Here is a 136,723-nt window from a genome sequence, read left to right on the forward strand (position 1 = left end):
TGACCAAAGAGATTTGACCATTTTTTTAAGGGGCATAACCCCTGTTTTAGGTTTCTGGAAAGACAAAATCAGCTTTTACTATATAACCAAAGATCCTAGACCCATGGGGTCTTCAGCAATGACATTGGGGACTAATGACCTTGACAAAGGTCAAAAGGTCAAAGGTCAAAAGGTCAAAGGTCAAGGTCATGTCCCAGATAGCGAATTTAGTGTTTTTAACCTTATATAAAGGATTTTTAGTGTGTTTTCGAGCTTTTTAAGGTTGACCTTGACCTTTTCAATACATTCTATGTCTGTTCGAACATGTATTTTACATTACAAAAGGAAAGACCTCTCAATTGTTCAAGAACAATTGACAGTTTAATTAAGGTCTTTCCTTTTACTAAAGGGAAAGACCTTACTGTATTTCTTCTGATTATTAAGGTCTTTCCTTTTACTAAAGGGAAAGACCTTACTGTATTTCTTTTGTTTATTATTATTATTCTTCCGTTAAACTTTGACAAATTTAGCCGCGTTAACCGTAAGACGTGTCGCTTTCATATTCACACTTTGTATAGGTGTCATGAATACCTATCTGGAACTCACCCTGTGAGTCGAAATATTTTGTCGGTTCGGAGTAATCCCTCCGAAACCCAAAAACCTTGTTATCGTTCCAACACCATAACCGTAATAGGTAGAAAAAAAACAAAGGGTGAAATTTGTTCAGGACCAGACCTCGGTTCTTCGTTACATTTGGATCGAAAAGATTCAACGAATCATTGGTAGGGTTATGCCCCTATGAAAATTAACCGGTGTCGGTTGGCCACCAAAACTCAGAAACCGTAAGTCGTAGACACCTAGGATCTTCACCAATCTTCATCAATTTATGTATCTTTGAAAAATACCTCAAGGTCAAATTTGTATGTTGACCTTGACCTTTGACCTAACACCTTGTTATGGGATAATCTCAGAAACCATTATACTTACAGAAGTTTTAAATAGTGGAAAATGTTTGGGTCATTACGGCACAACTTTGTTACATTTTGACCAAAGAGATTTGACCTTTTTTTAAGGGGCATAACACCTGTTTTAGGTTTCTGGAAAGACAAAATCATCTTTTACTATATAACCAAAGGTCCTAGACCCATGGGGTCTTCGGCAATGACATTGGGGACTAATGACCTTGACAAAGGTCAAAAGGTCAAAGGTCAAGGTCATGTCCCATATAGCGAATTTGGTGTTTTTAACCTTATTTAAAGGTTTTTCAGTGTGTTTTAAAGCTTTTCAATACATTCTACGTCTATTTGAACATGTATTTTACATTACAAAAGGAAAGACCTCTCAATTGTTCAAGAACAATTGACAGTTTAATTATTATTATTATTCTTCTTGTTCCGCCAAACTTTGACAAAATTTCCCTCCGTAACCGTAAACCATGTCGCTTTCATGTTCACACTTTGTATTGGTGTCATGAATACCTATCCGGAACTCACCCTGTGAGTCGAAATATTTTGTCGGTTCGGAGTAATCCCTCCGAAACCCAAAAACCTTGTTATCGTTCCAACACCGTAACCGTAATAGGTAGAAAAAAAATGAAGGGTGAAATTTGTTCAGGACCAGACCCCGGTTCTTCGTTACATTTGGATCGAAAAGATTCAACGACTCATTGGTAGGGTTATGCCCCTATGAAAATTAACCGGTGTCGGTTGGCCACCAAAACTCAGAAACCGTAAGTCGTAGACACATAGGATCTTCACCAATCATCATCATTTCATGTATCTTTTAAAAATACCTCAAGGTCAAATTTGTATGTTGACCTTGACCTTTGACCTAACACCTTGTTATGGGATAATCTCAGAAACCATTATACTTACAGAAGTTTTAAATGGTGGAAAATGTTTGGGTCATTATGGCGCAACTTTGTTACATTTTGACCAAAGAGATTTGACCTTTCTATAAGGGGCATAACCCCTGTTTTAGGTTTTTGAAAAGACAAAATCAGCTTTTACTACATAACCAAAGGTCCTAGACCCACGGGGTCTTTAGCAATGACATTGGGGACTAATGACCTTGACAAAGGTCAAAAGGTCAAAGGACAAGGTCATGTCCCAGATAGCGAATTTAGTGTTTTTAACCTTATATAAAGGATTTTTAGTGTGTTTTCAAGCTTTTTAAGGTTGACCATGACCTTTGACCTTTCAACTTTTTATTGGAAATCTCAAAAACGATTATACTTACAGAAATAGTAAATAGTGAATAATGTTGAGTTGACTAAGGCGCAACTTGTTTACATTTTGACCGAAGAGCTTTGACATACCCTTAAGGGGCATAACCCCCATTAACGGTTTCTGAAAAGACAAAATTAGCTTTAACTCTTGAACCAAATGTCCTAGACCCATAGGGTCTTCTTTAATGACATCGTGGACCAATGACCTTTACAAAGGTCACAAGGTCAAAAATCAAGGTCATGTCCTTAAAAGCGAATTTGTTGTTTTTGTCATATTTTAACGGTTTTATGTGTGTTTGAGAGCTTTTCAATGCATTCTACGACTATGGGAACATGTATTTTACATTACGAAAAGGAAAGACCTCTCAATTATTAAAGAACAATAAGACAATTTAATTATTATTAGGTCTTTCCACTTTTCCGTGGAAAGAGCTATTGGATTTCTTCTGATTATTATTAGGTCTTTCCTCTTTTCCGTGGAAAGACCTATTGCTTTTCTTCTGATTATTAGGTCTTTCCACCTTTCCGTTGAAAGACCTATAGGTTTTGTTCTGATTATTAGGTCTTTCCACTTTTCTGTGGAAAGACTTATTGTTTTTCTTATGATTAATATTATTATTTTTTTTTTCTTCCGCCTAATTTTGTTCTCGCGATAAACATTTGTTTCGCAATATGTCGCTTTGATATTTGGTATATGATATCGAACAGTTTATGTGCTTTTGAAATTTACCCTGCGTAACCGAATACTTTTCTTTGTAGGAGTTATCTCCCCAAACACTGTTTTCCTTGTGCTCACAACTCCTTCGCAACCGTAAAAGATAACGACAAATTTATTTTACAAAATTGCTCGTTATATCCTTTGCATGATTTGTCCTATTTTGACCGAAGCAATATGACCGCTCCATATGAGAGTTATTTCCCCTTATGCATCTGATATAAGTGATATGCATTTCTATCTTATAAACCATAAGTGATAGAGACCTAGGATCTTTTGATTTGAGGTCCTTGGTCCAAAAAAATGAAAATTAGGTCTAGGTCATATTCTAATATTTGAATTTGGCTTATTTTCACTTATATTCAAAGACCGTATAAGATATCAACAAATTATTTTTACTAAATTGTTAGTTGCGACATGTCGTAACACATAAATTTTTATTGCAAGGGCACGTTGAACGTAAAAGGGATTTTTCTCCCCTCTTGTATTTAAAATACGTGTTTGGTGATATAAGTCATTAACCAAATATAATTAAGACCTATGGTCTTTTGATTTGAGGTCCTTAGTTCATGACCTTGAAATTGATCTCAAGGTCATAGCTTAATTTGACGTTCTAGATTTTGACCTTTGCTTTTATTTTATATGTATACATGATAAAGCTATGAAACTTTTGGAAAAAGGTATCAAATCATTTAACCTTGAAAGAAACAACCGGAAGTGACCTTTTGTAAACTGGAAGTAGCTATTTTTTGTACTTTATTAATATAAAAGTATATAGAACCAGATATTTTTGGAATCAGTGTCAAGTAAATAATCAAATATAATCGTAAGTAACACTTTTCAAACCGGAAGTAACATATTATCTCCCTTATTTAAAAAAAATGTATGGAAACCAAATATTTTTGGAATCAGCGTACTAGAAGCTATAATTTGACGATTGAAACGACATTTTAAACTTAGTTTCACAATTTTCATATCAAAATACATTGTTTTGATGGAAAGACCTTCAATTGTTCTCTGAACAATTGGTTTTTAATTATTAGGACTTTCCACTTTTCCGGGGAAAGACCTATTGGTTTTGTTCTGATTATTAGGTCTTTCCACTTTTCTGTGGAAAGACTTATTGTTTTTCTTATGATTAATATTATTATTTTTTTTTTCTTCCGCCTAATTTTGTTCTTCCGATAAACATTTGTTTCGCAATTTGTCGCTTAGATATTTGGTATATGATATCGAACAGTTTATGCGCTTTTGAAATTTACCCTGCGTAAACGAATACTTTTCTTTGTAGGAGTTATCTCCCCAAACACTGATTTCCTTGTTAGCGCATCTCCTTCGCAACCGTAAAATATTATGAGAAATTTATTTTACAAAATTGCTCGTTATATCCTTCGCATGATTTGTCCTATTTTGACCGAAGTGATATGAACGCTCCATATGAGAGTTATTTCCCCTTATGCATTTGATATAAGTGATATGCATTTCTATCTTGTAAACCATTAGTGCTAAAGACCAAGGATCTTTTGATTTGAGGTCCTTGGTCCAAAAAAATAAAAATTAGGTCAAGGTCAAAGGTCAAGGTCATATTCCAATTTTTGAATTTGGCTTATTTCCACTAATTTCCAGAAACTGTATAAGATATCGACAAATTATTTTTTCTAAATTGTTAGTTGCGACATGTCGTAACACGTAAATTTTGATTGCAAGGGTACGTTGAACGTAAAAGTGAGTTTTCTCCCCTCTTGTATTTAAAAATACGTGTATGGTGATATAACTGATTAACCAAATATAATTAAGTCCTATGGTTTTTTGATTTGAGGTCCTTGGTTTATAATGTAAGAGTTATCTCCCCGAACACTGTTTTTCTTGTTATCGCTTATATTCGCAACCGCAAAAGAAACCGACAAATTTATTTTACCAAATTGCTCGTTATATCCTCAGGAGGATTTTATCTATTTTGACCGAAGCTATCCGGAGACTCCATATGAGAGTTATTTCCCCTTTTTTGTTTGATATAAGTGAAATGTATTTCTAACTGAAAAACCATAAGTGATAGAGGCCTAGGGTCTTTTGATTTGAGGTCTTTGGTTCAATAAAAAGAAAATAAGGTCAAGGTCAAAGGTCAATGTCATGTTCAAAATTTTGATTTTGGCTTGTTATCTCTTATTTTCAGAAATCTTATAAGATACTGACAAAATATTTTCACACAATTGTTAGTCGCGACATTTCGTTACACATACATTTTAGTCGAAAGGGTACGTAAACATTTGATGCAAGTTTTCCCCCCTTTTATATCTTATATCAGTCGTATGGTAATATAACTCATTAACAATATAAAGTATAGACCTAGAGTCTTTTGATTTGAGGTCCTTGGTTGATGACCTTGAAATTGAGCTGAAGGTCATTGGCAAAATTAACATTCTAGATTTTGACCTTTGCTTTTACCTCATATGCATACATGATAAAGACTTGGGACTTTTTGCAATAGGTTGCGAGCAATGTGACCTTGTAAAAGCCAACCGGAAGTGACCTTTTGTTTACCGGAAGTAACTATTTTTTGTTCTAAATAAATGTAAAGGTATATAGAACCATATATTTTTGGAATCAGTGTCAATTAAACTATCAAACTATACCGGAAATAACATCGTTTGAACCGGATGTAAACAATTATCTCCTTTATCTATATCTTTTTTCCATAGAAACCATACATTTTAGGAATCAACGTTTAATAAACTGTCATTTGACGGTACAATTGACATTTAAAACCAAATTTTTAATATTTTCATAAAAAAAAAGATCCTTTCTGGTGGAAAGACAATCCATGGTTCTCTGAACAATTGGTTTTTAATTAAGGTCTTTCCTTTCTTAATGGAAAGACCTTACTGTATTTCGTTTGTTTATTATTATTAGGTCTTTCCACTTTTCGTGGAAAGACCTTTTGTTTTTCTTCTGATTATTTTTTTTTTTTTTTTTTCTTCTGCCGTCTGAGATGCTTTTTTGTTTTACAACATATCGAATGGATGTTTGGCCAATGATGTTGTTCAGTAATGGAGGTTTCAAAACTCACCCTGTGTGACCGAACACTTATTCTTATAGGAGTTATCTCCCCACGTCCCCTTTTTCTTGTTATCGCTATATCTCAAAAACCAAGATTTTTACAAACTGTTTTCACCAAATTATTCGTCTATTCTTAAGAATGATTTGTTTTACTTTGACTGGGGTGATCAGAATACATCTGATGGGAGTTATTTCCCTTTGAAAATTTAAAATAAACGATATGTTGGGTTAATTCATACAGTATAAGTTGTAAAGGCCTACAGTCTTTTGATATGAAGTCCTTGGTCCATATTAAGGAAGTTGAGGTCAAGGTCAAAGGTCAAGGTCATGTTATAAATTTTAAATTTTGTTTGTTATCGTTATTCAAAAGAAACTGTAACAGTTGATGATATGATATGTTTTCAAAAACACTGTTTACAATAAGGCGCAACTTCAACTTATTCAGTCGAAGTGTTTTGGTTAACCCTTATAGGAGTTTTCTCCCCTTATGTATTCGAAATCGTTATTTCTCCACAACCATACAAGTGATTGACCTCGGACCTTCTAATTTGAGTTCACTGACCCATGACCTTGAAATTGAGGTCAAGGTCAAAGGTCAAGGTCATGTTATAAATTTTGAATTTCGCTTGTTATCGTTATTCAAAAGAAACTGTAACAGTTAATGATACGATGTGTTTGCCTAATTACTGTTTACAACAAGGGGCAACTTCAACCCATTTAAGTCGAAGTGTTTTTGTCAACCCTTTTAGGAGTTTTCTCCCTTGTTGTTTTTGAAATCGATATTTCTCTACAACCATACAAGTGATTGACCTGGGGTCTTTTGATTTGAGATCACTGACCTATGACCTTGAAATTGAGGTCAAGGTCAACGGTCAACTTGACGTTCTAGATTTTGACCTTTACTTTAAATTTGTTTTTGTTCATAATAAAACAATTAAATCTTCTTTATATACCTATTAATCTTATTGTTCTATATCAGTTGAGGTACCAAATTACATCAACAAGGAGTGACCCTTTCTTACTTTTTTTTCTAAATTTCATTCTAATTATCGAGGTGGAAAGACCTTCAATTGTTCTCTGAAGAATTGGTTTTTAATTATTATTATTCTTTTTCCTCGTCCGTTTTCAAAGTCTTAAATCAAGAAAAGTACGCAACATATCCAAATGATCTTTGGTTTTATGTATCAGGGGTATAAAATCTATCTTGTATTAGAAGAACCATGATTTACTATTTACCTTATAGGAGTTATCTCCCCAATTACAAAAAACACTGTTATCACTATTCCTCATAAACTATAAGACTTAGCGGCAAACGTTTTTTTCTTAAATGTTCCTTGCCAGATGGTGCCACTTCAAATAATTTTAACCGAAGCGATCCAGTGACTTCTTATAGGAGTTATTTCCCCTTGAATATTTTACTTTTCAGTATGCAAATAAATCTCATGAACCATAAGTTCTAAAGACCTCGGGTCTTTTGATTTGAGATCCTTGGTCCAAAAAAATGAAAATTAGGTCAAGGTCAAAGGTCAAGGTTGTATTTTAGATTTTAGATTTTTATTTGTTTTTGATTTCCCTATAACTTTGGAATGGTTACAGATACAGAAAATTTAGGTAGTGAAAAATGCTTGGTACTTCAAGGGGCAACTTTGTTCCGTTATGACTGTATTGGTTTTACCGTTATGTAAGGGACATAACCCCCATTGATGGTTTATAAAAAGCCATTATTAGGCAAAACTTTTAAACAAAAGGTCCTTGACCCAAAGGGTCTTTTGCAATGACATTGTAGAGCAATGATCTTGACGAAGGTCACAATGTCAGAGGTCAAGGTCATGTACTAAGTGTCAAATTATGTGATTTTGGCACTATTTAAAGAGTTTTATGTGTTTGAATTCCAACCAACCAACCAATAAATCAATCACTCAATCAATCAATCAAATAATCAAGCAATCAATTAATTAATCATTTAATCAATCAATTAATCAGTGCATGCATGTTTGCGTCTCATGTGTTTAATATGGGGTCCAAGATCTTATTTGTTTCCTTTTCTCTTATTTCAAGAGACACTTTTCACGTGTTTAATTAATCAATCAATCAATCAATCAATCAATATATATGACAGTTTATTCATGACAGTATAAAAAAATGGAAGGAAAGACCTATCAATTATTTAAGAGGAATTGAACTTTAATTATTATTATTTAGGTCTTTCCTTTTTCAAAAGGGAAAGACCTTACTGTATTTCTTCTGTTTATTAGGTCTTTCCACTTTTCTCTTGAGAATTATTTGGTTTATTTTGACTAGAGTGATCGGAAAACATCTTATGGGAGTTATTTCCCTTTGAAAATTTAAGATAGGTGATTTGTTGAATAAATTCATACGTTATAAGCCGTAGAGGCCTACAGTCTTTGATATGAAATCCTTGATACATTTGAAGGAAATTGAGGTCAAGGTCAAAGGTCAAGGTCATGTTCTAAATTTTTAATTTTGCTTGTTATCGTTATTCCACAGAAACTGTTACAGTAAATGATATGATGTGTTTGCCAAATAACTGTTTACAATAAGGCGCAACTTCAACCTATTTCAGTCAAAGTGTTTTGGTTAACCCTGATAGGAGTTTTCTCCCCTTATGTATTTCAAATCAGTATTTCTCCACAACCATACAAGTGATTGACCTCTGGTCTTCCGTTTTGAGTTCACTGACCTATGACCTTTAAATTGAGATCAAGGTCAAAGGTCAAGGTCATGTTATAAAATTTTGAATTTTGCTTGTTATCGTTATTCAAGAAACTTACAATTAATGATATGATTTGTTTGCCAAGTTACTGTTTACAAAAAGGCGCAACTTGACTGTCCCTTTGGTATCTTTCGTCCCTCTTTTTCAGTCTATTTCAGTCGAAATGTTTTGGTTAACCCTTATAGGAGTTTTCTCCCCGTATGTATCTGAAATCAGTATTTCTCCACAACCATACAAATGATTCACCTGGGGTCTTTTGATTTGAGATCACTGACCTATGACCTTGAAATTGAGGTCAAGGTCAAAGGTCAATTTGACGTTCTAGATTTTGACCTTTGCTAAAAATTATTTTCTGTTCATACTAAAACAATCAAGTCTTCTGCATATACCTATTAATCTTATATTTTTGTATCAATTCGAAGAACCAATTTACATCAACAAGGAGTGACATTTTCTAACATCATTTTTTAAATTTCATTCTTATTATCGAGGTGGAAAGACCTTCAATTGTTCTCTGAAGAATTGGTTTTTAATTATTATTATTATTCTTTTTCCGCCAAACATTGACGAAGTTAGCCTCCGTAACCGTAAGACGTGTCACTTTCATGTTCACACTTTGTATCGGTGTCATGAATACCTATCCGGAATTCACCATGTGAGTCGAAATATTTTGTCAGTTCGGAGAAATCTCTCCGAAACCCTAAAATCTTGTTATCGTTCAAACACCGTAACCGTAATAGGTGGAAAAAAAACAAAGGATGAAATTTGTTCAGGACCAGACCCTGGTTCTTCATTACATTTGGATCGAAAAGATTCAACGACTCATTGGTAGGGTTATGCCCCTATTAAAATTAACCGATGTCGGTTGGCCACCAAAACTCAGAAACCATAAGTCGTTGACACCTAGGATCTTCACCATTCATCATCAATTCATGTGACTTTGAAAAATACTTCAAGTTCAAATGTGTATGTTGACCTTGACCTTTGACCGAACACCTTGTTATCAGAACATATCAGCAACCTTAATACTTTCAGAAGTGTTGTATAGTGGAAAATGTTTGGGTCATTAATACGCAACTTTGTTACATTTTGGCCCAAGAGATTTGACCTTTCTGTAAGGGGCTGTTTTAGGTTTCTGAAAAGGCAAAATCAGCTTTTACTATATGACCAAAGGTCCTAAACCCATGGGGTCTTCAGCAATGACATTGGGGACTAATGACCTTGACAAAGGTCAAAGGTCAAGGTCATGTCCCATATAGCGAATTATGTGTTTTTGACCTTATTTAAAGGATTTTCAGTGTGCTTTAACTCTTTTTAAGGTTGAAATTGACCTTTGACCTTATTACTTTTTAGTCGATATCTCAAAAACGATTGTACTTACAGAAATAGTAAATAGTGAAAAACATTGAGGTGGACGAGGCGCAACTTCTTTTCATTTGACCGAAGAGATGTGACCTTTCTGTAAGGGGCATAACCCCTGTTTTAGTTTTTTTTGTGTGTAAGAACTTTTCAATACATTCTACGTCTATTGGAATAAAAATAACGGTACCAATTTTCTTGCACCAGATGCGCATTTCGACAATACATGTCTCTTCAGTGATGCTCGTGGCCAAAATATTTGAAATCCAAAGCTTATATAAAAGATGAAGAGCTATATCCAAAAGGTCCAAAAAGTATAGCCAAATCCGTGAAAGGAATCAGAGCTTTGCATGAGGGAGATACATTCCTTAATTTATAATAATTTCTAATATTTTGTAACAGCAAATTTTAATAACACAAAAAATCCGTATGTTCATGCCAGTACCGAAGTACTGGCCACTGGGCTGGTGATACCCTCGGGGACTAATAGTCCACCAGCAGAGGCATCGACCCAGTAGAAGTAATAAAAATAACGGTACCAATTTTCTTGCACCAGATGCGCATTTCGACAATACATGTCTCTTCAGTGATGCTCGTGGCCAACATGTATTTTACATTACAAAAGGAAAGACCTCTCAATTGTTCAAGAACAATTGACATTTTACTTAATTATTAGATTTCTGTTCAAAGGGAAATAACTATTTTTTTAAAAGACTTAAAAGACAAAATGACATTTTGATTTTTTTTCCTTTTCTTTGGTAAATTGTAGGGATGTCAACTCGGTGAAGATTAACTGATCGATTACTCGTTGGTTTAACCGAGCGATACTCAAGTACTCGCTTGGTAAAACATTTACAAAATAGAAACACAAAATTATACTCATTTTATATATTGTGGGTCAGTGTCTTACATACATAAAACCCTCAATATTATTACCTAGGGCTAGATGATAGTTCAAAGAATTTTATACCATAATTAATAGCCCATTTAGTACATGTACCAATTATGTAAATTGGCAATAATCTAATCGTTACAAGTATTTAATTAATAATTTTAAAAGAAAGGTAACTGAAACAACAGTGTTAATTATATATAAGGAACCGTAAAACAACACATTTAATGGTCAACAAAGGGTCTATAATTCTTTAAACTTACTGATGACTTTAATCTTTATCTTGATTAATGTTTAATTTCCCGGGAGGTGCTCTCAATAAAAAATATAAATGCTTCCGTTAAGAAAGCAACAGCATTCTAACAGGAAACGGGATAGTCAAGTATTATTTAGTATTCGATACTCAGTACTTCCGAGCGATACTCGAGTACTCGTTGATATCCCTAGTAAATTGTTTAAAGAATTTAGTGGTAGGTTTGTTTTATCATTCTTGAAAAATATTGATTTGATAAGAGGTATATAGTTTTATCAAAACAAGTTAATACAGATCAAGTTGGAATTTTGTTTCAGTCTGATAACTTTGTGCAGAGTTATGGTCTTTGGACATGGAAAATTCACTAAAATAATCAGTTTTTAGCAGTTTTTTTTTCGTCATGCTTAAAGATTTTGACTTGATATTTTCATGTAGTTTATAGCATGACAAGTTATAGATCAAGTTAGAATTTCGTTCCAATACAAAGATTTTTTAACCGGTAGGTGACTATGTATTGCCAGGCAATACTCACAGAATGCTTGTTATTTGTTGCCCTCTAGAAGTCTTAATTATTTGTGTCATTGGGTTTTGTCTCATTGACATATTGTATAAACACCTGTCTATTGTTGAAGACTATATGTGGCCCTCTAGATGTCTTAATTATTTGTGTCAATGGGTTACTGTCTCACTGACATATTGTGTAGACACCTGTCTACTGTTGAAGATTATATGTTGCCCTCTATATGTCTTAATTATTTGTGTCATTGGGTTGCTGTCTCACTGACATATTGTATAGACACCTGTCTATTGTTGAAGACTATATGTTGCCCTCTAGATGTCTTAATTATTTTTGTCATTGGGTTGCTGTCTCACTGACATATTGTATAGACATTTGTCTACTGTTGAAGACTTTATGTTGCCCTCTAGATGTTGTAATTATTTTTGTCATTGGGTTACTGTCTCACTGACATATTGTTTAGACACCTGTCTATTGTTGAAGACATTATGTTGCCCTCTAGATGTTGTAATTATTTTTGTCATTGGGTTACTGTCTTCTTCACATATTGTATAGACACCTGTCTATTGTTGAAGACTGTATGTTTCCCTATAGATGTCTTAATTATTTGTGTCATTGGGTTACTGTATCACTGACATATTGTATAGACACCTGTCTATTGTTGAAGAATTAATGTTGCCCTCTAGATGTCTTAATTATTTGTGTCATTGGGTTGCTGTCTAATAGACATATTGTGTAGACACCTGTCTATTGTTGAAGACTATATGTTGTCCTCTAGATGTCTTAATTATTTGTGTCATTGGGTTGCTGTCTCACTGACATACTGTATAGACACCTGTCGTTTGTTGTAGTACTCTAGATGTCGTCATTATTTGTGTCATTGGATTGCTGTATCACTGACATATTGTATAGACACTTGTCTATTGTTGAAGACTTTATGTTGCCCTCTAGATGTCTTAATTATTTGTGTCATTGGGTTGCTGTCTCACTGACATATTCTATAGACACCTGTCTATTGTTGAAGACTGTATGTTGCCCTCTAGATGTCTTAATTATTTGTGTCATTGGGTTGCTGTCTCACTGACGTATTGTATAGACTCCTGTCTATAGTTGAAGAATGTATGTTGCCCTCTAGATGTCTTAATTATTTGTGTCATTGGGTTGCTGTCTCACTGACATATTTTATAGACACCTGTCTATTGTTGAAGACTATATGTTGCCCTCTAGATGTCTTAATTATTTGTGTCATTGGGTTGCTGTCTCACTGACATATTGTATGGACTCCTGTCTATAGTTGAAGAATGTATGTTGCCCTCTAGATATCTTAATTATTTGTGTCATTGGGTTGCTGTCTCACTGACATATTGTATAGACACCTGTCTACTGTTGAAGACTGTTTGTTGCCCTCTAGATGTCTTAATAATTTTTGTCATTGGGTTGCTGTCTCACTGACATATTGTATAGACATCTGTCTATTGTTGAAGACTTTATGTTGCCCTCTAGATGTTGTAATTTTTTTTGTCATTGGGTTACTGTCTCACTGACATATTGTATAGACACCTGTCTATTGATGAAGACATCATGTTGCCCTCTAGATGTTGTAAATATTTTTGTCATTAAGTTACTGTCTTCTTCACATATTGTATAGACACCTGTCTATTGTTGAAGACTGTATGTTCCCTCTAGATGTCTTAATTATTTGTGTCATTGGGTTGCTGTATCACTGACATATTGTATAGACACCTGTCTATTGTTGAAGACTATATGTTGCCCTCTAGATGTCTTAATTATTTTTGTCATTGGGTTGCTGTCTCACTGACATATTGTATAGACATTTGTCTACTGTTGAAGACTTTTTGTTGCCCTCTAGATGTTGTAATTATTTTTGTCATTGGGTTACTGTCTCACTGACATATTGTTTAGACACCTGTCTATTGTTGAAGACATTATGTTGCCCTCTATATGTTGTAATTATTTTTGTCATTGGGTTACTGTCTTCTTCACATATTGTATAGACACCTGTCTATTGTTGAAGACTGTATGTTTCCCTATAGATGTCTTAATTATTTGTGTCATTGGGTTACTGTATCACTGACATATTGTATAGACACCTGTCTATTGTTGAATAATTAATGTTGCCCTCTAGATGTCTTAATTATTTGTGTCATTGGGTTGCTGTCTAATAGACATATTGTGTAGACACCTGTCTATTGTTGAAGACTATATGTTGTCCTCTAGATGTCTTAATTATTTGTGTCATTGGGTTGCTGTCTCACTGACATATTGTATAGACACCTGTCGTTTGTTGAAGACTATATGTTGTCCTCTCGATGTCTTAATTATTTGTGTCATTGGATTGCTGTATCACTGACATATTGTATAGACACTTGTCTATTGTTGAAGACTTTATGTTGCCCTCTAGATGTCTTAATTATTTGTGTCATTGGGTTGCTGTCTCACTGACATATTGTATAGACACCTGTCTATTGTTGAAGACTGTATGTTGCCCTCCAGATGTCTTAATTATTTGTGTCATTGGGTTGCTGTCTCACTGACATATTGTATAGACTCCTGTCTATAGTTGAAGAATGTATGTTGTCCTTTAGATGTCTTAATTATTTGTGTCATTGGGTTGCTGTCTCACTGACATATTGTATAGACATCTGTCCATTGTTGAAGACTGTATGTTGCCCTCTAGATGTCTTAATTATTTGTGTCATTGGGTTGCTGTTTCACTGACATATTGTATAGACACCTGTGTATAGTTTAAGGATGTATTTTGCCCTCTAGATGTCTTAATTATTTGTGTCATTGGGTTGCTGTCTCACTGACATATTTTATAGACACCTGTCTATTGTTGAAGACTATATGTTGCCCTCTAGATGTCTTAATTATTTGTGTCATTGGGTTGCTGTCTCACTGACATATTGTATGGACTCCTGTCTATAGTTAAAGAATGTATGTTGCCCTCTAGATATCTTAATTATTTGTGTCATTGGGTTGCTGTCTCAATGACATATTGTAAAGACACCTGTCTATTGTTGAAGACTATATGTTGTCCTCTAGATGTCTTAATTAATTGTGTCATTGGGTTGCTTTCTCACTGACATACTGTATAGACTTCTGTCTATTGTTGAAGACTATATGTTGTCCTCTAGATGTCTTAATTATTTGTGTCATTGGGTTGCTGTCTCTCTGACATATTGCATAGACACCTGTCTATTGCTGAAGACTTTATGTTGCCCTCTAGATGTCTTAATTATTTGTGTCATTGGGTTGCTGTCTCACTGACATATTGTATAGACACCTGTCTACTGTTGAAGACTATATGTTGCCCTCTAGATGTCTTAATTATTTGTGTCATTGGGTTACTGTCTAATAGACATATTGTATATACACCTGTCTATTGTTGAAGATTGTATGTTGCCCTCTAGATGTCTTAATTATTTTTGTCATTGGGTTACTGTCTCTCTGACATATTGTATAGACACCTGTTTATTGTTGAAGACTATATGTTGCCCTCTAGATTTCTTAATTATTTGTGTCATTGGGTTGCTGTTTCACTGACATATTGTATAGACACCTGTCTATAGTTGAAGGATGTATTTTGCCCTCTAGATGTCTTAATTATTTGTGTCATTCGGTTGCTGTCTATAGACATATTGTATAGACACCTGTCTATTGTTGAAGACTATATGTTATCCTCTAGATGTCTTAATTATTTGTGTCATTGGGTTGCTGTTTCACTGACATATTGTATAGACACCTGTGTATAGTTGAAGGATGTATTTTGCCCTCTAGATGTCTTAATTATTTGTGTCATTGGGTTGCTGTCTCACTGACATATTTTATAGTCACCTGTCTATTGTTGAAGACTATATGTTGCCCTCTAGATGTCTTAATTATTTGTGTCATTGGGTTGCTGTCTCACTGACATATTGTATGGACTCCTGTCTATAGTTGAAGAATGTATGTTGCCCTCTAGATATCTTAATTATTTGTGTCATTGGGTTGCTGTCTCAATGACATATTGTAAAGACACCTGTCTATTGTTGAAGACTATATGTTGTCCTCTAGATGTCTTAAATAATTGTGTCATTGGGTTGCTTTCTCACTGACATACTGTATAGACTTCTGTCTATTGTTGAAGACTATATGTTGTCCTCTAGATGTCTTAATTATTTGTGTCATTGGGTTGCCGTCTCCTTGACTTATTGTATGGACTCCTGTCTATTGTTGAAGACTATATGTTGTCCTCTAGATGTCTTAATTATTTGTGTCATTGGGTTGTTGTCTCACTGACATATTGTATACACACCTGTCTATTGTTGAAGACTATATGTTGTCCTCTAGATGTCTTAATTATTTGTGTCATTGGGTTGCTGTCTCTCTGACATATTGCATAGACACCTGTCTATTGCTGAAGACTTTATGTTGCCCTCTAGATGTCTTAACTATTTGTGTCATTGGGTTGCTGTCTCACTGACATATTGTATAGACACCTGTCTATTGTTGAAGACTATATGTTGCCCTCTAGATGTCTTAATTATTTGTGTCATTGGGTTACTGTCTAATAGACATATTGTATAGACACCTGTCTATTGTTGAAGATTGTATGTTGCCCTCTAGATGTCTTAATTATTTTTGTCATTGGGTTACTGTCTCTCTGACATATTGTATAGACACCTGTTTATTTTTGAAGACTCTATGTTGCCCTCTAGATGTCTTAATTATTTGTGTCATTGGGTTGCTGTCTCACTGACATATTGAATAGACACCTGTCTATTGTTGAAGACTATATGTTGTCCTTTAGATGTCTTTATTATTTGTGTCATTGGGTTACTGTCTCTCTGACATATTGTATAGACACCTGTTTATTGTTGAAGACTATATGTTGCCCTCTAGATGTCTTAATTATTTGTGTCATTGGGTTGCTGTCTCACTGACATTTTGAATAGACACCTGTCTATTGTTGAAGACTATATGTTGTCCTTTAGATGTCTTAATTATTTGTGTCATTGGGTTGCTGTCTCACTGACATATTGTATAGACACCTGTCCATTGTTGAAGACTGTATGTTGCCCTTTAGATGTCTTAATTATTTGTGTCATTGAGTTACTGTCTCACTGACATATTGTATAGACTCCTGTCTATTGTTAAAGACTATATGTTGCCCTCTAGATGTCTTAATTATTTGTGTCATTGAGTTACTGTCTCACTGACATATTGTATAGACTCCTGTCTATTGTTAAAGACTATATGTTGTCCTCTAGATGTCTTAATTATTTGTGTCATTGGGTTTTGTCTCATTGACATATTGTATAAACACCTGTTCATTGTTGAAGACTATATGTGGCCCTCTAGATGTCTTAATTATTTGTGTCAATGGGTTGCTGTCTCACTGACATATTGTATAGACACCTGTCTATTGCTGAAGACTATATGTTGCCCTTTAGATGTCTTAATTATTTGTGTCATTGGGTTCCTGTCGCAATGACATATTGTATAAACACCTATCTATTGTTGAAGACTGTTTGTTGCCCTCTAGATGTCTTAATTATTTGTTTCATTTTGGTTGCTGTCTCACTGACATATTGTATAGACTCCTGTCTATTGTTGAAAACTATATGTTGCCATCTAGATGTCTTAATTATTTGTGTCATTGGGTTTCTGTCTCAATGACATATTGTAAAGACACCTGTCTATTGTTGAAGACTATATGTTGTCCTCTAGATGTCTTAATTATTTTGTTATTGGGTTACTGTCTCTCTGACATATTGTATAGACACCTGTTTATTGTTGAAGACTATATGTTGCCCTCTAGATGTCTTAATTATTTGTGTCATTTGGTTGCTGTATCACTGAAATATTGAATAGACACCTGTCTATTGTTGAAGACTATATGTTGTCCTTTAGATGTCTTAATTATTTGTGTCATTGGGTTACTGTCTCACTGACATATTGTACAGACTCCTGTCTATTAATAAAGACTATATGTTGCCCTCTAGATGTCTTAAGTATTTGTTTCATTGGGTTGCTGTCTCACTGACATATTGTATAGACACCTGTTTATTGTTGAAGACTATATGTTGCCCTCTAGATGTCTTAATTATTTGTGTCATTGGGTTGCTGTCTCACTGACATATTGTATAGACGGTCTATTGCTGAAGACTATATGTTGCCCTCTAGATGTCTTAATTATTTGTGTCAATGGGTTACTGTCTCATTGACATATTGTATAGACACCTGTCTATTGTTGAAGACTATATGTTGCCCTCTAGATGTTGTAATTATTTTTGTCATTGGGTTACTGTCTTCTTCACATATTGTATAGACTAGTGTCTATTGTTGAAGACTGTATGTTGCCCTCTAGATGTCTTAATTATTTTTGTCAGTGGGTTACTGTCTCACTGACATATTGTATAGACATCTGTCTATTGTTGAAGACTTTATGTTTACCTCTAGATGTCTTAATTATTTGTGTCATTGGGTTGCTGTATCACTGACATATTGTATAGACACCTGTCTATTGTTGAAAACTATATGTTGCCCTCTAGATGTCTTAATTATTTGTGTTGTTGGGTTACTGTCTCTCTGACCAATTTTATAGACACCTGTCTATTGTTGAAGACTATATGTTACCCTCTAGATGTCTTAATTATTTGTGTCATTGGGTTGCTGTGTAATAGACATATTGTATAGACACTTGTCCATTGTTGAAGACTATATGTTGTCCCTTAGATGTCTTAATTAATTGTGTCATTGAGTTTTGTCTCACTGACATATTGTATAAACACCTGTCTATTGTTGAAGACTGTATGTTGCCCTCTAGATGTCTTTATTATTTGCTTCATTGGGTTGCTGTCTAATAGACATATTGTATGGACACTTGTCCATTGTTGAAGACTATATGTTGTCCCTTAGATGTCTTAATTAATTGTGTCATTGGGTTTTGTCTCACTGACATATTGTATAAACACCTGTCTATTGTTGAAGACTATATGTTGTCCTCTAGATGTCCTAATTATTTTTGTCATTGTGTTGCTGTCTCACTGACATATTGTATAGACACCTGTCTACTGTTGAAGACTGTATGTTGTCCTCTAGATGTTGTAATTATTTGTGTCATTGGGTTTTGTCTCACTGATATATTGTATAAACACCTGTCTATTGTTGAAGACAATATGTGGCCCTCTGGATGTCTTAATTATTTGTGTCAATGGGTAACTGTCTCACTGACATATTGTATAGACCCCTGTCTATTGTTGCAGACTGTATGTTTCCCTCTAGATGCTGTAATTATTTGTGTCATTGGGTTTTGTCTCACTGACATATTGTATAAACACCTGTCTATTGTTGAAGACTGTATGTTGCCCTCTAGATGTCTTAATTATATGTGTCAATGGGTTACTGTCTCACTGACATATTGTATAGACACCTGTCTATAGTTGAAGACATTATGTTGCCCTCTAGATGTTTTAATTATTTTTGTCATTGGGTTACTGTCTTCTTCACATATTGTATAGACACCTGTCTATTGTTGCAGACTGTATGTTTCCCTCTAGATGTCTTAATTATTTGTGTCATTGGGTTGCTGTCTCACTGACATAATTTATAGACACCTGTCTATTGTTGTAGACTATATGTTCCCTCTCGATATCTCATTGAGTTGCTGTATCACTGACATATTGTATGGACTCCTGTCTATTGTTAAAGACTATATGTTGTCCTCTAGATGTCTTAATTATTTGTGTCATTGGGTTACTGTCTCACTGACATATTGTATAGACTCCTGTCTATTGTTGAAGACTATATGTTGTCCTCTAGATGTCTTAATTATTTGTGTCTATGCGTTGCTGTCTCACTGACATATTGTATAGACACCTGATAATTGTTGAAGACTATATGTTGCCCTCTCGATATCTCATTGGGTTGCTGTATCACTGACATATTGTATAGACACCTGTCTATTGTTGAAAACTATATGTTGCCCTCTAGATGTCTTAATTATTTGTGTCATTGGGTTACTGTCTCTCTGACATATTGTATAGACACCTGTCTATTGTTGAAGACTATATTTTGCCCTCTAGATGTCTTAATTATTTGTGTCATTGAGTTGCAGTCTAATTGACATATTGTATAGACACTTGTCTATTGTTGAAGAATGTATGTTTCCCTCTAGATGTTTGAATTTTTTTTGTCATTGGGTTACTTTCTCTCTGACATATTGTATAGACACCTGTTTATTGTTGAAGACTATATGTTGCCCTCTAGATGTCTTAATTATTTGTGTCATTGGGTTGCTGTCTCACTGACATATTGAATAGACACTTGTCTATTGTTGAAGACTATATGTTGTCCTTGAGATGTCTTAATTATTTTTGTCATTGGGTTACTGTCTAACTGACATATTGTATAGACTCCTGTCTAATAATAAAGACTATATGTTGTCCTCTAGATGTCTTAATTATTTGTGTCATTGGGTTTTGTCTTATTGACATATTGTATAAACACCTGTCCATTGTTGAAGACTATATGTGGCCCTCTAGATGTCTTAATTATTTGTGTCAATGGGTTACTGTCTCACTGACATATTGTATAGACACCTGTCTACTGTTGAAGACTGTATGTTGCCCTCTTGATGTCTTAATTTTTTTTGTCATTGGGTAACTGTCTCACTGACATATTGTATAGACATTTGTCTATTGTTGAAGACATTATGTTGCCCTCTAGATGTTGTAATTATTTTTGTCATTGGGTTACTGTCTTCTTCACATATTGTATAGACACCTGTCTATTGTTGAAGACTGTATGTTTACCTCTAGATGTCTTAATTATTTGTATCATTGGGTTGCTGTATCACTGACATATTGTATTGACACCTGTCTATTGTTGAAGAATTAATGTTGCCCTCTAAATGTCTTAATTATTTGTGTCATTTGGTTGCTGTCTAATAGACATATTGCATAGTCACCTGTCTATAGTTGAAGAATGTATGTTGCCCTCTAGATGTCTTAATTATTTGTGTCATTGGGTTGCTGTCTCACTGACATATTTTATAGACACCTGTCTATTGTTGAAGACTATATGTTGTCCTCTAGATGTTGTAATTATTTTAGTCATTGGGTAACTGTCTTCTTCACATATTGTATAGACACCTGTCTATTGTTGAAGACTGTATGTTTCCCTCTAGATGTCTTAATTATTTGTGTCTTTGAGTTGCTGTATCACTGACATATTGTATAGACACCTGTCTATTGTTGAAGAATTAATGTTGCCCTCTAGATGTCTCTATTATTTGTGTCATTGGGTTGCTGTCTAATAGACATATTGTATAGACACCTGCCTATTGTTGAAGACTATATGTTGTCCTCTAGATGTCTTAATTATTTGTGTCATTAGGTTGCTGTTTCACTGACATATTGTTTAGACACCTGTCGTTTGTTGAAGACTATATGTTGTCCTCTAGATGTCGTAATTCTGTGTCACTGACATATTGTATAGACACCTGTCTATAGTTGAAGAATGTATGTCGCCCTCTAGATGTCTTAATTATTTGTGTCATTGGGTTGCTGTCTCACTGACATATTTTATAGACACCTGTCTATTGTTGAAGACTATATGTTGCCCTCTAGATGTCGTAATTATTTGTGTCATTGGGTTGCTGTCTCACTGACATATTGTATGGACTCCTGTCTATAGTTGAAGAATGTATGTTGCCCTCTAGATATCTTAATTATTTGTGTCATTGGGTTGCTGTCTCAATGACATATTGTAAAGACACTTGTTTATTGTTGAAGACTATATGTTGTCCTCTAGATGTCTTAATTAATTGTGTCATTGGGTTGCTGTCTCACTGACATACTGTATAGACTCCTGTCTATTGTTGAAGACTATATGTTGTCCTCTAGATGTCTTAATTATTTGTGTCATTGGGTTGCTGTCTCACTGACATATTATATAGACACCTGTCTATTGTTGAAGACTATATGTTGCCCTCTAGATGTCTTAATTATTTGTGTCATTGGGTTACTGTCTAACTGACATATTGTATAGACACCTGTCTATTGCTGAAGACTATATGTTGCCCTCTAGGTGTCTTAATTATTTGTGTCATTGGGTTACTGTCTCTCTGACATACTGTATAGACACCTGTCTATTGCTGAAGACTATATGTTGCACTCTAGATGTCTTAATTATTTGTGTCATTGGGTTGCTGTCTCACTGACATATTGTACAGACACCTGTCTATTGTTTAAGACTATATGTTGCCCTGTAGATGTCTCATTGGGTTGCTGTATCACTGACATATTGTATAGACACCTGTCTATTGTTTAAAACTATATGTTGCCCTCTAGATGTCTTAATTATTTGTGTCATCGGGGTACTGTCTCTCTGACATATTGTATAGACACCTGTTTATTGTTGAAGATTGTATGTTGCCCTCTAGATGTCTTAATTATTTTTGTCATTGGGTTACTGTCTCTCTGACATATTGTATAGACACCTGTTTATTGTTGAAGACTATATGTTGCCCTCTAGATGTCTTAATTATTTGTGTCATTGGGTTGCTGTCTCACTGACATATTGAATAGACACCTGTCTATTGTTGAAGACTATATGTTGTCCTTTAGATGTCTTAATTATTTGTGTCATTGGGTTACTGTCTCACTGACATATTGTATAGACTCCTGTATATTGTTAAAGACTATATGTTGTCCTCTAGATGGCTTAATTATTTGTGTCTTTGGGTTTTGTCTCATTGTCATATTGTATAAACACCTGTCCATTGTTGAAGACTATATGTGGCCCATTAGATGTCTTAATTATTGGTGTCATTGGGTTGCTGTCTAATAGACATATTTTATAGACACCTGTCTATTGTTGAAGACTATATGTTGCCTCTGGATGTCTTAATTATTTGTGTGAATGCGTTGCTGTCTCACTGACATATTGTATAGACTCCTGTCTATTGTTGAAGACTATATGTTGCCATCTAGATGTCTTAATTTTTTGTGTCATTGGGTTGCTGTCTCAATGACATATTGTAAAGACACCTGTCTATTGTTGAAGACTATATGTTGTCCTCTAGATGTCTTAATTAATTGTGTCATTGGGTTGCTGTCTCACTGACATACTGTATAGACTCCTGTCTATTGTTGAAGACTATATGTTGTCCTCTAGATATCTTAATTATTTGTGTCATTGGGTTACTGTCTCACTGACATATTGTATAGACACCTGTCTATTGTTGAAGACTATATGTTGTCCTCTAGATGTCTAAATTATTTGTGTCATTGGGTTTTGTCTGATTGACATATTGTATAAACACCTGTCCATTGTTGAAGACTATATGTGGCCCTCTAGATGTCTTAATTATTTGTGTCAATGGGTTGCTGTCTCACTGACATATTGTAAAGACACCTGTCTATTAATAAAGACTATATGTTGTCCTCTAGATGTCTTAATAATTTGTGTCATTGGGTTTTGTCTCATTGACATCTTGTATAAACACCTGTCCATTGTTGAAGACTATATCTGGCCCTCTAGATGTCTTAATTATTTGTGTCATTGGGTTACTGTCTCTCTGACATATTGTATAGACACCTGTCTATTGTTGAAGACTATATGTTTCCCTCTAGATGTCTTAATTATTTGTGTCATTGGGTTGCTGTATCACTGACATATTGTATAGACACCTGTCTATTGTTGAAAACTATATGTTCCCCTCTAGATGTCTTAATTATTTGTGACATTGGGTTACTGTCTCTCTTACATATTGTATAGACACCTGTCTATTGTTGAAGACTATATGTTGCCCTCTAGATGTCTTAATTATTTGTGTCATTGGGTAGCAGTCTAATAGACATATTGTATAGACACCTGTCTATTGTTGAAGAATGTATGGTGCCTTCTAGATATCTGAATTATTTTTGTCATTGGGTTACTGTCTCTCTGACATATTGTATAGACACCTGTTTATTGTTGAAGACTATATGTTGCCCTCTAGATGTCTTAATTATTTGTTTCATTGGGTTGCTGTTTCACTGACTTATTGTATAGACACCTGTTTATAGTTGAAGAATGTATGTTGCCCTCTAGATATCTTAATTATTTGTGTCATTGGGTTGCTGTCACACTGACATATTGTATAAACACCTGTCTATTTTTGTAGACTGTATGTTGCCTCTAGATGTCTTAATTGTTTATGTCATCGGGTTATTGTCTCCTTGACTTATCGTATAGACACCTGTCTATTGTTGAAGACTATATGTTGCCCTTTAGATGTCTTAATTATTTGTGTCATAGGGTTGCTGTCTAATAGACATATTGTATAGACACCTGTCTATTGTTGACGACTATATGTTGTCCTCTAGATGTCTTAATTATTTGTGTCATTGGGTTGCTGTCTCACTGACATACTGTATAGACTCCTGTCTATTGTTGAAGACTATATGTTGTCCTCTAGATGTCTTAATTATTTGTGTCATTGGGTTGCTGTCTCACTGACATATTGTATGGACTCCTGTCTATAGTTGAAGAATGTATTTTGCCCTCCAGATGTCTTAATTATTTGTGTCATTGGGTTGCTGTCTCAATGACATATTGTAAAGACACCTGTCTATTGTTGAAGACTATATGTTGCCCTTTAGATGTCTTAATTATTTGTGTCATTGGGTTGCTGTCTCACTGACATATTGTATAGACACCTGTCTATTGTTGAAGACTATATGTTGCCGTCTAGATGTCTTAATTATTTGTGTCATTGGGTTGCTGTCTCACTGACATATTGTATGGAATCCTGTCTATTGTTGAAGACTATATGTTGTCCTCTAGATGTCTTAATTAATTGTGTCATTGGGTTGCTGTCTCACTGACATACTGTATAGACTCCTGTCTATTGTTGAAGACTGTATGTTGCCCTTTAGACGTCTTAATTATTTGTGTCATTGGGTTGCTGTCTCACTGACATATTTTATAGACTCCTGTCTATTGTTGAAGACTATATGTTGCCCTCTATATGTCTTAATTATTTGTGTCATTGGGTTGCTGTCTAATAGACATATTGTATAGACACCTGTCTATTGTTGAAGACTATATGTTGCCCTCTAGATGTCTTAATTATTTGTGTCATAGGGTTACTGTATCACTGACATATTGTATAAACACCTGTCTATTTTTGGAGACTATGTTGCCTCTAGATGTCTTAATTATTTGTGTCATTGGGTTACTGTCTCCTTGACTTATTGTATGGACACCTGTCTATTGTTGAAGAATTAATGTTGCCCTCTAGATGTCTTAATTATTTGTGTCATTGGGTTGCTCTCTAATAGACATATTGTATAGACACCTGTCTATTGTTGAAGACTATATATTGTCCTCTAGATGTCTTAATTATTTTTGTCATTGGATTGCTGTCTCACTGACATATTGTATAGACTCCTGTCTATTGTTGAAGACTATATGTTGCCTTCTAGATGTCTTAATAATTTGTGTCATTATGTTGCTGTCTCAATGAATTATTGTAAAGACACCTGTCTATTGTTGAAGACTATATGTTGTCCTCTAGATGTCTTAATTATTTGTGTCATTGGGTTGCTGTCTCACTGACATATTGTATAGACACCTGTCGTTTGTTGAAGACTATATGTTGTTCTCTAGATGTCGTAATTATTTGTGTCATTGGGTTCCTGTCTCACTGACATATTGTATAGACACCTGTCTATAGTTGAAGAATGTATGTTGCCCTCTATATGTCTTAATTATTTGTGTCATTGGGTTGCTGTCTCACTGACATATTGTATGAACTCCTGTCTATAGTTGAAGAATGTATGTTGCCCTCTAAATGTCTTAATTATTTGTGTCATTGGGTTGCTGTCTCACTGACATATTGTATAGACACCTGTCGTTTGTTGAAGACTATATGTTGTCCTCTAGATGTCGTAATTATTTGTGTCATTGGGTTTCTGTTTCACTGACATATTGTATAGACACCTGTCTATAGTTGAAGAATGTATGTTGCCCTCTAGATGTCTTAATTATTTGTGTCATTTTGGTTGCTGTCTCACTGACATAGTGTATAGACACCTATCTATTGTTGAAGACTGTATGTTGCCCTCTAGATGTCTTAGTTATTTGTGTCGTTTGGTTACTGTCTCACTATCATATTGTAAAGACACCTGTCTATTGTAAGATTTTTGAAGAATGTATGTTGCCCTCTAGATGTCTGAATTATTTGTGTCATTGGGTTGCTGTCTCACTGATATATTGTATAGACACCTGTCGTTTGTTGAAGACTATATGTTGTCCTCTAGATGTCGTAATTATTTGTCTCATTGGGTTCCTGTCTCACTGACATATTGTATAGACACCTGTCTATAGTTGAAGAATGTATGTTGCCCTCTAGATGTCTTAATTATTTGTGTCATCGGGTTGCTGTCTCACTGACATATTGTATGAACTCCTGTCTATTGTTGAAGACTGTATGTTGCCCTCTAGATGTCTTAATTATTTGTGTCAATGCGTTGCTGTCTCACTAAAATATTGTATGAACTCCTGTCTATTGTTGAGGACTATATGTTGCCCTCTAGATGTCTCAATTATTTGTGTCATTGGGTTGCTGTCTCACTGACATATTGTATAGACACCAGTCTATTGTTGAAGACTATATGTTACCCTCTAGATGTCTTAATTATTTGTGTCATTGGGTTTCTGTTTCACTGACATATTGTATAGACACCTGTCTATTGTTAAAGACTATATGTTGCCCTCTAGATGTCTTAATTATTTGTGTCTTTGGGTTACTGTCTCACTGAGATATTGTAAAGACACCTGTCTATTGTAAGATTGTTGAAGACTGTATGTTGCCTCTAGATATCTTAATTATTTGTGTCATTGGGTTGCTGTCTAAAAGACATATTGTATAGTCACTTGTCTATTGTTGAAGACTATACGTTGCTTGTGTCATTGGGTTGCCGTCTCCTTGACTTATTGTATGGACTCCTGTCTATTGTTGAAGACTATATGTTGCCCTCTAGATGTCTTAATTAATTGTGTCATTGGGTTGCTGTGTCACTGACATATTGTATAAATACCTGTCTATTTTTGAAGATTGTATGTTGCCCTCTAGATGTCTTAATTATTTGTGTCATTGGGTTGCTGTCTCACTGACATATTGTATGAACTCCTGTCTATAGTTGAAGAATGTATGTTGCCCTCTAAATGTCTTAATTATTTGTGTCATTGGGTTGCTGTCTCACTGACATATTGTATAGACACCTGTCGTTTGTTGAAGACTATATGTTGTCCTCTAGATGTCGTAATTATTTGTGTCATTGGGTTTCTGTTTCACTGACATATTGTATAGACACCTGTCTATAGTTGAAGAATGTATGTTGCCCTCTAGATGTCTTAATTATTTGTGTCATTGGGTTGCTGTCTCACTGACATAGTGTATAGACACCTATCTATTGTTGAAGACTGTATGTTGTCCTCTAGATGTCTTAGTTATTTGTGTCGTTGGGTTACTGTCTCACTGACATATTGTATAGACACCTGTCTATTGTAAGATTTTTGAAGAATGTATGTTGCCCTCTAGATGTCTTAATTATTTGTGTCATTGGGTTGCTGTCTCACTGATATATTGTATAGACACCTGTCGTTTGTTGAAGACTATATGTTGTCCTCTAGATGTCGTAATTATTTGTGTCATTGGGTTCCTGTCTCACTGACATATTGTATAGACACCTGTCTATAGTTGAAGAATGTATGTTGCCCTCTAGATGTCTTAATTATTTGTGTCATCGGGTTGCTGTCTCACTGACATATTGTATGAACTCCTGTCTATTGTTGAAGACTGTATGTTGCCCTCTAGATGTCTTAATTATTTGTGTCAATGCGTTGCTGTCTCACTAAAATATTGTATGAACTCCTGTCTATTGTTGAGGACTATATGTTGCCCTCTAGATGTCTCAATTATTTGTGTCATTGGATTCCTGTCTCACTGACATATTGTATAGACACCAGTCTATTGTTGAAGACTATATGTTACCCTCTAGATGTCTTAATTATTTGTGTCATTGGGTTTCTGTTTCACTGACATATTGTATAGACACCTGTCTCTTGTTAAAGACTATATGTTGCCCTCTAGATGTCTTAATTATTTGTGTCTTTGGGTTACTGTCTCACTGAGATATTGTATAGACACCTGTCTATTGTAAGATTGTTGAAGAATGTATGTTGCCTCTAGATATCTTAATTATTTGTGTCATTGGGTTGCTGTCTAATAGACATATTGTATAGTCACTTGTCTATTGTTGAAGACTATACGTTGATTGTGTCATTGGGTAGCCGTCTCCTTGACTTATTGTATGGACTCCTGTCTATTGTTGAAGACTATATGTTGCCCTCTAGATGTCTTAATTAATTGTGTCATGGGGTTGCTGTATCACTGACATATTGTATAAATACCTGTCTATTTTTGAAGACTGTATGTTGCCTCTAGATGTCTTAATTATGTGTGTCATTGGGTTACTGTCTCCTTGACTTATTGTATAGACACCTGTCTTTTGTTGAAGAATTAATGTTGCCCTCTAGATGTCTTAATTATTTGTGTCATTGGGTTGATGTCTAAAAGACATATTGTATAGACTCCTGTCTATTGTTGAAGACTATATGTTGCCCTCTAGATGTCTTAATTATTTGTGTCATTGGGGTGCTGTCTCAATGACATATTGTAAAGACACCTGTCTATTGTTGAAGACTATATGTTGTCCTCTAGATGTCTTAATTATTTGTGTCATTGGGTTGCTGTCTCACTGACATATTGTATAGACATCTGTCGTTTGTTGAAGACTATATGTTGTCCTCTAGATGTCTTAATTATTTGTGTCATTGGGTTGCTGTCTCACTGACATATTGTATAGACACCGGTCTATTGTTGAAGACTATATGTTACCCTCTAGATGTCTTAATTGTTTCTGTCATTGGGTTTCTGTTTCACTGACATATTGTATAAACACCGGTCTATTGTTGAAGACTATATGTTGCCCTCTAGATGTCTTAATTATTTGTGTCATTGGGTTACTGTCTCACTGACATATTGTAAAGATACTTGTGTATTGTTGAAGACTATATTTTGCCTTTTAGATGTCTTAATTATTTGTGTCATTGGGTTACTGTCTCAATGACATATTGTAAAGACACCTGTCTATTGTTGAAGACTATATGTTGTCCTCTAGATGTCTTAATTATTTGGGTCATTGGGTTGCTGTCTCACTGACATATTGTATAGACACCTGTCGTTTGTTGAAGACTATATGTTGTCCTCTAGATGTCTTAATTATTTGTGTCATTGGGTTGCTGTCTCACTGACATACTGTATAGACACCTGTCTATAGTTAAAGAATGTATGTTGCCCTCTAGATGTCTTAATTATTTGTGTCATTGGGTTGCAGTCTAATAGACATATTGTATAGACACCTATCTATTGTTGAAAACTATATGTTGCCCTCTAGATGTCTTAATTATTTGTGTCATTAGGTTGCTGTCTCACTGACATATTGTATAGACACCTATCTATTGTTGAAGACTATATGTTGTCCTCTAGATATCTTAATTATTTGTGTCATTGGGTTTCTGTTTCACTGACATATTGTATAGACACCTGTCTATTGTTGAAGACTATATGTTGCCCTCTATATGTCTTAATTATTTGTGTCATTGGGTTGCTGTCTCACTGGCATATTGTATAGACACCTGTCTATAGTTGAAGAATGTATGTTGCCCTCTAGATGTCTTAATTATTTTTGTCATTGGGTTGCTGTCTCACTGACATATTGTATAGACACCTGATAATTGTTGAAGACTATATGTTGCCCTCTTGATATCTCATTGGGTTGCTGTATCACTGACATATTGTATAGACACCTGTCTATAGTTGAAGACTGTTTGTTCCCCTCTAGATGTCTGAATTATTTGTGTCATTGGGTTGCTGTCTCACTGACATATTGTATAGACACTTGTCTATTTGTTGAAGACTATATGTTGCCCTCTAGATGTCTTAATAATTTGTGTCATTGGGTTACTGTCTCACTGACATATTGTATACACACCTGTCTATTTGTTGAAGACTATATGTTGCCCTCTAGAAGTCTCATTTATTTGTGTCATTGGGTTGCTGTCTCACTGACATATTGTATAGACACCTGTCTATAGTTGAGGACTGTTTGTTCCCCTCTAGATGTCTGAATTATTTGTGTCATTTGGTTGCTGTCTCACTGACATATTGTATAGACACTTGTCTATTTGGTGAAGACTATATGTTGCCCTCTAGATGTCTTAATAATTTGTGTCATTGGGTTACTGTCTCACTGACATATTGTATACACACCTGTCTATTTGTTGAAGACAATATGTTGCCCTCTAGATGTCTTAATTATTTGTGTCATTGGGTTACTGTCTCACTGACATATTGTAAAGATACTTGTCTATTGTTGAAGACTATATTTTGCCTTCTAGATGTCTTAATTATTTGTGTCATGTGGTTACTGTCTCACTGACATATTGTACAAACACCTGTCTATTGTAAGATTGTTGAAGACTGTATGTTGCCTCTAGATGTCTTAACTATTTGTGTCATTGGGTTGCTGTCTAATAGACATATTGTATAGTCACTTGTCTATTGTTGAAGACTATATGTTGCCCTCTATATGTCTTAATTATTTGTGTCATTGGGTTGCAGTCTAATAGACATATTGTATAGACACCTATCTATTGTTGAAAACTATATGTTGCCCTCTAGATGTCTTAATTATTTGTGTCATTAGGTTGCTGTCTCACTGACATATTGTATAGACACCTATCTATTGTTGAAGACTATATGTTGTCCTCTAGATATCTTAATTATTTGTGTCATTTGGTTTCTGTTTCACTGACATATTGTATAGACACCTGTCTATTGTTGAAGACTATATGTTGCCCTCTATATGTCTTAATTATTTGTGTCATTGTGTTGCTGTCTCACTGGCATATTGTATAGACACCTGTCTATAGTTGAAGAATGTATGTTGCCCTCTAGATGTCTTAATTATTTTTGTCATTGGGTTGCTGTCTCACTGACATATTGTATAGACACCTGATAATTGTTGAAGACTATATGTTGCCCTCTTGATATCTCATTGGGTTGCTGTATCACTGACATATTGTATAGACACCTGTCTATAGTTGAAGACTGTTTGTTCCCCTCTAGATGTCTGAATTATTTGTGTCATTGGGTTGCTGTCTCACTGACATATTGAATAGACACTTGTCTATTTGTTGAAGACTATATGTTGCCCTCTAGATGTCTTAATAATTTGTGTCATTGGGTTACTGTCTCACTGACATATTGTATACACACCTGTCTATTTGTTGAAGACTATATGTTGCCGTCTAGAAGTCTCATTTATTTGTGTCATTGGGTTGCTGTCTCACTGACATATTGTATAGACACCTGTCTATAGTTGAAGACTGTTTGTTCCCCTCTAGATGTCTGAATTATTTGTGTCATTTGGTTGCTGTCTCACTGACATATTGTATAGACACTTGTCTATTTGTTGAAGACTATATGTTGCCCTCTAGATGTCTTAATAATTTGTGTCATTGGGTTACTGTCTCACTGACATATTGTATACACACCTGTCTATTTGTTGAAGACAATATGTTGCCCTCTAGATGTCTTAATTATTTGTGTCATTGGGTTACTGTCTCACTGACACATTGTAAAGATACTTGTCTATTGTTGAAGACTATATTTTGCCTTCTAGATGTCTTAATTATTTGTGTCATGTGGTTACTGTCTCACTGACATATTGTACAAACACCTGTCTATTGTAAGATTGTTGAAGACTGTATGTTGCCTCTAGATGTCTTAATTATTTGTGTCATTGGGTTGCTGTCTAATAGACATATTGTATAGTCACTTGTCTATTGTTGAAGACTATATGTTGCCCTCTATATGTCTTAATTATTTGTGTCATAGGGTTGCCGTCTCCTTGACTTATTGTATGGACTCCTGTCTATTGTTGAAGACTATATGTTGCCCTCTAGATGTCTTAATTAATTGTGTCATTGGGTTGCTGTCTCACTGACATATTGTATAAACACCTGTCTATTTTTGAAGACTGTATGCTGCCTCTAGATGTCTTAATTATGTGTGTCATTGGGTTACTGTCTCCTTGACTTATTGTATAAACACCTGTCTATTGTTGAAGAATTAATGTTGCCCTCTAGATGTCTTAATTATTTGTGTCATTGGTTTGCGGTCTAATAGACATATTGTATAGACTCCTGTCTATTGTTGAAGACTATATGTTGCCCTCTAGATGTCTTAATTATTTGTGTCATTGGGGTGCTGTCTCAATGACATATTGTAAAGACACCTGTCTATTGTTGAAGACTATATGTTGTCCTCTAGATGTATTAATTATTTGTGTCATTGGGTTGCTGTCTCACTGACATATTGTATAGACACCTGTCGTTTGTTGAAGACTACATGTTGTCCTCTAGATGTCTTAATTATTTGTGTCATTGGGTTGCTGTCTCACTGACATATTGTATAGACACCTGTCTATAGTTAAAGAATGTATGTTGCCCTCTAGATGTTTTAATTATTTGTGTCATTGGGTTGCTGTCTCATTGACATATTGTATAGACACCGGTCTACTGTTGAAGACTGTATATTGCCCTCTAGATGTCTTAATTATTTGTGTCGTTGGGTTACTGTATCACTGACATATTGTATAGACACCTATCTATTGTTGAAAACTATATGTTGCCCTCTAGATGTCTTAATTATTTGTGTTATTGGGTTGCTGTCTCACTGACATATTGTATAGACACATATCTATTGTTGAAGACTATATGTTGTCCTCTAGATATCTTAATTATCTGTGTCATTGGGTTTCTGTTTCACTGACATATTGTATAGACACCTGTCTATTGTTGAAGACTATATGTTGCCCTCTATATGTTTTAATTATTTGTGTCATTGGGTTGCTGTCTCACTGGCATATTGTATAGACACCTGTCTATAGTTGAAGAATGTATGTTGCCCTCTAGATGTCTTAATTATTTGTGTCATTGGGTTGCTGTCTCACTGGCATATTGTATAGACACCTGTCTATAGTTGAAGAATGTATGTTGCCCTCTAGATGTCTTAATTATTTGTGTCATTGGGTTGCTGTCTCACTGACATATTGTATAGACACCTGACTATTGTTGAAGACTATATGTTGCCCTCTAGATGTCTTAATTATTTGTGTCATTGGGTTGCTGTCTCACTGACATATTGTATAGACGGTCTATTGATGAAGACTATATGTTGCCCTCTAGATGTCTTAATAATTTGTGTCATTGGGTTACTGTCTCACTGACATATTGTATACACACCTGTCTATTTGTTGAAGACTATATGTTGCCCTCTAGAAGTCTTATTTATTTGTGTCATTGGGTTGCTGTTTAATAGACATATTGTATAGACACCTGTCTATTGTTGAAGACTATATGTTGTCCTCTAGATGTCTTAATTATTTGTGTCATTGGGTTACTGTCTCACTGACATATTGTATAGACACCTGTCGTTTGTTGAAGACTATATGTTGTCCTCTAGATGTCTTAATTATTTGTGTCATTCGGTTGCTGTCTCACTGACATATTGTATAGACACCGGTCTATTGTTGAAGAGTATATGTTACCCTCTAGATGTCTTAATTATTGGTGTCATTGGGTTGCTGTCTCACTGATATATTGTATAGACTCCTGTCTACTGTTGAAGACTATATGTTACCCTCTAGATGTCTTAATTATTTCTGTCATTAGGTTTCTGTTTCACTGACATATTGTATAAACACCGGTCTATTGTTGAAGACTATATGTTGCCCTTTAGAAATCTTAATTATTTTTGTCATTGGGTTACTGTCTCACTGACATATTGTAAAGATACTTGTCTATTGTTGAAAACTATATGTTGCCCTCTAGATGTCTTAATTATTTGTGTTATTGGGTTGCTGTCTCACTGACATATTGTATAGACACATATCTATTGTTGAAGACTATATGTTGTCCTCTAGATATCTTAATTATCTGTGTCATTGGGTTTCTGTTTCACTGACATATTGTATAGACACCTGTCTATTGTTGAAGACTATATGTTGCCCTCTATATGTTTTAATTATTTGTGTCATTGGGTTGCTGTCTCACTGGCATATTGTATAGACACCTGTCTATAGTTGAAGAATGTATGTTGCCCTCTAGATGTCTTAATTATTTGTGTCATTGGGTTGCTGTCTCACTGGCATATTGTATAGACACCTGTCTATAGTTGAAGAATGTATGTTGCCCTCTAGATGTCTTAATTATTTGTGTCATTGGGTTGCTGTCTCACTGACATATTGTATAGACACCTGACTATTGTTGAAGACTATATGTTGCCCTCTAGATGTCTTAATTTATTGTGTCATTGGGTTGCTGTCTCACTGACATATTGTATAGACGGTCTATTGATGAAGACTATATGTTGCCCTCTAGATGTCTTAATAATTTGTGTCATTGGGTTACTGTCTCACTGACATATTGTATACACACCTGTCTATTTGTTGAAGACTATATGTTGCCCTCTAGAAGTCTTATTTATTTGTGTCATTGGGTTGCTGTTTAATAGACATATTGTATAGACACCTGTCTATTGTTGAAGACTATATGTTGTCCTCTAGATGTCTTAATTATTTGTGTCATTGGGTTACTGTCTCACTGACATATTGTATAGACACCTGTCGTTTGTTGAAGACTATATGTTGTCCTCTAGATGTCTTAATTATTTGTGTCATTCGGTTGCTGTCTCACTGACATATTGTATAGACACCTGTCGTTTGTTGAAGAGTATATGTTACCCTCTAGATGTCTTAATTATTGGTGTCATTGGGTTGCTGTCTCACTGACATATTGTATAGACTCCTGTCTATTGTTGAAGACTATATGTTACCCTCTAGATGTCTTAATTATTTCTGTCATTAGGTTTCTGTTTCACTGACATATTGTATAAACACCGGTCTATTGTTGAAGACTATATGTTGCCCTTTAGAAATCTTAATTATTTTTGTCATTGGGTTACTGTCTCACTGACATATTGTAAAGATACTTGTCTATTGTTGAAGACTATATTTTGCCTTCTAGATGTCTTAATTATTTATGTCATTGGGTTACTGTCTCACTGACATATTGTATAGACACCTGTCTATTGTAAGATTGTTGAAGACTGTATGTTGCCTCTAGATGTCTTAATTATTTGTGTCATTGGGTTGCTGTCTAATAGACATATTGTATAGCCACCTCTCTATTGTTGAAGACTATTTGTTGCCCTCTATATGTCTTAATTATTTGTGTCATTGGGTTGCCGTCTCTTTGACTTATTGTATGGACTCCTGTCTATTGTTGAAGACTATATGTCGCCCTCTAGATGTCTTATTTATTTGTGTCATTGGGTTGCTGTCTCAATGATATATTGTATAGACACCGGTCTATTGTTGAAGACTATATGTTACCCTCTAGATGACTTAATTATTTCTGTCATTGGGTTTCTGTTTCACTGACATATTGTATAAACACCGGTCTATTGTTGAAGACTATATGTTGCGCTCTAGATGTTTTAATTATTTGTGTCATTGGGTTACTGTCTCACTGACATATTGTACAGATACTTGTCTATTGTTGAAGACTATATTTTGCCTTCTAGATGTCTTAATTATTTGTGTCATTGGGTTGCTGTCTAATAGACATATTGTATAGTCACTTGTCTATTGTTGAAGAATGTATGTTGCCCTCTAGATGTCTTAATTATTTGTGTCATTGGGTTGCTGTCTCACTGACATATTGTATAGACACCTGACTATTGTTGAAGACTATATGTTGCCCTCTAGATGTCTTAATTTATTGTGTCATTGGGTTGCTGTCTCACTGACATATTGTATAGACGGTCTATTGATGAAGACTATATGTTGCCCTCTAGATGTCTTAATAATTTGTGTCATTGGGTTACTGTCTCACTGACATATTGTATACACACCTGTCTATTTGTTGAAGACTATATGTTGCCCTCTAGAAGTCTTATTTATTTGTGTCATTGGGTTGCTGTTTAATAGACATATTGTATAGACACCTGTCTATTGTTGAAGACTATATGTTGTCCTCTAGATGTCTTAATTATTTGTGTCATTGGGTTGCTGTCTCACTGACATATTGTATAGACACCTGTCGTTTGTTGAAGACTATATGTTGTCCTCTAGATGTCTTAATTATTTGTGTCATTCGGTTGCTGTCTCACTGACATATTGTATAGACACCGGTCTATTGTTGAAGAGTATATGTTACCCTCTAGATGTCTTAATTATTGGTGTCATTGGGTTGCTGTCTCACTGACATATTGTATAGACTCCTGTCTATTGTTGAAGACTATATGTTACCCTCTAGATGTCTTAATTATTTCTGTCATTAGGTTTCTGTTTCACTGACATATTGTATAAACACCGGTCTATTGTTGAAGACTATATGTTGCCCTTTAGAAATCTTAATTATTTTTGTCATTGGGTTACTGTCTCACTGACATATTGTAAAGATACTTGTCTATTGTTGAAGACTATATTTTGCCTTCTAGATGTCTTAATTATTTATGTCATTGGGTTACTGTCTCACTGACATATTGTATAGACACCTGTCTATTGTAAGATTGTTGAAGACTGTATGTTGCCTCTAGATGTCTTAATTATTTGTGTCATTGGGTTGCTGTCTAATAGACATATTGTATAGTCACCTCTCTATTGTTGAAGACTATTTGTTGCCCTCTATATGTCTTAATTATTTGTGTCATTGGGTTGCCGTCTCTTTGACTTATTGTATGGACTCCTGTCTATTGTTGAAGACTATATGTCGCCCTCTAGATGTCTTATTTATTTGTGTCATTGGGTTGCTGTCTCAATGATATATTGTATAGACACCGGTCTATTGTTGAAGACTATATGTTACCCTCTAGATGACTTAATTATTTCTGTCATTGGGTTTCTGTTTCACTGACATATTGTATAAACACCGGTCTATTGTTGAAGACTATATGTTGCGCTCTAGATGTTTTTATTATTTGTGTCATTGGGTTACTGTCTCACTGACATATTGTACAGATACTTGTCTATTGTTGAAGACTATATTTTGCCTTCTAGATGTCTTAATTATTTGTGTCATTGGGTTGCTGTCTAATAGACATATTGTATAGTCACTTGTCTATTGTTGAAGACTATATGTTGCCCTCTATATGTCTTAATTATTTGTGTCATTGGGTTGCCGTCTCCTTGACTTATTGTATGGACTCCTGTCTATTGTTGAAGACTATATGTTGCCCTCTAGATGTCTTAATTAATTGTGTCATTGGGTTGCTGTCTCACTGACATATTGTATAAACACCTGTCTATTTTTGAAGACTGTATGTTGCCTCTAGATGTCTTAATTATGTGTGTCATTGGGTTACTGTCTCCTTGACTTATTGTATAGACACCTGTCTATTGTTGAAGAATTAATGTTGCCCTCTAGATGTCTTAAATATTTGTGTCATTGGGTTGCTGTCTAATAGACATATTGTATAGACTCCTGTCTATTGTTGAAGACTATATGTTGCCCTCTAGATGTCGTAATTAATTGTGTCATTGGGGTGCTGTCTCATTGACATATTGTAAAGACACCTGTCTATTGTTGAAGACTGTATGTTGTCCTCTAGATGTCTTAATTATTTGTGTCATTGGGTTGCTGTCTCACTGACATATTGTATAGACACCTGTTGTTTGTTGAAGACTATATGTTGTCCTCTATCCGTCTTAATTATTTGTGTCATTGAGTTGCCGTCTCCTTGACTTATTGTATGGACTCCTGTCTATTGTTGAAGACTATATGTTGCCCTCTAGATGTCTTAATTATTTGTGTCATTGGGTTGCTGTCTAATAGACATATTGTATAGTCACTTGTCTATTGTTGAAGACTATATGTTGCCCTCTATATGTCTTAATTATTTGTGTCATTGGGTTGCCGTCTCCTTGACTTATTGTATGGACTCCTGTCTATTGTTGAAGACTATATGTTGCCCTCTAGATGTCTTAATTATTTGTGTCATTGGGTTACTGTCTAATAGACATATTGTATAGTCACTTGTCTATTGTTGAAAACTATATGTTGCCCTCTATATGTCTTAATTAATTGTGTCATTGGGTTGCTGTCTCACTGACATATTGTAAAGACACCTGTCTATTGTTGAAGAATTAATGTTGCCCTCTAGATGTCTTAATTATTTAAGTCATTGGGTTCCTGTCTAATAGACATATTGTATAGACACCTGTCTATTGTTCAAGAATTAATGTTGCCCTCTAGATGTCTTAATTATTTGTGTCATTGGGTTGCTGTCTTATAGACATATTGTATAGACTCCTGTCTATTGTTGAAGACTATATGTTGCCCTTTAGATGTCTTAATTATTTGTGTCATTGGGTTGCTGTCTCACTGACATATTGTATAGACACCTGTCGTTTGTTGAAGACTTTATGTTGTCCTCTAGATGTCTTTATTATTTGTGTCATTGGGTTGCTGTCTCACTGACATATTGTATAGACACCTGTCTATAGTTGTAGAATGTATGTTGCCCTCTAGATGTCTTAATTATTTGTGTCATTGGGTTGCTGTCTCATTGACATATTGTATAGACACCTGTCTATAGTTGAAGAATGTATGTTGCCCTCTAGATGTCTTAATTATTTGTTTCATTGGGTTACTGTCTCACTGACATATTGTATAGACTCCTGTCTATTGTTGAAGACTATATGTTGCCCTCTAGATGTCTTAATTATTTGTGTCATTGGGTTGTTGTCTCACTGACATATTGTATAGACACCTATCTATTGTTGAAGACTATATGTTGCCCTCTAGATGTCTTAATTATTTGCGTCATTGGGTTGCTGTCTCAATGACATATTGTATACACACCTGTCTATTTGTTGAAGACTATATGTTGCCCTCTAGAAGTCTTATTTATTTGTGTCATTGGGTTGCTGTCTCACTGACATATTGTATAGACACCGGTCTATTGTTGAAGACTATATGTTACCCTCTAGATGTCTTAATTATTTCTGTCATTGGGTTTCTGTTTCACTGACATATTTTATAAACACCGGTCTATTGTTGAAGACTATATGTTGCCATTTAGAAGTCTTAATTATTTTTGTCATTGGGTTACTGTCTCACTGACATATTGTAAAGATACTTGTCTATTGTTGAAGACTATATTTTGCCTTCTAGATGTCTTAATTATTTGTGTCATTGGGTTACTGTCTCACTGACATATTGTATAGACACCTGTCTATTGTAAGATTGTTGAAGACTGTATGTTGCCTCTAGATGTCTTAATTATTTGTGTCATTGGGTTGCTGTCTAATAGACATATTGTATAGTCACCTCTCTATTGCTGAAGACTATATGTTGCCCTCTAGATGTCTTAATTATTTGTGTCATTGGGTTGCCGTCCTCTTGACTTATTGTATGGACTCCTGTCTATTGTTGAAGACTCTATATTGCCCTCTAGATGTCTTATTTATTTGTGTCATTGGGTTGCTGTCTCAATGACATATTGTATAGACACCGGTCTATTGTTGAAGACTATATGTTACCCTCTAGATGTCTTAATTATTTCTGTCATTGGGTTTCTGTTTCACTGACATATTGTATAAACACCGGTCTATTGTTGAAGACTATATGTTGCCCTTTAGATGTCTTAAGTATCTGTGTCATTGGGTTCCTGTCTCACTGACATATTGTAAAGATACTTGTCTATTGTTGAAGACTATATTTTGCCTTCTAGATGTCTTAATTATTTGTGTCATGTGGTTACTGTCTCACTGACATATTTTATAGACACCTGTCTATTGTAAGATTGTTGAAGACTGTATGTTGCCTCTAGATGTCTTAATTATTTGTGTCATTGGGTTGCTGTCTAATAGACATACTGTATAGTCACTTGTCTATTGTTGAAGACTATATGTTGCCCTCTATATGTCTTAATTATTTGTGTCATTGGGTTTCCGTTTCCTTGACTTATTGTATGGACTCCTGTCTATTGTTGAAGACTATATGTTGCCCTCAAGATGTCTTAATTAATTGTGTCATTGGGTTGCTGTCTCAATGACATATAGTATAAACACCTGTCTATTTTTGAAGACTGTATGTTGCCTCTAGATGTCTTAATTATGTGTGTCATTGGGTTACTGTCTCCTTGACTTATTGTATAGACACCTGTCTATTGTTGAAGAATTAATGTTGCCCTCTAGATGTCTTAATTATTTGTGTCATTGGGTTGCTGTCTAATAGACATATTGTATAGACTCCTGTCTATTGTTGAAGACTATATGTTGCCCTCTAGATGTCGTAATTATTTGTGTCATTGGGGTGCTGTCTCAATGACATATTGTAAAGACACCTGTCTATTGTTGAAGACTATATGTTGTCCTCTAGATGTCTTAATTATTTGTGTCATTGGGTTGCTGTCTCACTGACATATTGTATAGACACCGGTCGTTTGTTGAAGACTATATGTTGTCCTCTATATGTCTTAATTATTTGTGTCATTGGGTTGCCGTCTCCTTGACTTATTGTATGAAGTCCTATCTATTGTTGAAGACTATATGTTGCCCTCTTGATGTCTTAATTATTTGTGTAATTGGGTTGCTGTCTAATAGACATATTGTATAGTCACTTGTCTATTGTTGAAGACTATATGTTGCCCTCTATATGTCTTAATTATTTGTGTCATTGGGTTGCTGTCTCACTGACATATTGTATAGACACCTGTCTATAGTTAAAGAATGTATGTTGCCCTCTAGATGTCTTAATTATTTGTGTCATTGGGTTGCTGTCTCACTGACATATTGTGTAGACACCTATCTATTGTTGAAGACTATATGTTGTCCTCTAGATGTCTTAATTATTTGTGTCATTGGGTTGCTGTCTAATAGACATATTGTATAGTCACTTGTCTATTGTTGAAGACTATATGTTGCCCTCTATATGTCTTAATTATTTGTGTCATTGGGTTGCCGTCTCCTTGACTTATTGTATGGACTCCTGTCTATTGTTGAAGACTATATGTTGCCCTCTATATGTCTTAATTATTTGTGTCATTGGGTTGCCGTCTCCTCGACTTATTGTATGGACTCCTGTCTATTGTTGAAGACTATATGTTGCACTCTAGATGTCTTAATTGATTGTGTCATTGGGTTGCTGTCTCACTGACATATTATAGACAAGACAAGACAAGACAAGACAATTTATTACAACTTAGGCACACGTATGGTGCTACAAGAGGATAACAATTATACATTAAAAATTACATACATACTTATACGTAAAGACACCTGTCTATTGTTGAAGAATTAATGTTGCCCTCTAGATGTCTTAATTATTTGTGTCATTGGGTTGCTGTCTAATAGACATATTGTATAGACACATGTTTATTGTTGAAGAATTAATGTTGCCCTCTAGATGTCTTAATTATTTGTGTCATTGGGTTGCTGTCTAATAGACATATTGTATAGACTCCTGTCTATTGTTGAAGACTATATGTTGCCCTCTAGATGTCTCAATTATTTGTGTCATTGGATTGCTGTCTCACTGACATATTGTATTGACACCTGTCGTTTGTTGAAGACTATATGTTGTCCTCTTACTAGATGTCTTTATTATTTGTGTCATTGGGTTGCTGTCTCACTGACATATTGTATAGACACCTGTCTATAGTTAAAGAATGTATGTTGCCCTCTAGATGTCTTAATTATTTGTGTCATTGGGTTGCTGTCTCATTGACATATTGTATAGACACCTGTCTATAGTTGAAGAATGTATGTTGCCCTCTAGATGTCTTAATTATTTGTTTCATTGGGTTACTGTCTCTCTGACATATTGTATAGACATTTGTCTATTGTTGAAGACATCATGTTGCCCTCTAGATGTTGTACTTATTTTTGTCATTGGGTTACTGTCTTCTTCACATATTGTATAGACACCTGTCTATTGTTGAAGACTGTATGTTTCCCTCTAGATGTCTTAATTATTTGTGTCATTGGGTTTCTGTCTCACTGACATATTGTATAGACACCTGTCTATAGTTAAAGAATGTATGTTGCCCTCTAGATGTCTTAATTATTTGTGTCATTGGGTTGCTGTCTCACTGACATATTGTATAGACACCTATCTATTGTTGAAGACTATATGTTGTCCTCTAGATGTCTTAATTATTTGTGTCATTGGGTTGCTGTCTCACTGACATATTTTATAGACACCTATCTATTGTTGAAGACTATATGTTGCCCTCTAGATGTCTTAATTATTTGTGTCATTGGGTTACAGTCTCACTGACATATTGTATAAACACCTGTCTATTGTTGAAGACTATATGTTGCCCTCTATATGTCTTAATTATTTCTGTCATTGGGTTGGTGTCTCACTGACATATTGTATAGACACCTGTCTATTGTTGAAGACTATATGTTGCCTCTGGATGTCTTAATTATTTTTGTCATTGGGTTGCTGTCTCACTGACATATTGTTTAGACTCCTGTCTATTGTTGAAGACTATATGTTGCCCTCTAGATGTCTTAATTATTTGTGTCATTGGGTTGCTGTCTCACTGACATATTGTTTATACTCCTGTCTATTGTTGAAGAATGTATGTTGCCCTCTAGATGTCTTAATTATTTGTGTCATTGGGTTGCTGTCTCACTGACATATTGTATAGACACCTATCTATTGTTGAATACTGTATGTTGCCCTCTAGATGTCTTAATTATTTGTGTCAATGCGTTGCTGTATCACTGACATATTGTATAGACACCTGTCTATTGTTGAAAACTATATGTTGCCCTTTAGATGTCTTAATTATTTGTGTCATTGGGTTGCTGTCTCACTGAAATATTGTGTATAGACACCTGTCTATAGTTGAAGAATGTATGATGCCCTCTAGATGTCTTAATTATTTGTGTCATTGGGTTGCTGTCTCACTGACATATTGTATAGACACCTGATGATTGTTGGAGACTATATGTTGCCCTCTAGATGTCTTAATTATTTGTGTCATTGGGTTGCTGCATCACTGACATATTGTATAAACACCTGTCTATTGTTGAAAACTATATGTTGCCCTCTATATGTCTTAATTATTTCTGTCATTGGGTTGGTGTCTCACTGACATATTGTATAGACACCTGTCTATTGTTGAAGACTATATGTTGCCTCTGGATGTCTTAATTATTTTTGTCATTGGGTTGCTGTCTCACTGACATATTGTTTAGACTCCTGTCTATTGTTGAAGACTATATGTTGCCCTCTAGATGTCTTAATTATTTGTGTCATTGGGTTGCTGTCTCACTGACATATTGTTTATACTCCTGTCTATTGTTGAAGAATGTGTGTTGCCCTCTAGATGTCTTAATTATTTGTGTCATTGGGTTGCTGTCTCACTGACATATTGTATAGACACCTATCTATTGTTGAATACTGTATGTTGCCCTCTAGATGTCTTAATTATTTGTGTCAATGCGTTGCTGTATCACTGACATATTGTATAGACACCTGTCTATTGTTGAAAACTATATGTTGCCCTTTAGATGTCTTAATTATTTGTGTCATTGGGTTGCTGTCTCACTGAAATATTGTGTATAGACACCTGTCTATAGTTGAAGAATGTATGATGCCCTCTAGATGTCTTAATTATTTGTGTCATTGGGTTGCTGTCTCACTGACATATTGTATAGACACCTGATGATTGTTGGAGACTATATGTTGCCCTCTAGATGTCTTAATTATTTGTGTCATTGGGTTGCTGCATCACTGACATATTGTATAGACACCTGTCTATTGTTGAAAACTATATGTTGCCCTTTAGATGTCTTAATTATTTGTGTCATTGGGTTGCTGTCTCACTGAAATATTGTGTATAGACACCTGTCTATAGTTGAAGAATGTATGTTGCCCTCTAGATGTCTTAATTATTTTTGTCATTGGGTTGCTGTCTCACTGACATATTGTATAGACACCTGTCTATTGTTGAAAACTATATGTTGCCCTCTAGATGTCTCATTGGGTTACTGTCTCACTGGCATATTGTATAGACACCTGTCTATTGTTGAAAACTATATGTTGCCCTATAGATGTCGCATTGGGTTGCTGTCTCACTGATATATTGTATAGACACCTGTCTATTGTTGAAGACTGTATGTTGCCCTTTAGATGTCTTAATTATTTGTGTCATTGGGTTTCTGTTTCACTGATATATTGTATAGACACCTGTCTATTATTGAAGACTATATTTTGCCCTCTAGATGTCTTAATTATTTGTGTCCTTGGGTTGCTGTTTCATAGACAAATACCGACATCAGCTTGTATTTATCAAATATACTTAGTCAATGAAGTCATCATATAAGTCGTAAACTTTTGAGTTAATTTATCTGATATCATGGTAATCTTGAATTTTTATTTGTATACAGAAAACATGGATATTCTAACCCAAAATTACATAGCCATAGGTGCAGTTTGTCCACTTAGTATACGAGAGAGACAACGTTGAGGGGTCTTTGTTGAGAATGACAGAATCTGGTGAAGATGTGGTCCAGTCATTAGATGAGGCAGACACCGTAGACAGTTCTCTGTTGAGAATGACAGAATCTTGTGAAGATGCGGCCCAGTCAGTAGATGAGGAAGACACCGTACACAGTTCTCTGTTGAGAATGACAGAGTCTCGTAAAGATGCGACCCAGTCAGTAGGTGAAGCAGACACCATAGACAGTTCTCAGTTGAGAATGCCAGAGTCTCGTGAAGATGTTATCCAGTCAAAAGATGAGGCCGACAAGGATCAATCTCAAAATAGTCTGACAGATTTACAGTCAATATCTAGTTCTAAGACAGGTATTTATTCGTATTATTTTTCTTTACGAATACAACATGTACAAACAGATTTAGTTAGAGTCAATACAACAATTTCAAATTTCAGCCTGAGGACATCTAAAACAATCTTTAAAATCTTTTACCTCTGAAACAATTATTTCATTTTACACCAACAATTTTCCGTGTGTTCCGTAGAATATCTTTTTGTAAAATATATCCAAATTCCTCAACAACCCGTCAACATGGCTGCTATGGAAATATATAGAAACATCAGGATAAAATAAATATCTTGAAAATGATAAATAGTCTTGATAGAAAGAGAATGAAAATTACTCAAAACGTCAAGATCGTCTTGCATAAGAGTTTATCCAGTGTATACTTGGAATCAGTCAACTGTCATCTATGACATAATCCCTTAGCTTTAAAATAAATCTTGTCCTCTGACACGCTTCAGTCGACTGTCATCTATGACACAATCTCTAGCTTTAAAATAAATCTTGTCCTCTGACACGCGTCAGTAGACTGTCATCTACGACACAATCCCTTAGCTTTAAATGAAATCTTGTCCTCTGACACGCTTCAGTCGACTGTCATCTATGACACAATCCCTGAGCTTTAAATTTAATCTAGTCCTCTGACACGCTTCAGTCGACTGTCATCTATGACACAATCCCTTAGCTTTAAATAAAATCTTGTCCTCTGACACTACTGAGAGGATTGGAACCAAAGTTAATCATTAAGTTGACAAACATCCTTGAATCTAATGATGCCATCTACTGGCCAACATGGCAGCCTCCAAAAATAACATAGGAGTGGATTGCAAGCATTGTGAAAATTCTTGAATACTGTAGAGATATAGAGGGGGTCTATCAAAAATGTCAAGAGCTTCCTACTGTTCATGTTGACCAAAGTTGTTAAACAACTTCTTATAGGAGGTAATGTCCCTAAAAAACAAGTTTTCCTATTATTTTGAAAAACTTTAATAAGATAGAAACTTTAAATGACAAAAATGATGGACAAGACAAGATTTATTAATAAAATCACGAAAATAGCTAAACTTTTCAATCAGAGTTATTGACCACTTTTACCCTTTCTGAATTGGCGGTTGAAACCATAATAGAAAGAAAATTTACACAGCAAAAATTAATATAAATAAATAATTAAAATAAATGCAAGTTTCTGCCCATGAATGACCCTTTCTGAGTTTCCTGACAATGCGAGACCCTCATGGGTATCAAAAGTTGTTAAACACCCCCTAGTTAACTTAAGTACTTACTGAATTTTGGTGGAAACTATAGTAGCGATAAACTATGAACAGCAAAATAAGATCTACTAAATGAGATCTACTAAATAAGATGTACTAATTAAGATGTACTAATTAAGATGTATTAATTAAGATGTACTAATACACTCATGATAGACACCAGGAATAAAATTTTATACATACGCCAGACGCGCGTTTCGTCTAAAAAAGACCCATCAGTGACGTTCAAATCAAAATACTATAAAAGGCCAAATAAAGTTCGAAGTTGAAGAGCATTGAGGTCTAAAAATTCTTAAATGTTTTGCCAAATACAGTTAAGGTAATCTATTCCTGAGGTAGCTAAATAAGATCTACTAAATAAGATGTACTATTTAAACAAGTCAACATTTCTGAAATCTTCTTTTGAATCTTTGAATCCGCAACTGTAGATCTGTCAAAATCTACCTATTAACCAAGATCTACCGATTATCCAAGATCTACCCATTATCCAAGATCTACCTATTATCCAAGATCTGCCTAGTATCCAAGATCTACCTATTATCCAAAATCTTCCTATTATCTAAGATCTACCCTATTATCCAATATGATCAAACTTGTCATTGTCCTTAAGCATATTGAATAAGTTATCCCCTAATGTCAAATTATACATTTTTTGTAATATTGAATGTTATCATGAAATCTTAGTAGAAAGTAAAAACATTAAATGGCAGAAATTATCAGCAAGATAAGTTCTACAAATAAGTAACTAAGTGGACATAAACGGTATGGGCTTTAGTACGACCGCAAAAAATTTTGCAGTCGTATATTGGTATCACATCCACGTCATCGCTATCGTCCGAAGACGTTTCGTTTCCGGACAATAAATTTAGTAAAAGTAAATAGAAATCTATGAAATTTAAGCACAAGGTTTATAACCACAAAAGGAAGGTTGGGATTGAATTTGGGGGTTATTGTCCTAACAGTTTAGGAAAAAAGGGCCCAAATAAGCATTTTTCTAGTTTCCAGACAATAACTTGTGGAACGGTGTATGAATCTCTCTGAAGTTAACCACAAGTTTCCAAACCACAAAGGGATGGTTAGGATTGACTTTGGGGGTTAGGGCTCAAACCGTTTAGGAATTAGTCGCAAAAAAAGGGGATAATGGACAATTTAAAAGCAGTGTAAGGGAGGTAATCAAAACACATTTAAAGTACAATGTTGTTAATGATTCGATTACCTCCCTTACACTGCTTTTAATTATGTATAAAGAAATGTTGTATTGTCTTGAGGTGATTAGCTGTCAATTTATTTTTAGAAGTTACTATTATAAAAGGAATATTAATTTTAGCCATGATTATGTATGTCATTTTCTATTTTAAGACTGTTATGATGTATTTAAATGGGGGATTATGGTTGCAAACTCCATTGGATACTTCAATTGAGATTATGACCATATCTTGAGGGAAAGAATTTTTTGGGGAACAAAAGGGGGGGGGGGGAGGAGGGTAAAAAAGAAATTTGTGGGGTGACCATTTTTTCTCATTACAGATTTCAGAAATTAAAAAGAAAATTTTTTCAAATACTTTTTTTTTGTCAAAACATGGTGGAGATGGTAAACAAAAATTGGGGAGGGGGTCAATACCCAACAGCATAGTGTATTGCACCAAAGCCAAAAAAAGGGGTACTTTTTTATTTTTTTTAATTTTTTTTTTTGGGGGGGGGGGAGGACAATTGCAACAGCATAGTGTATTGCACAATAGCAGAACATTGAATATAAATTCAAATCATATAACCAATTCTAAATTCTTTGACTACAGTTATCCTGTGTCAGAATACTATTATGTTTCAAATATTTAATTACAATCCAAATTCAGAGCTGTATCAAGCCTGAATATTGAGTCCTTTTTTGCCCCAACTGTTCAGGGTTGGACCTCTGCGGTCGTATCCAGCTGCGCGCATCGAAGCATTTTATTCTCATTGTTGAAGGTGGTACGGTTGCCTATAAATGCTTACCAGGCAGAAGACATTCTTGAATGAGTAATTTTTAAATCACTGAATCAAGTATCATTTTGTCCACAAATGTTGGAAGTAAGAGTTGTCATTCTTTAATAATCACCTATTTAAGTAGTACAAATAAACTAGACTAAATGATTTAATTTAATTGTAGCTTTAATATACAATATCATGATTCAGGGACTAATTATGTTGCTAAAATTTAGAACCAACATCTGGGACAATATCCCTAATGCACCTTGAAATGAGGAACTCAAAAGTCACGTGTAAACAAACAATCTCTTTGTAGTGATATTTGACACATTTCTATGATAAACAAATGACTGAGCTGAACCATTTGTGTTAATTTAGAAAGTAAGGGAACACAGAATAAATGTGTAAAAACTATGGAGCTATTAAATGTGTTCAAAGTATTAAATTTTCAAAGAAATTATTGTGTTAAAAATGGGATTTTTTACCATGAGGAGCCGCATCGCAAAAGGATACTCGGGGTTTGCTAATTTACGGAAAAATTAATCACACTTCGTACCCCGAAAATTTAACCACATATGTAAAAATGTCTCAGCTTCGAAACAAGCCATCATACAAAAAAAAAAAAAAACAAACAAAAAAAAAACAAAAAATATTTTATTTGCCAATCACGGCGCCCAAAATGAGCAAAATAATCACAATAAAATTTTCAGACATTATGTAAAGTAAATTAAAAATAGGTTAAACAAAGTACATAATATGATTGATTTAATTTATTGATATAAAATATTAAAGCAAATGAAGTACTAGGCAATTTGTAATAATAATAAAAATATATAATATGATATGATCAATTGTCTGTTACTCTGGTCCCTATATTGGACAGCACACCTTATAGAACACTAATAATCTATCAAATGTAAAAGAAATAACTAATGTAAATGCATATTTGATCATACATATCATTTATATATCTTTATATAGAGAAATCTAATTTAAAATTGTATTTCTGTTTATATTTAAAACCTCTATTAATTGACAAATTATCATCAAAATGTTTTTATCTTCATTTCCCATTAGTCAAATAAAAAGAGATTTGTTATCAAGTTTTGAAATATTTTTATTTTTACTATATATTTTGCTTAGAAAGGGATTTCTAACATTATCCAAAGTTTTACATGTTAAAAGAAAATGCATCTCATCTTCTATTTCCTCATTACAGAGTTTGCATATTCTATTTTCTAGTTTAATATTAAAGTAACGACCATACATATACAAGTTTACGATATGGGCTGAACAACAGAAGAAAACGTTACCATTACCGTCTATGGAGAAACAATTACGCATATTGCCCATTCTGTGTTGATAGGATGACCCGTCATGTCAGGTGATGACCTTGTACTGAATCTGAGATAATGACATAAAAATTACTTGTTTAAGTGTCATATATACCTCCTCTTTTCTTCCAAAAAATCCAACTCCCCCCTCCCCGAACAGTGAAATGTTGATAGCGAACAGTAAGATTTTATTACATTATTACAATTTATCTGTAAGATGAATAAAGGCACAGTAGTATACCGCTGTTCAAAACTCATAAATCCATGGACAAAAAACAAAATCGGGATAACAAACTAAAACCGACGGAAACGCATTAAATATAAGAGGAGAACAACGACATAACACTAAAATGTAACACACATAGACAAAATCCCACGAGAATAACAAATATAACATATATATATTCGAAATTCGAAACCTTGAATTTCACTGCTGGGAAAAATCTGTTAATAAAGTATCAGTTCATTATGTAAAGCCTTCATTATAGTATTTTTTCAACAAATATAGAATTTGCAGCTAAATGATTGCATCTAAGGCACAAACCTTGTTATTTAAAAGAAGAAAAAGGTTAATTTTCTCCAATTTTACTTATAATAAGATTTTTATTGATTTAGTCATTAAATACGATCCGATTCATGCTCAAATATGAAAAATCCACCAAATATGCCGAAAAATGTCACTTTTAAGATGGTTTTTGTCAAAAATGAAAGTGGCCGCATCCGTGTTCATCCTCAACCTTTATATATGTTATGTATTATCATCAAATACAACTTACATTTCAATATAAAGGATGAACACGAATGCGCCCACTTTCGTTTTACACGAAAACCGTCTAAATTTTATCTAAAATGCTAGAATTGTGAAGATTTAAGTAATTTAGCATGACTTAATGGTGCTAGTACCCGAGATATGTGCATTTTATTATCAAAACCAGTCCATATTTATGTAGCAGAAGCATTCTACTGTCCAATAAATAACTAAAAGTTTACATTTTAACAATTTTGTAAAACTGCTATATCTTACTGGACCTCCTCCTTTGCTACTTAAATCAGTGATTTTTGCTTCGCATCACGGTGCGTAGCTATAAGTTTCAGCTGAAATACACGCCATCTTGAATTAATTACTTGTCACATGATAGATTCTGCTTGGTTGCATTATAATGCGGTTGAGATACAGCAACAGCTATTGGCTTAAATGAGATAAAAAAATTACAGACTTTTCTCGTCCAGAATCAGACATCAAATCCCGGAAAATTAACTAGGTGTATTGCAGTTCCGATCAACTGTCATTACTTCATGTTCGCTTTATTATCCATATATTTCACAGATACTGTAACCAAGAAATCCACAGTTTAATATCTAGGAGGCTGATTTGAGGATTCAACTAAATGTTAAACCTAAATAAACATGCACCATAAACTAGCAGTAAAACACAGAAGATGAATTCCACTTAGTATATAATTTATTTCCAAGACTTGAACTTGTCACCATAAAGGCTGTGACTTCCAAACTAATTGTATGTTTCACAATGATTGTACAGTATATATATATGAGAATTAAACAACTAGCTAAGATCAATTATTACATAATGTGTTGACAAATATGAACAAGTTATTGTTTGGAAACACTGAACTATATACCTAAGTTGGAACAGACTATTCTCAATTCCATTCTCAATTTTATTTTATACAATTGTGTGCTCATTAAACCTTTTGTCTTTTTTGTTTTCTTTGCTATTAGATAATTGGTAAAATTAAAAGTGGGCAAACCAGGAGTAAACCATTTAATAATCCAGATAAATAAAGAAAAATAATTAAAACAACTCTTTTAGCAATGTCTCTAATTGAAGAAGGATAAAGGATTAAGCCCTAAGGTATTATTGACACTTTGTATGTAAAGTTCATTATCAATTAAATTGTGCTGTTTCTAGGATAAACAACCAGATGACCAACAAGAATTTTATTTGCACAACTTTATTCATATAAGGCACCGACAAGACATCAAATGGGTGCGTAGTGCATCATTCTAGTATAAAGTAAAAACTGAAAAGTAATATAAACAACCTTTACAATATGATCAAAACATCATAAAAGCATTTATAAAATGTTTTATTGATAAAAATACAATGAACATGATAAAAATGAAATATTAATCAAAAGTGTTCCAAATTGCGTGCCATACATACTACAAGTAGTGATGAATACACAAATGTGACGAGTTAAAGTCAAATTGAATTAAAAATTTGCACCGCTACAAACATGAAATAAATTTAACTGCTTATAGACCATTATTATTCTAATAAACTATGCTTGTCCCAGGACAATCCATCAGTGCTTTTTCTTTTGAGGGCCCTATTAGCATGCCAATGGTAGGATTTGAATCTTGAATAAATGACGAATGCTGATTTCTACCCTACTTTCATTTTGGCCAAATCACTACTTTCACTTTCAACAATAATTTTTTTTTTCACATGTTTTACTTATTTCAATATATATGCAACTGATAGTACCACGTAAATAGTAAACATTTCAAAGAAAACAGTAGACAGATTACTTGGGAAGAAATACCCCATATAATAATTGGGAACTATATTCCAGACCACGAACAAAGGGAATTAATTGTGATCTGAGGCCTATTAGACCTCAAAAAATTAAAGTATCCATATGAAACTTTACACTGTCAGTTACTTAGCATTATATCTTAGTAGTTTAAATGCTAAATTTTATTACATTCTGACAAATAATAAAAAAAGTTTGGAATGTTTTTATATTAAAATTGAGAATGGAAATGGGGAATGTGTCAAAGAGACAACAACCCGACAAAATAAAAAAACAACAGCAGAGGGTCACCAACAGGTCTTCAATGTAGCGAGAAATTCCCGCACCCGGAGGCGTCCTTCAGCTGACCCCTAAACAAATATATACTAGTCCAGTGATAATGAACGCCATACTAATTTCCAAATTGTACACAAGAAACTTAAATTAAAATAATACAAGACTAACAAAGGCCAGAGGCTCCTGACTTGGGACAGGCGCAAAAATGCGGCGGGGTTAAACATGTTTGTGAGATTTCAACCCTCCCCCTATACCTCTAACCAATGTAGTAAAGTAAACGCATAACAATACGCACATTAAAATTCAGCTCAAGAAAAATCCGAGTCTGATGTCAGAAGATGTAACCAAACAAAATAAACAAAATGACAATAATACATAAATAACAACAGACTACTAGCAGTTAACTGACATGCCAGCTCCAGACTTCAATTAAACTGACTGAAAGATCATGATTTCATCATATGAACATCAGGCACAATCCTTCCCGTTAGGGGTTTAGTATCATACCATCATAACATATATGAGAAGAACATAACCCGTGTCATGCCAACAACTGTTTTTAGAATAAATGTGTTTAGTTCCGATGCAAAGACCTTATCAGTGACTCAATATTAACGCCAAAATATGCAATCTTTAATGACTTGACAACAGTATCGTAATTATATCCCTTCTTAATAAGTCTATTCAAAGGTTTTGTAAGTTTCTGAGGTGAATACTGACACCTTTGTGCTTTATAAAGAATATTACCATAACAAATTGGATGTGAAATACCTGAACGTATTAGAAGTCTGCATGTTGAGCTATATTTACGAATGATGTCTTTATACCGATGATAAAATTTAGTAAATGTTTTGACTAGTTTGTGATATCGAAAACCCTGGTGTAATAATTTTTTAGTAATACATAAATTTCTCTCGTTAAAATCGAAAACATTGTTACATACACGAGCGAATCGTACAAGTTGAGATATATAAACACCGTAAGATGGTGACAAGGGAACGTCACCATCTAAAAACGGATAATTAACGATAGGAAATGAAAAATCATCCCTTTTATCATAAATTTTAGTATTCAGCTTTCCATTAGTGATATAGATATCAAGATCGAGAAAAGGGCAGTGGTCATTGTTAGTATTAGCTTTATTTAAAGTAAGTTCAACAGGATAAATTTCATTAATATACATACTGAAGTCGTCATTATTGAGAGCCAAAATATCATCCAAATATCTAAAAGTATTATTAAATTTGTTTATCAGATGTTGTTTCGATGGGTCTTTGCTTATTTTTGTCATAAATTGTAACTCATAACAATACAAAAGCAGGTCCGCAATAAGTGGTGCACAGTTAGTCCCCATTGGAATTCCGATAATCTGACGATATACGGAATCTCCAAAGCGAACAAAAATGTTATCTAGTAAAAATTCATGGGCATATATAGTATCAAAGTATGTCCAATTAACATAGTGTTTTTGTTTATTGCTACTAAAAAATGACCTAAAAGAGTTTGAACATATATATTCACATTCTGATTTTTTTAATGCCCATTTAATTAGGTGTGTGAATTTTTTCTTAATTAGTGTATATGTCTGCGGAAATGCTATTTGCAAAGTTTTAAGAATTCAGTCAAAATTTTATTCAGAAAATATTTTTTTAGTTTGTTTTCCCAAAATAAGCCTTGATCCAGTTAACATAACTTGTATTTAGTTGAAATGAGACAACTGCTTAGGCAAACTGCCACTTATATGCCATTATTTTTCATATCTATATCTCCATGATTATTAAATCAGAATTGGTCAGTATGATAAAGGTACAGACATAAAAAGCATTATTGTGGATGAATAAACACTGAAAAATTGATTTATTCCCTTCATTCTATCCCACCTATTGGTTATTTACTTCTAAACAACTAAAAGTATTTTAGACTTGACACTTTTAAATTTTTTAAAACATTTTATTTTTCATTATTTTTAATTAATGTCTTTGTATGTCATGTTATGTCCCAGGATCAACTCAGTTTTGTAAAACCTTATTGAATTGCATTTATAAGGTACCCTCATGATTTAATGAAGTAAAGTGGTACATTCTCACAATTTTATTCCTTTAATTTTCATTAGAAATCATGTAAAATTAAAAAATGCCAATATCTGCCTCATATGCCTAAATATGGTAAAAATGTCTTATTTTGATAGACTTTGTGTAATTTCTGGGTTTTTTTCTTGAAAAGTAATCAGACAAAGATCATGTTGTTACCTGTTAGACCCTTTATTTACAATAATTGTGTTTTGTCCAAACTCATCTCCTAGACCTAAAAAAATTAAAGTATCCATATGAAACTTTACAGTTACTTAGCATTATATCTTAGTAGTATAAATACCAAATTTATTACATTCTGACAAATAATAAAGAAAAGTTTGGAATGTTTTTATGTTAGTATATATGTCTGCGGAACATGCTATTTGCAAAGTTTTAAGAATTCAGTCAAAATTTTATTCAGAAAATATATTTTTGGTATTGTTTTCCCAAAATAAGCCTTGATCCAGTTAACATAACTTGTATTTAGTTGAAATGATACAACTGCTAAAGCAAACTGCCACTTATATGCCATTATTTTTCATATCTATATCTCCAAGTTTATTAAATCAGAATTGGTCAGTATGATAAAGGTACAGACATAAAAAGCATAATTGTGGATGAATAAACACTGAAAAATTGATTTATTCCCTTCATTCTATCCCACCTATTGGTTATTTACTTCTAAACAACTAAAAGTATTTTAGACTTGACACTTTTAAATTTTTTAAACATTTTATTTTTCATTATTTTTAATTAATGTCTTTGTATGTCATGTTATGTCCCAGGATCAACTCAGTTTTGTAAAACCTTATTGAATTGCATTTATAAGGTACCCTCATGATTTAATGAAGTAAAGTGGTACATTCTCACAATTTTATTCCTTTAATTTTCATTAGAAATCATGTAAAATTAAAAAATGCCAATATCTGCCTCATATGCCCAAATATGGTAAAAATGTCTTATTTTGATAGACTTTGTGTAATTTCTGTTTTCTTTCTTGAAAAGTATTCAGACAAAGATCATGTTGTTACCTGTTAGACCCTTTATTTACAATAATTGTGTTTTGTCCAAACTCATCTCCTAGACCTCAAAAAATTAAAGTATCCATATGAAACTTTACAGTTACTTAGCATTATATCTTAGTAGTATCAATACCAAATTTATTACATTCTGACAAATAATAAAGAAAAGTTTGGAATGTTTTTATGTTAGTATATATGTCTGCGGAACATGCTATTTGCAAAGTTTTAAGAATTCAGTCAAAATTTTATTCAGAAAATATATTTTTGGTATTGTTTTCCCAAAATAAGCCTTGATCCAGTTAACATAACTTGTATTTAGTTGAAATGAGACAACTGCTATAGCAAACTGCCACTTATATGCCATTATTTTTCATATCTATATCTCCAAGTTTATTAAATCAGAATTGGTCAGTATGATAAAGGTACAGACATAAAAAGCATAATTGTGGATGAATAAACACTGAAAAATTGATTTATTCCCTTCATTCTATCCCACCTATTGGTTATTTACTTCTAAACAACTAAAAGTAATTTAGACTTGACACTTTTAAATTTTTTAAAACATTTTATTTTTCATTATTTTTAAATGTCTTTGTATGTCATGTTATGTCCCAGGATCAACTCAGTTTTGTAAAACCTTATTGAATTGCATTTATAAGGTACCCTCATGATTTAATGAAGTAAAGTGGTACATTCTCACAATTTTATTCCTTTAATTTTCATTAGAAATCATGTAAACTTTAAAAAATGCCAATATCTGCCTCATATGCCCAAATATGGTAAAAATGTCTTATTTTGATAGACTTTGTGTAATTTCTGTTTTCTTTCTTGAAAAGTAATCAGACAAAGATCATGTTGTTACCTGTTAGACCCTTTATTTACAATAATTGTGTTTTGTCCAAACTCATCCCCTAGGCCTCAGAACACAATTATTCTTCCCCTTGGCTACAATGCATTTTTTAGTTAAGGTCAAATTGAATTAAAAAATTTGCACCGCTACAAACATGAAATAAATTTAACTGCTTATAGACCATTATTATTCTAATAAACTATGCTTGTCCCAGGACATTCGAACAGTGCTTTTTCTTTTGAGGGCCCTATTAGCATGGCAATGGTAGGATTTGAATCTTGAATAAATGACGAAGGCTGATTTCTACCCTACTTTCATTTTGCCGAATCACTACTTTCACTTTCAACAATAATTTTTTTCCACATGTTCAACTTATTTCAATATATATGCAACTGATAGGACCACTTAAATAGTAAATATTTTTAAAAAAAAACAGTAGACAGATTACTTGGGAAGAAATACCCCATATAATAATTGGGAACTATATTCCTAGACCACGAACAAAGGGAATTAATTGTGATCTGAGGCCTTCATACACATCTCAAAAATAAAAAATCTAACTTTACAATAGGAATATCAATTGAAAATCATTTACAGGATTAGAATAAAATATGTTTGACAATATTATCAATATAATAAACTTAAACTAACATGTTTAATCCGCCACATTATTTATGTATGTGCCTGTCCCAAGTCAGGAGCCTGTAATTCAGTGGTTGTCGTTTGTTTATGTGTTACATATTTGTTTTTCGTTCATTTTTTTTACATAAATAAGGCCGTTAGTTTTCTCGTTTGAATTGTTTTACATTGTCTTATCGGGGCCTATTATAGCTGACTATGCGGTATGGACTTTGCTCATTGTTGAAGGCCGTACGGTGACCTATAATTGTTAATGTCTGTGTCATTTTGGTCTTTTGTGGATAGTTGTCTCATTGGCAATCATACCACTCTTTTTTTTTTAGATATATATTAACACGTTTCGAGCAGTGGCGGATCCAGAACTTTTCCTAAAGGGGGGGGGGACGCTGACTGACCTAAGGGGGGGGCACTCCAGTCATGCTTCAATGATTCTCTATATAATCAACTTAATTTTCCCACGAAAAGGGGGGGGGGTCCGGGCCTCAATAATAGCCAAATAATAGGTAAAAATTGATAAAAATGGGAAAATCATCAAAATTAAGTACTTTCAAGGGGCTGTAGCAAAAAAAGAAGTGCACCACCATATGATGTTTTCTTCACCAATTATTTTTTTACAGTCATATAAGGGTCATTATCAAAAAAAAAAACATGCAAAACTATGTTATTGGGTCTTTTTACGTCACAGACATGAACATATATCAAAATAACACTTGCATATGTTAGATATGAATGTTTTGTGATGCACAATATACAGTTCACAGTATGAAATGTTAAAATAACATCCTTAATGTTTTCTTAAACCCTTGAAGATAGCCAGAATTAACTGTTATTTTTTACTATAAATCCTTTCAGACTTGAAATAGAAATATTATTCATATCATTTGTTATTATGATTTATCACTTTTTATTGCATTTTGATACATACAAACATTTTTTAATGATTTAGGAGGTGTACGTTGGTTTTATAATAAAACTTTTCACCAAAAGGAAATGTAACATTTTTTAAGTCAATGGTGTAACCAAAGGACAAATTAGTTGGATAAGAGTTATCTTTCGCAAGATTTGGGCATTTACAACAGTTTCCCCCTTAGCAATGTTACTTGTAAGCATGTTATGCAAAAGAAAACAAACAATTATGTTGAAGATTTAGTGAAAAAATCGTAAAAGTAAGTAAAAGTTATATCATAATTGGAAATAGTGTCCATTGTGTACCCTTTATAAAAATCATTTTTTGAAAACATTTCCTTAACTTTGAATAATGAAATATATTGATTATAGAAACATGCACCAGTAACAACATATAGAATAGGGGAATAGAGCACTTGTTTAGTAACTGAATCTTAAAATACACCTATTATCATTGGTGTTACTGTCAATGGTGAGACCATTTTGATAAAATAACACCATTGACCAGTTTAGTAACACCACTGAATATATCATGACAATCAGCATTGTTTTGTGTTTCTTTTATGTTTAACAAGCGAAACATCATATTATTTATGAAAAACAATACTTATTTAACAATGTTTTAACAATATCATATATTACATATACACAGTTTTCACAAACTGATGTATGCTGGTAACACCAATGACACTATTTAGTAACACTATTGACATTTTTAGTACTGGATGTTATGTTATATAATTTGAGAATTTTTTAGCCGAAGAATTATTTTTTCATCTTTTTCTTTTACCCGTTGATCTTGGCTTTGTGTTCAGTACTTTATAAAGGTAAAATTTGAAATGTGATGTCAATGGTGATACTTTAGTGTCATTGGAGTTACTGAATGGTCAGTGGTGTTACTATTTAAAAATGCGACATTTTTTTAAAATCTTTATTCATAAATGAAAGTGTTTTTAGGTCGAGTACAAAGGATTAGGTATATTATTATCATTTAATCTTATACAATTCACATATACTCAGTTTGAGGAGATTTTTTAGTATTTACAACGGCCATAATTAGGACAGCCAACTTTTTAACGACAATATATTCTGAAATTTATGTTTAAATAGAATGCACAGCTATATGAATAATGTCAACAAGTCTTTAATTTAAACCTTAACAACAAATTGGAACAGTTGTTTGATGTTAAACAATAATATTTAGTACCTAAATGTATGCTTTGAATTGGTAACACCATTGACACGATTCTATCAAAGGATGACCTAAAATTGTTAAAATTGAAGAAATTCTTCATTTTTCCCATTGCATATTTCTGAATATCGTTGCTACCATACTATAGAATAGCGGGACACATTTAGATGTTTTAAACAATGACATCATTTTTCAAAATATTACCTCGTCGAAATTTGCACTTTTTTTTATAATGACCCATAAATCCAAAAATCAGGTTAAGAAAAAAGTTTAATTCTAGAAATTTTTGGCTTCTCAGAGGTTTACATCCTTAAGTTAGTTTGATAGGAACTACTGGTATAGATCAATGATATTTTGTGTGAAGTTTCATTGCTATCAATGCATATCAGATTGACGACTATTTTGAGGACCTGGCCATGGTTCAGTGACTATCAATAAATTAGCAATTTTCAATAATAGGTTTTCTGCTCAAGATAGTTTAATATGAACTAATTACGATAGATCAATGATTTTTGTAAAGCCTGCTACTTTTGTTGCAGAAAGCTCGACTCAGGGATAGTGATCTGGCGGCAGCGGCGGGCCGACTACGGCGTTAGCTAACTTCTTAAAAGCTTTATATTTTAGAAGGTGGAAGACCTGGATGCTTCATACTTTGTATATGAATGCCACATGTCCAATGTCCTTGACCTCATTTTTATGGTTAAGTGACTACTTGAAAATAAAGTTAAGATTTTTTGTTATGTTTATTTCTCCCTTATTATAAGTAATAAGATAACTATATTTGGTAAGTGGGTACCTTGCAAGGTTCTTATGTCCGTCAGACAGTTTTCACTTCACCTCGACCTCATTTCATATCAGTGAACAAAGTTAAGTTTTGGTGGTCAAGTCCATAGATCAGATACTATAAGCAATAGGTCTAGTATATTTAGTGTATGGAAGGACTGTAAGGTGTACATGTCAAACTGGCAGGTGTCATCTGACCTTGACCTCATTTTCATGTTTCAGTTGTCATAGTTAAGTTTATGTGTTTTGGTCTGTTTTTCTTGTAATGTATGCAATAGGTCTACTATATTTGGTGTATGGAATGATTGTAAGGTGTACATGTCTAGCTGGCAGGTGTCATTTGACCTTGACCTCATTTTCATGGTCCAGTGGTCAAAAGTTAAGTTTTTGAGTTTTGGTCATTTTTTCTGATACTTTATGCAATAGGTCTACTATATTTGGTGTGTGGAAATATTTAATGATCTATAGGTCAGTCGCTCAGGTTTTATTTTACCTTGATCTTATTTTCACCGTTCATTACTCAGTGTTAAGTTTTTGCGTTTTGGTCGGTTTTTCTTAAACTATAAGCAATAGGTCAACTATACTTGTTGTATAGAAGAATTGTTAGCTGTACATGTCTGCTTGGCATTTTTCATCTGAACTTGACCTCATTTTCATGGTTCATTGGTCAATGTTTAGTTTTCTTGGTTAATGTAAAGTTTATATGACAGTTTTAATTATACTTAATATTAAGGACTATCAGCATAATATCAATGATAAGTAAAGAAGGCTAGACATTTCAGTATGTGCACTCTTGTTTTACTATATAAAGTTGCTTTACTATCAGTACATATCAGTTTGACGACTATTTCAAAGCTCTGCCACCTACCGAATTAAGGCGTCTTTAGTCCGCGGTTTTATTCTGCCAAATTTAAATTGCCATACAGGGGTGCGGACTATAGAGTCTGATAAGTAAGAAATAACAGACATAATAATAGTAGAAGTGATGGTCCTGAGTGACTTTCAATCAATAAACAACTTTCACGTACTAACAATTAACAACATTTTCTATAATAAGATTGAGTCAAATATATTTGCAGTTTAATTATTTTTTGGGAAAGAATACTATTATCAATGGAAACAATGGCTATATATTTTTCATCAGAGCTTTGGTATTTTTTTTATACTATTTATGGTTATCAAGCGGTTTGATTTCATATTATTATTGGGGTAAAGCTGATGACCGTAACTGCATTCACGGTCATCCCAAGATGTCGGATGAAAAAATAGGTCAGTATCTGTAATGTCTGTTACAGTGTTTCTATATCATTTTCTTTACAAAGTATACATTGATACGATATAAATTAGCTTTACCCCCGTGATTGTGGCAAATGATGTATGATCAAGAAAGGAATTTCACTATATATTTGCTTGATTCTTGAGATGTTACAAAGTAATAAGTAACTTTGTAGAATTAAATAATAAGTATGATTATTTATTATTTTTATTACAGAATTTGAAGGGAGAAGTACACATATCCCGTCGATTGAATCTCAACCGTAAGTTGTTAACTATACCAGTGATTTAATATGTTGGTCATAAACTGAACAATTAACATGATTTATGTAGTAAAAACCTTCACAAAGTTTTGAAAGATCACAGTTTTGTTTTCCACATCATGTAATCAACCTTAGAATATAGGACAATTTTATGAACCCATTTAAAACAGTATTTTGTTGAGAAGACGAAGTGAAGTACACATTTTAGAATTATGCTAAAAATTATAGACAGTTTCTAGGATCTCAAAACACCACATAATTTGAACGAATAGAAAACAAATCAATCCACTGTCTAAATTTGCATCATTAATATTGTGTAATTTCTCAGAGTTATTTTATTACACTTTAAAAAGTTTCTCAGTTCATCTCCTCCTTTACATACTAAGTTATTACAGATATTCTATATTTTCAGAATATTATCAGAGGAAGACAACGTTTTACAGGCAGCCTTTAATATACTCTATACTGTACCCAGGGCTATTGAAGACTTCATAGACCGGGAATACAAAGGTGGTTTTGTCCAGTCTATCCGGGATTATAAAGATAAACTCAAGGCCACACTCAGTTCAGAGGAATGGGAATTACTCAGCCAAATAATAGGTACAGTAATTACTGATCTACAACAGACACATGTTAAAATGAAGAATTGTCATAAAGTGCAGAAAAAAGCAAGAATAGGGAAAGAAATAAGTATAAATTACCAACTCTGTATTGAAACAAATACAATGCCAACTCTATATTCAAACAACTAGAATGCCAACTCTATATTCAAACAACTAGAATGCCAACTATATATTTAAACAAATATAATGCCAACTCTATATTCAAAAACATAGAATTCCAACTATTTTTCAAACAAATTGAATGCCAACTCTATATTGAAATAGTAGAATGCCAACTCTGTATGGAAACAAATATAATTGACAACTTTATATTCAAACAAAAAGAATGCCAACTCTTCAATCAAACAACTAGAATGCCAACTCTATATTAAAAGAAATAAAATCTTCCAAATGCATAAAAAATGTGATGTATGGTTTCCAACTAAAAACAATATAGGCATAAATGTTAATAATAAATACCTATTAAAAGTCTCTCCAGAACAAACAAAGAAGGAAAATTGCCAGTACTTAAAACCTTTCATCCTTTATGGGCATATTTTACATAGATAAATAAAATCGTATAATAAAAAAGCAAAATGAGGATGTTAAATTTGATGTATGCCTTTTTGTGCTTCTTTGTTACACTTGTTTGTTTTTATAGTGTCACATCAGATAAAAGATAACACAATGTTGACAGCTGTACCCCTATTTTTTGACATTTTTACCTATTGTGTCTGTTTGTTTTGTTCACACATCGTTGTCAATATAATGGAATTTGATGTAACTGTCATACAAGTGAGAGGTTTAGCTAGCTATACCACCAGGTTCAATCAACCATTTTCTACATAAGAAAATGCCTGTACCAAGTCGAGAATATGACAGTTGTTATCCATTCGTTTGATGTGTTTGAGCTTTTGATTTTGCCATTTGATAAGGGACTTTCCTTTTTGAATTTTCCTCGGAGTTCAGTATTTTTGAGATTTTACTTTTAAAAAGGCTACCCTGGCTTTTACTATCTTTTTTTCTGCTTCTGGTGCACACCTATAACGTTACCGTAACAGTGACAAAACAGACAATTTAACCATCAATAGCCATGATTCAAAGTAGTTAATATCAGTGAAAATACACCTACTTCATGTAATTGTAGTACCTCCGAATATATTTATGGACCCATTTCCCATGTTATAACAGGAGATCTTAACATCGTTCAAGACCGAGAGTTAAAATCATTCCTCAGTAAAGGACCTAAATATCGTCCCTCGTCAATTATTAATTGGAATGAGTGTCGTAATATCATCCACGACTCACTCCATACTTACTGTATGAAATGGATAAAACGGGAAAAAGCTGACAAAAAATCTTGAGACTCTTTTTTTAATTCAGTAATGAAGATAGTTGATATACGTATTCAACATTTTAAAGAACATTTTACTATTAACAATAACCACAAAAAACCTATTTCTCGTATCAAACATAAACTAAAAGAACTAGCCAAGAAATTTGTTTTTGTCCCGGCCGATTAAGCTGCTAATAATATTATTATTGTTTGACGTAAATTTTACATTGCGGTTCTGAAAAAAAGAAATCACCAATTGACCAACATTCCAACTGACTCCATTTTCAGAAAACGACATCTGTAACAAACATAAACTTTTAGCTACCGCTTTACAAGCAGAGCCAAATAGAATGAAAGTCCCAACTATGCACTGGCTTCCGAAGCTACACAAAACACCTTACAAATACATATACAGATTTATTTCGTCTTCAAGCCATTGTTCCACTACTAAATTGTCTATTCTTCTTACCAGCATACTTGGTACAATTAAAAACCTGATAATAAATTGTTCAAATAAGGCCTTCGAAAATAGTGGAATTAATTACTTTTGGAGTGTCAAGAACTCGTTGGAAGTACATGATAAATTGCATGCTTATATTGGTGATTTTAAATCTGTTCAAAGTTTTGATTTTTCTACCCTGTATACCACATTGCCTCACATTCTCATTAAGAAAAAATTTACACACCGAATTAAATGGGCATTTAAAAAGTCAGAATGTGAATATATATGTTCAAACTCTTTTAGGTCATTTTTTGGTAGCAATAAACAAAAAAACTATGTCAATTGGACATGCTTTGATACTATATATGCCCTTGAATTTTTACTAGATAACATTTTTGTTCGCTTTGGGGATTCCGTATATATGTATATCGTCAGATTATCGGAATTCCAATGGGGACTAACTGTGCACCACTTATTGCGGACCTGTTTTTGTATTGCTATGAGTTACAATTTATGACAAAAAAAAGCAAAGACCCATCGAAACAACATCTGATAAACAAATTTAATAATACTTTTAGATATTTGGATGATATTTTGGCTCTCAATAATGACGACTTCAGTATGTATATTAAAGAAATTTATCCTGTTGAACTTACTTTAAATAAAACTAATACTAACAATGACCACTGCCCTTTCCTCGATCTTGATATCTAAATCTCTAACGGAAAGCTGAATACTAAAATTTATGATAAAAGAGATGATTTTTCATTTCCTATCGTTAATTATCCATTTTTAGATGGTGACGTTCCCTTGTCACCATCTTACGGTGTTTATATATCTCAACTTGTACGATTCGGTCGTGTATGTAACAATGTTTTAGATTTTAACGAGAGAAATTTATGTATTACTGAAAAATTATTACACCAGGGTTTTCGATATCACAAACTAGTCAAAACATTTACTAAATTTTATCATCGGTATAAGGACATCATTCGTAAATATAGCTCAACATGCAGACTTCTTATACGTTCAGGTATTTCACATCCAATTTTTTATGGAAATATTCTTTATAAAGCACAAAGGTGTCAGTATTCACCTCAAAAACTAACAAAAAACCTTTGAATAGACTTATTAAGAAGGGATCTAGTTACGATACTGTTGTCAGGTCATTGAAGATTGCATATTTTGGCGTTAATATTGATTCACTTATAGGGTCTTTGCATCGGAACTAAACACATTTATTCAAAAACCAGTTGTTGGCATGGCACGGGTTATGTTCTTCTCATATATGTTATGATAGTATGATACTAAACCCCTAACGGGAAGGATTGTGCCTGATGTTCATATGATGAAATCATAATCTTTCAGTCAGTTTAATTGAAGCCTGGAGCTGGCATGTCAGTTAATTGCTAGTAGTCTGTTGTTATTTATGTATTATTGTCATTTTGTTTATTTTCTTTGGTTACATCTTCTGACATCAGACTCGGACTTCTCTTGAACTGGATTTTAATGTGCGTATTGTTATGCGTTTACTTTTCTACATTGGCTAGAGGTATAGAGGAAGGGTTGAGATCTCACAAACATGTTTAACCCCGCCGCATTTTTGCGCCTGTCCCAAGTCAGGAGCCTCTGGCCTTTGTTAGTCTTGCATTATTTAAATTTTAGTTTCTTGTGTACAATTTGGAAATTAGTATGGCGTTCATTATCACTGAACTAGTATATATTTGTTTAGGGGCCAGTTGAAGGACGCCTCCGGGTGCGGGAATTTCTCGCTACATTGAAGACCTGTTGGTGACCTTCTGCTGTTGTTTTTTCTATGGTCGGGTTGTTGTCTCTTTGGCACATTCCCTATTTCCATTCTCAATTTTATCATTTTTAAAAAAGATATACAGAAAGCGCTTTATTAAAATTATTAAAATCGGTTTGGTCTGTAAAATCGTCGTTGTTGGACTCTATGCATTAATGTCTATTTCTTGGTTATTTTCCACACACAAAGTGATGATGTCAATTGTCTTTAGTTAGTCAGTAATCGGACAAAGTGCCGTCAATACCGTCCATAGCGTAATGTGCATAAGTGATCGACACCCATTTTTGAGACATTTTCTCAGCTGGGAACGTGTGACGGAAGCATGATCACGTGACTGCTATCTACTTAATAATGATTGATTTTGACAAGTGCTGGATTCTTTGACCTAAAAATGCTGATTGATCAGGTTTTGACCAGCAAAATTGTACGAAACATGTTTTAAGACTAATATTTATTGATTTATTAAAAATTTTAAAATTTAAAAAAAATCGTGATTTGTCTACTTTTAATGAAAATCTCCTTTTACTCTGGAAATTTGAAATTTAAAGGCATCTTTTGAAGAATGTAATTACCAGATATGTATGAAATGTTATACCTTAACATTTGTTGCATGAGCTGCTCTGACTCCTACAAATGTAAGGAGTAAGAAAAACACTAGCTTCTATCATGACTTTGTTTTGTTACCAGTTTGAATAATTTGGAGCCAACTTTGGAGCCAGCTAGGGTCTTGATTTCCTCTACCCAATTGAAACCATGTTTAATTTGAAATTCATATGCACTGTACATCATTTAACTTTAAGTGGTACTTTGTCAAGTAATGTATTTTAAGTTTTTTCTTCTATTCTGTGAAAGATAAAACAAACAGGTTCACTGACTCTGTTGTCTGAAGTTTGAACTTTGACTTGGCAAATTTTATTTTGTTTTATTTTAGCATTCCCTATTTATAAATTTTGTGTCTTTTAAGTAATCTGTAGACTTATACCATTGACTCAGGGCCATGCCCTCACGTCAACCGTTTTATTCTAAACATCAAGGAACATCTTAGATTCTTGATATCGTCTTGCTTTAAATGGTATAAAAACAAAAGGATTGAATTTAAACAACTGTCCTATAATGTTCTTTTTCTTTATCTTCAAACTTCATGTTTCGATATTTCCCTTGACTTGTATGCGTGTTTTTAACAACACGGAAAATCAGAATTAAGCAGTATTTATATTTAGTGTTTTTATAAATTTAGAAACACGTCAGAGGGAATTTCCCAGTTTTGATAACATGCGAGAGTTCTCTGAATTCGGGTGTTGCTAAACGGAAAACGGAACGGAAACGGAAACGGAAACAGAAAGAATTAACATCTTTTATTTTTGGTTATCTTATCTACATAGGCGTGTTTTATACAGTATTACACATGTTCACAAGAAAAAAATCCAGAGGAATAAATTTAAAATAAAAGATTTTAAAGCATAAAGTATTGAAATAATTACCAGGAGATGATGAGACTATGTTTTTGAAATATTTGATATCAAGGTCATGTGTACGTCGTTCGTGCGATTCAGGATAGTCTGTTCGACTTTTCATTCAAAAGAAAGTTTGATCAATGTCAATAAGATAGCAACCCAACAACACAAAAAAATCTATATAGGCCTAAAAAGGATTGACATTGGTCTCGATTCTATTAATAAGTTGTCAAGTAATAAACTTTTAGGCAAATTCCTCTGCATCATTTTTTCTTTTTTCTTTCTTAATTGCCTTGCATCAAGATGAGTGGTGTGGTGTATCTTGTTGCGTTGTTCTGCATTGGTGAATTTCGTTGTATCTTTTCTTGTATAATGGAAAGAAAACGTAAAAGAAACCTAATAAGACGTCGACAATGGTGTATGGACAAAATCCTATATGGAAACCAGGGAACTAGAATAGAAACTTGTATATACTTTAATTTTATGGAAAAAAATTGACAAAATCTCTAACTATAAAAAGCCTTCTCGCCCTTTTACAATACTCAAGGAGTTGTAGGGTAAATCCTTTCAATACTGAAATATTCTGTTTGGAATTTACATAGGAAAAGCATTATATCTCCTAGAATTAAAATCAATAAATACGAATTGATGTGCAAAAAGTGTCGAACAATTAGTAGCCTACATGTAAATATACGATTTGCACAGTTAGCCGAAGTCATGTCCTAAGGTTTTCAAAATCAAATTGTCTACGCTGCTTCAAATATTATGCCGTTTAAGTCTTCTCTGAAAATTCAATTCCTCTCAATTTTGCATAGTCAGCTGTCAAAGGCCCCGAAATGACAATGTAAAACAATCAGTCAAACGAGACAACTAACGGCCTTATTTAAGTACAAAAAAATGAACGAAAAACAAATATGTAACATATAAACAAACGATAACCACTGAATTACAGGCTCCTGACTTTTGACAGGCACATACATAAATAATGTGGCGGGGTTAAACATGTTATCAGGATCCATACCCTCCCTAACCTGGGACAGTGGTATAACATTACAACATAAGAACGAACTTACTATAAAAATTCGTTGAAAAGGCGTAACTTCTCTGATGGACACAAATGCAAGTGGACGTGGCCGAGTACTTGTACATCCGAATAACAAAAAGACACTAGGTACAGATCTGAGAGTACTCGCAGTTAACTGACAGCTTTTTCAAAGCCACTAACAACTAATAAAAGAATCATGCATCTAAGACGTAAAGCATTGATGATATTATAATAATCTAGACAATAACACATTATGTAGGTCTATACTATATGCTGCAGCATCTTGCAAAGAATGGATGTTTGAGATACTTAATATGCGGAAATGCACAAATGTCTCCTGTTGTCCATTTATCGGGTATCAAGCTGGTATTGATGATTGTTGCAAAATTGGTGAATAATAATATGATAGCTGCTAATTCATTTTATACTTTTTTAAGTCTATTTTTCTTTACATTCTATGGCCTATTTCTTCTGGCCCTCATACTTTTTATGTACTGAATCCATATTTTAATTTTGTTCTCGTCCATACTTAAGTTATTATGTCTTTCGATTTTGGATGTAACGGTTTATTTAGTGGTACATATTTAGTTGATGTCTTCTTAGTTGATACAATTATAGTGAAATGTTCATTCAATGTTTTTTGCTCTGTCATGGTCGTTTTCTGCTGGTACTAAGACCTGCTTTAGTCTTTAGTGGTATACTTTGTGAGAGTTCCTTTTTATCTGACCTGGCCCTGCTAAGTGAGCTTTTCTCGTCTCTTGGCGTCCGATTTTGTCTTTGTTAACTTTTACAAAATTTCTCAGTCTCTGAAACTACTGGGCCAAATGTTATTTAATTATGTCTTTTAGGGAGTCGCCTGATAGTTTTGGTTAATCTTTGCAACAATTACCATTGGTGTATCTAATTTAAGAACTTGTTGGATAACCCTGCCTGTCAGTCAAGTTAGCCGACATGGCATAAATTAAAACATCGGGATAAAACGCAAGTGCTGTCTATTAAGAAGCGCTATGAATAACGAAAACCTGATGTGAAAAACATGTCTAAACCTACATCGGACTCGGACTTCTTTTAAAATGAGATTTACTGTGTGTATGCTTAATATGTGTTTCTTTATTCTACATTGGCTAGAGGTAAAGAGGGAGAGTTGGGATCTCACAAAACATGTTTAACCCCGCCACAGTTTTGCGCTTGTCCCAAGTCAGGAATCTCTGGCTTTTGTTAGTCTTGTATATTTATTTAATTTAATCTCATTTATACTTTCTGGAGTTTAGTGTGACGCTCGTATTATATCAAAACCGATCGCAATTTAAACAGGAATGTGTACGAAAAGGAGTCATGCCCACTGACCCACAGGAAATTAAATATTTAAAGAGTTAGGAATGGGGTTCCACCTAGAATTCATGTAGCAAACTAGGTGATAAGGTATGAAGTGTAATACGTTCTCTCACTCTCAGTGACTCCTGTGGAAAGTAAACTTGGAATTGATAGTACAAAAACAAAACACTATAAGTACATTGTTCATACACTTGTACCGAGAATTGGCTGTTTTTAAAGTTGAATAACTATTCAGATTACGTAAATTACATTTTACGAGCATTTTACACGTACAGTTGAATTGTTTTTGAAAATAATACTTATACATGTATCAATGAAAACAATGGCAATCGTATCACTCAGAGCAATCTGCTCTTTGATTAGGAGTAACTATTCTTTCTAGGCAGCAGTACAGTGAAGTATTCAAAATTATACAGCTTATATTTTGGAAATCTGAAATTATGGGGTCAAATATAACAGGAGGTACCAAAAAAAAAAAAAAAACAGAAAAAGATGTATAGCTGTGATCCATATGTTCAGTGTTGAATTCTAAATATATTTGTCTCATATAATATTGATTAAATTAAGTTTCAATGAAAATTAAAAACATTGTGCGATCTGTTTTTCGTTTACCGTCACTTCATTTACCTACATGACATAAGAAATGAAAATAGAATGAGTTGTTGTTGATCAGTATTCGTAAATTTGGTTTATTTGACCTGTATGTGAAATGACACAAGATACAGTATTGTTTTAAAAACTGTTCACTATTGCTTAGTCAAAGTATTTATCATATATTTTATAATAAAAGTGTACTTCTGTGCCTTTGACATGCATATTTTAAAGCTTGCATAGTGAAGGAAGCTGTTTTAATGAAGCCAATAGTTTTGGTATATGCAAAGTAGTAAAGGGGCCCTTATCAAGGTTTTGTTGGATGCAAGTGTTATAAATGAAAAAATATAAGAATTAATTTATTTTTCATTAAAAGTCTTATATCGTATATTTCATGATGGTATTATACTGTAACGAAAATGGGTCATAGTTCATTTATTTTGATGTGAAACACCAGTTGTCTTTCCCTATTAATTGTGTTTTTACATGTATATAAGTTTCTCCATAGTTGGAGCACCATCTATTACTTAAAACACCCCTAAAATTGGTATAGTCTTTATTTTCACCCCTTCAAGTATAATGGACCGTTCCATATCGTAGTATATAAACCAGCTCAAGACAGAGAAACTTTGTCAGTTATATGTGGACCGTTGAAGTGATAACATCAGGGATTATTTTCCAACTGGTAAGTAGAGTGAATTAAGTGATTCCAAAGGATATATAAATAGTGTTCGGATTTATATGTGGATATTGCAATAGTGATTCTGATACAATGTATAAAGTGAATCTGATATATATAAGTGGTTATTGTATTAATGAGAATACAAGGTGTATACTTGCTGGTGTTGCAAGTTGTACTATGTGGAAGTGTGAATACTTCATAGATTTGTATTAGTGAGAATACAAGGTGTTTACTTGCTGGTGTTGCAAGATGTTATATTGTGGAAGTGTATTAGTGAAAGTGCACTGTGTTAAACCTTACCAGTTGGATAATATTCATTGTGCGGTAACTCAAAGTGATAGTTAGTGCGTGAGTTCAGCTGTGTTATATATATATTCCTTGTGAATTGAAACATTGTGCAAGTGTAATTGTGTCATTGTGTTATTGTGGTTAGTTGCAGACTAACAAGGTGATACTACATATTGGTGGACGTTGTAAATAGAAGTTGTATATATGTGATTTTGTGTTCATACGTTTTGTGTAATACTTACTTGATGCATGTTGCAAAGTAATCTGTTGGTGACATGGTGTAATAAAGGGCCGTATGCATGTTGCATAATAATCTGTTAGTGACATTGTGAATAAATCGGTCTGATACATGTTGCATAGTGATTGCATAGTGACATTGTGTAAATATATTTTGTTATGATACAGTGTGTTTATATATTGTGAATGAGAAACTTCGCCTTGAATTTTGATTGATGTGCATTGTGCTGTGTATATATTTTTCGTTGTACATCCTTTTATGGATGTGTTGATTGTTTGAATAGGTCAACTGGTTGTGGTGAAAAATTGAGTTCAACACTTGAAATCCTGATTTATTCAGATACGGATCCATTGATCACCCGGTTACACGTTACATATTTGGTGGCAGCACTGGGATTTCATGTGTTTGTTTCTGTAAATTCGTATATGATTGAAAGTTGTTGTAATATTTCAAAGTTATTGGTGTGTTGCGTTTGTAGCCAAAGTATGGTAAAAAATTTTAAAGTAAAAAGGAACATTAAGTCAGACTGACAGTTGAAATTGAAATGGCAGAAAATCTGTTTGATTTTGAAATTGGACTTTTATCAAGTGAAATTGAAAAATTGGAATATTGTTTTAGACACTGTTTTATGCAATTTCAGCCTCTTATTCTTTACAAAACGAAAATGATTCAGGAATTAAAGATGGTGTTGAATTAATAAGAGATACTGTAGTGTTTGGAAGAAGGTAGTCATGAGCCTGAAAAGAGGAACCATTTTGGGGTAAAGGATCACTGTATATGTGTATATAGACAGTTTTGTAGTGTATATAGTGTACATAGAGTTAAATTTGAGTCCGTCGGATGGGGACGTTAAATCCGAGGCCCCATGTACAGGAACATGTCACGCCCTGTGCATGTAAAAGACCCCTCCTGCAGATTTCGTTAAGAGTAAGCTCCTTGGGGCCGCTTCAGAGGCAAAATTTGTTAGGAACCTCTTAAATTTATTCTTTGGCAGTGACGCTCAAAATTACAGACGTTAATAGGAAAGAGGTTAATGTTAGAAACAGAGATATTTTGAAGTAGGAAGTTTTAAAAAGTTTAATTCGGACAAATAGAGAAATACTGTGAATAGTGTTTGTGCATAAGAAGAAAGTTCAATATGTTTGATATGACTGACTGGAATTTGGACATATAGGTAGACTTTGTATCTACGGGTGGTGCCTTGTGATGTCATCAGTTAAGACCTGATGGACAAAAGGGTAGCCTGACATTATTGTCGGATGTAATGGTGCCTGACGTTGTGGTCAGAAGATATCTCTAATTGAAATAGTGCCTGCACTATGGTAGAGTTTGGGTATGAAAAATGACCACTATGATAGATCATTTATCAGCATGTCAGATGTATTTAAGGAGTCATGAGAGGACGCATGATGTTTGAGGCGTGGGAAGTGTAACGAAAATGGGTCATAGTTCATTTATTTTGATGTGAAACACCAGTTGTCTTTCCCTATTAATTGTGTTTTTACATGTATATAAGTTTCTCCATAGTTGGAGCACCATCTATTACTTAAAACACCCCTAAAATTGGTATAGTCTTTATTTTCACCCCTTCAAGTATAATGGACCGTTCCATATCGTGGTATATAAACCAGCTCAAGATAGAGAAACTTTGTCAGTTATATGTGGACCGTTGAAGTGATAACATCAGGGATTATTTTCCAACTGGTAAGTAGAGTGAATTAAGTGATTCCAAAGGATATATAAATAGTGTTCGGATTTATATGTGGATATTGCAATAGTGATTCTGATACAATGTATAAAGTGAATCTGATATATATAAGTGGTTATTGTATTAATGAGAATACAAGGTGTATACTTGCTGGTGTTGCAAGTTGTACTATGTGGAAGTGTGAATACTTCATAGATTTGTATTAGTGAGAATACAAGGTGTTTACTTGCTGGTGTTGCAAGATGTTATATTGTGGAAGTGTATTAGTGAAAGTGCACTGTGTTAAACCTTACCAGTTGGATAATATTCATTGTGAGGTAACTCAAAGGGATAGTTAGTGCGTGAGTTCAGCTGTGTTATATATATATTCCTTGTGAATTGAAACATTGTGCAAGTGTAATTGTGTCATTGTGTTATTGTGGTTAGTTGCAGACTAACAAGGTGATACTACATATTGGTGGACGTTGTAAATAGAAGTTGTATATATGTGATTTTGTGTTCATACGTTTTGTGTAATACTTACTTGATGCATGTTGCAAAGTAATCTGTTGGTGACATGGTGTAATAAAGGGCCGTATGCATGTTGCATAATAATCTGTTAGTGACATTGTGAATAAATCGGTCTGATACATGTTGCATAGTGATTGCATAGTGACATTGTGTAAATATATTTTGTTATGATACAGTGTGTTTATATATTGTGAATGAGAAACTTCGCCTTGCATTTTGATTTATGTGCATTGTGCTGTGTATATATTTTTCGTTGTAAATCCTTTTATGGATGTGTTGATTGTTTGAATAGGACAACTGGTTGTGGTGAAAAATTGAGTTGAACACTTGAAATCCTGATTTATTCAGATACGGATCCATTGATCGCCCGGTTACACGTTACAATGCTCATACCTTTCACGATTTAAGCATGTACTACAGGATTTTGACCCTTTGTCACGATCGTGATCGTGAAAAAACATCTAAAACACGATTTTGTGAAAATCTACACGATAAATATTATTGTTCCCTATTTTGAACTGTGTCCAAGGAAAAACAATCATGTTCAGGCAATCAAATTCTGTGCTTCTCTTGATCAAATTAATGAGCAAATCAAAAACGTTTTATCTCAAGATTATTCTAACATGCTAGATTTTGAACTTGTGTTGTATTCCTCTGTGTGGTAGGCACAATTGTAAAATCATGAACATGAAGGTGATTTTTTACCTTCAATGAGGTTCTTACACGGATTAAGAATCAAAGCATTCATTTGTTGATTTACAAAATTCATAGATGCAGTACTACCTTAAAGATAATAAATAGTAGTAAAAGGCAGTGCTTAAGACCTGACTTTCAAGTCATGGTGTTCATCTTTCCTTACGCGACATCCAACAAATCTATGCAGGGGGTCATTTGGTCAGAAATAGATCCTGAAATGTCTAATTTTCTCCTCCTGCATTTTGTGGTATGAAAAGTTTTTGTTTCTTTCATTTACATTGGGAAATAAAAAAGCGATTAGTGTGTATTGTTTGTTTTAAAAGAAAAACAACGTTTTATTAATGTGTATTTTGCATTATAAGCAGTCAACCTGATTACAAACTATCTTTATTTGATTTCCTTGTGGAAAGAAGTCAGGTCAATTTAGAGTGCGATCTAAAGATATTTTTAAATCAGTTCAGTCGTTGATAATACAATTAAAAGTCGACTGAACATGAATTATATTGCATATTATACAATTTAAAGCATTTCTGTATGTGAAAAGACAAGAAGCGTCAACAATGGATAAGAAGCGACAATATAATTAATTTAGCGATAAGAAGCGTTAAGAAGACTATTTAGCGACGATACATAAATAAAAAATATCATTGAAACAACTTTGATTATATTCCCAATATATTATTTTTTATTAAAGGGGCGGTTATAAAACATTTGTTTATATTACATTGATAGATATAAAAAAAGAATCATAAAAAAGAAAGGGATTCTCTAGTTTTTATTGAATATAAAGAATATGTTTTATGCACACGCTAAAAATTGGAAATCAAAACAAAGATTTTCCAACTTACTTTTGAAGAATTTATTGAATCAAAACCATGCAATATCATTTCCTTTTGTTTTACATTGTCATTTCGGGACCTTTTACAGCTGACTATGCGGCATTGGCTTTGCTCATTGTTGAAGGACGTATGATAACCTATAGTTGTTAACTTCTGTGTCATGTTGCTCTCTTGCAGAGAGTTGTCTCATTAACAATTATACCACATCTTCTTTTTTAAATTAACAGAAAAGATAAAAAAAAATCTACATGATAGTCGAAAAATATAATATTGTATGTATGACAAAAAAAGGGCTGTAGAAAGGTTCTAAGATCAAATGGTCTCTTTTAGAAATTTCTATATAGTTAACCAGGCCATTTAAAGCAAAATATACAGTTAATAGTGACACCAACAAATTTCAAACTTGATCTCTGTTTTGTGGTAATAAGCATTGTGTATACATATTTCATAAGATTTGATTGAGGCTAACCAAATTTAGAAAATGAAACCAACTTTGTGACGACTAATGTACTGACGGACATGGGTAAAACCTACTACAAACCCCCTCCCAGTATGTACTGCGCTGTTTCTAGTGTTGCAGTTAATTGAATTAGACCATGTGTGGGATTTGTCTTCAAATTATTACTGTTATTAATTTTGTATTTATGCAGACATTCTCAGCTTAGTGGTTTCATTCTAAATCTCGAGATTAATGCAGTCTTTTATCAAGTTACAGAAACAGACACAGAAAATAGGGGTGTAATTCATATAAAGGTTAATAAAAACGTTGAGAATTGCAAAACAATGTTTTTGAAGATTCAATCTAAAAAAATGATACCTTTTTACATGTTTACTATCTTAAAGGATAGAAAGGGGATTTCAGAAGGATAAGAAGTGACCCCCTCCCCAACACACACACACACACACACACACACACACACACACACACACACACACACACACACAATCAAGATATAATGTTATTGGAATTTTGAATTATGAGATATATGTAGAACGACGCATAGTAAGGAATGATTCATAATTGATACAATTATTTTGCTTGATAATTTTGATTTGATAATTTTGCCGGTAATAGCATAATTATTTTACCGGGATTAGCACAATTCCAACTTAGCCGATGTATTCTATTTGTCTATCTCGGAGATCCTGAATTTTAAAAGCGGGATAGTAGTACAACAAAGGAGTTATTAATGATATGTTAATAGCTACATGTATATCTTAAGAGGATCACATTATACTGGACTTCTGATATTAGCGATCACCGATTGACTATTATTATTTTTTAAGTCACCACCAACTTAAAATGTGTTCAATTTGCCTGTCCGTCTATCTGTCCGTTTCAGTTTCAGTTTAGAAATGCTTTGACCAAATGATTCTATTATTGCTGATATTATGTTACAGGTCAATTTTGTGATTTACGCAGGTGGAATAACATCTCAGACGGGTGTGTGCCATAAAAAATTAAGAATTTTCCTACAATTGTTAGGGCCATATCTATCTTGCCTTATCACCATAAACCAGGTTAGCCTGGCTATTGCAATCCCATGAAATTCATCATCTGTTAACTTTCAAAAATTGATTTTCAGATGATGAACTCGGAACAAAGTACGACCAAACGCAATTATCTTTTCAAGTATCTACTTTTATGCAACATTTTAAAAAATCAACATACCCCCCTTTTTCCAAACCCCCAACCCCAATGTTACATTATATATTACATTTATTGCACAATCTGAAGAAAAAACCCAGACAAGGATGTGAGTGAAACAAAGAATAAAGTCATATTCCAATTTGAAAATAAACACCCTCTATTTTTGTATTTTTTTACATAAATTTCTATTTATTCAGTTTTTGAGTGGATGTTGCTTTGGATAATGTGTGTTTCCATGGTAACAATTGAAGTCAACAATACTTGACGATAGTAATTTAAAGTTTGTGTTAGCTTTCATGTATTTTCTAATTGGTTATGAAAAAATTCAGGACATTTAAGCTCTTAAACTGCAATATTTTGCAAATAAAAACTCCGTTTCCAAGGAAAAAGTCGGTTGCTATGGTAAAAAAGTTAAAGAAAATCCCACGCATTTTTCTTTCTAATTTGGTAAAGTAATATCCAAACTTCATTACTACAGTGCTAATTATTCTGTACACATTTGCACTTTTCTGAAAAACATCAGAGAAAATTTGATAATTTCGCAAAAATCCCAATTTCAGAAAAAATTAAAAATATGCATTTTTTCGCAAAATTTTTCAAAAAATTTACAAATTTGGTTGACATGCAATCTTCACTAAAATGAAGCTTAAACCAAGTTCCATCAATGTTACATATGAAAATTAATGAAAAATGCACGATTCTATTCATAATCAAGCTCTGAATTGTGGTGATTTAGCTGATTTTTGAAAGATTTTACCACGCTTAACAACCAAAAAATAGTGGTTACCATGGCAACCACTTATATTTTCCCACTAAAAAATATTTTTTAGCAGTATTTATTTATTGCTTCTATTAGACCAATTATAGGTAAAATCTGGAACCCCCCATATATCACATGTATATGGTACTCTGCCTGGTTCTTATAAAGAGCTGTACTTAACAGTGAAATTCGTCGTTCTCGATAGGGACATCATTAATAGGTGTGGCTTCACACTATCACACCAAATGAGAATAGCCTCGCGAGAGAATAGCGATTCGCGTGTCCCTTATTTGTTATTGTCGCTTCGTCACTAAATTATTCTTCTTGTCGCTGTTTGTCGCTAAAATTCTTCTTGTCTCTTATTAGTGAGACCGGCCGGTTCCATACTTAACTTCCGTTTCTGCACTGCAAAACAACCACATTTTCAATTAAAGACAATTAACGATGCCTAGTCCTTGTTGTTGTGTACCTGGATGTCAAACAACCTCTGTACTAATAATATAACTGGACTAGAAATACACACAACCTGTAATTAATTGCCTTTACTGCGCTGTGGCACCGTTAAAGTCCACAATTCCTCTAAAGTCCACAACACCGCTAAAGTCCACAACAAATCTCCGCTAAAGTCTACAACGCCGCTAAAGTCCACAAACTTTCCGCTAAAGTCCACAAAATGACCTCCGCTAAAGTCCACAAGAAAACGCCGTTAAAGTCCAAAATAACAAGTTCCGCTAAAGTCCACACAAAAGCACCGTTAAAGACCACAAATATTTTTTTTATTATTAAAAACATCTATTCGTTTAGTTTTTTATATCTTGTTAGAATAATATAAACCATGGGCCTTTCTTCTCGGTAGTTATTTGTTTATCAGTTTGATAAATGAAAATAACTTGATCTTTGTATTATGATGATGGTGGACAATTTGGACATCATTTCCTTAAAAGTTCGTAAATTCGTTGGTTATTTTATATATAAAACTTATTACATTATAACTGCATTCTTCAAGTACTGTTTTTTTTTTTCTTATTCTGTGCATATAATCTCTTTTTGACGTAACTAATGTACAAAGCAAACGTGCCTCCTAATCTGAAACATTTGAACGGCATTCATTCGGACAATCTTGATTATATCATTAAACAAAAAAATACTAAGTATATGAATCCTCAAAGGGGTCCGGTCATAAAACTTTTATATGACGTTTTACGACGTTATTAATTCGGTGTCGGTTACAGAAAACAACGAAAAATAATGTGTTATGATTTTCAGAACTGAAAAATGAACTCGCACCACATCTTCCTATATCTATGATAAATTCTAAATGAAAAAGAAAATATTTGTATCGATTAGTATCTGATATCGATGAGTTGAATGGTGTCTACCAAAATGTCATGATACAACCTGATTTAGTACATTTCAATGAGACAGCAACTCAACAATAAATGTAATACATATTTACACCACTCTTCCGGAAACCAAAGTGGAAATTTAAATATTACTTGCATCATACTTTAACTTCACCACTTTCTGAATGTGCATGTCCCAAGTAGAGAACCTGTAAGTCGTTTGCTGTCGTTTGTTGCTGTATATAATATAATTTTCCAGTTTATTGTTATGTAAATATATCAAGCCGTTACTTTTCTCGTTTGAATTGTTAAACCTTTTTATTTATTTCGGGTCTTTTAACGATTACCGTGAGATATCGATTGTTTCTCATTATTGAGGGCAGTATGGTCATCTATAATACATGTAATAGTTGTTACATTCTCTAGTAGAGGAGTATCTGATCGACAAGTAAGTGATTACTGTATATATACTTCTTTAATCGATCAGCATACCAGACCTCTGAAATTATTTACAGCCGATTTCATTGAGTGTGTAGGGAAAGGTAGAATCCTATTTAGGAAAATGTCTGCACGTCGTTCTAGTTAATTAGGGTCACCCGAGCCGTGTAGAATAAATCATGTATATCGACTTGCTTGGTCAATAACTATAACGAACGGACGGACAGACGGACAAAAGAACGAAAGAACACACAGACCAGAAAACATAATGCCCATAAGATCGGTATATATGGTTTAATCTGCACGGCTCGGGATGGCCCTTTAGCCCGAACTTCTTCGTCCTTCTGGTTAATTAGGACCACCCGATCCGTGTGGAATAAATCATATATACCGACTTGCTTGGTCAATAACTATAACGAACGGACGGACGGACGGATGGACGAACGAACCAGAACACATAATGCCCATAAATGGGGCATAACAAATTATGCATACACTAGTTGTTTAACTTGGTAAAGGGTTTTTAATCACATGCAAAATTACTCAAAGATTAATATTTATAAACTCATAAAACGCTAAATCTGTTCTATAGTAACCTATAAAATTGTAAAGAAAAGAACAGAAACATTGATATTAGTATATATTTCGTAAAAATTTCAGCTCAAAATTTCATACTAGTCTTCCATTTAGCCATTTCAAACGAGTATAGTAATACGTTCTAGTATACTTATACGGTCCAGACCGTATGCGTACGATCCATGGCAAATACTCATATTGTCTGATCAAATTTATTGGGATCAAAAGTAGATACTAAGGTCCGTGTAACACCTATCAATTTAAAATGTTAAACAGTTTTCAAATTTTGATTTTTGAAATTTTGGTCAAAGTTTTAAAATATCAAAATTTCAAACATTTGAAAAATTTTGAAATTTTGAAATTAATTTCACCAAATAGTTAAAATTTTAAAATTTTAAATTACGTTTTTATATTTGATAGTTAAGATATTTGATCAGACTCTAAAAGTGCTAAACCTAACGAGCAGTTTTGATTATTTCACTTTTTGAAAATTTTAAAATATCAAAAATAGAAAAGGGTCGAACAAAGGGGCACCTGTAAACTACGAAACTAAATAAAAGCGAAACGAAACGAATACTTCAGAACTATTTGTTTTTCCCAGCGGCCATTTAGGAGTAACAGTGAACACTGATGAACCCGCAGTTAGCCAAATAGTATGGTAGGGTTGAGTATGTATACATTTCTACTCCAGTTTAAGCAATACTGAAAATGGCTTAATATACACGTGTATTACTTTTTGTTTTGCTTTATCTTACTATCTGCAAGGATGTCGACAGATGAAATCATTGAATGTAGATTTTGAAAGATCATCCTCTAAGCTTTTATCAACTACTTCTTTATAAAATGTTGGCCGTCTAATAATCACCTTTAGTTCTACTTGTATCATTACTGATGAAGAAAGTTATAAAAAAGCGCTTCGGACGCATGCATTTTTAACACTTTGTTTTCATTTTATATCGATTGCACGACGATCATATATTGTACATATAAGAAGATATGGTATGAGTGCTAATGAGACAACTCTCCATCCAAGTCATAATTTGTTAAAGTAAACCATTATAGATCAAAGTACGGTCTTCAATACTGATCCTTTGCTCAAACCTAACAGCAAGCTTTGAAGGGCCTCAGTTCAAAGTATTGGTACGGTAGGAATACTGAATCATTGGTGTCGCAATGAACTTTGCGCTAGCCGCGACTGTTGAAGGTTGTTGATATCTAATTTACACTTCTACCCTCTATACACGACGAATTTAAGAAAAAGATCAAATATAAGTAGCTTGCATTGGAGCTAAGAAACTGTTGTAAGTTATCTAAATAATCTCATCATAGATACCAGGATGTAATTTTTTTATTTGTGCCAGACGCCAGTCTACAAAAGACTCACCAGTGACGCTCGAATCAAATTTAAAAAAAGTCAAATAAAGTGATATAAAGGGGGTATGGTTTTTTTGTTGTTGTTTTTTTTTTTTTTTTAAATATTTGATCCCTAATTTGCTGAAAGAAATAATCTGTTATAGCAGATGACAAACCAAAATCTGGATTAGTTTAAAATTTTGAACCAAATAATTTGATTGATAGCGTTGAAAAACTAGAAGAAATTGTTCGCGCGATAACAAAATTCTCACATCGAGAAAAAAATATCTCCCTTTTTGAAGGCCAATGGTTGCTCTCTTATACTACGTGTGGACTGATATTTGTAAAAAGTATATAAATTTATCATATATGTAGCTCTATTAGGGATCCTAAATCCGCCAATGTTTACAAATAGCAAATAAAAGGAAACAGGATTTTTTTTTTGTATGAAGGGATAGTTCCGTATTTGTTATTAATGCTGTTTTTTAAGTTATCGTACGACTATACATTTTTTCAATAGTTTCGGTTCTTATATATTTTACTTGATTTTCAAATATTCGGTTTTCAGCGTTCCGCATGTAAATGCTTAACTTAAAATTCAGCGTTTATATGTCCTGGTTTTTCGACAGCAACATTGGTGTATGGCCAAAACGGCAAAAATTTAACGCGCAGAAAAGCTAGCGTGGCACTCTCTTTACACACCCCATTTTGACTGGACGTACTTGTACTTTTCTCAAAATTGATTGTAATACGATAACTTAAAAAATGCGCAAATAACAAATACGGAACTATTCATTGATGCAAAAATATTCTGTTTCCTTTTAGTCGCTATTTAAAAACAGAAGTGGATTTAGGGGGCCACCGACCCGTAACGGAGCTACATATATAATAAATGTATATATCTTTTTTACAAACATCCTAACGTTTTGTAACTAGGCCCCAGGCCACATTTTCAAATTCATGGATCTGCACCTAAAATGTACCATCATTGAAGCCCCTCGTGGAAGTATCAAAGTAAAATATAGTGTCACCTTATTGACAATATTTATATTTCCGATTTCGATTGGTCTCGAATGATCACTTCAACTTGATCCTATGCTTATCGTTGACTTTTTGAAATAGTTTTTTTTTCAAATTACCATTTCAAAATGTCGACACCTACAAATGGATAGATGAGGACTAAACGTACAGCGGCAACTATTACATACGTATACAGGCTTAATGTTTTTGGTTTATGGTATGAATGTAAAAAATGTTTCAACCTTCAAGCTACTGATATCTGATCTTACTCTTAAATTCAGCGTGAATACCGGATAGTATTGTCAAAATTATATCAACAAACTCCCACATTTGTGAATAGCACAACGTCCTTTGCGACACCATACATTCAGTATTTCTTCAATATCAATACTTTAAACTTTAATCAATTATAAAAGGAAATATATGATCGTCATGCAATCGATAAAAAAATTAAAAAAAAACGTTAAAAATAATATTGCATGTGTCGGGATCCACCTTTCAGTTCAGCTACGCTCAAATCCAAATATTAGAAGGCCATCAATTTATAAAGAACTGAAATATTTGATTAAATGTTAAGCCTCGGTTACACCTTACCGGATAGCTCGAAGGGACGCCTAACGGATAACTTTTTTTTTTCAATCCGTTCATGTCCATTAGACGTCCGTTGTTATCCGTTAGACGTCCGTCCATATCCGTTGCATGTCCGTTAAGCGTACGTTTTATCCGTCGACGTCCGTTCTGTCCGGTGGAACATTTTGAGCATGTTCAAAACTTTAAACGGACGCCCAACGGATAAAATGTGCGTTGAACGTCCGTTAGGTGTCCGTTTTGTACGATACTCGTCCGTTTCGTTTCCGTTTTGTATCCGTTACGTGTCCGTTGTACATCCGTTGGAGGTCTGGAAGATAAATTCACCCACGGACTTCTACCGGACGTTTAATGGATAAAACGGATGTTGAACGAATGAGAAACGGACGTCTACCGGACGTATAACGGATAAAACGGATGATGAACGGATCTGAAACGGAAAATTTCGCGTCAGAAATGCCAATTATTGGTATGTCAGATTTCTTAAGGTTCATGAATTCTTATTATTCATAATCGACCTTACAGTAAGGGCGATTCTTCACAATCAAGCAGCTCTTATTTAGGTCAGACACTGACCTTTTGCGGTATTTTGAAGAATAAACCAAAACCACTTACACCTGAATATTTATGCGATGTACATGTATTATTATTGTCGCTTTTAATTTTTCCGTATATATTGTTCATCCGTTCTATCCGGTACGCTTCCGTGAGGTGTCCGTTTTATGCAGTACTCGTCCGTTGGGTGTACGTTCGATATCCGTTCTGTCCGGTACGTTTTCGTTTCTCGTACGTTGCATATCCGGTGTGTGCCCGTTAGGCATCCGTTACACGTCCGTTTTATTCGGTCAGTACATCAACGGACTCCCAACGGATAACAATTTTGTCAACGGACAACTTTTATTTTCATCCGTTAGGCGTCCGTTCGTGCTACCCGGTAAGGTGTGACCGAGGCTTTAAGTATTGATTAACAGCTGAACAATATACAATATTTAAAATAATCACCCAGCCAAACAAATTGACTTATGAGACACTGTAAAAATATATTACAAAGTTACAAACATGTAATATAATAACCATTTAAAAATTGCACGTGGATATTTAGCCATTGTATTGCTTACAGTTCAGTAGAAATATATACATACTCAACCCTAACATACTATTTGGGTAACTGCGAGTTCATCAGTATTTACTGTTACTCCTAAATGTCTGCCACTGGGAAAACTAAATAGTTCTGAATTATCCGTTTCCTTTCGTTTTTATTCCTTTTGGTAGTTTCAAGGTACCCCTTTATTCGCCCTTTTTCTATTTTTGATATTTTAATCAAAAATTTTAAAAATCAAACTTTCTGTAACGTGTAACCGTGCGATCAATGGATCCGTATCTGAATAAATCAGGATTTCAAGTGTTCAACTCAATTTTTCACCACAACCAGTTGTACTATTCAAACAATCAACACATCCATAAAAGGATTTACAACTAAAAATATATACACAGCACAATGCACATAAATTAAAATTCAAGGAGAAGTTTTTCATTCACAATATATAAACACACTGTATCATAACAAAATATATACACAATGTCACTATGCAATCACTATGCAACATGTATCAGACCGATTTATTCACAATGTCACTAACAGATTACTATGCAACATGCATACGGCCCTTTATTACACCATGTCACCAACAGAATTACTTTGCAACATGCATCAAGCAAGTATCACACAAAACGTATGAACACAAAATCACATATATATATACAACTTCTATTTACATGAACGTCCACCAATATGTAATATCATTCACCTTGTTAGTCTGCAACTAACCACAATAACACAATAACACAATGACACTTGCACAAATCCTTCAATGCACAAGGAATATACATATAAACACAGCTGAACTCACGCACTAACTATCCCTTTGAGTTCCCACACAATGAATATTATCCAACTAGTAAGGTTTAACACAGTGCACTTTCACTAATACACTTCCACAATATTACAACTTGCAACACCAGCAAGTAAACACCTTGTATTCTCACTAATACAAATCTATGAAGTATTCACACTTCCACATAGTACAACTTGCAACACCAGCAAGTCTACACCTTGTATTCTCATTAATACAATAACCACTTATATATATATATCAGATTCACTTTATATATTGTATCACAATCACTATTGCAATATTCACATATAAATCCGAACACTATTTATATATCCTTTGGAATCACTTAATTCACTCTACTTACCAGTTGGAAAATAATCCCTGATGTTATCACTTCAACGGTCCACATATAACTGACAAAGTTTCTCTGTCTTGAGCTGGCTTATATACTACCATATGGAACGGTCCATTATACGTGAAGGGGTGAAAATCAAGACTATACCAATTTTAGGGGTGTTTTTAGTAATAGATGGTGCTCCAACTATGGAGAAACTTGTATACATATAGAAGCACAATTAATAAGGAAAGACAACTGGAATTTCACATCGAAATAAATAAACTATGACCAATTTTTGTTACACTTTCTAAAAGCAAAATAATCAAAACTGCGCGTTACGTTTAGTACTTATATCTAAACTATCAAATATAAAAATGCAATTTAGAATTTTGAAATTTTAACTATTTGGGTGAACATTTCAAAATTTCAAAATTTTTCAAATGTTTGGAATTTTGATATTTTAAAACTTTGATCAAAATTTCAAAAATCAAAAATTTGAAAACTTTTTAATATGTGGACTTTAACCTTGCTTTTTTGTGGACTTTAGAGGAACTTGTTATTGTGGACTTTAACGGCGTTTTCTTGTGGACTTTAGCGAAGGTCATTTTGTGGACTTTAGAGGAAAGTTTGTGGACTTTAGCGGCGTTATGGACTTTAGCGGAGATTTGTTGTGGACTTTAGCGGTGTTGTGGACTTTAGAGGAATTTTGGACTTTAACGGTGCCACACTGCGCTTTCGCGCTTTGATTCACTAATTTATTGACATTACACTTGCTGTAACATCTGTCATTTATGTATTCAATTAAATTACCAAATCATTTAAAGTACAATGTACTATTCTTTATTGTTCACAAGGACCAAACGAACAGGTTTCGAACAACCCCCACATGAGGGGTATCCCTTAAATGAGGGACTCAGTCCCTAAGACAAGGGGCCATTTTACTGTTGAAAAAATAAAACAGAAAATTTTAGACTGTTGACTTAAAAATGGAAAACAATCATTATGGTTTATATTTGGAACAACTTTTCTAAATGAGGGGTCTAATTAATTTGAAAAATTAAGAATTTCAAGTCCAAGAACACTTCAAAATTCTTGTACGTCATGTGTTGATCATATAATACCAGATAGATCATAAGATGTATAGTTTTTTTGGAAAAGATTTCTTCAAATAGTATGAATATGTGCTCATTTGTACTTAAAAAGTGGGTTTAAATGTCTTTACATTGAGGGGTTGCCCTAGGTGTTGTTCCCAACCTGATAAATGTCCTTCTTTGTGCATTATGTTAAATTGGAAAAGTAAATAATCATGTAATATCCTTACACATGAAAGTACATCCTGGGCTTATAGCGACATGTTCATCTTTTCTACTGATATAATATAAACTAGAATCATGCAAATAAACTTAATAAAAAGGCTTGAAAGCTCATCATACAAATATGACACTTTTTCCCTCGGTTTTAGTTTGTTATCCCGATTTTGTTTTTTGTCCATGGATTTATGAGTTTTGAACAGCGGTATACTACTGTTGCCTTTATTTTTCTAGACCACAAAACAGCACGCGCAAAATAAGTTCAAAAGAATTGTCACCTTTGAAATTGTTGTCGCGCACTAAAACCCCCATGAGCACTTTTAAAAATTGGCAGGTATGTATACTAAACCCCTAATGGGAGGGATATGATGAAGACATAATCTTTCAATCAGTTTAATTGAGGTCTGGAGCTGGCATGTCAGTAACTGCTAGTATTCCTTTGTTAATTTATGTCTCATTGTCATTTTGCTTCTGTTGTCTATTCAGGAACATCTGGCCTTAATTGTTCAATAGTCTTGTATGTTTTTTTTTAAATTTTAGTTAATTTATATGTTTCTGAGTTTAGTTTGACGTCCATTTTCACTGAACTTAAGTAAACATTATTGTTTAGGGGCGAGCTGAAGTTCACCTCTCGATGCCAGATTTTCTCGCTGTGTTAAAGACCCATTGGTGGCCTCGGCTGTTTTCTGCTCTTTGGTTGGGTTGTTGTCTCTGTCACATTCCCTGTTTCCATTCTCAAATTCTTCATAATGGACAAAACTGTCATATATATATATATATCTAAATCACCTTGGTAACCACATTTTTATTTCTTTTCCAGCTCACCACCGATTGTACCATTTCTATGATAAGATAATACAAGACACCATTCTAGATAAGGACGTCCTTGATCTATTGATTTCCAAATGTATCCTTAGGATTGAAGATAGAGCACAAATAGAACACCATCCAAAGCCATCTGACCGCAACAAATGTATCTTAGACCTTCTAATACAAAGACCAGAAGATTCCTACAGTGTATTATTAGAGGTTCTTAAGGAGTCTCCTACTTGTTCTAAAGATCTGATAGAATGTATGGAAGGGCAACAATTTTCCCATCATGAAGTTCATTCACAGTCCAAAGTTAAATCATGTAGTGAGTATTTAGTTTTCATTCTGATTATTTGTATGAAAGGCAGTGTCTGGTAAATGCCAATCAGACAAAACCAGTTATTTGAAATTTCAATCTCCCCTAATTTGTCCTGGGCATGCCTTTATCCTGAATAGTGGAATTACAATAGGTACAATAAAAAGTAGTACAGGAAAAGCACTATCTATAAAAATCAGAATATGTGATATCATTGCCAATGAGACAACTATTTACCAGATACCAAATGTACTAGATGCAAGTAACTATCGGTATGAAAGCTATTGCTTTCAACAATGAGCAATGTGTAGAAAGTTATTAAAAACAAACACCTAATTCAAACAGGAAAAGTAACTGCAAAAAAAAAAAAAAAAAAAAAATACGAAGAAAACAAACAACTACCACCACTAAATTACAGGGTCCCATATTACTATGAGTACCACTGGTGCCCCTTTAATAGAAGACTTGTTCCTGTATTATAAATCACAATTTATGGCTAAATGAAGGAAAGATTGGTCTGAATTACATTTAATTGATAAATAAAATAAAACAATAAAGACAACAACACCCATCAATTACCGCATTGATAAGAGTTTTGTGTTTTGTGGTTTAAGTGGTTCATTTTGTTTCTGGTTCCTTCTTTTTTCTCTATAAGTAAAATGCCTGGTATTCCGAATTATTTTGACTTCGTGTACTTACAATGTATGTATGGTATGTTAATCTTCAGTGATGAACTGCTTCTTATCTGTATGTTTCTGTGGTTGCTTCTGTTTCCAAATCTCTAATTTTTTTTCCTTACACGTCGTTATTAACTTTATTGACTAACTTTCACTTTTAACTATACTATATTCTTATTTTACTTTCACTTTCTATTTATATCTATAACGTCGTCATAACATCCTATTGTTCGGCGAACCACACAACCGCAAAATTTGTACTTCACTGTTTGATTTCATGTGTAATATTGTCCTGAAGACGCCACCCTTGTTGGCGAAACATGTCGACCAGAATAAACTCTTACCATGCGGTAATTGATGGGTGTTGTTGTTTTTATTGTTTTATTTTATTTTTATAGTTAAAGACAACTGTGAATACCTTTCGGTATCCACCCACTATTACCCAATCGCACAATAAACACTTCAGGTGTTGGTTAATCTTGTTCAAATTTAAGTTAATTGATAAATGTAAGGACTCTTGCCATAACCTTGATATCATTTTGCATTAAATAATACAAAATTCTTTGATTATACTGGTCAAATTTACCCAAGGGAACTAACTGTGATTTGGTGTAAAAGCAAACCATAAGAACAAATTTTAAAAACCAGTTGACAAGTGCATGACTTATCAGATCAACATAAAGCACAAAAAAATAAAAAGACTAAAAACACAAAGTACCGACCGAAGAGTACTCACAGCTACTGAATGCTATTTAAAAGCCAATTACAAATAGAAGAATAAATTATTTTCCAGACTAAAATATCAATCTGTACACATCCAACAGATTTAAATATATGTAAAATCATTTTAAATAGTCTATGAAAAAGACAACCTTGGGCAATTCAAAAATGCAAGTATTGTCAGGATGTAAGACCATAAGAGTGTATTCTATATTGCAGTATATATTTAGTTATGTTAAATTTATTAATAACAAAATCACTGTTAATATTGATAAAAAGTGATGAAAATTTAATTGTTTCAATTCCAGAAATATCGAACTAACTTGATGCAGTGGTATAAGCTATATTTACAGGCTCTATAAAACACCGTAAACATAAATTATCTTGCATTGATATTAGTGTCTCATAATTGTACTCAATATTTAACTAAACAAATGAAAAGTCATAATTTAAGTTAACATGACTCTTTGATTTAGTTACAGGAAACCATTCAGTCAGGTTGCAAAAGAACTACTACAATCTAATTCAGAATTTATCTGATGTTAGAAATGTCATTGATTCATTAATATCAAAGGAAGTTTTAGAACCAGATGACCATGCAGATATAACTTCCAGTGGAGTGTCAGCTGAAATGAATAGAAAACTAATATCTAAGATCAGAAGTGAACAAGATTATATGTTATTTCTTGAGGCTCTCAAGGAGGATCCTGTGTCATCTAATGCAGAGCTGGCTTCTGTCTTAGAATCAACTGATTTTAACCAAGATGAATTAAATCAAACAGGTTCAGTTATTTTATCAACTATCTATTAATTTACACAGAATGCACAGCTGCATGCATAATTCAAACAAAATAATCTTAAACATTGAAGAGAATGATTAGGCTAATGAGGGGCACCTGAAGGGCAAACTTGTTTTTCTACTTGGTTAACAACTCAAGTTTTATCAGGGTAACCTTTTAGTTCTACCTGGTTAACAACTCAAGTTTAATCAAGGCAATCGTGTTGTTCTACTTGGTTAACAACTCAAGTTCTATCAGGGCAATCTTGTTGTTCTACCTGGTTCACAACTCAAGTTTTATCAGGGCAACCTTTTTGTTCTACCTGGTTAACAACTCAAGTTTTATCAGGGCAATCTTGTTGTTCTACTTGGTTAACAACTCAAGTTTTATCTGGGCAATCTTGTTGTTCTACTTGGTTAACAACTCAAGTTTTATCAAGGCAATCTTGGTGTTCTACCTGGTTAACAACTCAAGTTTTATCAGGGCAATCTTGTTGTTCTACTTGGTTATAAACTCAGTTTTATCAGGGCAATCTTATTGTTCTACCTGGATAACAACTCAAGTTTTATCAGGGCAATCTTGTTGTTCTACTTGGTTAACAACTCAAGTTCTATCAGGGCAATCTTGTTGTTCTACTTGGTTAACAACTCAAGTTTTATCTGGGCAATCTTGTTGTTCTACTTGGTTAACAACTCAAGTTTTATCAAGGCAATCTTGGTGTTCTACCTGGTAAACGACTCAAGTTTTATCAGGGCAATCTTGTTGTTCTACTTGGTTATAAACTCAGTTTTATCAGGGCAATCTTGTTGTTCTACCTGGATAACAACTCAAGTTTTATCAAGGCAATCTTGGTGTTCTACCTGGTTAACAACTCAAGTTTTATCAGGGCAATCTTGTTGTTCTACTTGGTTAACAACTCAAGTTTTATCAGGGCAATCGTGTTGTTCTACTTTGTTAACAACTCAAGTTTTATCAAGGCAATCTTGGTGTTCTACCTGGATAACAACTCAAGTTTTATCAGGGCAATCTTGTTGTTCTACTTTGTTAGCAACTCAAGTTTTATCAGGGAAATCTTGGTGTTCGACTTGGTTAACAACTCAAGTTTTATCAGGGCAATCTTTGTGTTCTGCTTGGTTAACAACTCAAGTTTTATCAGGGTAATCTTGGTGTTCGACTTGGTTAACAACTCAAGTTCTATCAGAGCAATCTTGGTGTTTTACCTGGTTAACAACTCAAGTTTTATCAGGGTAATCTTGGTGTTCGACTTGGTTAACAACTCAAGTTTTATCAGTGCAATCTTGTTGTTCTACCTGGATGACAACTCAAGTTTTATCAAGGCAATCTTGGTGTTCTACTTGGTAAACAACTCAAGTTTTATCAGGCCATTCTTAATCTTTATCAGAAGTAAAGTGGTCAAAACTATAAACTGTTATTGGCCGAGTTGACACATTCCCTGTTACCATGCTCAGTTTTTTATGTGTAAGATATATAAATATCAAAATGGGTAAGATACATACATATCAAAATACATTTGGTCTCCAAAAATGTAAGCTGTATGTGTCACCGATGGTAGAATTGCAACTACAAAGACATGATATATGATTAGATAAATCATTGAACTAAAATATTTGAGGCTCGTCCAAACTATAAGTTAGTAAAAATAAGAAGACAAGTATTGACAAACAACATTATTATTATGTCCTTTTACAAAATTGATAGATTGTTGTATGTTAAGATCCAGTGGCAAATATTTCATGCATGTTCAGGATGATATCCTTTTACAATAGGGCTATGACCAAGATAAAATATATATGTGTGTCCTATAACATGTCCAAAATGACATAGGGTAGGTAGGTAGGAAAAACATTTTATTTTGAAATTATATTCTTCCGTCTCGAAAAAATGATAAATTGCCAAATGGCCACCAACCTTCAATGTGGGAGACATTTCATGGGTTCTCCCGGTTTAAACTCATTCAGAAATTTTTTTTTTAATCCAGTCATGATACTGAATAAATGTATCAATACAGGTGGTAGAATTTAAAAACAGGGTCAATGACACTTTTTTTTAGCTCACTTGGCCCACATGCTTTTTCTCATTTCTCCGTTAACTTTTACAAAAATCTTCTGTTCTGAAACTTCAGGGCCAATTTGCCCAAACTTGGCCACAATCCTTATTTTGGAATCTAGTTTAAACAAGAACTATCTTTAAAAAAAGATATCCGACGTATTTAAATTTGAGTATATGTTTAAAACTATCATTTCGATAACCTTCAGAAGCACAAAGATACCATTTTAATAACGTTTTCTCTGTTTGTGTTTAGTATTATTGGTTCTGGTACCTTTTGTTTACATCCACCAAAACCCCGCGGAAATCTCACATGCGTAGGTGCGTTCAAAAACAAAGTTTACATTAAAAATTATAGAATTGTCCCGAATAAACAGCTGTCACGGATGCAAAGAGCTATTGGAGAAACAATTATTTTAATAAAAATATAAATCTTTATAAGATCTAGTCAAATATTTATAGTTTTTTAGTTGCTTTCCATCACGATGTAATTAACGAGACGTTTTTTCAAACACATCCAAATCACCAACCATGACAGCATTTTGTCCAATCACAGAAAGGATTTTCGAGCATGCGTATTATGTTGACATAGTTTTAAGTCCTTAAGTTCAAAGGGCACAAACCGAAACTATACCGACTACGTCGGGAAAATGTATCCAATGACCCCGCATTGGGACAACATCGTCACCATGGCCACCATGGCTAAAAATAGAACATAGGGGTAAAATGAAGGTTTTAGCTTATATCTCTGAAACTAAAGCATTAGGAGCAAATGTGAAATGGGGTACAAACGTTTATTAGATTCAGATCTATCTGACCTGAAATTTTTAGACGAATCATACAATCTGTTGTTAGGTTGCTGCACCTGATGTAGTTAATTTAAGAAAATTTTGCAGTTGTTGTGTATTATCCGTAATATTATTATAGATAGAGATAAACTGCAAACAGCAATAACATTCAGCAAAGTAAGATCAATAAATAAGTCATAATTACCAAAATTATCCATTGACTCCTTAAGGAGTTATTGCCCTTTATAGTCAATGTTTCATAAATTTTTCGAATCTTTTACAATTTCTTATAATCTACTGGGCCAAATAGAGTTAAAGTTAGCCACAATTTTCAATAGGGTATTTTGATGGACAAATTTATCAGATGACCCTGTCATCCAACCAACATGGCCGACAGGGTTGAAAATAGAACATACGGGTTTACTATCGAATTCTACGTGAAAATTGTAAAAAAAAAACCAATGTCAAATGGTCACTTGACACTAATTTGAATAATGATACATTGTAAGGGGTCTTCTGTAACTATTGTAAGACTACAATGGGATTACCTGCTTTTAATTTAACCAAATAGAGACAAACTTGGCCTCAATCATTATTAAGGTATCTAATACTTAAAAATTATGATTTTAACCTTATTTTTCATGATTTAGAAAACAAAAGTAGATACAGGTAAGCGAAACAGGCTCTTGGGAGTCTATAGTTTTTTCTTTCCTGTGTGAACACCCATGGACAGCTATTAATTACACACTTTAACTGAAGGCCATGGTAGTAGCCAGCCATGCTGTTTGTTTAGCTTCACTGTATATCATACAAATGCTTGTTGTATTTAAAATTTTCAATGAAATCAAGTTTAAACTAAGATGCGAGTCGAAAGCTATTCTAAATGAAAACTTTTTCCCTGAAAAAAAAATCTGGTTTAAAAAAAAAAAATTTTGACGTCAATAAAATGTTTCCGATCATGGCTGACAGTCGGTCAGGTACCTGGAAACACCCATATAATTTATCTCGGCCATACATCTAAATTTGTCAGATATCAAATTAAGTGATAAACTGTATTTTATCTTGGCCATATACCATGTACATATTTGGTTAAAAAGATAAATTTGTTAGATATCAAGTTAAGGGATAAGCTGTATTTTATCTTGGCCATTCATCATGTACATAATTGGTTAAACAGATATTTTTTTTCAGATATCAAGTTAAAAGATAAACTGTATTTTATCTCGGCCATACATCATGTACATATTTGGTTAAAAAGATAAATTTGTTAGATATCAAGTTAAGAGATAAACTGTATTTTATCTTGGCCATACATCATGTACATAATTTGTTTAAAAGATAAATTTTGTTAGATATCAAGTTAAGAGATAAACTGTATTTTATCTTGGCCATACATCATGTACATAATTGGTTAAAAAGATAAATTTGTCAGATATCAGGTTTAGAGATAAACTGTATTTTATCTTGGCCATACATCATGTACATAATTGGTTAAAAAGATAAATTTGTCAGATATCAGGTTAAGAGATAAACTGTATTTTATCTTGGCCATACATCATGTACATAATTGGTTAAAAAGATAAATTTGTCAGATATCAGGTTAAGAGATAAACTGTATTTTATCTTGGCCATTCATCATGTACATAATTGATTAAAAATTTTTTTTTTCAGATAACAAGTTAAGAGATAAACTGTATTTTATCTTGGCCATACATCATGTACATAATTTGTTAAAAAGATAAATTTGTCAGATATCAAGTTAAGAGATAAACTGTATTTTATCTTGGCCATACAGATGGGTGCAGTCCTAACCTGTACAGCAAGTTAACTTGATAACCAGTCATTTGGACTGGTCAAAGTTAACCTGTGACCAAATTTAGGACTGCTCTGACCAGTCCTAGGACCAAAATCTAGTTAACTTGAAAAGCGGACTTGGTCCTAGGACTGTTTTTATGTTATGTCTGGCAAAAAGTTAACTTCGAAACAGGTCCGGTATTGATTAGTCCGAGATTACTCTGACGTCCAACGGCTGTTTTGCCAGACAAGCTGGGGCTGCATCAACTAAAACTGACCATATATGCACTTTAATTTGTAAATCTATATACCAGCATAGTAAATCAGCCATATTTGTTATGTCAGGATTCAATGTATATTACAATGGACAGCAATATTGCTATACAATAACAACAATTTTTTGTTTGCATAAATTTAGGGTGCCAGCATATGTCCTCCTTTTATTCAAAATATTGATACGTAACAAAATTTCAGTAGTTTTGATACCTCTTGCTGACTTGTGCAACAAAATTATTTGACCATGTTGACTAAAACTGACCATGTGAGCACTTTTTGTTATAAATCTATATACCCGCATAGTAAATCAGCCATATTTTTTCAAATTTTTGTTCGCATAAATTTAGGGTGCCAGCGTGTCCTCCTTTTATTCAAAATATTGATACGTAACAAAATTTCAGTAGTTTTGATACCTCATGCTGACTTGTACAACATGTACATGATGTACAACAAAATGATTTGACCGCATTGACCAAAACTGACCATATGTGCACTTTAATTTGTAAATCTATATACCATGTATACCCGCATAGTAAATAAGCCATAGTTTTATGCCAGGATTCAATGTATAATATAATGGACAGTAATATTGCTATATAATAACAACAAATTTTTGTTCGCATTAATTTTGGATGTCAGCATGTCCTCCTTTTATTCAAAATATTGATACGTAACAAAATTTCAGTACATTTGATACCTCATGCTGACTTCATAATACAACAAAATTATTTGACTGCATATGTGCACTTTAATTTAAAAATCTATATATATCCGCATAGTAAATCAGCCATATTTTTGATGTCTGGATTCAATGTATAAAATAAATGACCGCTGTTGGAATGGCGCCTAATTATGTCTGTTCCTGGCACTCCTGTGAACATGTTAGTAGGACGGCAAATGTAAGCAATAAGGAAAAAAATTAATGCATTTTTTTCCCCGCATACATTCAGAATGTCATCGTTTCATCTCTGTATTCATAATATTGAACAATCACTAGGGTGTGTAAAACGAAACTATTAGGCCGCACCATCCAAGTACATGTACCAACACCGACATGTCTGAATTCATTTGTGATGTTTAATAAAAAATGTATTTGAGGTTCTCTTCTGGTAATAGTATACTGTTAATCTATTATGTCGGTTGATTGATTTTGTTTGTAGTTAAACGTCAAGTGACAACTTTTTCATTCATGTGCACAAATGACAAATCTGACGAATTTGACGAGATTGTTGGTAGTTTTACCACATCGTACATATCCGGACACTGTAAAACTGTACAATTTTCGTTAGAATATTCTGCGGAAAAAGAATAGTAAATCCAATCCAAATAAGTAGAATAACAATGAAATATCCATGCATGTATAAATGCGTAAAGTAAAAATTATGAAGGGACAGGTAAAAAACGGGGAACGAAGTAACGTCGACAAAGATGTTGATATCCCATGATATACGAATGTTGTTCCGATGCGTTGGATAACCCTAATTTCTATCCGCCTTCTAATTAAAAAAAATAAGATAGCTCTATGTAATTGACTAATGTTTATAAGAATATATGAAAATAAAAAAAGAAAGAATTGTGTTGTTATTAATAATGTCTAGTAGAGTATAGCGAGTAAAGAAATTTGCTATCAGAGGTCTTCTTGGGAAGAACAATGTGAATGTTGTTTATACATATTTTAATAAAGCTCAAGTCTGATATGAAAAGTCGCAAAAACGATAACATTTTATAAGCAGACATGTCCCCAGGTCTGGTCAATAGCAGACTTGTCCACAGGTCTGGTCACAAGCAGACCTGTCCACAGGTCTGGTCAGAAGCAGACCTGTCCACAGGTCTGGTCAGGAGCAGACCTGTCCACAGGTCTGGTCTGGGGCAGACCTGTCCTTAGGACTGGTCAAAAGCAGACTTGTCCACAGGTCTGGTCTGGAACAGACCCGTCGATAGGTCTGCAGCAGTCATAAAAAAGCGGACCGTAGGTCTGGTCCACCGTAGACGAAGTTAACTTAAAAAGCAGTCAACAAGTTAACTCTAAGTTAACTTTTGTCAAGGTTAGGACCGCACCCATCTGTACATCATGTACATAATTGGTTAAAAAGATAAATTTGTTACAGTGTTCCAGCTAGGCCGTTTTCAGAGGGCGCGGCGCCCGCCCTTTTCCGAGTGGCGCCCTGTGCCCTTTTTACAGTTTCCAGGGCGCCCTGCCTTTTTTGAAGATCGATTGCATATTATTTTGCGTATTGATATGATACGCTAATTACTAAATTTTACCTGGGGGAAAGATTATGACTTTGTTTACCACCCCAAGCTAATCAATGGTTACAACTGGTGTCATAATCTGTTGTTATAGGTAATCCGTTTATCGGATGGGTCATTAATGATCATCAACATTAATTCGTTCAAATAGAATCGTTCAGTCGGCAATTATCTTTGAAGAAATGTGCATACAACAACTTGGGCACAATTTGCGATGTTTACCGTAGTTTCATGGAAGAAACGTAATGACAGAAAGTTGGAAAACCATTATAAACTCGTTGAAGACATTGTTTTACTTGTTTTCTGTAAAATAAACAGAAAATTCAGACGTATTTGTCATTGACTGCCTTCATTTTTGATACGAAAATAACAAAATCAGCCTCCATATTGTGATCATATTTACATCATATTTACGTACTGTTTATAATCCTCCAAAGAAGGAGCACACCCGAATAAAGAAAGATAACTCAATCTGATTTTTTTCCTAGCATTGAGTAACCCATTTACATATTCTAAAATGTGTCTCCATACTTCTTGCTTAAGAATATATATGTTTAGGTATTTATTTTGAGTTATGGGAACAGGTAGGGTGCCTTGGTCATCTTTTTCTGTATTCTTTATTTTTGATACTATTTTTCACTGTTGCTTTATATCCTAAAATTGTGAATTTACTGAGCATTGAATTTACTGAGCACAGCTGTTTTGTGCTGTATTGCCATCAAGCACAGCAGGGGTAGAAAGGTGAAACTGGTAAAATGTGGTAGACCATAGAAACAGTATGAAACAGATCTCCTTTCAAAACATACTGCATATAAAGTTCAACTGTGCCAAGCAATGATAAAAAAACTTGTGTGACAAGCTGCTTGACAACTTTTTCAGCCTTCAAAGTAGAAAGATAGAGTTCTATATGGGCTAAAGATGTTGTTCTTGTATAACCTGTGATTCAACAAATAAACACAAATGTTTGATTAACATCTTTTATTAAAATATGCCCTTTTCATATTATCATATCGCGCGTTAAATGCTCTTTTTCAGGATTGGCACCCTGCCCTTTTGAAAACCTAGCTGGAACACTGTGTTAGATATCAAGTTAAGAGATAAACTGTATTTTATCTTGGCCATACATCATGTACATAATTGGTTAAAAAGATAAATTTGTTAGATATCAAGTTAAGAGTTAAACTGTATTTTATTTTTAGCTTCTTTTTATGCTTTGACAAAAAAGAAAAATATTCAAGGGTAGAAATGTACGGAGCCCCTTAAGTGCAAAAGATGAAATTTAGAATATTTGTGCGCGCGACTTTAAATCTTGTGCGCACAACTTTAAATCTTGTGTGCACAACTTTTAAACTTGTTCGCACAATCTTTAATCCTGTGCGCACAACTTTTTTAAACTTGTGCGCACAACTGTTTTAATCTTGTGCACACAACTTTAAATCTTTTATGGTTCAATTGCACTAGACTGCGTGTTATATTTAAAACTTTAAAACTTCAGCGCACAACTTTTAAACTTGAGCGCACAACTTTGAAACTTGTGAGTACAACATTTAATATTGTGCGCACAATCTTTAATCCTGTGCGCACAACTTTTTTAAACTTGTGCACACAACTTTTTTAAACTTGTGCACACAACTTTTTTAATCTTGTGCAGACAACTTTAAATCTTTTATGGTTCAGTTTCGCTAGACTGCGTTATATTTGAAGAAGCAATGTTTGGTTAGGTAAAACGGGATATAATGGATATCTTTTTAGTACCGGACTCCATGTGAAAATGAAGATGTGTTATGTGCTTTGGAAAACTTTGCAGAGATCGACAAAATAAACCTTGCAGATTTTTAAAGCCTCTCTTGTAAAAAGTGGGAAAACCTGACAATTTCAACATATTAATCATAAAGGAAATCCAACATTAAAAACTAATTCAGCAACCAAAGTACATTGTTCGGACTTGGGAACCCTGATCAATATAACGAAATAACAACAGCCTTACAACACGTAACAACCGACTATTAAGAACGTTTTGGGAAGCCTTATCTTTCTTGAAAACCTTTCTTCTGCTAATAGAGATGCCATGCAGTACTTGAGAAACTACATCAAAGAAATAGTCCACAAGATGAAAAGTTGTGCGCACAAGATTTAAAGTTGTGCGCACAAGATTCAAAAAGCTGTGCACACAAGTTTAAAAGTTGTGCGCTAAAGTTTTAGGGTTTTAAATATTTTTAATTTCCTCTTTGACACTTAAGAGCTCCGTACAAATGTGAATATTTGTTTATTATTTTTTTTAATAAAAAGAAATCACATTAATTGATTCTGGATTTTTTACCAAGCCTTTTAACATTTTTTACATTTGGAAAAGTTAAATGAAGTCTCCTATCACAATCATATCCATGTGGACTGTACATATACACAGCATCTCAGACAAATGTTCAGACTAAATACAAATACATTCACTTGAAAATGACCGAACATTTCTCGTGTTAAATATAATATATAGGTTGAGTTTATTTATCATGTCTTTTTTTTACAATAGCCAACATACAACAGCTAACAAACAGACCAGGATTCCAGTCACTGGTTACATTAGTTTCAATGGTTAAAGCTGTACAGATTTCAGATACAGAACCAGAGAGCCATGATTCCAGATTAGCAGCAGACTTATATAGACTACAGTCTTGGTATAATAAGATCATTAAAATGTCATCGATGGATTTAGATAAATATCAGCAATTTGTTCAAACAGTAAATAAAGTAAGATATGTTCTGTAGGTTACAAAAGTAATTTTGTTCATCTGATGAGTTAAGCCTTTTTCAACTAATTTTTATAGTTCGTTCTTATATTGTACTGTTATACCACTGTCCCAGGTTAGGGGAGGGTTGGGATCCCGCTAACATGTTTAACCCCGCCACATTATTTATTTTTGTGCCTGTCCCAAGTCAGGAGCCTGTAATGCAGTGGTTGTCGTTTGCTTATGTGTTACATTTTTGTTTTTCGTTCATTTTTTTTACATAAATAAGGCGGTTAGTTTTCTCGTTTGAATTGTTTTATTGTCTGATCGGGGCCTTTTATAGCTGACTATGCGGTATGGGCTTTGCTCATTGTTGAAGGCCGTACGTCGACCTATAGTTGTTAATGTCTGTGTCATTTTGGTCTTTTGTGGATAGTTGTATCATTTGCAATAATACCACATCTTCTTTTTTATACAACTGTGAAGTTTGCCATAAATTTCTATAAGCTATCTATTAACTTTGACATTTTGTCAACTCTGAAACTACAGTGTCAATTTGAATCTGATGTAGCAAAAATCTATTTAAGATTCTTCATTAAATCACTCATGTGTTCCATGTGAACAACAGGGCTGTTATATTCCAATATATATCTTGATTGTGCTTTGCCCGTTCTCAGTTTCTAATACCTGTCAACTGACCCGTATTCTGCGAGCTACACCCCTGAATTTCTCCTTTCACATGGGATTTTTTTAAATAACAGGCGGGATTTCAAATAACCAGGGTATTTTTTACCAGTATTGTTTCTGGTATTTAGAAGTCAAATATGTGTTTTGGTTTTATTGGCTCATTTCCTGTGAAAAGGTAAACAATTGAAAGTCAAAACTTAGGACTTGTTTATTTACCGTGCAGATGAAAGCTATCAAAACATTATACATTTGATTCGAGAATTGTCTCGTTAATTGTACCCCAGAAAGTTGAAGCCAGTCAAGCTTAACGTACAATTATATGCACTGATTAAAATTATCCCATAAAAATCATTCTAAAACAATTTGAACCCTTTAATACATTTCTGTCAGAGATAATAGTTTTAATATCACTGAAAAGTAAAAGCTTTCAATCAAATCCTTATGCTCTATATATTACACTGAAAGGAAACACACCAACTTCTTTCGATTTATCTCCCTCCTGTGTAAAGGAGCACATAAGCTGTAATAATTGATTTCTAATTACATGTATAGCTATAGGGTTTATGACATTCATTAATACAAAGTAGTGGGAAAATTTAAACAATAAGAAGGCTTTGTTTAGAAAGATATTAATTAATGGTAGATATTTATATAATTAACCAATACAGAAGTAGATATTTGTAGGAAACTCAGTGGTACATGTTTATGTTATAGTATATAAAAAAACCAACTCTAAAATTGAACCAAAACAAAAGTTCGTACACTTTAATGACATTTTCTTCTTTAATGTATTTTCAGTTTCAGAAGTTGACATGTATGGTATCTTTTCTTTAGACATGTTAGACTACAAAGACAAGTTGAATCAATACAGAAAATTAAGATAGTTTTGCTCTGTGTTTTTTTATAGCGTAAATTGCACATGACAGGTTATGCAATAATTAAAACTCACATTTTATATTTTGAAAGCATTATTTGTAGTCATCATTTCTTGAAATTGTAATAATTCTCCCCTGTGCGATGCAATGAAGGGGACATAGAAATACCAGACGTCCATTGGCGGAGAGTTATGGACTTTATATTTTTGATACAGTTAAAAAAACATAGGATTTGACAAAGGGATTAGAAGTGCTTTGATGTTTGGAATATAAATTTATTCTTTATAATCAATTTAATGTCTTGTTTGATTTGTGAACAGATATTGGGAAGAATCAGTGGAAAGAATGATCCTGTTGTTAAAGAAACCACACTTAGCATTGTGATGCAAAAACAGGTTAAAAAGATGCTTCATGGTTTAAAAGGTAACCTTAGTGACATGAATTAAATATAGCCAAAGAAAATGTATTATCTCTTCTAAGAAAGACAAAGTAAAAGGTATTATAAAGGCAACAGTCACGAAACACAAGACAAAAAATAGAAGTCTTAGCAGCAACAGTCCCAATAAAATTGAAGTTAAATGCAGGGAAAATTCTTTCTTCTTCATTATTGCATTTGGCACTCTCTATATCTCTGATGATTATTTAAAAATCTAATAAGTATCAATTTGTCATTTGTTGAATAAACAATAACTTTCAGGAGCATGACATATGTCTTTTAGAAATACCCATTTCAAGTTTTACTTATTGAATATATAGTGTGTTTGCTGTTTTAGTGACAAAATCACGTGGCCTGAGTGATAGATGTCTGCTTTGTATGACTTCATCTGCTGAAGTTTATAAAGTTATGACAAATTATGAAAAAAAATATGATGAGATGTCAGACTGGCTTGAGAATAACAATATACAAATGTGATATGACTGCCTATTAGATAACTATCCACAATAGTTTGTTAAAGGGAAATTAACACAAAAAAGAAGGAAAAAATTATATGTTATATAATTTATAGAAATATATGTACATTCATTAATGTTAGATTTTTATTCTCCTGGATAAGTGATGATAATAAATTGTAAATCAAGACTATCTATTTTTGAAATGGCGCTTTCTTGACAGCATCTTTGAAACAAATCATCATGTGATATCTAACTACATCATTTTGACACTGAATAAAACCTTGGTATATATGCCATGTATGTTTTGAGACTCTTAAGGTATAGTGAAACCTGACAAAAAAATTGCGTCGTTAGCACAATCATTTGTACAATTCTTGCCAGACGTTTATGAAACTTATATCATAGGTTTAAATTAGGAATGTCTGGGATGAGTTTAAAAATCAGTGTCGATCAATTTATATATAAAAGTAATGCCCCTTGGAAACATTAATTATATGGAAAATTGCATTGTTAGCGCTCTCATGTGGTCAATTCTTGCCAGATTTTTATGAAACTTATCTCACCGGTTTATATCAGCAATGTCTTTTACGAGTTAAAAAATCAGTGACGATCAATTATTGTTATGCCCCACCTAAGAGCATCATGTTTTACGGTCTGTTCTTATATTCGTTTGTCCGTCCGTCCATCCCTTCTTTCATTCGTCCGCCTGTCTGTTCCGCTTCAGGTTAAAGTTTTTGGTTAAAGTTTTTGGTCAAGGTAGTTTATGATGAAGTTGAAGTCCAATCAACTTGAAACTTAGTACACATGTTCCCTATGATATGATCTTTCTAATTGAAATGCCAAATTAGAGTTTTGACCCCAAGGTCTACTGAACATAGAAAATGATAGTGCGAGTGGGGCATCCGTGTACAATGGACACATTCATGTTAAAAGAGTTATGTCTCTTGGAAACATTCATTATATGGGAAATTGCATTGTTAGCGCTCTCTTGTGTACAATTCTTGTCAGAATTTTATGAAACTTCAATAATAGGTTTATATTAGCTATGTCTATGAAAAATTTTAAAATCAGTGCCGACCAATAATTTGTTATAGAGTTATACCCCTTGGAAATATTGATTACATATTTGGAAAATTACCTTAAGAGACCTCTAATGTGTACAATTCTTATTTTTTTTTATTAAATTTATATAATTTATAGGTTTATATCACCAATGTCTTTAGAGAATTTAACAATCAGTGGGGATCAATTATTTTTAAAAGAGTTATGCCCATTGGAAATATTGATTAAATGAAAACTTGCATTGTCAGCGCTCTCATGTGTACAATTATTGCCAGCCTTTTTATGAAACTTATATCATAGGTTTATATCAGCAATGTCTTTGACACTTTCGAACATAAGTGCTGATCAAATATTTTTTGCCCCTGGGAAATATTAATTTAATGAGGTATCAAATAATTGCATTAGAGCGTTCCTGATGTGGTAAATTAAAAGTGCTTTTATAGCTGACTATGCGGTATGGGCTTTGCTCATTGTTGAAGGCCGTACGGTGACCTATAGTTGTTAATGTCTGTGTCATTTTGGTATTTTGTGGATAGTTGTGTCATTGGCAATCATACTACATTTTCTTTTTTATATTATGATGTATTTTATGTTTTGTACACTTTGGAAAAAGGTTGACAATTATGGATGACCCCTAATTGAAAAGTGCTTATGATGCATTTTATGTTATTATGAACATATCAAGATGTTGGTAGAATGCATTTTTTAAATACAATTTCCTTGTGTAATAAACCATGATTTAAACATTCTTTTCTGATTTCAGAAAAAGAAGAAAATTCAAAATTTAAAGAGAAATTAAATAAAATGGAAACTGAGCTGAGTGAAATAATTCCAAATAATATTAGAGGTATAATATTAGTTTATGTATTTTGACATTTTATAATTTGACAACAACCAAAGACTGCACCCTTGCAATCTCTGGACATACTTGTCGCTTAGTATGTTTGATATTTAGTCAGATCAAAGGCTTTCTGACCTCTAAAATAATTTGTCAAATATGGAAATATATACTTGGTATATTAGATCCTTGCAGTCTACGTGGCTGTGAGACAGAGTATATCCGACCTTCACCTCATTGACATCAATTAAATAAATCATTAATAATGTAAAGTTTATGTGATACGTGTAGTAAAACCTCTTTCATTTTTATACCCCCATTTAAAAAAAGTGGGGTATACTATTTTACAGCTGTTTGTCCGTCAGTCCATCTGCCCGTCGCATGTTTCTCAGGAACTTCATTACAAAGATTTCTGAAATTTGGTTTCAGGGTTTATATAAGTCCGCTATACTGTGTGATGCGTTTTCAGATCCATCACTCAACAACTTCCTATTTACTGAAAACTTGTACCATTTTACACATGATATCCAAGTTGAAAATTTTCGTTATATTTTTCTTGGGAACTACCATAACAAGGATTTCTGAAATTTGGTTTCAGGGTTTATACAAGTCAACTATACCGTGAGATGTGTTTTTCAGATTCACCACTCAACAACTTCCTGTTTACCTTATACTTTTAGCTAGGCGGTGTATCATTAGTGAGCAGTAGCTCATGATCACAGATTCACTTGTTATGAATGATTATAAAATTACTAATGGTTAACCAAGACAATTTATTATTATTTTGCTAGTAAGTATACGTTTTGAAGGGATATTTTCAATTTAGATTTTATGAAAACAAGCAGATAAGGAATGATGTCCAATTCAAGGAGACACCTATCCACATATGGACAAATATATAAACATTCACAGGTTACCATTCAGTCTTCAACAATGAGGAAAACTTGTGCGGTATAATAAGGTATGAAAAGTCCTGAGAGAGTCAAAATGTGAAACAACTTTCAACATAGACTCAATTCACTATTTTATGTCTGTTTGAACTTATCATATAAATAGTAATTTTTTTCAATGTTTAATAAGCTACAATTCATATAATTTTCAGAGCTAATAAATAAACAAATAGAAGACTGGGAAAAGAAAGATAAAATGTTCGTGTCTACAAGAGCTAGTGATTACATCCTAAAATGTTTACAGGACAGTAGTTGCTTGACTATAACCGCTCCATCAGGAGTTGGAAAAACATTTATTGCAAGACACATAGCACTTCTTTTATTGAAGGAAGGATACAGTATAATACCAGTGTACTCACCAACAGACATAAGAGATTATTATCAGCCTGGTAAACAGACAGTCTTCATTGTTGATGATATTTGTGGAAATTTTACTGCCAACCAACAACAGATTGATAACTGGGAGCAACTGTTACCTGTAATTAAAACAATTATTGCAGACAAATGTTGTAAGATTATTGTATCTTGTAGATTACAAGTTTATAAAGATGAAAAGTTTAATATATTAGCACCTTTTAAATCTTGTGAATGCAACTTAATATCAGATAAGTTATGTCTTGCATCTTTTGAGAAAACAAATATAGCAAATACCTATATTGGTACAAGCATGAAAGATATTAATGATTTATCACAAAACTGTGATTTTTTTCCACTGTTGTGTAGTTTATATCATGAAAAAAAAAATGTAGATGTAAAAGAATTTTTCAAAAATCCTTTTGCTGTCTATAAAAATGAGCTAGACAAGTTAAATGAGCACGGTGATGAAGGGAAATATAGAATATGCAGTCTTGCTTTATGCGTTCTCTTTAATAATCACCTAGAAGAAAAATGGTTCCAGGGTAAAGTAACAAAGAGGCAAAAACTGATCATAAAAGACACATATAATGCTTGTGGATTGGACAGACGAATATCCAAGACAAAACTGAAACATGCCCTTGACACCCTAGATGGTACATTTATATGTAAAATGGATGGTATTTATAGGACTGTACATGATAAACTTTTTGACTTCCTTGCTCATTACTTTGGTCAGACAATGATTGAATGTTTGATAGATCATGGTGATAGTGATTTAGTACATGAACGTTTTATTTGGCAGACATCACAATATTACCCGAATTGTAACATAGACTTCATTATTAAAATACCAGATGAATATTTAGAATCATATTTAGAAAGGTTTATAAAAGACTGGTCATCAGGAAATGTGACTGTTGTGTTTAAAAACAATAATATTAAAGTATCATCATTCGAACGACAGTTATTACATATCTTACAACAATTAGACAAACCACAACAACTGAAATTAGCCAATACCAAGGATTCAATAATACCAAAAGAGCAGTATGGATCTGGTAATACTCCACTAATAAGGGCTTGTTTTAGTGGTTATACAGATATGATACAGTGGGTGTTACATAATGGTGTGGATGTGGATCAGTGTAGAGGTGATGGGACTACTGGACTGATCATGGCAAGTCAGCAAGGACATACTGATATAGTAAAGTTACTGTTAGAGAAGAATCCTAATGTTGGTCTATGTGACAAGAAAGGCTGTAGTCCTCTGTTCGTTGCAAGTGTTAAAGGACATACTGATATAGTAAAGTTACTGTTAGAGAAGGATCCTAATGTTGATCTATGTATCAATGATGGTGATAGTCCTCTGTTAGTTGCAAGTTTTAAAGGACATACTGATATAGTAAAGTTACTGTTAGAGAAGAATCCTAATGTTGATATATGTAACAATGATGGCTATAGTCCTCTGTTCATTGCAAGTTTAAGTGGAAATACTGATATAGTAAAGTTACTGTTAGAGAAGAATCCTAATGTTGATCTATGTGACAAGAATGGCTGTAGTCCTCTGTTCATTGCAATTGTAACAGGAAATACTGATATAGTAAAGTTACTGTTAGAGAAGAATCCTAATGTTGATCTATGTGACAAGGATGGCAATAGTCCTCTGCAAAAGGCAAGTTTAAATGGACATACTGATATAGTAAAGTTACTGTTAGAGAAGAATCCTAATGTTGATCTATGTGACAAGGATGGCAATAGTCCTCTGCAAAAGGCAAGTTTAAATGGACATACTGATATAGTAAAGTTACTGTTAGAGAAGAATCCTAATGTTGATCTATGTAACAAGAAAGGCTTTAGTCCTCTGTTCATTGCAAGTTTAAATAGACATACTGATATATTGAGGTTACTGTTAGAGAAGAATCCTAATGTTGATCTATGTGACAAGGAAGGCTGTAGTCCTCTGTTCATTGCAAGTTTAAATGGACATACTGATATAGTAAAGTTACTGTTAGAGAAGAATCCTAATGTTGATCTTTGTGACAAGAATGGCTGTAGTCCTCTGTTCATTGCAATTTTAAGTGGAAATACTGATATAGTAAAGTTACTGTTAGAGAAGAATCCTAATGTTGATCTATGTATCAATAAAAGCTGTAGTCCTCTGTTCGTTGCAAGTGTAAATGGAAATACTGATATAGTAAAGTTACTATTAGAGAAGAATCCTAATGTTGATCTATGTGACAAGGTTGGCTGTAGTCCTCTGTACATTGCAAGTTTAAATGGACATACTGATATAGTAAAGTTACTGTTAGAGAAGAATCCTAATGTTGATCTATGTGACAAGGATGGCAATAGTCCTCTGCAAAAGGCAAGTTTAAATGGACATACTGATATAGTAAAGTTACTGTTAGAGAAGAATCCTAATGTTGATCTATGTGACAATAATGGTTTTACACCACTGATCAGTTCATGTATCAGTAACCACACCAGTATAGTACAGCTGTTAATGAAACATAAACCAAACATTAATGCCCAGACATATGATGGAGGTAATGCTTTATATTTCAGTGCATTGAAAGGACACATAGAGATAACACAGATACTGTTAGAGAACAATGCTGACTGTAATATCTGTATATATAGTAAACAGTCTATAACAGATACATTATATAATCATCGAAGGAAAACATTGGACAAAGAAAAACAAGAATTATTTGATAGCCTGGTAGAGAATACATCATCACATGTGAAAGATTATGTCAAAAAAAAGTCGGTAGATTATGCCTTTGATGTAATAGCTGGTTGTTCTCCATTACACATAGCCTGTTTTATGGGTAGGATAGATGTAGTCCGTTGTCTTCTGGACCATAATGCTGACATCAACATGACAAATGAAGATGGAACATCACCATTGTTTTATGCGAGTGAATTGGGACATGAGGATATTGTACATTTATTGTTAGATAAAGAAGCAGATACACAGATATGCAGACTCGATGGGGAATCCCCTTTTAACATTGCGACAGATAATAAACATGCATCTATAATAGTGATTTTAACAAATCACACACAAAAAAAAGAAAACTTTCTTCTTAAATCTTGAATCATCAACATGACAAAAAAGATGGAACATCATCATTATTTTATGCATGTGAAGTAGGACATGAGCATATTTTACGATTATTGTTAGATGGTACAGTTATATACAGCGGTATGGGCTTTGCTCATTGTTGAAGGCTGTAGGTTGACCTATAGTTGTTAATTACTGTGTCATTTGGTCTCTTGTGAAGAGTTGTTTCATTGGCAATTATACCACATCTTCTTTTTTTATGTACACAAATATAGCCTACCATTTTATTTGTATTGTTATGTTGGTTCGTATTTTCTCTTGTGTATGTATTCCTTTCTATATTTTTGCTAACATGACAAACCCCTATATTTTTTGTTTTGTTTGGATGTTGGGGTACTGTATAATTGTAAGATAAATATGTTGTATTTAATCTGTTAATAGAACCAATTATTATGACACGTAATAACCATACATTCTAAAGAAAAAAACAGTGATCTTATATGCTGAAGAAATAAAATTATATTACAGCAGGTCTAAAAGGCCATGTAAGATCTGTCATCACTTTGGGTCCATTGTCTATTTGTCTTTCCGTCTATTGCTTTTCAGCTTTTGAAAGAGGATTTTATTTGAAACCTCGATTCAGTTTTTACTTAATTTTGTATGCATTTTTTATTCTGGTTATACATTCAAATTTATATTCAGCCCCCCCCCAGAAAAAAAATACTTTCAAAGAGGATCCGAGGCAAATTGCACTTAAAATAATGAGTAAAGTAGGAAAGACTTTTCAGTGTACTCTTGTTTCAAATCCTTTGATCTCTGCTGGAAGTAATGAAAGTAATAGACTGAATACTGTGTATAACCACCCTGCTTCAAAAAAAGTATTACTTGCTTTGCCAGTTTTTTACTATTTTGTAGTAACCTCATAAAGTTTTAACATGGCAGCTAACACCATTTTTAAGTCAATATTTTATGTCCCTGTTTTCAAAATTGCTGGGGCTGTTTCCAAAAAAATTTGAATTATATATTGTAATATAGAAATATATTTTGATGATATAAAAATAATCATAATAAAATTATTTATCAGTATTTTATGTATTTTTATTCACTTAAATATATGTTAATTTGTTAAAAAGACAACTGCTGATAGTTATTGTCTTCTACGTTTGAATTGGGTTTGAACAGTATTCAATGTGAATATGATAGATTTGGAGAATGCATTCATCATTTTGTCTTTGCAGTTTACATTTCATAATGACAAATTGTGCAATTAACATGACGGAGTAGTGCAACCAACTTTTATACAAACAAAGCCAGTAGGCCAAACAAACCTTTTACTTGCTAGCATTAGGATAACAGCTTTAACTACAAAAGTCAACTTGGCTTTATTATAATCATATCATAAAAGATGTCTGGGAGTCAGCTTTCCAGTTTTCTTAGGGACAGAATATTTCAATCCAAAATGATTATTTCACACAACTTGTTTTGATATTGCTCCGTTGGAAAAACTGTACTGATTTTAGGATTAATAGGTCATGTTACAGTGTCTGTAAATCTACTGAAAGTTTTGAGGCCTATATTGAGTTTTAGGTAACTAATATAAAGATATGGAGATGTGATATGATTGCCAATGAGACTATTATACCATAGAGACCAAAATTATATGTCATCAGCTATAGGTCACCATAAGGCCTTCAACAATTAGAAAAACCTATAACTGTAGTAAGCTGTATAAGGCTCAGATATATGAAAAAAAACTATGTTATATTTCAAACAAACAAGAGTACACACGTTGTAATGTCTCGCCAGCTTTACTGACCATTGATTTTATGTTGAAAGTCTTAAAGATAAAGTTTTAACTAAAAAAATCACAGAAACTCAGGTCAAATAAATGCCGTCAAACAGACATATACAATTACAATTTTTTTATACACAAAATATAATTGACCTATTGCTTATGATAATTGAAAGACAGACAAAACAAAAAACCCTTAACATTTACCAATGAACCATGAAAATGAGGGCAAGGTCAGATGATGGTAGTGTGTTTGCCTTCGAGTGTGAAAGGACGTGAGGTCGAGCCACAGCAGGTTCAAAGACTTGGAATGTGCTGTTCTCGGCTATGCGTGGAGCATATAGAAGTAAGAGCTTTAATCAAGAATAATGTGTTCATGTAATATATGTTTCTGTGGACTATAACCATGTGAACTAGCATTGATTTCTTACTCGATTTGTCTCTAATTTTTCTGGGTCCTTTTTGTCGGACCTGTTGTCACGTAAGCGAAAAAGCGATCATACTCTCTGTCGTCAGCGTCATCAGTCTGTTGTTTAAATATAAAAAAAAAGAAGATGTATGATTTTCAATGAGACAACTATCCACCAGAGAACAAATGACGTATATGTTAGCAACAATAAGTCGCTGTACGGCTTCAACAATGAGTTAAACCCATACTGTTAGTAAGTTATAATGAGACAACTATTCACTAGAGAACACATGACGTGATGTAACCAACAATAGTTCACCGTACGGCTTCAACCATGAGTAAAACCCATACTGTATAGTAAGTTATAATGAGACAACTATCCATCAGAGAACAAATGACGTAGATGTTAGCAACAATAAGTCGCTTTTAAGCTTCAACAATGAGTAAAACCTAAACCGTATAGTTAGTTATTATAAATGGCCCCGATATGACAAAATGGTACAATTCTAACGAGAAAACTAATGACATGATTTATGAACAAAACAATGAACTTAGACAGATGCTTCTTCATGATCAATAGACAGAAGCAAGTACAAAATTTTAATTTTTTTTTCATTCTTTCATATTTTACATTACAGTTTTGAATTTTCAAATATATTCATCTAGAGTACACGTGTATCACTGAGGAGACAATAATTGTCGAATTGCTGATATGCTGCATATAATTTGTACCATTAATGTGGTGAACGCAGGTTCAGAGTCATATTGTATAAACATATTATAGTCTTGATATTCTTTTAATATTGCCACTGGACGTTAAACATAAATTCCCCCTCCTGTCGGTCCAGATAGAATACAGATCTCATTATTTTCTGCATCCGAAGTTATCTAAGAGATACCTCGATGTGCATCGTGGTTGTCTAAATATTACTCTATGGCTTTTTTCTTCAATTCACAGTTGTGACGTGATCGTCAGTTTGCAAAGAATTCTGCTCAAATCAGAGCTAGGGGTGAGAGTATTTTTTCTACGTGCCGAAAACCTCACTTTTACTTTGAGCAATAAGATCGCTAGTTCTGTGAATTTTGTGTTTTTTGCTGTGCATTTCTGATTTTGTGTCATGGTAGGATACCCCGTATCCTTTCTTTTCTATTATAATTAGATGTGATATGCTTTATTTCAAGTTAAGGTTGGTTGACGTGTTAAAAGGTTATGTTTGTTAAATTACTTAACAGATCGAAATTAAAAAAAGCTGGATTGAGATTTAAAAAAAAAACTAGCTTTATCCAGATACATACTAGTATTCATTTGCCTGTCCCACCAAAGGCACTTGGTCAGTGGTTGTCTTATGTGATATATATTTTATTGCGATTACATTTTGGTATTGACGTTAGATCTTAAGGGCAAAAGATACAGTTACAGGGGAGGTAATGACGTTGCTAACGTAAAATGTTATTTTCGCGACGATCATTCAAACTGATTTTATTTGAAAACGAGTGCATGTACCCCTATTTTTTAAAATGACATTTTGTTTCATTTTGCAGGAAGATTATGTGGGCCAAATTTTATAAAACTGTAAATAATGCATTTTTTTTAAAAGTTTGATAAATATACAGCAAAAAATGACGTTTTTTTCTCAATTCATGTCCATTTGATAAAGATGTATTATTTTTGAATAAAAATTGCGTAAATATTTAAGATACTTATAAAATACAGAAATTACAAATTATTTCACAAAAAAACAATTTGTGTTTATCTTTAAAAACAAAAAAGTTATGGCTTTCTTTCTTAAGGGAAAATAAGGCCACAAATCCGAATTTTGAGCAAATATACAAAATTTCGACCTCATTTAACTCAAAAAGTAGCACATGAAGGTATATTTTTTATTACATATTTGATTTAATCAGGTAAAAATTTTTCTATATGCAAATTATCATCAACTTGTAAATACAGGATCAAAATTGTATCGTATGCCCTTAAAGCGTTTGATTTTTGATGTTTAGGTATGGACGGTTGTTATTTGGTGTAGTAAGTATTGATGGTTGTTATTTGCTGTAGTTGGTGTTGACCGTTTGTTATTATGTGTGGTAGGCATGGACGATTGTTAAATGGTGTAGTAGGTATTGACGATTGTCATTTGGTGTAGTAGGTAATGACGATTGATGTTTGGTGTAGTAGGCATTGACGGTTATCATTTGGTGTAGTAGGTATTGACGGTTGTTATTTGGTGTATATATAGTAGGTATTGACGGTTGTTATTTGGTGAAGTAGGTATTGACGGTTGTTATTTAGTGTATTAGGTATTGACAGTTCTTATTTAGTGTAGTAGGTATTGACGGTTGTTATTTAGTGTATTAGGTATTGACAGTTCTTATTTAGTGTAGTAGGTATTGACGGTTGTTATTTAGTGTATTAGGTATTTATGGTTGTCATCTGATGTAGTAGGTAATGACGGTTATCATTTTATGTAATAGTTATTTACAGGTTATCATTTGGTTAAATAGGTATTGATTGTTTTCAGGGTGTAAAAGGTATAGACGGTTGTTGTTTAGTGTAGTCACTATTGACAGTTGTCTTTTGGTGTATAGATATTAGGTATTGACGGTTATCATGGTGTAGTAGGTGTTGATGGTTGTTATTTGTTTAAGTAGGTATTGACGGTTTGTCATTTGGTGCAGTAGGTATTGACAATTGTTATTATGGGAAGTAGGTATTGACGGTTTGTTATTTTGTGTAGTAGGCATTGACGATTGTTATTTGGTGTAGTAGGTATTGACGATTCTCATATGGTGTAGTAGCTAATGACGGTTGTTGGTTGGTGTAGAAGGTATTTACGGTTGATATTTGGTGTATTAGGTATTGAAGGTTATCATTTGGTGTAGTAGGTATTGTAGGTTGATATTTGATGTAGTAGGTATTGACGGTTATTATTTGGTGTAGTAGATATTGTAGGTTGTTATTTTGTGTTAAAGGCATTGACGGTTGTCTTTTAGTGTATAGATATAAGGTATTGAAGGTTATCATGGTGTAGTAGGTATTGATGGTTGTTATTTGGTGTAGTAGGTATTGGCGATTTGTTATTTAGTCTAGTTAGTATTGATGGTTGTTTTTTGCTGTAGTGTGTATTGAAGGTTTGTCGACATTAGGTGTAGTAGGTATTGTAGGTGGATATTTGATGTAGTAGGTATTGAAGGTTATCATTTGGTGTAGTAGGTATTGTAGGTTGATATTTGGTGTAGTAGGTATTGAAGGTCTTTATTTGGTGTAGTAGGTATTGAAGGTTATCATTTGGTGTAGTAGGTATTGTAGGTTGATATTTAATGTAGTAGGTATTGTAGGTTGATATTTGTTGTAGTAGGTATTGAAGGTTATTATTTGTTGTAGTAGGTATTGAAGGTTATCATTTGGTGTAGTAGGTTTTGTAGGTTCATATTTGATGTAGTAGTATTGTATTGAATGTTATCATTTGGTGTAGTAGGTATTGTAGGTTGATATTTGGTGTAGTAGGTATTGAAGGTTATTATTTGGTGTAGTATTTATTGAAGGTTGATATTTGGTGTAGTAGGTATTGTAGGTTGATATTTGGTGTAGTAGGTATTGTAGGTTGATATTTGGTGTAGTATGCGTTGACGTTTGTCATGGTGTAGTATGTGTTGACGTTTGTCATTTGCGGTAGTAGTATTGACGGTTGTTATTTGCTGTAATGGTAATGACGGTTGTTATTTTGTGAAGTCAGTATTGACCGTTGTCATTTGGTGTATAGATATTAGGTATTGACGGTTGTCATGGTGTAGTAGGTATTGATGGTTGTTATTTGGTTTAGTAGGTATTGATAGTTTGTTATTTGGTCTAGTTAGTATTGATGGTTGTTTTTTGCTGTAGTGTGTATTGACGTTTTGTCATTAGATATAGTAGGTAATGACGGTTTGTCATTAGGTGTAGTAGGTATTGACGGTTTTTATTTGCTGTAGTGTGTATTGACGGTTTGTTATTATGTGTAGTAGGTATTGACGGTGTGCAATTAGTTGTAGTAGGTTTTGACAGTTATTATTTGTAGTCGTAGGTATTGACGGTTGTTATTTTTGGAAGTAGGTATTGACGGTTTGTTATTTTGTGTAGTAAGTATTGATGGTTGTTTTTTGCTGTAGTGGGTATTGACGGTTTGTTATTATGTTTAGTAGGCATGGATGATTGTTAAATGGTGTAGTAGGTATTGACGATTGTCATTTGGTGTAGTAGGTAATGACGGTTGTTGTTTGATGTAGTAAGTATTTACGATTGATATTTGGTGTAGTAGGTATTGTAGGTTGATATTTGATGTAGTAGATATTGTAGGTTGATTGTTGGTGTAGTAGGTATTGTAGGTTGATATTTGGTGTAGTAGGTATTAAAGGTTATTATTTGGTGTAGTAGGTTTTGTAGGTTGATATTTGATGCAGTAGGTATTGAAGGTTATTATTTGGTGTAGTAGGTATTGTATGTTATTATTTGGTGTAGTAGGTATTGAAGGTTGTTATTTAGTGTTGTAGGCATTGACGGTTGTTATAGTGTAGTATGTTGACGTTTGTCATTTGATGTAGCAGTATTGACTGTTGTTATTTGCTGTAGTGGTATTGACGGTTGTTATTTCGTGAAGTCAGTATTGACGGCTGTCTTTTGATGTAGTGTGTATTCACGGTTTGGGTTAAGTTGTAGTAGGTATTGACGGTTTGTCATTTTGTGTAGTAGGTATTGACGGATTGCAATTAGTTGTAGTAGGTATTGACAGTTATTATTTGTAGTAGTAGTATTGACGGTTGTTTTTTGTTGAAGTAGGTATTGACGGTTTGTTATTTTGTGTAGTAAGTATTGATGGTTGTTTTTTACTGTAGTGGGTATTGACGGTTTGTTATTATGTTTAAAATTGAGACTGGAAATGGGGAATGTGTCAAAGAGACAACAACCCGACCAAATAAAAAACAACAGCAGAGGGTCACCAACAGGTCTTCAATGTAGCGAGAAATTCCTGCACCCGGAGGCGTCCTTCAGCTGGCCCCTAAACAAATATATACTAGTCCAGTGATAATGAACGCCATACTAATTTCCAAATTGTACACAAGAAACTAAAATTAAAATAATACAAGACTAACAAAGGCCAGAGGCTCCTGACTTGGGACAGGCGCAAAAATGCGGCGGGGTTAAACATGTTTGTGAGATCTCAACCCTCCCCCTATACCTCTAACCAATGTAGTAAAGTAAACGCATAACAATACGCACATTAAAATTCAGTTCAAGAGAAATCCGAGTCTGATGTCAGAAGATGTAACCAAAGAAAATAAACAAAATGACAATAATACATAAATAACAACAGACTACTAGCAGTTAACTGACATGCCAGCTCCAGACTTCAATTAAACTGACTGAAAGATTATGATTTCATCATATGAACATCAGGCACAATCCGTCCCGTTAGGGGTTTAGTATCATACCAACATAACATATATGAGTTCCGATGTAAAATTTACGTCAAACAATAATAATATTATTAGCAGCTTTATCTGCCGGGACATAAAGTAGTAGGCATAGATGATTGTTAAATGGTGTAGTAGGTATTGACGATTGTCATTTGGTGTAGTAGGTAATGACGGTTGTTGTTTGATGTAGTAAGTATTTACGATTGATATTTGGTGTAGTCCGTATTGACGGTTGTCGTTTGGTGTATAGATATTAGGTATTGAAGGTTCGGTGTAGTAGGTTTGTAGGTTGATATTTGTTGAAGGAGGTATTGACGGTTTGTCATTTGGTGTAGTAGGTTTTGACGATTGTTTTTGTGGGAAGTAGGTATTAACGGTTTGTTATTTTGTGTAGTAAGTATTGATGGTTGTTATTTGCTGTAGTGGGTATTGACAGTTTATTATTATTTGTAGTAGGCATTGACGATTGTTACATGGTATAGTAGGTAATGACGGTTGTTGTTTGGTGTAGAAGGTTTTTACTGTTGATATTTGGTGTAGTAGAAAATGGCGGATATTGTTTGGTGTAGAATGTTTTTACGGTTGATATTTGGTGTAGTAGGTAATGACGGTTGTTGTTTGGAGTAGTAGGTATTGTAGGTTGATATTTGGTGTAGTAGGTATTGTAGGTTGATATTTGGTGTAGGAGGTATTGTAGGTTGATATTTGGTGTAGTAGGTATTGTAGGTTGATATTTGGTGTAGTAGATATTGTAGGTTGTTATTTTGTGTTAAAGGCATTGTCGGTTGTCATGGTGTAGGATGTGTTGACGTTTGTCATTTGCGGTAGTAGTATTAACGGTTGTTATTTGCTGTAATGGTATTGACGGTAGTTTTTTGTGTAGTCAGTATTGATGGTTGTCTTTTGGTATATAGATATTGGGTATTGACGGTTATTATTGTGTAGTAGGTATTGATGATTGTTATTTTGTGTAGTAGGTATTGACGGTTTTTCATTAGGTGTAGTAGGTATTGACTAACCAAATGACAAACCTTCAATACCTACTTCAACAAATAACAACCGTCAATACTACTACTACAAATAATAACTGTCAATACCTACTACAACTTAATTGCAATCCGTCAATACCTACTACACCTAATGACAAACCGTCAATACCTACTACAACTTAACCCAAACCGTGAATACACACTACATCAAAAGACAGCCGTCAATACTGACTTCACAAAATAACAACCGTCAATACCACTACAGCAAATAACAACAGTCAATACTGCTACATCAAATGACAAACGTCAACATACTACACTATAACAACCGGCAATGCCTACAACACTAAATAACAACCTACAATACCTACTACACCAAATAATAACCTTCAATACCTACTACATCAAATATCAACCTACAATACCTACTGCATCAAATGATAACCTTCAATACCTACTACACCAAATATCAACCGTAAATACCTTCTACACCAAACAACAACCGTCATTACCTACTACACCAAATATCAACCGTAAAAACATTCTACACCAAACAATAACCGCCATTATCTACTACACCAAATATCAACCGTAAAAACCTTCTACACCAAACAACAACCGTCATTACCTACTATACCATATAACAATCGTCAATGCCTACTACAAATAATAATAAACTGTCAATACCCACTACAGCAAATAACAACCATCAATACTTACTACACAATATAACAATCGTCAAAACCTACTACACCAAATGACAAACCGTCAATACCTACTACACCAAATATCAACCTACAATACCTACTACACCAAATGATAACCTTCAATACCTACTACACCAAAAGATAACCTTCAATACCTACTACACCAAATGATAACCTTCAATACCTACTACAACAAATAATAACCTTTAATACCTACTACACCAAATATCAACCTACAATACCTACTACATCAAATATCAACCTACAATACCTACTACACCAAATGATAACCTTCAATACCTACTACACCAAATGATAACCTTCAATACCTACTACACCAAATATCAACCTACAATACCTACTACATCAAATATCAACCTACAATACCTACTACACCAAATATCAACCTACAATACCTACTACAACAAATAATAACCTTCAATACCTACTACACCAAATGATAACCTTCAATACCTACTTCACCAAATAAAAACCTTCAATACCTACTACAACAAATAATAACCTTCAATACCTACTACATCAAATATCAACCTACAATATCTACTACACCAAATATCAACCTACAATACCTACTACACCAAATGATAACCTTCAATACCTACTACATCAAATATCCACCTACAATACCTACTACACCTAATGTCGACAAACCGTCAATACACACTACAGCAAAAAACAACCATCAATACTAACTAGACTAAATAACAAACAGCCAATACCTACTACACCAAATAACAACCATCAATACCTACTACACCATGATAACCGTCAATACCTAATATCTATACACCAAACGACAACCGTCAAAACTGACTTCACAAAGTAACAACCGTCAATACCATTACAGCAAATAACAACCGTTAAGACTACTACCGCAAATGAAAAACGTCAACACATACTACACCATGACAACCGTCAATGCCTTTAACACAAAATAACAACCTACAATATCTACTACACCAAATAACAACCGTCATTACCATTACAGCAAATAACAACCGTCGATACTACTGCCGCAAATGACAAACGTCAACACATACTACACCATGAAAAACGTCAACGCATACTACACCAAATATCAACCTACAATACCTACTACACCAAATATCAACCTACAATACCTACTACATCAAATATCAACCTACAATACCTACTACACCAAATGATAACCTTCAATACCTACTACATCAAATATCCACCTACAATACCTACTACATCTAATGTCGACAAACCGTCAATACACACTACAGCAAAAAACAACCATCAATACTAACTAGACTAAATAACCAACCGCAAATACCTACTACACCAAATAACAACCATCAATACCTACTACACCATGATAACCGTCAATACCTAATATCTATACACCAAAAGACAACAGTCAAAACTGACTTCACAAAGTAACAACCGTCAATGCCATTACAGCAAATAACAACCGTTAATACTACTACCGCAAATGACAAACGTCAACACATACTACACCATGACAACTGCTAATGCCTTTAACACAAAATAACAACCTACAATATCTACTACACCAAATATCAACCTACAATACCTACTACACCATATATCAACCTACAATACCTACTACACCAAATATTAACCTACAATACCTACTACACCAAATATCAACCTACAATACCTACTACACCAGATGATAACCTTCAATACCTACTACACCAAATATCAACCTACAATACTTACTACGCCAAATGATAACCTTCAATACCTACTACACCAAATATCAACCTACAATACCTACTACATCAAATATCAACCTACAATACCTACTACATTAAATGATAACCTTCAATACCTACTACACCAAATAATAACCTTATATACCTACTACATCAAATATCAACCTACAATACCTACTACATCAAATATCAACCTACAATACCTACTACATCAAATATCAACCTACAATACCTACTACACCAAATATCAACCTACAATACCTACTACACCAAATGATAACCTACAATACCTACTACACCAAATGATAACCTTCAATACCTACTACACCAAATAATAACCTTCAATACCTACTACATCAAATATCAACCTACAATACCTACTACATCAAATATCAACCTACAATACCTACTACACCAAATATCAACCTACAATACCTACTACACCTAATGATAACCTACAATACCTACTACACCAAATGATAACCTTCAATACCTACTACACCAAATATCAACCTACAATACCTACTACACCAAATGATAACCTTCAATACCTACTACACCAAATATTCACCTACAATACCTACTACACCAAATATCAACCTACAATACCTACTACACCAAATAATAACCTTCAATACCTACTACACCAAATATCAACCTACAATACTTACTACGCCAAATGATAACCTTCAATACCTACTACACCAAATAATAACCTACAATACCTACTACACCAAATATCAACCTACAATACCTACTACATCAAATATCAACCTACAATACCTACTACACCAAATAATAACCTTCAATACCTACTACACCAAATATCAACCTACAATACCTACTACATCAAATATCAACCTACAAAACCTACTACACCAAATAATAACCTTCAATACCATCTACACCAAATATCAACCTACAATACCTACTACACCAAAAATCAACCTACAATATCTACTACATCAAATATCCACCTACAATACCTACTACACCTAATGTCGACAAACCTTCAAAACACACTACAGCAAAAAACAACCATCAATACTAACTAGACTAAATAACAAATCGCCAATACCTGCTACACCAAATAACAACCATCAATGCCTACTACACCATGATAACCGTCAATACCTTATATATATACACCAAAAGACAACCGTCAATACTGACTTCACAAAATAACAACCGTCAATACCACTACAGCAAAAAACAACCGGTAATACTACTACAGCAAATGACAAACGTCAACACATACTACACCATGACAACCGTCAATGCCTTTAACACAAAATAACAACCTACAATATCTACTACACCAAATAATAACCGTCAATACCTACTACATCAAATATCAACCTACAATACCTACTACACCAAATGATAACCTTCAATACCTAAAACACCAAATATCAACCGTAAATACCTTCTACACCAACCACCAACCGTCATTAGCTACTACACCAAATGACAATCGTCAATACCTACTACACCAAATAACAATCGTCAATGCCTACTACACATAATAAGTAAACCGTCAATACCCACTACAGCAAACAACAACCGTCATTAGCTACTACACCAAATGACAATCGTCAATACATACTACACCAAATGACAATCGTCAATGCCTACTACACAAAATAACAAACCGTCAATACCTAATACACTAAATAACAACCGTCAATACCTACTTCACCAAATAACAATCGTCAATACCTACTATATATACACCAAATAACAACCGTCAATACGTACTACACCAAATGATAACCGTCAATGCCTACTACACCAAACATCAATCGTCATTACCTACTACACCAAATGACAATCGTCAATACCTACTACACCATTTAACAATCGTCCATGCCTACCACACATAATAACAAACCGTCAATACCAACTACAGCAAATAACAACCATCAATACTTACTACACCAAATAACAACCGTCCATACCTAAACATCAAAAATCAAACGCATTAAGAGCATACGATACAGTTTTGATCCTGTATTTACAAGTTGATGATAATTTGCATATAGACATTTTTTTACCTGATTAAATCAAATATGTAATAAAAAATATACCTTCATGTGCTACTTTTTGGGTTAAATGAGGTCGAAATTTTGTATATTTGCTCAAAATTCGGATTTGTGGCCTTATTTTCCCTTTAGAAAGAAAGCCATAACTTTTTTGTTTTTAAAGATAAACACAAATTGTTTTTTTGTGAAATAATTTGTAATTTCTGTATTTTATAAGTATCTTAAATATTTACGCAATTTTTATTCAAAAATAATACATCTTTATCAAATGGACATGAATTGAGAAAAAAACGTCATTTTTTGCTGTATATTTATCAAACTTTAAAAACAATGCATTATTTACAGTTTTATAAAATTTGGCCCACATAATCTTCCTGCAAAATGAAACAAAATGTCATTTTAAAAAATAGGGGTACATGCACTCGTTTTCAAATTAAATCAGTTTGAATGATAAAAATCAGTCGAAAAATGCATCTTTTCCCGATATGTCACAGTTTGACGTCGCGAAAATAACATATTACGTTAGCAACGTCATTACCTCCCCTGTAACTGTATCGTATGCCCTTAAGATCTAACGTCAATACCAAAATGTAATCGCAATAAAATATATATCACATAAGACAACCACTGACCAAGTGCCTTTGGTGGGACAGGCAAATGAATACTAGTATGTATCTGGATAACGCTATTTTTTTTTTAAATCTCAATCCAGCTTTTTTTAATTTCGATCTGTTAAGTGATTTAACAAACATAACCTTTTAACACGTCAATCAACCTTAACTTGAAATAAAGCATATCACATCTAATTATAGTAGAAAAGAAAGGATACGGGGTATCCTACTATGACACAAAATCAGTATATGCACAGCAAAAAACACAAAATTCACAGAACTAGCGATCTTATTGCTCAAAGTAAAAGTGAGGTTTTCGGCACGTAGAAAAAATACTCTCACCCCTAGCTCTGATTTGAGCAGAATTCTTTGCAAACTGACGATCACGTCACAACTGTGAATTGAAGAAAAAAGCCATAGAGTAATATTTAGACAACCACGATGCACATCGAGGTATCTCTTAGATAACTTCGGATGCAGAAAATAATGAGATCTGTATTCTATCTGGACCGACAGGAGGGGGAATTTATGTTTAACGTCCAGTGGCAATATTAAAAGAATATCCCGACTATAATATGTTTATACAATATGACTCTGAACCTGCTTTCACCACATTAATGGTACAAATTATATGCAGCATATCAGCAATTCGACAATTATTGTCTCCTCAGTGATACACGTGTACTCTAGATGAATATATTTGAAAATTCAAAACTGTAATGTAAAATATGAATAAATGCAAAAAAAATAAAATTTTGTACTTGCTTCTGTCTATTGATCATGAAGAAGCATCTGTCTAAGTTCATTGTTTTGTTCATAAATCATGTCATTAGTTTTCTCGTTAGAATTGTACCATTTTGTCATATCGGGGCCATTTATAATAACTAACTATACGGTTTAGGTTTTACTCATTGTTGAAGCTTAAAAGCGACTTATTGTTGCTAACATCTACGTCATTTGTTCTCTGATGGATAGTTGTCTCATTATAACTTACTATACAGTATGGGTTTTACTCATGGTTGAAGCCGTACGGTGACCTGTTGTTGGTTACATCACGTCATGTGTTCTCTAGTGAATAGTTGTCTCATTATAACTTACTAACAGTATGGGTTTAACTCATTGTTGAAGCCGTACAGCGACTTATTGTTGCTAACATATACGTCATTTGTCTCTGGTGGATAGTTGTCTCATTGAAAATCATACATCTTCTTTTTTATATTTAAACAACAGACTGATGACGCTGACGACAGAGAGTATGATCGCTTTTTCGCTTATGTGACAACAGGTCCGACAAAAAGGACCCAGAAAAATTAGAGACAAATCGAGTAAGAAACCAATGCTAGTTCACATGGTTATAGTCCACAGAAACATATATTACATGAACACATTATTCTTGATTAAAGCTCTTACTTCTATATGCTCTACGCATAGTCGAGAACAGCACATTCCAAGTCTTTGAACCTGCTGTGGCTCGACCTCACGTCCTCCCACACTCGAAGGCAAGCACACTACCACTAGACTACAATAGGTGGTTCTTATATCATATGTCATGTCCACTCGATACAAACAAAATCAAATTTGGATTTTTTTGTTGTTCTTCATCTGAAAGTTACACTAAGACCCTAAGGAAAATAATACACCACCAAAAATTTCAGTCTAGCGATAACCACTGTAAATTTAGCAATTTATCTTTAAATGACATCTCTCAAAAAAAATGTTTACACCCCAGATGGTTTGGTCAGTTTTTCCAGTACTATAAGCAATAGGTCAAATTTATTTGGTGTATGGAATGGTTGTAAGGTGTATATGTCTGTCTGGCAGGTATCATTTGACCTTGCCCTCATTTTCATGGTTCATTGGTAAATGTTAAGGGTTTTTTGTTTTGTCTGTCTTTCAATTATCATAAGCAATAGATCAATTATATTTTGTGTATAAAAAAATTGTTATTGTATATGTCTGTTTGACGGCATTTATTTGACCTGAGTTTCTGTGATTTTTTTAGTTAAAACTTTATCTTTAAGACTTTCAACATAAAATCAATGGTCAGTAAAGCTGGCGAGACATTACAACGTGTGTACTCTTGTTTGTTTGAAATATAACATAGTTTCTTTTTTTCATATATCTGAGCCTTATACAGCTTACTACAGTTATAGGTTTTGCTAATTGTTGAAGGCCTTATGGTGACCTATAGCTGATGACATATAATTTTGGTCTCTATGGTATAATAGTCTCATTGGCAATCATATCACATCTCCATATCTTTATATTAGTTACCTAAAACTCAATATAGGCCTCAAAACTTTCAGTAGATTTACAGACACTGTAACATGACCTATTAATCCTAAAATCAGTACAGTTTTTCCAACGGAGCAATATCAAAACAAGTTGTGTGAAATAATCATTTTGGATTGAAATATTCTGTCCCTAAGAAAACTGGAAAGCTGACTCCCAGACATCTTTTATGATATGATTATAATAAAGCCAAGTTGACTTTTGTAGTTAAAGCTGTTATCCTAATGCTAGCAAGTAAAAGGTTTGTTTGGCCTACTTGCTTTGTTTGTATAAAAGTTGGTTGCACTACTCCGTCATGTTAATTACACAATTTGTCATTATGAAATGTGAACTGCAAAGACAAAATGATGAATGCATTCTCCAAATCTATCATATTCACATTGAATACTGTTCAAACCCAATTCAAACGTAGAAGACAATAACTATCAGCAGTTGTCTTTTTAACAAATTAACATATATCTAAGTGAATAAAAATACATAAAATACTGATAAATAATTTTATTATGATTATTTTTATATCATCAAAATATATTTCTATATTACAATATATAATTCAAATTTTTTTGGAAACAGCCCCAGCAATTTTGAAAACAGGGACATAAAATATTGACTTAAAAATGGTGTTAGCTGCCATGTTAAAACTTTATGAGGTTACTACAAAATAGTAAAAAACTGGTAAAGCAAGTAATACTTTTTTTGAAGCAGGGTGGTTATACACAGTATTCAGTCTATTACTTTCATTACTTCCAGGAGAGATCAAAGGATTTGAAACAAGAGTACACTGAAAAGTCTTTCCTACTTTACTCATTATTTTAAGTGCAATTTGCCTCGGATCCTCTTTGAAAGTATTTTTTTTGGGGGGGGGGGGGGGGGGGGGGGGGCTGAATATAAATTTGAATGTATAACCAGAATAAAAAATGCATACAAAATTAAGTAAAAACTGAATCGAGGTTTCAAATAAAATCCTCTTTCAAAAGCTGAAAAGCAATAGACGGAAAGACAAATAGACAATGGACCCAAAGTGATGACAGATCTTACATGGCCTTTTAGACCTGCTGTAATATAATTTTATTTCTTCAGCATATAAGATCACTGTTTTTTTCTTTAGAATGTATGGTTATTACGTGTCATAATAATTGGTTCTATTAACAGATTAAATACAACATATTTATCTTGCAATTATACAGTACCCCAACATCCAAACAAAACAAAAAATATAGGGGTTTGTCATGTTAGCAAAAATATAGAAAGGAATACATACACAAGAGAAAATACGAACCAACATAACAATACAAATAAAATGGTAGGCTATATTTGTGTACATAAAAAAAGAAGATGTGGTATAATTGCCAATGAAACAACTCTTCACAAGAGACCAAATGACACAGTAATTAACAACTATAGGTCAACCTACAGCCTTCAACAATGAGCAAAGCCCATACCGCTGTATATAACTGTACCATCTAACAATAATCGTAAAATATGCTCATGTCCTACTTCACATGCATAAAATAATGATGATGTTCCATCTTTTTTGTCATGTTGATGATTCAAGATTTAAGAAGAAAGTTTTCTTTTTTTTTGTGTGTGATTTGTTAAAATCACTATTATAGATGCATGTTTATTATCTGTTGCAATGTTAAAAGGGGATTCCCCATCGAGTCTGCATATCTGTGTATCTGCTTCTTTATCTAGCAATAAACGTACAATATCCTCATGTCCCAATTCACTCGCATAAAACAATGGTGATGTTCCATCTTCATTTGTCATGTTGATGTCAGCATTATGGTCCAGAAGACAACGGACTATATCTATCCTACCCATAAAACAGGCTATGTGTAATGGAGAACAACCAGCTATTACATCAAAGGCATAATCTACTGACTTTTTTTTGACATAATCTTTTACATGTGATGATGTATTCTCTACCAGGCTATCAAATAATTCTTGTTTTTCTTTGTCCAATGTTTTCCTTCGATGATTATATAATGTATCTGTTATAGACTGTTTACTATATATACAGATATTACAGTCAGCATTGTTCTCTAACAGTATCTGTGTTATCTCTATGTGTCCTTTCAATGCACTGAAATATAAAGCATTACCTCCATCATATGTCTGGGCATTAATGTTTGGTTTATGTTTCATTAACAGCTGTACTATACTGGTGTGGTTACTGATACATGAACTGATCAGTGGTGTAATACCATTATTGTCACATAGATCAACATTAGGATTCTTCTCTAACAGTAACTTTACTATATCAGTATGTCCATTTAAACTTGCCTTTTGCAGAGGACTATTGTCATCCTTGTCACATAGATCAACACTAGGATTCTTCTCTAACAGTAACTTCACTATATCAGTATGTCCTTTATAACTTGCCCAGTACAGAGGACTCAAGCGATCCTTGATACATAGATCAACATTAGGATTCTTCTTTAACAGTAACTTTACTATATCAGTATGTTCATTTAAACTTGCAATGTACAGAGGACTACAGCCATCCTTGTCACATAGATCAACATTAGGATCCTTCTCTAATAGTAACTTTACTACATCAGTATTTCCATTTACACTTGCAATGAACAGAGGACTACAGCCTTTATTGATACATAGATCAACATTAGGATTCTTCTCTAACAGTAACTTTACTATATCAGTATTTCCACTTAAAATTGCAATGAACAGAGGACTACAGCCATTCTTGTCACATAGATCAACATTAGGATTCTTCTCTAACAGTAACTTTACTATATCAGTATGTCAATTTAAACTTGCAATGAACAAAGGACTACAGCCTTTCTTGTTACATAGATCAACATTAGGATTCTTCTCTAACAGTAACTTTATTATATCAGTATGTCCATTTAAATTTGCAATGTACAGAGGACTACAGCCATCCTTGTCACATAGATCAACATTAGGATTCTTCTTTAACAGTAACTTTACTGTATCAGTATGTCCATTTAAACTTGCAATTAACAGAGGACTATCGCCATCATTGATACATAGATCAACAGTAGGATTCATCTCTAACAGTAACTTTACTATATCAGTTTTTCCACTTAAAATTGCAATGAACAGAGGACTACAGCCACTCTTGTCACATAGATCAACATTAGGATTCTTCTCTAACAGTAACTTTACTATATCAGTATGTCCTCGAACAGAGGACTATAGCCATCATTGTTACATATATCAACATTAGGATTCTTCTCTAACAGTAACTTTACTATATCAGTATGTCCTTTAAAACTTGCAACTAACAGAGGACTATCGCCATCATTGATACATAGATCAACATTAGGATCCTTCTCTAACAGTAACTTTACTATATCAGTATGTCCTTTAACACTTGCAACGAACAGAGGACTACAGCCTTTCTTTTCACATAGACCAACATTAGGATTCTTCTCTAACAGTAACTTTACTATATCAGTATGTCCTTGCTGACTTGCCATGATCAGTCCAGTAGTCCCATCACCTCTACACTGATCCACATCCACACAATTATGTAACACCCACTGTATCATATCTGTATAACCACTAAAACAAGCCCTTATTAGTGGAGTATTACCAGATCCATACTGCTCTTTTGGTATTATTGAATCCTTGGTATTGGCTAATTTCAGTTGTTGTGGTTTGTCTAATTGTTGTAAGATATGTAATAACTGTCGTTCGAATGATGATACTTTAATATTATTGTTTTTAAACACAACAGTCACATTTCCTGATGACCAGTCTTTTATAAACCTTTCTAAATATGATTCTAAATATTCATCTGGTATTTCAATAATGAAGTCTATGTTACAATTCGGGTAATATTGTGATGTCTGCCAAATAAAACGTGCATGCACTAAATCACTATCACCATGATCTATCAAACATTCAATCATTGTCTGACCAAAGTAATGAGCAAGGAAGTCAAAAAGTTTATCATGTACAGTCCTATAAATACCATCCATTTTACATATAAATGTACCATCTAGGGTGTCAAGGGCATGTTGCAGTTTTGTCTTGGATATTCGTCTGTCCAATCCACAAGCATTATATGTGTCTTTTATGATCAGTTTTTGCCTCTTTGTTACTTTACCCTGGAACCATTTTTCTTCTAGGTGATTATTAAAGAGAACGCATAAAGCAAGACTGCATATTCTATATTTCCCTTCATCACCGTGCTCATTTAACTTGTCTAGCTCATTTTTATAGACAGCAAAAGGATTTTTGAAAAATTCGTTTACATCTACATTTTTTTTCATGACATAAACTACACAACAGTGGAAAAAAATCACAGTTTTGTGATAGATCATTAATATCTTTCATGCTTGTACCAATATAGGTATTTGCTATATTTGTTTTCTCAAAAGATGCAAGACATAACTTATCTGATATTAAGTTGCATTCACAAGATTTAAAAGGTGCTAATATATTAAACTTTTCATCTTTAAAAACTTGTAATCTACAAGATACAATAATCTTACAACATTTGTCTGCAATAATTGTTTTAATTACAGGTAACAGTTGCTCCCAGTTATCAATCTTTTGTTGGTTGGCAGTAAAATTTCCACAAATATCATCAACAATGAAGACTGTCTGTTTACCAGGCTGATAATAATCTCTTATGTCTGTTGGTGAGTACACTGGTATTATACTGTATCCTTCCTTCAATAAAAGAAGTGCTATGTGTCTTGCAATAAATGATTTTCCAACTCCTGATGGAGCGGTTATAGTCAAGCAACTACTGTCCTGTAAACATTTTAGGATGTAATCACTAGCTCTTGTAGACACGAACATTTTATCTTTCTTTTCCCAGTCTTCTATTTGTTTATTTATTAGCTCTGAAAATTATATGAATTGTAGCTTATTAAACATTGAAAAAAATTACTATTTATATGATAAGTTCAAACAGACATAAAATAGTGAATTGAGTCTATGTTGAAAGTTGTTTCACATTTTGACTCTCTCAGGACTTTTTATACCTTATTATACCGTACAAGTTTTCCTCATTGTTGAAGACTGAATGGTTACCTGTGAATGTTTATATATTTGTCCATATGAGGATAGGTGTCTCCTTGAATTGGACATCATTCCTTATCTGCTTGTTTTCATAAAATCTAAATTGAAAATATCCCTTCAAAACGTATACTTACTAGCAAAATAATAATAAATTGTCTTGGTTAACCATTAGTAATTTTATAATCATTCATAACAAGTGAATCTGTGAGCTACTGCTCACTAATGATACACCGCCTAGCTAAAAGTATAAGGTAAACAGGAAGTTGTTGAGTGATGAATCTGAAAAACACATCTCACGGTATAGTTGACTTGTATAAACCCTGAAACCAAATTTCAGAAATCCTTGTATTGTAGTTCCTAAGAAAAATATAACGAAAATTTTCAACTTGGATATCATGTGTAAAATGGTACAAGTTTTCGGTAAATAGGAAGTTGTTGAGTGATGAATCTGAAAACGCATCACACAGTATAGCGGACTTATATAAACCCTGAAACCAAATTTCAGAAATCTTTGTAATGAAGTTCCTGAGAATCATGCGACGGACAGATGGACTGACGGACAAACAGCTGTAAAATAGTATACCCCTTTTTTTTTAAAATGGGGTTATAAAAATGAAAGAGGTTTTACTACACGTATCACATAAACTTTACATTATCAATGATTTATCTAATTGATGTCAATGAGGTGAAGGTCGGATATACTCTGTCTCACAGCCACGTAGACTGCAAGGATCTAATATACCAAGTATATATTTCCATATTTGACAAATTATTTTAGAGGTCAGAAAGCCTTTGATCTGACTAAATATCAAACATACTAAGCGACAAGTATGTCCAGAGATTGCAAGGGTGCAGTCTTTGGTTGTTGTCAAATTATAAAATGTCAAAATACATAAACTAATATTATACCTCTAATATTATTTGGAATTATTTCACTCAGCTCAGTTTCCATTTTATTTAATTTCTCTTTAAGTTTTGAATTTTCTTCTTTTTCTGAAATCAGAAAAGAATGTTTAAATCATGGTTTATTACACAAGGAAATTGTATTTAAAAAATGCATTCTACTAACATCTTGATATGTTCATAATAACATAAAATGCATCATAAGCACTTTTCAATTAGGGGTCATCAATAATTTTCAACCTTTTTCCAAAGTGTACAAAACATAAAATACATCATAATATAAAAAAGAAGATGTAGTATGATTGCCAATGAGACAACTATCCACTAAAGACCAAAATGACACAGACATTAACAACTATAGGTCACCGTACGGCCTTCAACAATGAGCAAAGCCCATACCGCATAGTCAGCTATAAAAGCACTTTTAATTTACCACATCAGGAACGCTCTAATGCAATTATTTGATACCTCATTAAATTAATATTTCCCAGGGGCATATATATATATATATAACTCGTTTAAAAATATTTGATCAGCACTTATTTTCGAAAGTGTCAGAGACATTGCTGATATAAACCTATGATATAAGTTTCATAAAAAGGCTGGCAATAATTGTACACATGAGAGCGCTGACAATGCAAGTTTTCATTTAATCAATATTTCCAATGGGCATAACTCTTTTAAAAATAATTGATCCCCACTGATTGTTAAATTCTCTAAAGACATTGGTGATATAAACCTATAAATTATATAAATTTAATTAAAAAAAAAGAATTGGACACATTAGAGGTCTCTTAAGGCAATTTTCCAAATATGTAATCAATATTTCCAAGGGGTATAACTCTATAACAAATTATTGGTCGGCACTGATTTTTAAATTTTTTCATAGACATAGCTAATATAAACCTATTATTGAAGTTTCATAAAATTCTGACAAGAATTGTACACAAGAGAGCGCTAACAATGCAATTTCCCATATAATGAATGTTTCCAAGGGACATAACTCTTTTAACATGAATGTGTCCATTGTACACGGATGCCCCACTCGCACTATCATTTTCTATGTTCAGTAGACCTTGGGGTCAAAACTCTAATTTGGCATTTCAATTACAAAGATCATATCATAGGGAACATGTGTACTAAGTTTCAAGTTGATTGGACTTCAACTTCATCATAAACTACCTTGACCAAAAACTTTAACCAAAAACTTTAACCTGAAGCGGAACAGACAGGCGGACGAATGAAAGAAGGGATGGACGGACGGACAAACGAATATAAGAATATAAGAACAGACCGTAAAACATGATGCTCTTAGGTGGGGCATAACAATAATTGATCGTCACTGATTTTTTAACTCGTAAAAGACATTGCTGATATAAACCGGTCAGATAAGTTTCATAAAAATCTGGCAAGAATTGACCACATGAGAGCGCTAACAATGCAATTTTCCATATAATTAATGTTTCCAAGGGGCATTACTTTTATATATAAATTGATCGACACTGATTTTTAAACTCATCCCAGACATTCCTAATTTAAACCTATGATATAAGTTTCATAAACGTCTGGCAAGAATTGTACAAATGATTGTGCTAACGACGCAAATTTTTTTTCAGGTTTCACTATACCTTAAGAGTCTCAAAACATACATGGCATATATACCAAGGTTTTATTCAGTGTCAAAATGATGTAGTTAGATATCACATGATGATTTGTTTCAAAGATGCTGTCAAGAAAGCGCCATTTCAAAAATAGATAGTCTTGATTTACAATTTATTATCATCACTTATCCAGGAGAATAAAAATCTAACATTAATGAATGTACATATATTTCTATAAATTATATAACATATAATTTTTTCCTTCTTTTTTGTGTTAATTTCCCTTTAACTAACTATTGTGGATAGTTATCTAATAGGCAGTCATATCACATTTGTATATTGTTATTCTCAAGCCAGTCTGACATCTCATCATATTTTTTTTCATAATTTGTCATAACTTTATAAACTTCAACAGATGAAGTCATACAAAGCAGACATCTATCACTCAGGCCACGTGATTTTGTCACTAAAACAGCAAACACACTATATATTCAATAAGTAAAACTTGAAATGGGTATTTCTAAAAGACATATGTCATGCTCCTGAAAGTTATTGTTTATTCAACAAATGACAAATTGATACTTATTAGATTTTTAAATAATCATCAGAGATATAGAGAGTGCCAAATGCAATATGAAGAAGAAAGAATTTCCCCTGCATTTAACTTCAATTTTATTGGGACTGTTGCTGCTAAGACTTCTATTTTTTTGTCTTGTGTTTCGTGACTGTTGCCTTTATAATACCTTTTTACTTTGTCTTTCTTAGAAGAGATAATAAATTTTCTTTGGCTATATTTAATTCATGTCACTAAGGTTACCTTTTAAACAATGATGCATCTTTTTAACCTGTTTTTGCATCACAATGCTAAGTGTGGTTTATTTAACAACAGGATCATTCTTTCCACTGATTCGTCCCAATATCTGTTCACAAATCAAACAAAACAATAAATTGATTATAAAGAATAAATTTATATTCCAAACATCAAAGCACTTCTAATCCCTTTGTCAAATCCTATGTTTTTTTTAACTGTATCAAAAATATAAAGTCCATAACTCTCCGCCAATGGACGTCTGGTATTTCTATGTCCCCTTCATTGCATCGCACAGGGGAGAATTATTACAATTTCAAGAAATGATGACTACAAATAATGCTTTCAAAATATAAAATGTGAGTTTTAATTATTGCATAACCTGTCATGTGCAATTTACGCTATAAAAAAAACCAGAGCAAAACTATCTTAATTTTCTGTATTGATTCAACTTGTCTTTGTAGTCTAACATGTCTAAAGAAAAGATAACATACATCTTTTGATTAATATTCTTGTACCGGCTTGGTAATTGAGTAATTTTTGTACCTCAAGATTGAATGTTAGACATTGAAGTGAAGGATTTAAAGTTTCAAATGGCTAAATGTGTTGTTCTCATCAATATAGGGTGCCAACATTGACCTTTTTCTTGCTGATTCCATACTGGCATCCTATTTTATTCTTTATGGACCATAGTTTTGAGTCGACGGAGACTTAAAACTTTGTCGACAGAAATAAAAAGTGCCAATATTTCTTCTTTCATTTGATATTTAAGTACTGGTCTGATAAATGAGGACTTGAATGCCAAATGCTGGAGTGTTTGACTTAATTTTTTTATTTTTTTTTCCCCAAAAAAATATTTCTATGTACAGAGTATGAATAGTTTTTGACTTTAATCTTCAAACAGGTGTAGAATGGATTTGAATAGAGATATTTTCTTAAAATGAACTGTTCCGAAAAGATGACACAAGGCGATGTACAGGATGAAAAGTTATTGGTATCATTGAAGTGTACGGCCGCACTTTCCTACCTCACTGAACAAACGTTTGTGTTATATATATATTTTTATTTATTTTTTTTTTATTAACTATATTGATTTCATCTTTGCAAGTGAGCCACACATTTTAAATTTCACACACCTAATTCTGAGAGTGAGAAACGATGAAAAACTCTTTTGGACCGTGTCAAATAGCCGGCGTTTTTTTTCTTTCGTCGATTTTGTCCAATCACGTTTCATGTTGTTACTCAATAACCCCGCTAGATATACACGTCTTATATACACCAATTACTGCCGCTTTTTGTCACCTTAGTTATACAACAAAGTTTCAGCTTTAAGGTAGTAAATTAACAGAGATTTTGTTATTCTTGTGGGAAAAATGCAATCTTAAAAAGAATTTGGCAGATTTTTTAACCCAACTTTTTTGTTACAGGAATGGAGTTTCCGACTTGAGTTGATGCAAATATTTCTGGAAAAAACTAGTCGAATTTACTTCGATGTTTTTCCGATTGCTTGAGAAACGGCAAAGATACGAGCCGACAAACACGGCCACATTGCAATGTAACAGATTGGTAGGAAAATGAGGAGTTTACAATGAACGACCAAACAATAGATTCATCACGTAAAGGCCTGTCAGGGCTTTCTGAAACGCTACAGATCTTTCAAATTGGATAAGAAATGTCAAAGTTATCAACGTTCAAAGTTTTATGCTATTTTCAATGAGAGGGTTAGGGTCAGGTTTTTTTATTAGGGCTAGGGTTAGGGTTAAGGGTTAGGGTTAGGGTTAGGGTTAGGGTTAAGGGTTAGGTTTGGGTTTGGGTTTGGGTTAGGGTTTGGGTTAGGGTTAGGGTCTGGGTAAAGTTTTGGGTTAGGGTTAGGGTTAGGGTTAGGGTTTGGGTTAGGGTTTGGGTTAGGGTTAGGGTTAGGGTAGTATACTTTGGCGAGATTATTGAGGTGCCCTTTTTCATTTCTGCGCATGTCTGCCCTTTTCTGTGACTGCGCATGCGTGAGAAGGGCTAGGGTTAGGGTTAGGGTTAAGGTTAGGGTTAGGGTTAGGGTCGGGGTTAGGGTCGGGGTTTAGGTAAGGGTTTGGGTTAGGGTTAGGGTTTGGGTTAGGGTTAGGGATTTGGGTTAGGGTTTGAGTTAAGGTCAAGGTCAGGGACATGGTAGTATACTTTGACGAGATTAGTGAGATGACCTTTTTCACTTCTGCGCATGTCTGCCCTTTTTTGTGACTGCGCATGCGCAAGAAGGGTTTGGGTTAGGGTTAGGGTTAAGGTTAGGGTTAGGGTTAGTGTTAGGGTTAGGGTTAGTGTTAGAGTTAGGGTTAAGGGTTAGGGTAAGGGTTAGGGTTGGAGTTAAGGTTAGAGTTAAGGGTTAGGGTAAGAGTTAAGGGTTACATTTACTGTTTTGTTTATATAATAGGCTTTTTGTAACAATTTCCTCAAGAAGGTATGACAAAATTTGCATATTGAAATTCAGGGGAGATAACCTATTAAGGCTTATGTCAGAAATTGCTGGTACAACAGTCCAATGTGATGCACCTAATTAATTAATAAATGATAGCCTTCCATGAAGGAGTTTAAGTGTTAAGTTGTTGTATTTGTTGTATTCATCAATATATTTACCCTATTTCTTGAATATTTTCTACCGACATAATTATTTAGTACTTTATGTATGTCGGGATGAAAAGATTTTCAAAAATTAAGCGCTTCGTAAGTCTACGGTTATACTAAAGTTTTGTCGACAAGAATAGAAAATGCCAATATTTCTTCTTTTTGAATCATTCTGGTACTGGCCCTATAATTGAGTACTTTTAAAAACATCCTGATGGAATTTTTGACATTAATGGGAATGAAAACCCGTTTAAATCACAAAATTTGTTGTCGGTATCAACAAAAGGTGGCAATGTCTTCCCTTCTCTCTGACTTTTCTGGTCCGGCATCATTCTTTTATTGTAAGAATGAATAGTTTGACACAAATTAAGAGATTTATAAGTGTGCGGTTACTGATATTTATGTCGCGAAAGAAGTTTAAAGCGACAATATTTCATCTTTATTATGATTTGAAGTCTACGGTTACTAAAACCTTTATCGACAACAGTAAGAATGCATAATTTGAGGTTTTTAAGTCTATATTTATGTCGCGAAAGAATTTAAAGCGACAATATTTCATGTTTATTATGATTTGAAGTCTATGGTTTCCTAAACCTTTGTCGACAACTATAAGAATGCATAATTTGAGGTTTATAAGTCTACATTGATGTCTAGAAACAATTTAAAGCGACACAATTTCATATGTTTCATGATATTCTGACAATGAAGTAATATTTATGAGTTTAGATGGATTCTCAGACACAAAAGTGAAGAAATGAAGGTTTCTGGTTGTTGTATTTGTTATATCTTGTTGTATATCTATAAATGATGCCAATATCTATCCTTTTTAGAGATACTTCTGTGCTGGCATGAACATTTTCTTCTTTTGATCATAATATGACGCAAAATGAGAGCTCTATAAGTTTACGGTTACTTTTATTTGTGTCGATAACAATAAAAGGCGACATAATTTTTTTCTTTTGATTAATATTCTTGTACCGGCTTGGTAATTGAGTACTTTTTGTACCTCAAGATTGAATGTTAGACATTGAAGTGAAGGATTTAAAGTTTCAAATGGCTAAATGTGTTGTTCTCATCAATATAGGCTGCCAACATTGACCTTTTTCTTGCTGATTCCATACTGGCATCCTATTTTATTCTTTTTGGACCATAGTTTTGAGTCGACGGAGACTTAAAACTTTGTCGACAGAAATAAAAAGTGCCAATATTTCTTCTTTCATTTGATATATTTAAGTACTGGTCTGATAAATGAGGACTTGAATGCCAAATGCTGGAGTGTTTGACTTAATTTTTTTTTTTTTTTTCCCAAAAAAATATTTCTATGTACAGAGTATGAATAGTTTTTGACTTTAATCTTCAAACAGGTGTAGAATGGATTTGAATAGAGATATTTTCTAAAAATGAACTGTTCCGGAAAGATGACACAAGGCGATGTACAGGATGAAAAGTTATTGGTATCATTGAAGTGTACAGCGGCACTTTCCTACCTCACTGAACAAACGTTTGTGTTATATATGTTTATATATATTTTTTTTAATTTATTTTTTTATTTTTTTTAACTATATTGATTTCATCTTTGCAAGTGAGCCACACATTTTAAATTTCAAACACCTAATTCTGAGAGTGAGAAACGATGAAAAACTCTTTTGGACCGTGTCAAATAGCCGGCGTTTTTCTTCTTTCGTCGATTTTGTCCAATAACGTTTCATGTTGTTACTCAATAACCCTGCTAGATATACACGTCTTATATACACCAATTACTGCCGCGTTTTGTCACCTTAGGTATACAACAAAGTTTCAGCTTTAAGGTAGTAAATTAACAGAGATTTTGTTATTCTTGTGGGAAAAATGCAAATCTTAAA

General features: G+C 33.5%; 2 protein-coding genes across 2 annotated transcripts; both read left to right on the top strand.

The window, feature by feature from the left end:
• Positions 1-44,426: 44,426 nt before the first annotated feature.
• Positions 44,427-87,281, top strand: LOC143046496 (uncharacterized). Its single transcript, XM_076219653.1, has 4 exons — positions 44,427-44,748; positions 61,081-61,126; positions 61,539-61,726; positions 86,791-87,281. Exons 1-4 carry the CDS (start codon positions 44,427-44,429, stop codon positions 87,156-87,158), a joined length of 924 nt encoding a protein of 307 aa, XP_076075768.1. The 3' UTR covers positions 87,159-87,281.
• Positions 87,282-88,975: 1,694 nt separating this feature from the next.
• On the top strand, positions 88,976-101,178 carry LOC143046497 (uncharacterized). The gene is made up of 3 exons (XM_076219654.1): positions 88,976-89,275; positions 98,975-99,192; positions 101,053-101,178. The coding sequence occupies exons 1-3, from the start codon at positions 89,125-89,127 to the stop codon at positions 101,176-101,178; spliced, it is 495 nt and encodes a 164-aa protein (XP_076075769.1). The 5' UTR covers positions 88,976-89,124.
• Positions 101,179-136,723: the final 35,545 nt, after the last annotated feature.

The sequence above is a fragment of the Mytilus galloprovincialis genome, chromosome 9, assembly GCF_965363235.1.
Source record: "Mytilus galloprovincialis chromosome 9, xbMytGall1.hap1.1, whole genome shotgun sequence".
NCBI lineage: Eukaryota > Metazoa > Mollusca > Bivalvia > Mytilida > Mytilidae > Mytilus > Mytilus galloprovincialis.

Excerpts from the sequence above, each read along its gene's own strand:
- LOC143046497 (XM_076219654.1), top strand. The coding sequence starts at position 89,125 with ATGAATAGAAAACTAATATCTAAGATCAGAAGTGAACAAGATTATATG. Across the intron at positions 89,276-98,974 it reads AGATGAATTAAATCAAACAG|CCAACATACAACAGCTAACA; the intron begins GTTCAGTTATTT and ends TTTTTACAATAG. Across the intron at positions 99,193-101,052 it reads TTGTTCAAACAGTAAATAAA|ATATTGGGAAGAATCAGTGG; the intron begins GTAAGATATGTT and ends ATTTGTGAACAG.
- LOC143046496 (XM_076219653.1), top strand. The coding sequence starts at position 44,427 with ATGACAGAATCTGGTGAAGATGTGGTCCAGTCATTAGATGAGGCAGAC. Across the intron at positions 44,749-61,080 it reads AATATCTAGTTCTAAGACAG|AATTTGAAGGGAGAAGTACA; the intron begins GTATTTATTCGT and ends TTTTTATTACAG. Across the intron at positions 61,127-61,538 it reads CCGTCGATTGAATCTCAACC|AATATTATCAGAGGAAGACA; the intron begins GTAAGTTGTTAA and ends CTATATTTTCAG.